Here is a 121,896-nt window from a genome sequence, read left to right on the forward strand (position 1 = left end):
CCGTAATATATGTCGAACATATGTACATAATGACGTACAAGAAATGATTTCTACACTATGTTTGATGTAGTGTTGCTCATCAAGTCAAAAGGATTAGTTTTGGTAGCAAGTGCAGTACTATACATGTCTTTAATTTGCATTTCTACCAATCAGATGTCTATATAGAGATACACAAACATGGATGAAAGGAGACAAGTAACAGAGGGATGGCCAGGGATAGAACCATAATAGCCTATACCGCAATTTGAAATCGTTTCACACCTGCTATTCGATGAGTATATATACAAATATGTAAATATATACATATATGCAATAGAAATGTTTCCTTATGGCATTATGTTCATCGTAATGTTGTTAACCAGTTTAATGCCATACTTCAAAATGCTTAGCATCATTGCACAGTGTCTGTGACATGCAAGTAAATATAATACCTTTATTTCCGGTTCTCGAAATCGGGTCAAAACCACTTATTTTGTACGAACATGCGTATATTTAGTTTATTCATATTTTATTGCTCTCTTGTTTCAAAGATACACACAATAGTGCATACATTTACACATATCAAAAAACAAAAGAGTCTGGCTACGAGTTATTTCAACATAGCATACAGCCCTTCCCATAGAAAGAATGTATTGATACTTTACTAAACAGATTTAATGTAAGCAAGTTACTTGAGAGAAGAAAATACAATAACATAAGAGAAAAAGGCATATCAAAGAGTACGTTTCTGCTGGAACGACTAATACGTATTTGTATTTTAGGAAATTTTATTTTATTCTTTCAGTAACGATGACAATATCGGTCCATTATTAATGGAATCCAAAAGTGCTAAAGTGCGGAAATCACAGTTAATCAAGAATCTTTTGCCATTGGCCAAAGACAAAATAATTGTAGGAAATATATAATTTTAAGTTTGTATCATTTTTTGGAATATTATAGTCCCGTTTATGGGTGCTTTACACATGACATACTTAAGTACCAGGGAAGCTACTGGAATTGGAACATCGTCTGTATCTTGTACTATCCTGCCACTAACATTACTAACAGTCTTGAGTTGGAGCTCCCGTGTTAACACATTCTTTTCCCTTTCGTATTACGCGTGACCTTCTTCAACTATCTGCCTTTCTTTCTTAATGTCTTACTGTTTCTTGAAAAAAAACCCACTCTTCTAGATAGATTCGACGCCAAAATATCCCAGTATCAATACTTCTCTTGAAACCGTTTATAGAATTGATGTTTTGGAGCAGGTTACAGCCATCTGTACCGCACCTGGACGCATCGCTCCTAGAGGTCATTGTTAATAGCTGACCAAGGGGAAGGCACTAGTGCTTGACGGAGGCGAAATTGTTCCTCATAGGTTCTCCAAGCATATTCTATTGACTCGCGGCACAATCCCTTGTGGTATACATGTAATGCAGAAGTTCGTAAACTTTGTCATAATATGTGATTAAACAGATAGATGCATTATATTACAAACGCATCGGTCCATCTCTCAATGGAACCGATTTTAAAATCCTTTCACGTATTTTGAAGCCTCAGTATGGCCGTCGGATTCTATTAATCTTAGAACACTTCCGGTAGAAAACTCGGCTAATTCTACAGCAACTTTCAGTAGTGTATTCACTTTTGCAAATCTGTTACTTAATTGACGTCGGAACCTGAACGGTCAGATCACCTTCAGCTAAACGCATATCCGGCGGAGTAAACAAGCGGCCTGAAGTAGGCTAAAAAACAGACTGGGGAAAAGAGGAACATTTAATACCCTGGGCAGTATTTCAACCCCGGAATTTAAGTTACCAGAACTTGATGTGAACTTTATGGAGGAAGAACATCAAATCCCTTATTATAGTTTCACAATCAATAATGGAGATACCCGCATACGGTAGTGATAGGCTGTTACTTGCTCTTCCGAGGTCCTCGCTCGGGCGCTTCTGTCCACGTTTAGTTACCACCGGATTAAGAGAGGGTGGAGAGTCTGTCGAACATGTGAATCGACTAGTAATTGACCGACAGCAGCATCCTCATTGACAAGACTGACGTTGGTGATTGATGATGCCTCCTCCGTACACTTCGACCACGTGGCATGATAAACTTAGCTTTCGGCTGTAAATTGACTGTTTATTAACATCTGCAAAAGTCCTGGGGAGACTGAAATTATTTTTGCATACAAACTCTTGCCACGAAAGAAAGCTAAGTGTAGATTTCCCGATTTCATTAACCTACATAGAGGACGAACAGCAATACAACACCAGTCCAACGCAAAGCAAATGCTTTCGTAAACGATATTGTGATCATTCCTATAATATAGAATAGAACAAGAGGGTCATGGTGACCCTGGATCGCTCACCAGAGTAATATGTTTCAAATGTCAAACTGATGATTTTTAGAAAAAAAATTGAAAATTTTCCGATGTACAATCAAGTAACCCCTGGGGGCCAATTTTACCCCGAGGGTCATGATTTGAACAAAGTTTGTAGAAGTCTACTAGGCAATGTTACATATCGAATATCTAAGATCTAGGCCTTCTGGTTTATTTTAAGCAAATTTATGGAGATTTCCCTATGTACAATAAAGTAACCCCTGGGGCTGGGTCAATTTGACCCTGGGGGGTCAAGATTTGAACAAATTTTGTAGAGGTCCACTAGGCAATGCTACATGACGAATACATAAGCTCTAGGCCTTCTGGTTTATTTTTAGAAAATATTGAAGATTTTTCTATGTACAATCAAGTAACCCCATGGGGCGGGGCCAATTTGACCCCGGGGGTCATGATTTGAAGAAATTTTGTAGAGGTCTACTAGGCAATGCTACATGTCAAATATCTAAGATCTAGGCCTTCTGGTTTATTTTTAGAAATTTTTTGAAGATTTTCCTATGTAAAATCAAGTGACCCCTGAGGCGGGGTCAATTTTGACCCTGGGGTCATGATTTGAACAAATGTTGTAGAGGTCCACTAGGCAATGCTACATGTGAAATATCTAAGCTCTAGGCCTTCTGGTTTATTTTAAGAAAAATTTTGAAGATTTTCATATGTAAAATCAAGTGACCCCTACGGCGGGGTCAATTTTGACCCCGGGGGTCATGATTTGAACAACTTTAGTAGAGGTCCACTAGGCAATGCTACATGTCAAATATCTAAGCTCTAGGGCTTCTGCTTTTTAAGGTTTTCCTATGTAAAATCAAGTGACCCCTGGGGCGGGGTCAATTTTGACCCCGGGAGACTGATTTGAACAAATTTTGTAGAGGTCCACTAGGCAATGCTACACGTGAAATATCTAAGACCTAGGCCTTCTGCTTTATTTTTAGAATTTTTTTGAAGATTTTCCTATGTAAAATCAAGTAACCCCTGGGGCGGGGTAAATTTTGACCCCGGGGTCATGACTTGAACAACTTTAGTAGAGGTTCATTAGACAATGCTACATGTCAAATATCTAAGGTCTAGGGCTTCTGGTTTTCGAGAAGAAGATTTTTTAAGATTTTTCTAAGTAAAATCAAGTTATCCCTGGGGCGGGGTCAATTTTGACCCCGGGGACATAATTTGAACAAACTTGGTAGAGGTCCACTAGGCAATGCTTCACACCAAATATCTAAGCTCTAGGGCTTCTGGTTTTTGAGAAGAAGATTTTTAAAGTTTTTCCTTTCGGTTGCCATGGCAACCAGAGTTCTGCATGGAATTCAATTCTTTGAACAATTTTTGTAGAACTTCACCCAAGGAACATTCCTGTGAAGTTTGGATGAAATTTGCCTAGCGGTTTATGAGGAGATATCGTTTGAAGTAAAAGTTTACGGACGACGGACAACGGACGACGGACGGTGAGTGATCCTAACAGTTCACCCTGAGCCTTTGGCTCTGGTGAGCTAAAAAGTGGAAACTCCACAGGTCGCTCAACACGACAAAAACGAAAATGTTGCAGGCTCTGTTTGAATGAACCTGTTCATGGACGGTAGTGGAAATGCATGTTAAGTCAAATCAGATGGTTAAATAAGCATTGTGATATGGAGACAACAGTGTATATTTATGCTGTAAATGATATATAATCACAGATAGTTTTTCCTACATTTTGTAACAACAACCACATTAGCGTTTACGATATCGTCTTTTGGTAAACAATTTCGCCGTTCATTAATTCATTGTAACATATTTATAATACCAAGAGGTCGGTTGTGTTCAATGTTTATCTTTGGATAGAATGTAACAACAATAAATGTTTTATTATCCTTACCAGGAATGCTATGTATGTTTTGTTTAAATACGTGTTTCATAGGTAAACGGGAAGCAAAATCAACAAAGTACTGAAAAGCTATGATAATATATCGACTGAAATGTGATAAACCTGGTGACTATAATACACAATTAGTATATATGTATTTCATTACAGCTTTCTACAATCGGGTGTCCGTGGTGCATGTTTTTTCTATTAAAATGATAAAACCTTCAGTCATCAAAATCATACAAAAATCTGCATAGAAACAGTTATACGTCTGATTATTTACTTATTGTATGTCTGTAAATGAAAATCGATCCAAAACCTTGAAAAAATGCCTTTTCTTACAGCATGATATTAAAAATTATCCATATATATGCAATCTTTATCTCTCCGGGAAAAGTAGTATGTAACAAATTGTATCATGAACTGCATTGGTACACACCTCTAAATACAAACAAAATAATTCTTAATGTCAAGGATAAAGCTCTCATATCGGACGCTTGCAAATCTGAGTAAAACAGATTTTCTTAAACAGACAATTCTGTACATGGGTTATATTACTTTGTCCTTGAATCGACTGACATGCAATGAAATAACGTTAACTTCCTATACACTTGTACTACGTGATAGCAGTGGTACGTGCTTCCTTGTAAATTGCCTATCCTTGGACCTTCTATTGCACAATTATCCAAGCTTTTCTTTTATAAGCTGGTTGAATTTAGCATTCAGGAAAAAGTATATTAACGCAAGATGGTTGAATTTGGCATGCTATTATATAATGTTAACTTCCTATACACTTGTACTACGTGATAGCAGCGGTGTGGGCTTCCTTGTAAATTGCCTATCCTTGGAACTTCTATTGCATAATTGTCCAAGCTTTTCTTTTATAAGCTGGTTGAATTTAGCATTTAGGAAAAAGTATATTAACGCATTAACAAATGCATTTGAATATCCGAACAGCAACGCAAATGCTTGTATTATGCGAACGGTGTTTGTGAACTCACAGAAAAGAATCACTATATGGACGGCAAAGAAAGGGAGCCAACATATAATGTAACACAGCACAATAACAATAAGCATCCGAATAATATTTCTCTTCTGCAATTCTCTTTTGTCGCCAAGTTGCGTTTGTGTCAAAGGTTCTCCGATTTGAGTCCGTACCCAAAGAACGTTAGCCATTTTACCATATGCAAACGTCATAACGCTTACTGGCAAAACATAGAATATGAAGAAAAATCCAAATGAATAGCACACATTGTATGAAAACTTCGGAAAGTATTCAACACAGAGATACGCGATTCGAATTGGTGGGTATTTTTCGTGTTGCCATGACAACCGTTGTTGTAAACGCTGAATCCAAAGATGTGGAAGCATGACAAGGATAGCAGTCGTCCAGATTGTAACGGTCAAAAAGACAGCTGACTTTGTGCTACGTATGTATCGAGCTTTAATCGGGTTACAGATCACGTGATACCTGAAAAAAATTAGAAAAGTTATGAAATTTATTCCCAGAAATTCACATTTTTCCCTTTCGTTCCATTGAAAATTACTATGACAATCATTTTGCTTGAACCACAGGACTACAATAACACTACTTTGTGAAAACGTGCAACTGTTATGACAACGCCCGTGTGTAGTCAGGGAGAACGTTCGCAGTTATTCTGTCCGCTTGACTGAATATCAGGGGGAATGTTCTAAATTAGACACTATCAAATATGTTATATTAAAAAGTTGTTAACAAATGGAATGGAAATATTGCGTTAATATAAGAAATATGTTTAACTTCGTCAGGGCGTCATTCGAAATGAACGAGTATTATCGGAAAATTAACCAGCGCAATTTATAGTTTTGCTGATTATACTATATTGCTGTTTATTTCGAATGAACTCCGAAACAAATCGTTCATTTCTTAGATACTGACTCCAAATGATGCAACTGTCATGAATATGAATATAGAAACAGCTTTCTTATTTTTAATTCATATCCTTCCTTAATGAAAAAAGTTCTAAAACTCAGAAATAATGGTTCTTACACCAGTTTATCAGCCATGGGCCTATTCATAATTTTTATTGCAACACTATATATATATATATATGTTAGAAAAATGTATTCTCAGATTGAATACAGACATACAAATACTCCAGTAATGTAAACTGTTTATTCATGCCGCTCCAGTATGTATTAAAGTCAATTTGGTGCAATGCTGTGGTGTTGAGACAAGAGAAATAATGCCGAGGTCAAACAGAACAATGTGATGTGACACTGAGATAACAAGTATGTGATGGCTGATATGCGCCATGTCGTTCTACAGAATTGGCCCGTTCACACTTGCCAATATGATGAATATCTTAAGTTGTCGTAAAAGCACGCTCAATTGTCGTTCTGGCTTGTTGGCGTGCTGGCGCTCTTCAAATGCGCCAACAGGCCAGACAATATGGATGAAATCAGCCACCACAGAGGGGAGATGAAACAATGAATTGATCTGGAAATTTAGGCAGAATTCAAACAAAATGCAATACTGGCACAAGAAATATGTTTTGTGTACTTTAAAACTAAGTTAGATATATTTTTTTTAGATATTACACATCTAAAGTAAAGAATGTGGCCTTGCAGCCGTAAGCCTTTTAGATATGTGAACCTTTATGGGAAATTAAGAAAACCTCGACTAAGACCAGAACACTTATCACTGTCATAAGAAAAATCGCCGGGTATTAATATTTCAAGACACTTACTAAATCAATAAAATAATTGTTCTTAATGTATACGTATTACCTGTCCATTCCACATCATACTGATTAAATTTATATCCTCAAAATAAATCTGGATTTATTACTTGGGTAAATGGAATTTGTCTTGATATAAGGTATGGTTGGGTAAAATGGGGTTATTATGATAGCTCGATCTGGGACGCAGTAGTGTGGATTTTGCCAGATCGGATCTGACGAGGCGCGCACGCGCCGAGTGTGAATACACGAGAGCCGTAAACAAAGCTCACAATACTTAGCTACTCTTGTATTTCTTTGTATACATACATCACCTTGATATTTTATTTGAATCGAGAAATTTAAATGGTTTGTTGATATAAATGAAATGGGTTTTATATAGTCGCTGACTGCATTATTAACGTCTGTCACTCACTGCATACTACAGAGAGCCGCAACAGTACAATACGTTTGTACTGCCTGTATTACTTGTGAAATACAATCTGAATTTTTTTGACAGAATTTATATAGGTATATAATAAATAAATTTATCATATACCTATATAAATTCCGTCTGTCTTCTGTCAAACAGAACAGAACATAGAATTTATTTTGACTTGTACAACGTACATCATCAAACATACAATAATTTCAGTTCTTTTTAACAATTTATGTCAAAATATGGCTTGTATTTCACAAATAAATACGAACAAGTAGAAAAAATCCGTATTGTACCATTTGTATTGTATGTTGCCGTACTACTTTCATGTCAAATGCATGGCCTGACACAGTTCTGTAAATAGATTAATTTGAAGACTTTTTTCGATAACAAAGGTCATTATAACTCTGGGATTTTGTATTCGGCTCTCGTCGCTTGCGCGCCTTGTGTTATCCGACATACATCCGACCTGTCAAAATCCACTCGAGTCCAATACAGCAACCCAGATCAAGCTGCTATTATAATAATAACCCTATTATATTTCTGTCTCAGCTAGTTCTTTCATCTCTGCAAATTTATTGAATGATTTTTTTTTTATATCTTGTTCTGTCGCCCCTCCAAAAACTACAGTACGAGAAATAGAGCGCGTCAGAACGAAAGAATGACACTATGTATGTACACACCGAAAAATGATTAATGAAAATGCCGTCTTGTCGTTGTGATGGGCGTAACAAATATTCTGTCGTTGTGATGGTGGGAAAAAAACTTGCTCTTTTGTCCGTAGAGTTAGGGCATTATGTGGGTTCTTTCGTCGTTTAGGGATCTACATCACGCACAACGACAGACAACGAATTATCAAATACCGTTTTTGGAAGGGACGGAAGAACGGATAGTTCTGATTTGTCGTTGTGTTATTTTATGCTACTCGACACAACGACAAGACTACACTTTTAGGATGCCATTCTTGCATAAAACTGCTATTTAACAGGACAGTAAACGTGCGTTGACAAAGAGATTCGCGCGCTTACGTGCTGTTAAAACATCTTTCTTATATGTGCGCGTTCCGTGGCAAAGCGTTAACGTATTACGGTCACAAACGGATAATTCAAAAGGAAATGACGTCAACAATAAGACAACACAGACAGTCCTTTGCATATCACGAAAAGGTAATGACGTTGAGGGACAATTTATTCATTTTATTCGTTTTTGTAGGGATAACGCATGTTTTTTCGTGTTATAACATCTGCAGACTCCAGAGGGATTGGTTGGTGCCCGAGTCCGGTAGGGCGAGGGTGAGACTAGCCAATAGACTGATAATTAAGATATTTCTATGATTTTTTTTTTTTTTTTGAGATTTTATGTCTAATTCCATTCCATAGAGACAAAAGCCAGTCTATTCTAGAGATTTTCTAACAGGTTATCATAGGACATAGGATATAGATTGGCTCAGTTCACTACATTAAATCATAAAAATGTAAAAAATATATTATAGTCTAGAAGCTGGTCTAGGCGATGGTACCAACATATCCCGAGGGATTCTGAAAATGGTATAACACGAAAAGAACGTGCGCTAACGCTATTCTAGCCTTGATTGTTTTCATTCTGACATGCGCATTAACATATTTTAATATATATATTATGCTGGACTTCATTTACCCGAGGAGTAATGCTGCAATCTGACGTTATAATTGACGTCATAATGCTCTCTTACCGGTCCGCGCGTCAACCGGTGTTTATCGCAGAATATACAGAGCTTGATTTCCTTCCTTGTTTAACTGGAAATCAAATCGAGTTATGTTAGACTCTAGCATAAAACCCGTAAAAAAACTAATAAATGAATACGTTGCCTGTCAATGTCATTAAATTTCCACGAAATGCGCGGGAATGTCTGCGTTGATTTTTTTAACATTTACGTCATTTCCTTTTGAATTATCCGTTTTGGAACGCGCATATAAAGAAAGGTGTTTTAACAGCACGTGAACGCGAGAATCTCTCTGTTAAAACACCCCCGAGAAGTGACAAGAACATCAGTTTTATGCTAGAATACACATTTAATGCTAAAATACTGTTACTGCATGTTCGTTTCGTTTCATGTTAGATCTATTACTTCCTTAGAATCCCTTGGGATACGTTGATACGCTCACATTCCCGGGCTCGAGCACAAACCAGTCCCTCGGGGTTCTGCAGATATTATAACATTAAAAAACAGGTGTTAACCATACATTATCGATGTGTGCATAACTACCGTTCTTTCTTTCTGTTGCATTTTATTTCCAGTTTTGACAATGAAAACAGTAAAATACTGTTCTGTCTTTATTTGGCGACAGGACGTACGGAGGAAACGAGTGTAATGCGGCCTTGCAAAATCTACGAGAGCCGAATGGATTATATAAATCAAGACAGTTTTTTAATTATCCGTTTATTATATACATATACCTACTTATAGTCTTATTTCTGTTAAAATTGAATATAATTTTAGATAAATAAGACTGAAAACTGAAAACTAGTCTGCAAATTTTTTTTTTTTTATTATTATTATTATTAAAATAAAACTTTTAAGGACATATTCATTCGAGGCTAATGACTTTTTGACTTGTATTTATACATGTTCTATAACGAAGGTATTTTCCCAAGTCCAGCGACTTGTTTTCATTTTACCTATGTTTATCTTTTTTATACTTATTTATTTATTATAAACAGATAAACATCTTATCGGTTAGTTCGTTACCAACAAAGAAATACACAGTTTAATCTTCACGTAAACAAATACAGGTTCGTGAACTTTGAAAATATTTCTACCAACTAGCTACCGTTAAGTGACTAATAAATAGATTAAAACCACGAGTTATTAATTATTTTTCTCTTATTCCCCAGTCACACATACGGCGCGGATAGCTACGTTTAGCCACGGATTGAAACGCAGTTATCCGTATCGATCCGTACCTGAGCCGTACCTCAAAGTAGTAATCCGTATAGATCCGTATTGACACTTGGTCAAAACGTATTCAACACGTACTCCAAATTGCACAAAAGTTTGAGCGATCCGTAGCCATTTGAGCGTGACTTAGTTTAACTTGGCCCAAACTTATTCACCCGTAGTTAAACGTACTAAACGTAGTTATCCGTGCTGAAACGTACCTTGCCGTAGTTTGACATGATGTCAAAGATAATCGTAATGAAAACGCTGGCTACATGTGGCCCAATTTATATGAAACTTACCGACCCGCTACTAAACCTTAATACGAACGTAGTAATTCTTATTGATCCGTAGCTTAACGTAGTTATCCGAGGCTGTCCGTACTTAAGCGTAGTTCACCGCAGATCCGTCCACGCGCTGGGCAAGTTGTCAGGCGCAGTAAAACGTTTCGTTTCGTTTCGTTTTGGTTTTAACGCCGTTTTTTCAACAGTATTTTAGTCATGTAACGGCGGGCAGTTAACCTAACCAGTGTTCCTGGATTCTGTACCAGTACAAACCTGTTCTCCGCAAGTAACTGCCAACTTCCCCACATGAATTATCAGAGGTGGAGGACTAATGATTTCAGACACAATGTCGTTTATCAAATAGTCACAGAGAACATACGCAGTAGTTCAACGTAGTACGCCGTATCTATCCGTACTTTCGCGTCCTATTAGGTTGTCACCCCGTATGATACTTCCGGTCGTTGTATCCTAGAAAGTAGTTCTTGAATTTGAAGTTCCAATTAACGCTATCCCACTTTGACATGTATATCCAAATGTATTTATTGATACTGTGTACATTTTTTGTCATTTCTGATGTCTTTAACAGTTGTTTTATGTGTGTTTTCAGATTACATTTCTGTGCGGAAGGATTAAAAAACTACACCAGACTGGTGGCCATGACAGATGTCAGTGGGAATTAAACATGACAGATACTTGATGTGTAGCAAAAAAGTTCATCGTTGATGGTGTGTTTTCTGTGATATATTGACTGGATAGTATTACTCTTAGAAATACAGAGCTGTCAATCGCATTTTGTTGTGAAATTCACAATCCATGTCAAATGTGCTTGTTTTACTTTACAGCAAGAAGGAGAAATTGTACCGGGCCGACACCATATCTTTTTGTTCCCCGTTCCTCACCAATTTTCCCGTACTAAGACTTACTGCTCCGTACTTATCCGTGTCCACTCCCCCACAGATCATTCCCATCCGCACCGTACCTCAACGCACGGACATATCCGTATGTGTGACTGTAGCTTTAACGACATGCATACGTTGAAAGACAATCTATTGATAATATTAAACCTTCTCGAAAATATGTGAAAATGTCTGTATACTCGTATGCAGAGTGTTCACATACGTTTTTTTTTTTTGTTGTTGTTGATGTTTTTTTTTTGTTGTTGTTGTTTTGTTTTTTCTTTTTAATCAAGGCACTTTACCAATGCTAGTATATATATTATCTGTAGCATAAGTCACTTTATCGCCCCTATTCTTTGTACTAAACTACCTTTTTCGCGATTTTCAATTAGTTTTAACACGTACATAAGTCCTACATGGTGGTTTCATACTTCTGAAAGATAATTGCTTTGCTTTCCTGATTCTTAAAGAAATAAATCAGTTTAATGAGGAAGAAACACTGATAAAATTACAGTAAATTACAATTTCATTCGACAGAATGATGACTAACACATCAAAACCTAAGTACAGCAATTATAGCAACCATTTCTAGGAACTTCAAAGAAATCTTTGACAGCAAAATACGTTAGCAAAATGTATACGAAGAAAAATGATACTGCAAACAAGTCTTTTCGCATGCTGCCTTGTCTCTCCGTTTATCATCTGCAATGTTCGGCACATTTATGCAGCTTCAAGAAATCAAACAAAAACAAATACTGGCCAATTTTGATTGATTAAGATCATGTGTGAATGACCGCATTACTGGTTTTATTCCTACACTAAATGTTCTTACAAAATGCTGTTTATGAAAAATATGTGTAGGCTGTGACATAGAATAGACAGGAAAGTTTTTAATATCTTCTTCAGTCAAAAATCATTTAATTTGTCAGACATTTACTATCGCCGTCATTTTAAAGTCAGTTTTATGCAATACTGGCAGATCACTATTTGGTTTCAATTTCAGCCTGATATAAATAGTTATAAAATACTAATTAAAATAAATAGTTTTCTCAGGTCTGCAATTTACCACTCTGGTTCAAATTGTTTTGCCTTGCTTGTGTCATATAAAATATAAAAAGAAAAGCTGGATTTAGCTTTGACATTTGTAACAATTCTAGTCATATTGTTAAATCGGCTCAAGAATTAGACCCTCAGTTTTAGTTAATAAGAGACTAACTCTTTGCTGCCGTGATAATGTCTACACATAGAACACAAGTTTTCTTGCAAACCGGACAAGATTTTTCAGCGTTTCGCCGGTGCATACACCGCTAGGTGTTACATGAATAAAGTGCTGTAAATTTTAAATGAATGCGTAAACTCATAAGCTACTGTTGAAATTAGAGATCAATAGAACGCATTCGCCTTTTTTATTTATTCTAATGTTTGAAGAATACGGCATGCAACAAAAAGAATTTATTACTGGTTGTAGGTGCGATCAGAAATATTTCGGATAACTGTTTTGCGGTAACTCAACAGTCAACCCCCACCTACATCAAGTGACAGATTATTATTACCCTTAGCGTCGCAATGGCGGATAGTGTATACTAAGAAAACCTGAAAAATTTGCTCGTTTTTGCAGGGAAAATGTATTTACGGTACATGTGATATAAAAATAAACATTTGAATGAAAGCATATACAGGTGACACAATATCATCTAATCAAATATTGAAATAGGCATGTCACATTGAGTGTTTACATAAACTATAGCGATTAAGCTTCCGTGTACTAAATTAACTTTGATAAAGCCTGTCTCACACAGAACACGGTTGGGCACACGGTTCCAATACGGTATACTCGGTTATACACGGGTTGACTGGTACGAGTATTGAGCTCCAACCGTGCCTGGGGATGAGTTGGTACGATTTAGACTCGAATGTAGCACGAGTATGTACGAACAAAGCACGGATATACTCGGTCAAGTAAGGTTTGTCACGGTTGGAACACGATTTGGAAAACGATTTTCATACGATTGTTGTACGGTTCTAAGTACGGTATAGTACGGTCTGTTACGGCCTAGTACGATTAAACACGACTTTTACTCGATTAACTGGACATTTACAGGGTTTACATACGGTCCCACCGACTTTTGTTCGAGTTATGCTCGAATTATCACACATTCGTGTATGTTTTGATATAAATTGGCTCGTTTTGATGGCTTGGCTTCATAAATTTTCGAACTTTCAACAGAGAAGTTATCAAAATGGCAGATGACAGAATAAGGGAATTAGAAATCATGATAAGACTGATAGACATTGAGATTATTTTGGCCAGAAGGCGTGAGGGGAGACAAGAACAAGCCAACAGAAGAAGAAGAAGAAGGAGGCAAGTTTGGACAAGAGAATGGCTCAAAAGAAGGGTCATGTTTGGTCAATATGATACTCTGTTACATGAACTAAACAGAGAGGACCCCAGGTGTTACAAGAACTTCCTGCGTGTTGATGCTGACTTGTTTCAGGAGTTTGTGAGACGTGTCGGGCCACAAATAACCGAGAAAACAACCAATTGGAGGTAAACAATAATATCTATTTTTCAGGGAATAGCAACATATCCAATAATAAATCTAAATGTGAGAATTGTAAAACACATGTCGATGATTAATAATTTTTTACTTTTATTTATTTTCAGAGAGCCATTGGACCCTGGATTGAAGCTTGCAATCACACTCAGACACATGGCCACTGGTGCTACATTCAGAGAGTTGATGTACAGTTTCCGGGTAGCAGACAACACAATCTCAACATTCATACCGAGGGTGCAGCAGTTCCTGGAGGGCCCATCGAGCTGGAATCCGAGTCTGAATCTCTGGGTATCTCGTCAGGTGGTGCCAGCGGGTCCTGCAGCTCATCAGGGTCGACAGGGTCAACAGGTTGAAGTGGTCGGAGGGCCTTGGTGGCCCTTTTTGTATTCTCGCTGGGAGAATCTTCCATGGGGATTCTTTTGGGGACCTTCTTCTTCTTTGGAGGCATTATGTAGCAAGTACTCTGTTGTTTCAAGGTGGCAGCAGGTAGTTGTGTTTTCTGTTGTGTTCGAGTGCTGTATGATCATACACGAGCTTTGTACAGACGTAGAGACCGTGTCTGGTCGTACTTGACCATGTATAATTCGTACTTGAACCGTATTGGTCGTATGGCGATCGTATGAAACCGTATTGGTCGTATGGCGATCGTATAAAACCGTGTGTACACTCGTGTGAATCGTACGGTGATCGTGTGACATTCGAGTGTTAATCCGGGTGTTGGATGTAGGACTTGGGAACGGTTTCACACGATTCAATACGATTTATATACGATATTGACACGGTTGAGCTCACTCGTGGAGTGGACTTCATGTGCGGTTGTATATACGGTCTCGTACGGTCTCACACTGTCTCTCACGGTCTTGTACGATCGCTAATACGATCATACACGGACATGGCACCCGTGCCAGTTTTTTAAAAGTTTTAAAAATCATACACGGCTTTCACGAATACACTCGAATGGCCCGAGTGTAACTCGGATAAGGCCACGATTGGTTCGGTTGTATGTACGGTTTACACGGGTGGCCAACCGTATAAGCCGTGTGTTCTGTGTGAGACAGGCTTAATGTGGCAGTTGACCTAAATCCAGTTGACACTGTTTATTTTCCAATACAGGTAAATCCAATATTTGCTTTAAAATAGATCTATGACGGATTATCTTTGAACACCCCTGGACTTTTTGGACTCAACTGCCACATTATCAAACTTTATTAGTAAATTCGTTAATGACATCAATTGATATTTATTTTGCTATGATAATGTAATATGATACAGATCTATGCGGTAGGAAAAATAATATTGCATCCAAGTAGCAGATAGAATAAATATTTCTGTTGCAGAGTATGCCGTACAAAACATTTATCTCAATAAGACCTCACGTATATAAAATTTAATAGAAACATGATTATGTTTTAAACAAAATAAAATAAAGTGTGCGCCTGTTGTAAGATCTCACGGTGTGCTTGTGTGCTGCAATAATCACTTTTAATGATGCACTCGTCTGTATTTTCTTCGTAAGAGATAACCCTGAAGCTATTCAAATTTTGTATAATTATGCCCATTTCCTTCTCAAAACATAAATAAGTAGTCTGGCTACCGACTAGATAACCTTTTATTTTAGAAAAAATAATTCTGTAAAAAATTCTGACTTCATCAGTCTTGGCTCTGATTTTCTTTTTGAGAAGACAAGGGACATAATTATACAAAATTTGAATAGCCTCAGGAGTTATCTCATTTGAACAAAACATAGGGTCTGAATACAGACTAATAAATAAGTTAAGAGGAATGTTACTGAGACAAAAGCAAAAAAGTAGTAAATAAGAAAAATATCCTGAAAAAAAAATGAAATAAAATTATCTATTAGCCAGACAACAGTAGCCTGTGCAAATGGTATCAACTTCTAATAGTAGAGTGCCAATTTCGAAAGATCTAGACATGTTGGACAAAAGTACCAAGTTTTGTAAAGTGATAGCTTGGGACAATATAAGACTTTTGGCTGTAAGGGCCAAGGTCACAGCTTATTGGAATTCTATTTTTAGGACATTCAAAATGGCCGCCATTTAAACAAATAGCTATTTTAGTAAAAGTTAGTTTTTATCTTATTCTTGATACATATTTATCTGTAAACTAATTCACATTTACTGTTAGGGTCAAGTGATATATAATCATAAAGTTAGGTCATGCTACATAACGGTATGTCTTTATATTCGTCCGTACGTACGTTAAAAATGTCATCTTTTTTAAAACTATATGCTTTTACGTGTATGCATCATAAGCCCTGTGATGCGCTGCTTGATCTCGATTGATCTAGAAGTGATAAATATGTGTAACGACTAAATTTTTGTAGAAGATTTGTTCCATTTTGTTTCGTTCGTCCGTCTGTCTTTCTGTCTGTCTGTCTGTCGCAAAATCGTGTCCACTTTGTATTTGTAGTCATAATGAGACCACATGTGGAACACAACATAAGTTTTATATTACTGTTGAACACTGTAAACTAAATGATATAAAGGCAGCATTTCATGTCCGCTAGGGCCTCAAATGACATGCAGATGCCAATTCCATTCATCCTTCTATTGAAATAAAGCTTTACTGGGAGACATGGTTCATTTTCACTTATGATTCTTTTGCATCATATATATGTATCTAATAATATTAGCTTTGCTCTTTTGTTTTTGGTAGTTTTAGCATCGCATTAACGCAACTCTAGGTCATACTGCGACTAAATAAGCTTTGTGATAAGCTTTGTAATTTCCATAATAGAACACATATTACATATATTTACATAAAATCTCTATATTCAGTTTTATTTTGATATAGCTAAGTATCAATATTTGATCATATCTATATGCATGTATCTTGAAAAGCTTTATTGTAATGGAAAGTTAAAACGTTTCTTTAATGATGTCTTTATTTACTGGATTATTGTTATAATTTATCATTTAGAGGTGTTTACATGATTTATATGCACCCCTTACTTCATCTTTTGCATGAACAAATAGTTACCTCAAGCAAGTTTAACCTTACTTGCAACTGAAAGCTTTGAACAGGACATTTTTCCTGTTCAAATCATCAAACCGACGTCTTCTGGTTTGATACTTTTCATGTTTATCCCGGTCACATATCATGCCAGAGCCTTCTGGTACTAGAACATTTTTGTTGGGATAAGTCACTCGTTAAGAAACTATAGGTAAGGGAAGCGGTTGTCCAGAGTTTAAGGTGTCGGCTGCTCAACCCAGAGTTTGATACCGACATGGATCATAACCAAGCCTTCTCAAATGACACCAGTACTCGATTTTCCAGGGAAAGGATTCGAGTGTGGTTCAGATAAGCTTCTAGCTTTCATCACAATTGAGCTTAAAGATAAATTAGTATAAACTAAAAAGCTATAGATATTCATATAGAAAAGAGATGGGATAGATGTATGCACATGAATTTTGTAATCACAATGATTTATTTTTTATTTTAAAAAGCCTCTTCTTTTATATAGACATTCTCTTCTGTATGGTGATTAAAAGCCAAAAGGAGATATAGATAGATATAGAATGCTGACATTTATAACTAAAATCTCCCAAATGATTATAGATGATATCATCAGAAGTATATGCACCTTTATGACATATTCCTTGTGAATAAATGGAAATACTATGCAACAAAATTGTAAAGCATAATGAAACAATCAAAGCCTTGATTGCAGCATACATGTATTGCCTTTTAAATACTTAGAAATGTCCCACTTAGTTAAATGACCTCAATTCCTTCTTAAACAACGACAACATGTCTTAATAGATTGAAAGCAGCATACACTATCTGCATCAGCAATAAAAGAAATGGAAGAAACTATTTTCCCTTTATCTACAATGTTAATTTAGCATGTTTTCATCACACTGGCTTAAAATGGCATTGTTCGGGCAATTAGCTAATTTACTTCAGATATAGGCCTACTTAAATTAATGATTGATCTATACATAATTCATTTATAAGCATAGCATTCTTTCTCAACAAGTAAAATACATAAGCTGTTATACAATAATCATCATTACATTGATTAATAAAGCAATTTGCAGTTAATAATGCTATGAAATGACCTAACACCGAACTCTCTAACCTTGAAATAACCCCTAGAATGCATTAAAAACTGTGCCATAAGATAACACATTTGTTATAGGTAATAAAGGTACATGTAGCAAATGGTGCGCTCTATACAAGACATTAAGAAATAGGTACATGTATCAAACATGATTTTGAATAGAGATTAAGAAAATGTTTCCCTAAACCATCTTTAACACTTGTTCAACATGCCTAAAGTAGATCTACTTTTCAGTAGGATATTTTGTCACGCCTGTTTCGATGAACTTCACTGTGTTAAAATTCCATAATATTAAAATCCGATACAGCAACTCTCAAAAACAAAGAGAATATGCATAATTACATAGTTGGAAAAGCACTTCTTTCAGTACTGCACATGTATTTATTCTTTTACATAAAAGGGAGGTAATAAAAAAGAACGGACTCAGTAATACTTTATACTTTGTGAATCATACTTTAAATACCTTTGAAAAATATGCCATTAATAAAGTATCAAAAATAAGATTTCACAAGTTATTAATATATTTTATTTTCATAACAGAACATGCGGCAGTCACATTTATTTTAAATAAACAAAGCCATAATCGCCCTTTAAGCAGTTAAAACAAATCGTTTCTACACATTTTTTTTTCATTTTTAACAGGGTATTTCAGGAACAGCCACTTGAATATTACAAAAAGCAATAGGCATTTAACAATTCATAGAAAATGATAATTTCAAAAATCTTTAAAAAAAAACCCTCAGATTTAGCCAAAACAGCTGTTCTGAGATATATGAATTTTGCGACGGACGGACAGACAGACGGACGGAACAAATAATAACATGCTTCACCAGGGTATTTCAGGAACAGTCACTTGAATATTACAAAAAGCAATAGGCATTTAACAATTCATAGAAAATGATAATTTCAAAAATCTTTAAAAAAAAAACCCTCAGATTTAGCCAAAACAGCTGTTCTGAGATATATGAATTTTGCGACGGACGGACGGACAGACGGACGGAACAAATAATAACATGCTTCACCCAAAAGTTGGTGAAACACTTTTTTTTCAGCTGCACCAGTAAATAATTAAAGTCAAGCTGCACATTACGGGGCTCATCTTATAGTTATAACCACATGTATACTGTTCATAAACGGCATTTTTGACGTACAGACAGACGGACTTACAGACAGACAGACGTGAAAATTGGCATCACTTCCTGCAAATGTATCACTTTAGCTCTAAGTGTGGGTATGAATCAGTTTACACATAAATATGTATCAAGAATAAGATAAAAACTAACTTTTACTAAAATAGCTATCTGTTTCAATGGCGGCCATTTTGAATGTTCTAAAAATAGAATTCCAAAGAGCTGTGACCTTGGCCCTTACAGCCAAAAGTCTTGTGTTGGTCCAAACTACCTCTGTGCAAATTTTGGTACTTTTGTCCGGTCTGTCTAGATTTTTCAAATTTTATGAAGAATTGGAACTTAGCTATAACTGATACACTGTGTGTCATATTCAAGTGTATGATATTCCCGTTTGCTGTCATCAGTTGGTTTTATATCGCACAAACACAAATGAAAAAATAAGAAATTTCAGTCTGATTTTTATTTATAAATCAAATAAAAAAAAACCAAATAAAGAATTAGAAATCATTATATTAATAAAATGCTGTGTTGATAATAAGTCAAAGACTTGTAGATATGGTTGAATTTGTTGGACAAACCGGTGAATGACAAATTCATCACCTCGTGCGTTTTATGATTATTTATATCTTAAATTTTAGTATTCACACACTGTCATGATTATATTTTCTCTTTACTCAAATTTAGATAAAAGTGATATAAGAACACTGAGTTAATTTTGCGGAAGCAAATTTGACTTCTCCTTGGTCATTGAATGCGGACATTGCGGTAACAGTTAGAAAAGGATTCCATTTTACAAATAAAATGCAAATCCTGGGATATATAATTTTATATTCTAAATAAACTTTTGAGTTAGTAAACGAAAATTTTTGGTTTTACCTTTCAATTGCTATTGCGGACAACGCCAGTATACTAGTAATAATACCAACACCCTGTATGAAGCTTGTCAGCTTACACATCGTCTCGCCAAACGTCCACTCGTTGTTCAGATGAAATAACAGCTGCAGTGGCATATTCCATCCGGCGATTAGAATGTCACTTACAGCTAACGACAGTATGAAAGTGTTCGTTACCGTTCTCAGTGAGCGTTTTGCAATAATCACGATTAATATGCATGCATTTCCTGCAAAAGCACCAACGCTGAGAAGGCTGTATAAAACACACAAAATAGTTTTCATTGTTCGTGACATGTCGTCAAGAAGGAAATCGCCATCATCAGGTAAAAGGAAATTAAAATCGCCTACGTAATCCACATTTGCGTGCAATATTCCATACAAATCATCTTCAGAAAAAGTGGCATTTCCGTCAAAAAATTCCCTCTGACGCGTCATTTTCTTATTACCTTTAGATACTGCCTTTTCCTTTTTTCCTTTAATTACTACCTTTACATTGTTATCGTTAGCTTCCACTACGGTGTCTGACCGCTTACCAGTTTGATAAGATGTCCGACTACCGCATTTCTTAACTCCTAACCATATGTCACCGATGCATTAAGACAAACTTTGACAGCAGTTTTATCTTTCAAATAGATAAACAAATAAAGCTATCGCAGACTCCTGTTCAAAGTAATTCTTATAAGTTGAAGACATATTAGTTTAACAATTCATCTAATGGTCGTTTGCTATTTTAGACAATAATTGATCTACTGGTCTGTACTGGTTTAAATACGAACAACTTTTCCAGAGAATTTTACAGGTGTATAGTGTGCGCCAACGTCATGAACTCCTTGAGATTGGTTTACTTTTGTGATGTTCCTTTGTATAAACGTTTCCGTTTTCCTGTCAATAACAAGTGCTGCTTCCCAGATTGCTCAATAAACAGTCCACGATATAAATCATACTTTAAACAAAAAGGAAAACGTTAAACACGAAGCGTTCCTTTATAGTTCAAACATCCGTCGGAATGTTTTCTGTTTTAACTTATTCATAACCATCCATATAACGTCTATAATTGATAAATAAAACAAGATCTATAAGAGAAAACATGTTTTTCAAGGGATGGTAAAAGTAGAATAAGCAAGAAAATATGACATTATGAACTGATTTTCTTGGAGCTGTGCTCACAGAAAATGTTTTTTAATCATATTATGATAAAGAGAAACGTCACTGATATATCCAAATTCTCAAGTTACACTTTATTTCTTTGAAACTATATTCTGTTTATGATTAACTCATAATATTTATCCGGAGCGTAACTAAAAACTACTGAAGAAATTTTGTTAAAATTTCACACATTGATAGAATATTTTTTTACACGAACCATAACTTTTGCTTACTTTTTGAACTGTCATCTTTTGTTAAATATACTTGTCCGGGCAAAAATCTTAAAGTGATAAACGGATTTTATTCAAAACGCATGCAAAAAGGGGGAATATTTAAGGGAAGTTGCAGTATACAAGAATCATAACTCTTTTTGCTTACTTTTTGAGTTACCTCCATTCATTTAATCTATCATTATACTCTTGTTTAAAACATAACTCTAAAAATATTAATGAGATACTTTTATAAATGCAAAGGACATTAAAATAAAGAGTAGTAATTCTACTTAGATTTCTTTTTGAATTATTTCGCTTCTTAACCCTTACCCTGCTAAATTTCTATAATGGGCTGTTCCATCATTCAGTTTGGGCAATACCATTTACTATTCGAATGGGTGTTCACTGAAAATTTATAGACTGAATAGCGAACAGTGCAGACCATGATCAGACTGCACGGATGTGCAGGCTGATCTTGGTCTGCAATGTTCGCAAAGGCAGACTCACTTGCCGCCAGCAGGCTAAAGGTTAAAAAACATCTTACTTTTTCAATTTTTTATTGAAACTGCGTACAAAGACAGAGAACATTATGGGGAATTGCAGCAGTGTACAAGAAATATACCTTTACCACGCTTATCTTATGAAACATCTCTCTACATTTTAAACTTTGTCTGGAGCAGAGCTCCAAAACTGTTGAAGGAAATTTGCTCAAACGTTTCGCAATGACGAAGGACATTGAGTAGAAGTGCAGTATACACGCACATACTACTTCTTGAATTATTTCCATTTATTAAGTTTACTTAAAGGCACTTGCTGTAGTTTCTTGTATGAGGGAAGGAGCAAAAATGTCCCAATAATAAAATTTGTTCAAACTTTGTATATGTTAGAAACAGAAAAAATGCAAAATCAAGCATAGGTACCGTGCTTGTTTAGGAGTTATCTGTCCATAAACTTTGTGACCGGATTTTCTTCAAATTTGCATATTCAAGGGCAGATATCTGCTGAATAAGCATGGTGACCTTCGATTTTTTCATAATTCTGTTTCAAACATGACACTTTGTTCATATACAAAGTTTGAACACATTCTATTATTGGGAAATTTTTACCCAAAACTGCAGCATACGTTCATAAAACTTCTGGAAGTAATTGATCTAATCTTTATGAATGTGGTAAAGAACGATTAAGAAATTTCATTGTGTAAAAAACATAGGTTTTGCATACATATTGAACACTGTAGTTCTTGACAAACTAATATGTTTCAAAACATTTTCTTGACTTCAGCACCAAACGTTTGTTTTGGCGGGGAAGGGCCAACATGACTTACATACCGTACACAGCTGGGATTCAAGTTTGACTATGGGCGGATTATTGTCATTACTGTAATTATTATTATTATTATCATCATCATTATTAGTATTACTAGTATTATCATTATTAATTCAAGCTAGAAGTTTTATGCGGATTGCGTAAACATCCTTCTTAATGATAAAGTTGCCAGAGTGTTATTCGAACGGGAGCGTTATGTGTTGATACAACCTAAGGAAGGCGGTATCATGCAGTGCATGACAGTTGTTTGAGGGCTTATCATACTTTTAATACAAGACTGCTAACTTGTATGAACCTTTGTCCGAGTTTTCATGTATGCTAATGCTAGATGGTTTCAACTGCATATTGACTATGTAAATGTCTAATACTAAAATAGTAAGTCTCCTGTCCCGCTAGTGCTTGATTACTTATTGTATTGTCAAAGTTTGGGCTGATTAATTCTATGAGCCTTCAAAATATAGCCGCAAAATAAAAAAAACTCACAAATTCAGTATTTACTTGCCATCAATTGTACAAAAACAACTTCTTTCATAACGATACATTCGGATTCAAATAAACGGGAATTAATAAACTGCTTCATGTAGTTTTTCAGTGTGAAAGTCTAAGTTTTTTTATCTTTTTAATTATAAAATGTTCGATATTCAGAGAAAGTTTTATTAAATAACCAGAAAAATCAATTTAAGACTTTCTCTCTAGTATACTTTTCTGTCGGGACGAACTCCGACATTTTACTCTTTTGTGAAAATGAGCTTAGTTGTCAATGAACAAGAGGTGTTCTAGAATTAATATCGTCATACTGTCATAAATGACACGCATAATAATAACAACCCAAAATGTGCATGTGTGTTCTTATTTATAGACTCCACCAGTAACCCATATGGGCAACTCCTCCAGAAGATTTGATGGGTGTATAGTGCAAGATACAGAAGACACCGGTTCTTTAGTGTTCCAGGCGTAAAGCACTCATACACGGGACTCTGAAGGTTTAACTAAGCATTTACATTGCTTTTATTGGCCAAAAGACAACACGTACTAGATATATTCCATATCGGGTACGCTATTCCGTATCTGGACTTGAGTACCCACCAGATATAATTTATTCAGTCTTACCAACAACGAAACTATAAAATATGCTAGTATTTAACACTACGTTAATTTGGAACTACTGTTATAAAAGAAAGAAGACATATTTCCTGTACATGTTTTTATTTATAAAATTGCAATGTTATAACATTAGGTGAATGCTTTTTCTGTCTATATAATGTTGAGATTTAAATCAGACTAATCATGCATCAGAGAGATATCACTTTTTTGTTTGTGTAAATAGTCTACATATTAAATTTAAATAAGCGCGATTCTGAGCAAATTATAAATTACTGTTATCATTATCATTATAAGCTATTTTACTACAAGCCGTTTAAATTTGTTAAGGAGGTAGGTTACCTTTATATTTGTATGTGCGCATGTCCAACCGGAAGCTAACGTGACGATTTACGACGACGTTTACGACAAACTAAATGTGTTTGAATATTCATTCTTCTGAAAACAAATCATAGACCTGTCTTCGATCTGACGCTTTGTGGTTTAATAATGCAAAAATAATGAATAAATTGCCGCAGAAACGCTTAAAAACAATGTTGCCTTAAAATGACGTCATTGACGTCATGACGTTACGTGTCAGTTACCGCGCAAAATTAATAGCTTTTATCTTGAAAGTACGTAATTCTGTGCATTTTCTTCTTTCAAACTATTTTCAAATAACCATTATTTGCTGAAATGTTTTTTATGAGTCTTTTGCTCTGAATAATAATCAATATTTTGCTTCTTTTATGTAGTTATATTGAAATGTTATGCGGAATGTAAGAAAATGGATGATGGTAACCAATGTTATTTGGAATATAGTTGGGTGAGAGGTTACTTGTTACGGCCATTTTCAAATAAAAAATCTAGCAGTTTGATTTGTAATACCTATTTTTCAGGTTCCGTTGATAATTTGTTACTTATGTACTAAAACTAAGATCTAAAATTGTTCAAATTTCACTAGAAAATTGTTGTTTCTTTAATTAAATTGATGTTACCATGGAAACGAAGCCCGTGACCTGTGTATCTAAATGTAAAATTCAAAAGCGTTGACACTAGTCTATTTAAGAAACACAGCTTCGGCTTTTTATTTCTTTTCAACAGTATCCATGAGAATAATAGTAGCATGCTGAACGATTTTTCCATGAAAAATGCCAGACGGGGGATACTGCTGTAAATATTCTAAGCTTAGAAATTTGTTTGAATAAATGCAGATAACACGAAAATATAACTTACGTTAGAAATAATATGTTTTAAAGCTACACCAGCTAGAAAGATAATCTTATTCAATATTATTTTATAAGAAATTACGACAAAAAGCAAGATATAAGCCATTTTAAACATCTCTGTTGCCATGGTTACTTTAAACTTTAAGAAAAATAGGGTACCATGTATAGTGCTTGGTATTTTGCTAATAATATTTTCCAAATATTCCATATTGGTCATTAACAGAATGGCACTGAAGCCGTCGAAAACCCCTACTTTCATACATAGGTGTTTAAAAATGAGAGAAAATGCGTTACCATGGAAACACGAGCCCCGCGACATATACATTTTAAGCTTATATTAGAAAGCTAACGTGCATACTAGTAAAATTATAGATTATGCTGACTTCTACGGATATCAATGAAACTAAAATACACTGAAAAGTGTTAAATATCCGTATTTTCCTTCTTCTTTCAATATGAAATACCTTTGGAGGGTCATGTTCTTCAAACCTGGATAAAAATTGAAATTGAAGGGACAGAGACAAACGAAACTGAGATTTAAGCAGTTAAAACTTCATATTACACGAAATACAAAAAGATGCTGCGATTCAACTAATTTGAATTTAGCCTTGTAACAAGGTAACCTACCTCTTTAAATACAAAATACGGAGACTTTAAAAAAAAAAAAAACAACAAAGAAATAAACAAAAAACAAGGAGATGTTTAGAACTATGAGACTTTAATCAAGACATTGTAAAAATAATGCAGCATGAATTATACATAGCGATGTTACCGGCGTCCCCGTCCATCAGAACTAATCTTGCGTTTCATCTGACTCGTCTTCGGACAAGCTTTCCCCATCCGCCATGTCAAATTCTATTTCTCCGGTTTCCTCTTGAGTTTTAATTTCGGGCTCTACCTTATTCCGTGATCTCTGTTTTCCGTACTGCAAGAAACGTTTCTTTCTTTTCTTTTCTTTAGATGAACCTTTCTCCAGGTCTGACGTTGTCATTTCACTGCGAACCGCTTTTAGTGAGTTTAGTTTACGCTTCTGTGCATTTAATTCCGTCAAACTTTTCGACTGAAAAAATCTGGTGACAACTAGTTCAACATCGTCTTCAGAATTACTGCAATATGAGGAACAACAAATGAAAGTAATAATTCTTGAAGCTAAAGAACGCTTTTGTCCACCAGAAGCCATGATTATGCATTTTTATTGACGTTACTATGTTGCAAAGATACAACGTCGTCAGTGACGTAAGGACATTATGACGTCATCAGTGTGATATGATAATTCAACAACAATATCTGAATGAAAATAATGCAAAGTCTATGTAAATACTCTCTTTCTTTCAAATTGTCCGACGATTATCCTTTTTCAAGAGTATTTGGATGTATTCGTCATAAGTTCTGTTCTTTTCATTTCAATATATGATTGTTTATTATGTATGTTATGTATGTAATAGTTATAGTATGTGTGAGAGTGTGTTACTAAGATATATCAGAGCTAGAGGTACATCGAGGGTATTTTTCTCTGCACATATCGTCGAGGCCGGTAGCCCGAGACGGATGTGTGAAGAGAAAAATACCGAGATTTACCCCTAGCTCTGATATATCCTCGTAACACACGAGCATTACATATTATAACTGTTTTATCGCATAGTTCTATCATTTCCATTTATTTATTATTTTCATTTATAGATCTATCATTTAAATTTATTTTTATAATCATTTTTACACTTATAATTCCCTTTCTGCACCTCACTGACTGAAACCCATGGTAAGAGAAAAAGTGTTGCGATATATATATCGGAACAGTTTTACTGTGCTGATATATATCGGAACAGTTTCTTTCTTATGAAACTCCATAGAGATTTCCGTGTTGATATATATATCGCAACAGTTTTGTAAGATATCAGCACAGATTCTGTAGTAATAATGTGTTTTACTATGTATAACATGCTGCAAAGATCAAAGGAAAATTGCAGCACTATGCGATAAATATGTAGAAATAAAAATCATATGCAATAAAATATGATTAAACTAATTCAAAGTAAGTTACATCCAAGGAACTAGTCGAATTTGAAGGTTATGTGAATGTTTAATAAAACGACATAATGATAGAATGATAGTAATAATTAATTAAATGACAATAATGTCATCTTGATTTATTTTTACACATGTAAATGTTAATGCAACAATCGGGAAAGTAAAAGAAAAAAAGGATTAGACATACAGATAATTTAGATAATATTATTCCAAACTTTTGGGAGCATAGGACGCAGTCAAGCGCTGTTGACTGAGATTGTTCACTAGAGTTAAAAAAACCACCATTGGCCGCTAACGCAGGCTTAAATGGAATTTTTCTTGCATTTGATTGTAGACAGAATTTACAGAAACATTGAATAGACTACATGATCCCAAAGAATCAGAATTTAAATTATGTCGTTTTTATTACTTCCGGAAATGGATTACTATCAATGTTGATGCATTACCATAAAAAAATATTACAAGATATGAAATATTTAATCAATGGGCTTCACCTGTAATCTTATAAGTCCTCGGGACAATCCAAGCTGTTACATATTCTTACGGGCTAATAAATAATGAGAAACTGTACGTGTGTACAAGCTGCAGATGTTATATGTAATAAGCCGTGTAATATTTAGGAAGAATTATGTACATTATTTTACTTCTGTTTTCGTTATTTTCTTGTCATGTACAGTTTATAAAGATGAATGTTTTTACCTCTGTTTCGAAACTGGAACAGCTAGCACGTGATGAACAAGAAATGCTCGCTTCGCTCGAAATTTACATTCGTGATTCAGAAACTGGCGGAATAGAGGTACCAGAAAATGTTAAAAGGTATGAAAAATGTATTTTACTTACGTTTGGATTATAAATATGTCCATGTGCTTGTATTTTTATGCATTGTTTTTCAAATTTACACGCTTCTTTTATTTGTTAGTAGAAATTACGAAACTTTGAAGTAATGTTACACCTCCACGTATAGCTTTTTATTTATTGCATGTACTAACTAGCAGGCACACTGGTCGCAAAGGCAGAATCACTTGCTGCCAGCAGGCTAAAAGTTAACCTGTAGTGCTACCTTTTACATATATAATGCTATTTCTTGAGATTAAAAAAAGATATCTCTTTATCTTAAATTGATATCTTCAAAACGTAAAGAGATATCACTGAATTCTAAATATTTCCTGCAAGCGCCGAATAAATAGTAAAACAGGTTGTCATCGGTACGTACACTTTATATGTACATGCGGTCTGAATTATTTTAGATTCTACAACGATTTATTAGACACGTCTGTGCGGACAATTCAAGAACATTTCATGGAGAATCCAATAAATGCCTTTCACTTCATACATAGAATGCATGTTACATGGCCAACCGTTATTACAACAATAGATTGTGAACAGTGTACATTGACTACTCCATTGATAGGTAAGGTATGCTTAAATGTAAATAATGCAATTCGATCTCTTGTGAACAATGTACATTGACTGTTCTTTGTAAAGTAGTATTATGCATAACTGTAAAGAGAAAAAATCTTAAGGGTGAAGTTAGCTGAGCTCAGCTCTCTTGTTACAACGTACATTGACTATTCTAGTGAGAAGTAAGACATGCAAATAGTGAAGCTGCTTTGATGTTCAGAGATGTGAGTCTTAAATATTGATGCGGTACCATCAAATGAATTTGAAAACTAGGGATTTTAACGAATAGTTTGGTTAATTACATGACTCCAGATATAAATAACATAGTCTGTGTTATTGACTGGTCCATAGCTCAACGATACATTTTGCTGCGCTCAAGTCAAAACTTGAAGATTATTTCCTCATGTCATGTACACACTTATTGAATGAATTGCCGATGAATAGTCAAAATTATTGCCGTGGTTCGAAAAACCTCAAGCAATTGCTTTGGCTTAAAAAAGTATGCCTTTTCTTAGACCACTTACTCATGGTTGATGATAAGCGACTTTTTATATTTTACCTTATATTGACAAATAGATATCAAGGTAGTTATATAGCCGGAACAGAACAATCTGTACGGAAAGATAATAATATGCAATGATAAGAAAATGAAATGTATGATTGAACAGGTAATATTTGTAGAAACCTTGTCTAATGCCTAGTCAAGATTCACATTTAAAGTTAAGGTTTGCTAGCTTCTTGTTATAATCAAAAATAAAACAACAGTTAGTGTTTTCTTCAGATTTTAAAGCCCGTCTTTCTGGTATTGAGGAACAAAGTGACATCCAAGTGACAAGCGAGGATTTGCAATGGTCTGCTATGGCTGTTGTACGACTATGGCAAACATACAAACTGCACTTGCCATCTCTTTTCAGGTAGCTGTTTCTTTTCAGGTGGATTTTTATGGTGTTTGATTATCCATTGTTTTTTATAATGATAATAATAATGATAATACTAATTATTATTATTATTATTTTTTTTAGATGCTAAACAAAATAAACCACTATAATTTTGTCTTGTGTTTTACGTTCTGGAAATGACATTTTATCGGCGCATATTTAACTGTAAAGACGCAATTACCTGAAAAGACGCAACTACTAGATCTGTCCAATAAAATATGTGTTGAAGCATTACACATAACGAATGGTTGGTTGTAACAAAGTTCCAAACCAAAATATCCTGATTGGACATATGAGATATTTGAAAACCAAAAGAGAATAGCTGGGAAAGCCCAAAAGTAAATATAAATGGGGAGATAACTGTGTGTATTGATATGTTCTTGAGTATAGGCTATGTGATAGGAATGATTTCGATCATCATTTATTAGCACATCTGAGCAAAATGTGCTCGGGTACCCCGGCCCCAACACACACACGCACGCCCGCACGCACGCACGCATGCACATTCATTTAATAAAAATGAATAATAATATATTCTAAATATATTTAGGATATTCTTGTCAGAAAACACAGGCACTATTTCAAAATAATATAACAGACATTTTCCTTGCATAACCATCTCCCTATACTGTTCAAGAAAGCGGTGTAATTCAACTCACGGCCATCTTGTATAAAATTAATTTAGAAATTCGAAGGCAGAAATGTTCTCCCTCATGGCAATGTTTTAACAGATCCGTGTAAATATGAGGAATTATAAATCTACATTTGAGGTGTTTTAGGTTTGTTTATAATTTACCTGTAATCACTTATTTGCAGAGGTCACATTTTAAACGCCAGTACAAATCCACTTTCGTTTGAGGACATTCTCTATATCTGCAATCAACTTGACTTCCGGAATGACTTCTACAAAGAAATTGTGTGGCTCAAAGCGCTGCTCAAAGAAATGACCAACAATAAATTATACAATGACAAAGAAGTAACCAGAGTAATCAAACAAATGGCGGGAGCGTACTCCAAGGTTGATTTTACTTGTGTTATTTCATTTTCGTCCATCTTTATTTGGTTAGCAAATGTGTATACATCAGTCACCTAGAATATTGTGTACGAATTATGAAAACTACGAAAGACCTGTACGAAAGACCGGTAGTGACATTTCAATTTCAAGAATTCACGATTTCTGAGTATGAATTCGTGAAGTAGAAATCATGAAGTATTTAAATGAAATCGAGAATTCTTGAAGTGGTACACCTGTATTCGTGAAATCATGAAATCGTGAATACTTGAATTCTTGAATTTTTGACATGAAATATGGAAATAGTGAATTTCTGAAGTTGTGAATTATTGAATAATTGAAATGTTGAATTATTGAATAATTGAAATGTTGAATTTGTGAAATTGTGAAGAATTGAAATCGAGAATTCTTGAAATTGGGAATTCTTGAAATTGCGAATTATTAAAATATTGAATTATTGAAAAATTGAAATATTGAATATGGAAATCTCGAATTATTGAACTTCAGGAATTCAAGAATTCATGATTTCAAAAATTCACGACTTTTGCGTGAAACTTGGAAATTGATGAATTGCAAGAATTCACGATTTCAAGAATTCAGGATTTTTGAGTGAAATTTAGAAATCGTGAATTTGTGCATTGTTGAACTTCAAGAATTCACGATTTCAAGAATTCACGATTTTTGCACGAAATTTGGAAATTGTAAATTTATGAAATCGTGAATTATTGAACTTCAAGATTTCACGATTTCAAGAATTCACGAATTCAATAGTTCACAATTTTTGCGTGAAATTTAGAAACCGTGAATTTGTAAATTGTTGAACTTCAGGAATTCACGATTTTTGCGTGAAATTTGGAAATCGTGAATTATTGAACTTCAAGATTTCACGATTTCAAGAATTCACAATTTCCAAATTTTACGCAAAATGCGTGAATTCTTGAAATCGTGAATTCATGAATTCTTAAATTTCAATAATTCCCAAATTCACGATTTCCAAATTTCAAGCAAAAATCACGAATTCTTGAAGTTCAATAATTCACGATTTCACAAATTCACGATTTCCGAACTTCACGCAAAATTCGTGAATTCCTGAAATCTTGAATTCGTGAATTCTTGAAGTTCAATAATTCATAAGTTCACTAATTCACAAATTTTTGCGTGAAATTTAGAAATCGTGAATTTGTAAATTGTTGAACTTCAGGAATTCACGATTTTTGCGTGAAATTTGGAAATCGTGAATTTGTGAAATCGTGAATTATTGAACTTCAAGATTTCACGATTTCAAGAATTCACAATTTCCAAATTTTACGCAAAATGCGTGAATTCTTGAAATCGTGAATTCATGAATTCTTAAATTTCAATAATTCCCAAATTAACGATTTCCAAATTTCAAGCAAAAATCACGAATTCTTGAAGTTCAATAATTCACGATTTCACAAACTCACGATTTCCGAACTTCACGCAAAATTCGTGAATTCCTGAAATCTTGAATTCGTGAATTCTTGAAGTTCAATAATTCATAAGTTCACTAATTCACAAATTCATTGTTTCCAAATTTCACGCAAAATCGTGAATTCTTGAATTCGTGAATTATTGAAGTTCAATAATTCACAAATTCATGATTCCCAAATTTCACGCAAAGTTCATGTCAAAAATTCAATATTTCAATTATTTAATATTTCAGTATTTGAAAAATTCACAATTTCAAAAAATTCTCAATTTCAATTATTCAAGATTTCAATAATTCAGAATTTCACAAATTCAAGATTTCAGTTATTCAATATTTCACAACTTCATGAATTCACGATTTCCATATTTCATGTCAAAAATTCAAGAATTCTATTATTCACGATTTCATGATTTCACAAATACCACTTCAAGAATTGTCGATTTCATTTAAATACTTCATGATTTCTACTTCAAGAATTCATAATCAGAAATCATGATTTCTTGAAATTGAAATGTCACCACCGGTCTTTGGTAGAATCGTGTTGTTCATGATTTCATACTTCATGATTCACGAAATTATAAAAAAGGTCTGAAGTCTTGAAGTGTGAAGTCCTGAAGTTCATGATTTCATACTTCAAAATTTCGTACTTCATAATTGCACGTTTTCAGAAATAAAGAGATCGTGTGAGATCGTAAAGTATAATTTCTTACTTCACTATTTCACGTTTAATGAAATTGTAAAAGAATCGTGAAGTCGTGAAGTGTGAAATCATGAAGTTTATACGAAAGACCGGTAGGGACATTTCAACTTCATGAATTCACGACTGTAACTTCATGAATTCACGATTTCAACTTCGAGAATTCACGATTTCAACTTCTTGAATTAACGATTTCAACTTAAATATCTGTAACACTTCCATGACTTCTGAAGAATAGACCCTAGTAATAGTTTTTAACGTTAATGTCTTCCACTATATGCTTAACTGAATAATTCGGATATTGAATTATTTGAAAAAAAATGTTTTCTTTAACCCTAGTAATCATTCAGCTACATAACGTATAATGCTCAAGATATCGGTCATGTTTATTTGTAGTATGGCATGCCGTGGGAATCTGTTGATCTGTTGGAAAAGCTAATTACGACGGGTATGTATGCAATGAATGATATAATACTGTTATCATAGATGTAAATAAAATAATTTTATTTTTCTATTTAATTATTACAACCCATATTATGAGTATATCATGGTATGTTTTACTGCTGCATAGACTGGCGTTAGACATCAAGTATCCAGTTCGGCGTCGGGCTGTTTTACGTCAGACTGGACTATTCTAATTTAAGACTTGGTTTTTGTGCTCCAAAACTATTTTGGAGGCACTTAATGTTGCCCTTCCGTCTGCCCTCGGTCCAAATTTGTGTCATGCATGTCTCAAAAATAATTTTAAACAGAGTCATCAAACCTCACAGGATTGTTAGTCTGCATGTTGTGCACCAGCGGTTTTAATTTGGATCTAACAAAGCAAGACTAGAGTTATGATCCTTTACTTCATCAAAAATTTGCGCTAAAGATTGTGTCGCATGTATCTCATGAAGTATTTAACCTAGGAAAATGAACGACTACATGAATATTATTCAACGTGTTTAATTGTGCACCTCTTTGTTTACTCTTCAAGCCCAGAGTTATGACCCTTGACTTAGTCAAAATATGCGTTAAGGGCATATATGTTTGTGTCCCATGTATCTGAAACTGTGCTTAACCTAGAGTCACAAATATGTAACATGTGAATTGTGCACCTGATGTTCTGTTTGGGAATTCACTCAGCTAGATCGCAGCTATGGTCCTTGACATAATGAAAAATACATATATTGTGCTTTAAATTTTGTGTTGCACATATCTTATAAAGTATTTCTCCTAGATTCTACTGATGGAATCTATCCCGGGACTTTTGTGCGATAGAAGCCAGTGTCCCATCTGCCAGCCCATGGTTGGCTAAAACTTGTTGAAGACCACTTGAGAAAGGTCAAAAGGTTTTGCGACAGAAGAAGAGGGCATATCGCAAGACCAAACAGACTGGCAGCGACGAAGACCTTGATGCATATAAGAGACTTCAGAAGGATACTAGGCGGGAATGTCGTCGTGCTCACAATTCATATGTGAATGACATAGTAAGTGACAACAACTGAAAGACGATATATTCCTTTATTAAATGGAGGCGTTGTGACAATAGCGGAGTATCTTTTCTTCGGAATAATGGTGTGTCATACAAGACCCTAATACGAAAGCAATGTAGATGTCAGTCTACAGGGTGTCACCAAACTGCTGAGGGACCTAGCCCTGGGACCAGATGCAGTTCCAACAAGCTTCTTGCAGGACTATGCAGATTAACTTACCCATGCGCTGACATTAATCTTTCAGGCATCGCTACAACAGGGTTGCGCCCCCTCAGATTGGAAGGCCGCCAACGTCACTCCATTCTTTAAGAAAGGAGATAGAAGTAGTCCCTCTCAACTACCGTCCCATCTCGCTAACATCAGTTTGTAGTAAACTCCTGAAGCATAACTTACATTCTCAAATCATGAAACACCTGGAAAAATACAACTTACTATGCGACCAACAACATGGTTTCAGGAAAAGGCAGTCCTGTGTGAGCCAACTTCTCCTCACCATTCATGATCTAGCTGCAGCCCTAGATGACGGGGAGCAGATAGACACCATCTTGCTCGATTTTAGTAAGGCGTTTGACAAAGTACCCAATGAGCGGTTATTGTACAAGCTGCATCACTATGGCATCCGGGGTAACGTACTCCAGTGGATACTAAGTTTTCTATTAGACAGGGGCCAACAAGTGGTCGTTGAGAACTGCACCTGTTACCTCCGGTGTCCTTCAGAGGTCCGTGATTGGTCTTCTCCTTTTTCTCCTGTACGTTAACGACATGCAACAACAGTCTCCTCCATTACTAGTCTCATTGCTGATGACAGTCTTCTGTACAGGAAGATTAGGTTTTCGCAGGATTTCTTGATCTTACAGAAGGACCTTGACTGATACTAGAAATGGGAAGAGGACTGGCAGATATCTTTCAACCCCAGCAAATGTGAAGTCATCATGTTCTCCTGCAAGAGAAACCCATCGTGCGCATCCTACACGATTCACGGTCACACATTAGCGGTTGCAAAGACTGGAAGGTACTTGGGGGTAACTCTGTCTGAGGACCTTTCCTGGAAACCACATGTTGAGACAGTGGTCAAGAAAGCAAACAACAGCCTAGCTTTCCTACGCCGCAACCTACAAAGCTGTCCAAGTAACATTAAGGATAGATGTTATTCGTCGTTGGTCCGGCCCATACTGGAATATGCTGCCCCAGCCTGGGATCCCCACACTCAGACGTGTATTCAGCCACTTGAAACTGTGCAGCGAAGAGCTGCCCGCTTTGTAACTGGGGATTACCACACAACCAGCAGGACCAGCAACATGATCAGCCAACTAGGTTGGCAGACTGCAGCAGCGTAGATGGTAAAGGTCATCATGGTATACCGTATTGTGTACGGCCTTGTGGACATAGACCCTGCCTCCCCACTACCACACCTCAGCTGCCATCAATAGGGCTACCACTACAAGATTCATGGTTCCCGTCTGCAGAACAGATTCATACCGGCACTCCTTCTTTCCATCCAGTATTCGGTTATGGAAACACTCTGTCAGCTCACCTGACAGGAGCCACTACCATAGAGGCTTTCAAGGCGGGCATCGTCTGTATTCCAATGTAAATACACCAGCAATATTACCATCTTAACCTGCACTTGTTTGTGCCTCACATCCATATTGTAAAGTTTCACTTGTACGACTATGCTCCAGAGTGGGCCATGTGCAATATTGGAAGACGAAGAGTCAGGAAACCATGTACAGTGACAAGAAGTGGGGACAGCTTGGTCATATGGACACGCATCTAGTCTGTTTTAAATTTATTTCTGTTTATCATTGAAGATGAGAATGAAAACTAAATACAATGCTAAGTGATTATTCTGTTTTGATAACACTTACCAACCATAGCAATCGGACGTAGTTAAAGATTGAAATAAATGTGCAACAAAAGGTTGATAAGCTTTTGTGGATTAATATTGTACTGCCAGTTAAAATTGAGTAAAATCTCACATGCGGAAGTCATGCATATTTTTCGATATACATCTGAATATCAACTGATGGACACATGCAAAATGGTATTCGCTGTTCGGAAATTGGTTGAAATGTTATAACGATTGTTTAACCGATCGAGCAGACGACACTATATTTTGCAGTCAGCACCAAGTTGCACTCATTTTGTACCTTTTTATGATTATCTTATTACAGCTGTCACGGCTCAATAAAATTACGTCCAGTTCTTGTGTTATGTTATCTTCAAAATAATGGATTGTTAAATAACGTTCCCAACTTCCATTGAAATAAGCCAATATTTGAAGGAGGCAATGACAAAATCGTTAGTGTGAAGTTAGAAAATTGCAGAATATATTTTACCTCTCATGTCAGTGGGTTGCTCGGATGGTAGACACTTTCGGTTTCCGATTAATAATAAAGTAATCTTGTGGTTAATAGCTTACCCCAATTGCTGCTTTGATGTCAGTATGTCAAAGGTCAAAGTTGCAGTGACCTTGAAACTGAAAACGGGTTTCGATGAATAACTAGAGAACACTTAGACATGCAGTAGTCAAATATAGATTGAGTGCATGTGGATAATAGATTGACCCTATTGCTTTTGCTATCAGTAGGCCTAAAGCATAGACCACAGTTCCTGAAAATGTTTCAAACCAATAATTCTAACACTTTTAAGATTTTCTATGATATAAACAAAGGAGGATTTTACCGTGTACTGTCTCGTATCGCAAAATGACCTACTTTTAGCGCCAAGGGAAGTTATGCATCCATTTACGCCTAAAAAGGATTCCAGATTAGTACCCCTTCCTGGTGTAATTCGAACGTGTTAGAATGGAAATAGACTTTAGTTTTGCGTGCTTTGTTGGAAAATAAAACACGTTATAAAACACGTTTCTTTTTTCTCGTTTAGATGCGTCGTAATTAATCACTCATGCCTTCGGCCTTTGTGATTAGATTACATCTGAACTCAAAACCGTGTTTTATTTGCCAGCATATCACGCAAAACTAAATTCTGTTTCCCAACTTGAAAACGCACTGGGATTAGCAAAATTGCATTGAGCGATAACCTGCGTTCAACAAATTATCCCTTTATCGTTGGATCACTATGTCAAAGGTCAAGGTCGCAGTGACCTCGAGAGTCAAATGAGATATCTGTGCAGTCTTTATAGCTTAACTACATAACTTTATATCTTATCTTATAGCAAACGCAAATGACCATGCTAAGTTGAAACGAGATTTAGCATTCTATAGGACCAAAATAAAAGATGATTCCGAGAGAGAGATTGAGCTGAAACCAAGCGAGGTAGACTTAGCGAAGTTGCATTATGAAGCATTGTGCAGAGGACATGTGACCAGAGTAAGTGTTAAAAAACACATGTTCCATTTAACCTTTATCGAAGCTTATTAGCCAAAAGTAAGAAGGGTGCTGGTCCGCCAACGCACACTACTTACCCGTGTGAATTTATTCATAGTACGTATTATATAAACTGTACAGCCTGCTCACGTGATATTATCTGTAATTTATTCTTTTCAACAACGTATTCTAAATTTCCAAATGGAGCCTCAGGAAAATTATCACACTAAATTTCTTTCCCTGTTCACGATTTAGTGGCACCACATTAAAAGTTAAATTATATACCATGTTGCTTGCGAGAATAACACATTCAGTCTTAATTTTATTGTTTTCAGAAGCGCAAGATTTTATCTCGGCTACGTTGCATTCATCGTAAAACTTCAGTGCCGATTTATCGCGTGAAAGAAGAAATCCTGAACTATGACCCTCGTGTATCGCTGTTCCACCAGGTATTAACAAACACTGAAATAACTGGTATCAAGGATCAGGCAATGAAAATGGTAAGTAAAAGTAGAAGACATTGGCGTTTCCAGAATTTTGGGTAAGGCCGAATTTGAGAGGCCACGGAAAATGTTAAGCATAAACATCAATCTAATAACCGAGCTATGCAGCGGTCCTAATGTAGAATGAAATCATGTTTAAACGTGTTTCACAGAAGACACTGGCTTTAGAGTTTCCTAATAGATCTATCTAAGAAGATATCAGCCACACGCCCCTAGATAAAAGTTTACATTTTAGTTGCTATAGCACAATTTACAGTAAATTAAAGTCATGAATTCATTTCAGTAAAATACTACTAAGGTTTTCGTAGTCATGCAGACCAGCAGTTATGTTTTTATTTTCAAGCTAAGAACTTCATCGATTGTCGGTGATGGTCCGAGACAAAGTCTGAAAGAGTTTAATTATCGAGTCAGCCAAACGTAAGTGTTGTTGCTAATGTTTATGCAGTGTGGGTTTCATTCATGTTAAAGGTCCAATACTAAGGAAAGTGAACATTTTAATTTCTTTTAAAAAGCACAGAAACTATTTCATTTTATTGGAAAATGAAAGTTGGTATGTAGAAATTCGAAATAAATCGCAGTATATGTACAATTATTTTTCTATGAAGTATGAAGAAAGTTAAAAAGACCTGGGGGGTCATTCTGTCGATTCATTGAAATTTCAACATAATACACATACATTTCTTTGAGTTCCAAAGACCTTCTGTAAATTTGGACCTGCCAATCTTCATTATTTAGTGTCTTGCAGAAGTCTATGCACTGGCTATGAAAATAATTGCCAACTCACTTTCCCTTAGTAATGGACCTTTAATATGTTTAGAAAAATAATGCAGGCAAATATGAAATATTTTACGGTTCACATCAAGTAATTGTGACATACATGCAATATATTTGCCTAGCTCGTTTCCTGTCTTACAGCTATAACATTTGAGCCGCATCATGAGAAAACTAACATAGTGTGTTTGCGACCAGCATGGATCCAGACCAGCCTGCGCATCCGCATCCGCTCAGTCTGGTCAGGATCCATGCTGTTCGCTTTCAAAGCTTATTGCAATTAGAGGACCCGTTAGCGAACAGCATGGATCCTGACCAGACTGTGCGGATGCGCAGGCTGGTCTGGATTCATGCTGGTCGCAAATGCACTATGTTGGTTTTCTCATGGTGCGGCTCATTTAGTCTGACGTACGAGCAAAGCCTTTGTACTTTTGCTCATAAAATATACAGACGAACTCCGAACCAGCACTAAGTAAACCTCAGTAAATTACACACAGAGAATTCAAAGCTAAATATTATTCCAAGTAGATCTGAATATCATCTTGCCTTGTTCAGTGCCAAAATTTTCGCAATTCGTAAATTATACATTATATAAAAATGCTTTGTTAAAATGAAGCAGGATCATTCAGTGTTTTATTGTATGTGTTTTCCAGTGCATGGCTACCGGATCATAGCTCAGATTTGGTTAAGAGTGTTAGCAACCGTATAGAATTGATAACTGGTTTGAGCACACAACAGTTCCGTTCATTTTCTCATGCTGAAGACTTGCAAGTAAATGTTAAACATTATCATTCCATTACTTCGAGTCTAAAATTACTAAATGACAATTTAACTACAATATAAGTCCTTGGTATGGTATTTGTCAAATATCAACAATCTTCAGAAAAATATGCGGGTATATAATAAAATAAGGAAGTTTTAATTACAGTTCAGCTGTATGACGTAATTTCTCTAAAAGTAAGATAAAAAAAGCTTTATAAAAAGCTCGACATCTATTGAAAGTATCCAGGCTACCTAGAACTTCCCTAAACATGATTATTCAAATGTGTATTTAGTTTTTAAAGCTTTTTAGAAATTGGTTATTGGTGTTATTGTTGCTTAAGGGCGTTGCCCGAATGCTAATGTAGATTTAGGTGCTCAGGCATGACCTGTTGTTTAATCAAGAAATAATTTATAGCAAAAGAGTGCTTTAACACTATTTATGCACGATGGGCGGTTATACGTCGGGTGTAATAATTTCACGAGGGCGCAGCCCAAGTGAAATTATTTGTACGACGTTTTACCGCCCGAGTGTATAAATAGTGTTAAAACACGGTTTTGCTATAAATTATTTCAATTCTAATATGCCCTTAATCTAAAACAGTAGATAAAATATAGTAGCGCTCTTTCTTGGTCGCAAGAAAAACTTTGACGTCACCGCACGTTAACGTGGCGTCATTCTAGCGTAAGCGTGCTTTAACAGAAACAAGCATATTAGATTGAGTTATTTATCATATACCTTAACGTAACTTCCGTTTAATAGCACGATACTCTGTGTTCCAAAATCTGCTTATTCTGTTATGTTACTTTAACTAACTAGTATTATTGTAGGTACTGAACTATGGTGTTGGTGGAATGTATGAAGCTCATTTGGACTGTCTTGTGAGTTATGCTGATATGTTATTTATTGCATACTATTGTGTGATCAAACAAATCACAAGATTGTTTTTAATTTGAATTTCTACAATACTTTGCAAGATCGTGATATTTTTAAGGTCTTAAAGGGCGGGAGTAGCACGTGTTTCATCTTCTTTCTCTTCTTCTTACTTGGTGTATTGATGTTTTTCCCTGTGCAAAAGTCTGTTTACGCTAATATATCAACAAATAAAGCCTAATTTGAAAATCGAAATTAATAATTGGAAAATACCCTATCAAAATCGTTATTTGAATTCAAACCTAATCAAGATTTTTTTGAAAATTTAAAAAGGTTCCTATTTTCATCCTTAGAGTTCTTTAGATTGATATATAAAATGAATGGTAGTACAATGTATCTTGGCTTTATAGAGCACTGTTCCGCAAGAGATGCCTAATTTGTCCATTATGTTGCTAGCTGTTTAGTAAATTATATTCCAGATAGTTCTTGGAAATCTATATATTATTCCTCCCTCAAAACAAATTCAAGCGGTGAGAAATTCTAAATTATACTGACAAATATTAAATTTATCATAGAATATCCATAGTGGGGTACGTCCTATTTTCCTTAGTAAGTTCCGGTCCGTTTGGGCACCATTCATTTAAACTAAATTTTGACTGAAGTTTGATACTTCTAAAATTAAAAAAAAAACTTCTTTTACACAGAAGCAGCATAGTTTTATAAAATATTCATTTTTTGAAATGATATTAAAGTAGACTTTTAACAGCTACGAGGGTCGATCCAAAAGTAATGTCACAGGAGCCATAAAAATGTGTATAATGAAAACAAAATAATGAAAATTCCAGCCCAGGTACCTTGATATATTTGCGATAATTTTTGAAAATATTATAAGAATGTACTGCTTTACTTAGATATCTACATGCACAGACAGCATGGTAACGATGGTCGCCGCTCGTTACTGACGTTATTGACATCAGAAACTAATGTAACTGTGCTATCATAATTGAATTAGTTTCCACCATTATATTATTTCTATACTAATAGAACGGCGAATACATGCGCAACGGATGCAGTGACATGACTTCTGGATCAGCCCCCATATATATATCATTTTAAAGACATGTACAGAATTTTACTTTTTATTCAGAACGCACTGATACATATAAATCCAGTACGTGCTGAAGATACAGTGTTTTTACGAGGCACGGGAGATCGAGTGTCGACGTGGATGTTTTACGTTAGTTGCTATTAGTCACATACTGGTCAAAGATTTTAGATCATTTTTTTCTGGTTCGGTCGACGATTCTATTATTTTTACATGGACCGTAACAGGGCCACCAGTGTTACAGCTGTAAAAGACATGTATTCTAGAATTACAGCTTTAAAAGACCTGTAAGCGGAATATGACCAAAATACAGTTGTAGTTTACAGGTGTAGAAATATTCACGTTTCCAAAAATAAAACTGTAAACATTTCACAGTTAAAAGTTACAATGGTAAAACTGTTTTGTCTCAAAATTGCAGCTGTAGATGATATTTTTGGAGGGAAGAAAAGAATTGTCGCACATCTTTAATGTATTATGGCAGGATAAAACTGAATTTCAGCGAGACACCACACCTTTAAAATATAAGAATTTTAACTGTAATGGAGTAAGTGAACTCGTTTAAATATCTAATACTAGTATTGTTGTACAAGGACCTGAATATGCACAAACATTAATTATTTACAAACTGACGAGTTTAAGAGAAATAATTACAACATTGTAATGTTTTCATGATAGATATTTTTCTAAACAAGATCTGATGGATAGTTGCTACTTTGCAACTCTTGAATTTAGCAACTTCAATACTGTAATAAACATATTTCATATTCTTTTTACTGTACTAGGGCATTTATTTTGCCTATTTGTAGTAATTGCTACCATTTCTTGAGTGTTACAATTCATCCTTAAACTTTTTTACCTGTGCTTCTGCCCAAGCAAATAATGCCCATTTTCAACACCTATAACATTTCTACAGAATGTAACTTTTAGGCTTATTTACAGCTGTAACTTTTGTTTTTCATTTTTACAACTGTAAATATCTAATTTGTATAATTTGAACTGTTTTACAGTCGTTATACAACTGCAAAATGACATTTTTACAACAATAAAATCAGTGTTGCTATATCAAGACTACTGGTATTCGCGACTGTAATTTGGAACACAAATACATGTCTTTTTTACAGCTGTAAAATTTCGTGCAGGCATAACAAGACCATGTGTACAACATGTATGTAATTACACGATTTTTCTCAGTATTCCTACCTATAAAATCCATTGATCTCTTAAGACTGCCTTCGGGTAAAAAATAAAATGTTACATATGAATAACTGTTGAAAAACAAATATCAGCCTAAGTTCAGACATTATAGCATTATACATTGTAATATTGTATACAACAGCATTATCTCGTATATACATCATTGAGGTGGTTACATTGCAGCTGACAGAAATGGTCCCCTATTGTATGACAATACCTCATTTATGTTTTATTTAGCTCTTCACAAAGCGATTTTTTTTACATTTTTACCGTAAGATGGGGTCCTCTAAAACCTAGTATTTACTCTTGACATGATATTTTTTACCGTGAATGGCAAAAGAAAGTGTTTTGAAAGGATTAACGAGGAGTGTAAATGCAAAACACTCACTTCTGTATATGCGTTTTCTGTTAGATAGTTTACACACGTCTTTCGATATTCCTAAATCTCGTTTTCTTACAAAATGAAAACTGTAATTATAAAAACGTGATTTTTCACATTGATAAATCGTAATACAACTTTTCTTAATAAAGCATTTTAAATGAACTCGATCTGAAAAACTTTGAGTCTTAAAACTGGAATTTCTAATTAGATATGTTTATTAATTAACGATCTTTTTTCCGATGTTAAACTTCCAAAATTTATAATATGTCATTACAGTTCAAAGAGATTTTCAATAAGATAAAATTTCTGTTGCAGCTAAATGATGTCCAAGCTGGAGGCGCAACAGTGTTTCTGGATCTTAATATCACCGTTCCGGTAGAAAAGGTGGGTTAAATGCATTCGTTTCTTGTAAAATAATGCTACAGCTCACCAAGAGGGCTCAATTGATATGGCACATAACTTTCACCAAGAGGGTCGTGTGTTCGAGCCCTCGACAAAGCGGACATTGTCATACTAGTACTCTTATGTAACAATAAACAGGCAAATATTTATGACAGAAAAATGTTAAATGGCGGTTATTCATTTTCTTTAAAAAGTTAAGAAAGATTAAAGTCGTTATCCGATTAATTTAAAGTTTTGCAAACTACGTTTACAGACAGTTTGACAGTTCAGTATACGTGCGTGTTAGTAAGTCATTCTTTTATTATAATGGTCTCTGCTTTATGATTTACATGAAACATACAGTAAATATCCGGCCCAATGGGGTATCATAATTTCAGAGACTAAGAGTACTAATTGAATATATCATTATCTCTGACAAATTTTACCTTTATACAAAACATAGCATGAAAATAATCAACAAATATATGTATTAGGAATGCTTGGTGATTTAAGAAACAACATATCCCAAACAGGATAAAATCTTTGTGCGAAGTCCAATCCATATTGAATACTCTTTTAACAAACGAGTATTGTCTTCAGGTAAAGTCTGTTCCAATCCCGATATCTTAATATAGTAATTCATCGCCCATAATTGGTCGGGAGCAATCCCTATTTCCAGAGAATGGAAGTGTTGACGTAAATCTGTGTAGCCCAAGAAAATAACGGAGAAAACGACTTTGTATATTGTCAGTAGCTTGTGAATTTTCAAAACGCCAGCCACATGCGTTTTTTATCTAAAATTGGAACTATGCAAGATTCATACAGTCTTTCAAGTAACTTAAATCCGCAGTCCTTAAAACTTTGAATCTGTGTAAGTGACTCGCTCGTGTACTTGATTGTATGTGACACGTGCGTACGTGTGATTGTATTTGACATGTACGTGCGTGTGCGTGCGTATAAGTGTATCAATCACTAAACCTAATAAAGAAGAAAGCTACATGATAATGTTCAAGGTTTTGAACTGCATAAAGTGGTGAACAAGTATTTTCGTCTAAATTTTGTTAAAAATACTTTTTTTCTGAATTGTTACACCGAAGCCACGCATTGAAATACGACATTGTGCACGTTCATGTACACTACATTTACGTGTACAAATATGAAGTCTAAACTTATTTATTATTTCGCAATTCTTTCCCTCGTTTATATAGTTTTTTCCCAGTCGGCAGTCCTTTTTGAAAAAAAAAATCTTTGTGTTTTCTTGTGTCTATTTCACACTGCCGTTGTCACTGTATTTCATTTCTAAACGTAGGGTGCTGCAGTGTTCTGGTACAATATCAGAAGAAATGGAGAAATTGACGAAAGGACTCGGCATGCTGGGTGTCCCGTACTCATAGGCTCTAAATGGGGTAATGGCCATACTAATAATACATATATATATAATAAAAACAGTGGAAACACAGGTCGCCCAACACGATATACACGAAAATGTTGCAGACTCGATATGCTCATGGATATATTATATATGCATGATATATAGTATTTTATGCAAACTTGATTCTTTAAAAGATGGTGATTTTTTTCACTATACGTGTGATATAAGCTCATAGTCATTGAATATTAAATAAGGTCCGTTGTGCTTTATGTTAATTATCTTAAATGCGGTTAGTTACGTTTATTAAAATATTTATTTTACACAGCTTAAAACTGAATGATGTATAAACTGTATAGTGTATCTCTTTATTTTTCATTTTAGTGGCAAATAAATGGATACGACAGCATGGACAAATATTTCGAAGGAAATGTGGAAAGAACATTAATTCTATAGACACTCGATTGTGACAACACTGTTTTGATAGAATCTATAGACTATGTATATCATGAGAAAAAAAACATAGATTATTTCATGTTATTTAGAAAATAGTATCGTATGCACATACTTTTTAAACGCCCATCTGAAAAACGGGACGTATAATGGGAACGCCCTTGGTGGGTGGGTGGTTGGTCCGGCGGCGTCCACAAACTTTGTCCGAAGCATTTCTTCTTCAAGCATGTAGGGATTTCGATGTAACTTGGCACAAATTTTCTCCATCATGAGACAGTGTTTTGCGCAAGAACCAGGTCCCTAGGTCTAATAGTCCAAGAAATCCGTGCATAAAAAGGGTCGAATTGTGCACCTTCTGTGAAAAACATGAAACTTGGCACGGTAGTACATAAATATAATACGCTTCATTTAAGACTGAGAAGGTTTGTGGTCACAATAAGGTAAATAGTTTTCCCTATATATTCTATATAAAACTGACCTTTTTTAAAGAGCTACCAAACATACACATAAACAAACCATTTCAGAGAACAAATCCTAACCTCATTTTAAAGAGTTATGATAAATCTGATATAAAATGAAGAGAAAAGTAGGGGTCATGTATCTTCTAAAGGAGATTTCTATGGTCACATTTGCTTACTGTAAACTGACATCAAAATCATACTGCTGTGACCTGGAAGTATTACTCATACTAAAATTGAGCTTGAGTTCACCAAATACAACCTGCGCTCCCATTTTTCCTACCAAAATGTCAAAAATACATCCACAATGAAATTTAAACAGAAACTAGCTTCAATTTAGACCTCTGTTGCCATGCCAAGTGAAAAATTAGTGTTCAAATACCTGGCAGCCATTACGCGAATAGACCAGATGGCTCCCACGCTGGTTCCTTTAGTTTAGTTAGGCCTATAAGAAAAACTATTTTTCTGTAATAGTCTCAATTTCATTTGTATAGTACCAGTAACATATCTGCATGAAAAATACCAAGTTTCAGCTTGATTAAATCAGTTTTCCAGGTTTTATGGCATTTTCAGTAATGCGGGTCCCTGTGCCAATTTTCCTTCAAAATTGATGGCGCGACATAATTTTTAACCAGTACTTCTAGCAAGAGCTGGTTTTGCCCTATTTCATAAATTTTCACCATAATTTGCAAGCAAATTACACACTAACACTTTGAAATATACCAAATGTCCCCTCTGAAAGGTATAGATGGGCAAAATTTAGAGTGTATATGTGCATTTTTTAAAAAAAAAATACACCCAACACAGTGAAAATGTGATTTTTTGGGTTTTTATCAATTTTTGCAGCAAAATGTCAATGAAATGCTCGTTTTTTACCAAAATCTGACCAAACTAGTTCATTTATATCAATATCTGGACAAATCTCAATTTTTGCCCACATTTTCTTATAGGTCACACCCAGTAAACACCTGACGTCGTACCGACGTTGGTTAGACGTTGGATTTTGGTCGCGACGTCGGCGACCTGATCCAAGTCTAACCAACGTCATATCCACGACGTCAATAGACGTCAGACTTAGACGTCTAGAAGACGTTGGCATTAGGTTGGATAGAAAGTCTGATAAATGTTTTAGTTATAAAACTAACTGGTATAATTTTGCTAGTATAGTTTAAAGATATTTACTTGTTTTCATAAAGGCCTGGACATGCGCTTAATTATTAATAATAGTTCATTCTCACAACAAGCATTATATTAATTATGTTACAATATTGATGAGAGTGTCTATTTTCGGAGACGGATTTTTTCACGAACTTTAAACTGTTAAGATAAAAATGCATTCTATACACATATATAAAATTATTCTAAATTCACATAGATCTTCTCTTCTACACATGTTGTCTATAAGTCACACACTCGCGAGATAAGCCTGCATCGGTTTACACAGTCTTCCTGTAATTGATATTTATTGGGTTAAGATAGAGCAAGTTTATAAATACTTACACAAAGGAAGGATCCACAACGTGAGTAACAGATTTTTAAAAATTATACTTATTTTAAAAGTTATACTGATTCCGTATTTTTCTTTTTTTTTTTAAATGACTTATTTTTGTTTGTTACTTTAAAAAGCAATTGCATTTAATTACGTTTTACGAAGTTATAGAATTTTTTTTTTTCATAGAATTTAAAATATTACATATTTGTTTGGCACGTATTAATTATGCTCTTAGTAATAGCACTAGTATATTTGTATATGTTAAATAATGAAACTGTCAATATTTTATACATTTCAGGTGGAAATGTTGGCGGAGTTGAAGAATCATACAAAATGACGAAACTTGAAAGTTTCAATTACTGCATTACTTTTGGACTTATTGTATTAGACTTACGTCGCCATAATATGAAATAAGATGTAAAATACATGTGTTGATTACTTGTTTGATTGCAAATTACGTTGAAATTTGGTCAGATTTTGGTTGAAAAGTGGTTAGTTTTTAGGTTGGAAATGGTCGGATTGCGACGTTAGCCAACGTCAGGATCGACGTCTAACGGTTTGCAAATCCAACCAAAATCCAACGTTAATCCGACGTCGGGGTCCGACGTCTATACGACGTCTAACCGACGTCAAATGCCTACTGGGCAATAAGGTAAATAGTTTTCCCTATATATTCTATATAAAACTGACCTTTTTTTAAAGAGTTACCAAACATAGCTAGACCCATTTCAGAGAACAAATCCTTACCTCATTTTATTGAGTTATGATAAATCTGATATAAAATGAAGAGAAAAGTAGGGGTCATGTATCTTCTAAAAGAGATTTCTATGGTCACATTTGCTTACTGTAAACTGACATCAAAATCATACTGCTGTGACCTGGAAGTACTACTCATAGTAAAATTGAGCTTGACTTCACCAAATACAACCTGCGCTCCCATTTTTCCTACCAAAATGTCAAAAATACATCCACAATGAAATTTAAACAGAAACTAGCTTCAATTTAGACCTCTGTTGCCATGCCAAGTGAAAAATTAGTGTTCAAATACCTGGCAGCCATTACTCGACTAGACCAGATGGCTCCCACGCTGGTTCCTTTAGTTTAGTTAGGCCTATAAGAAAAACTATTTTTCTGTAATAGTCTCAATTTCATTTGTATAGTACCAGTAACATATCTGCATGAAAAATACCAGATGGCTCCCACGCTGGTTCCTTTAGTTTAGTTAGGCCTTGTGGATATCCAAGATGGTCGCCAAAATCCAAGAAGGCCGCCATAATTCCGTTTAGGAAGAATATGGCAAAACACGTGTGTGTATCCTGTAATAAAGCTTCGGAATAATAGTGGAATATATCTTACTACATGTATTCCAATATGTTTGTGATTTATATTAAAAAATTCAATATGGCCGCCAAAATCCAAGATGGCCGCCAAAAATAATTTTTTATTTGAAAATGGCCAAATAATTGATTACATCACGTAAAAGGATGTTACTTGGAACGTGTGTGTGTGTGTGTTCGGGTTTAGCGTCTTTCTCAACGATTTTTCAGTCATATAAACGACGGTGTCTACTTGTAGCATAGAGCACAATGCCCAACTATATAGCGCTGCCTCACTGGAATATCACGCCGTAGAAACGTGGCATGATACCCCACCCAGTCACATTAAACTGACACCGGGCTGACCAGTCCTAGCACTATCCCATTAATGCTGAGCGCCAAGCGAGGAAGCTGCTAGTACCACTTTTTTAATTCTTTGGTATGACGCGGCTGGGGATCGAACCCACGACCTCCCGCACTCGAAGCGGATGCTCTACCACTAGGCTACCGTTTCTTGGAACAGCCGTATATAAAACATATACCCTTATATAATCTAGACCATCATATTGAAACAAAAACCATAACGGTCATTACATTCCAAGATGGCCAGCACTATGACTCTATCTATATATTACATACTGACACTTGATTTTCTTTTCTAACGTATACAAGCCATGTTACATATATATTGTGCGGACTGAAAATACAATATTTTTATCTTATTTTACTCTTATTCCTTGATACTAAACAGTTATGTATAAAAGCTGGTTTCTTTTGTTTACGTGAAAAATTATTAATGAAAGTAGTTCCCCCTCCTCAACCTCCCTGTTTAAATGAGACCATAAGTTAAAACAGTATCTAAAATTTCAAAGGACAAAGGTCAGAAATTGATTTCAAATCGATTCAATTTAGCAAAGTATTATTTTGCCAACCTATTTCGTGTGAGGGTTTTGCTCATATTAATAAATGCTTTCAGTAAATGTTTGTGATTACAAAACATTGTGCAACAATTGGCTTAGATAGGTATATAACAGGAACTTGTAAGGTCAATAATGCATATGTAAGTGCACAGTGCATAAAATAAAAAGGAAAACTGTTTTGTATTGATATTAGTTTCTTTTTCAAAGCTAAGACAAAAAGTAAAAAATAACTTTGCAACACAGACACAGATGTATACATGAAGACTATAAGTTTCTTAACAATTATTATAATTGTATAAAAATACAATTTCCAGTCCAGATGTGTATAAAAGGTATATAAAAATTGTAAACTACACATTTTTATATCCAAATCACAATAAAATACAGTTTGTAATAGTATATGAATGTGAAAGAACCATTAAGTAGTGAATTTGTGCTATTATTAATTTATTGTTCTGTTTATAAGCAATCCTTAATTTGTGCTACTTACATACCCAATAATTTGTTAACAACTTGCCCACCTGCTGCTATGTATTGTTATACTACTGAAATTACTTTACCATATCTAGACCTGTTTGAATCATTTTCTTTCAGCATAAAACAGTGGTAATAATTTGGCTAGTTTTTGGTCGTTGATTCAGTGTTGTTATATTTCATGGTTCTTCAGGATTGTAGAATGCGTTCAATATACGCTATAATAGAATTCCGCTAAAGGTAATGCTAGAAGGCGTGAGGGGAGTTGCACTACTCATTACCTTTTATGAACAGACTCGGTCAAACCGAGTTTGCTATTATTTTGTATGGTTGTATTCTATGCATCCAAAAGATCTAAAGACTTATAGATTTTATTACCATGGCATATAGTCTTGCAATATGACATTTACAATAGGAAAAAATAACATCTATATAATGTTAGGCTTCTACTTATGAATACACCAGGTAAGTAGGGTATGAAAAAGGTTTTGTCTCATATGCCCAGAAACTGCCAAACATCCACTGCAATGTCCTGCAAACCTGAATCACGGTAATGCAGACTTAAGAGAAAAGTTGTACCACTCGATGTACATTATCAAGGCTACTGCCCATCGGCTCAGTCTCCGCAAGACCCCAGTTACGGCATACGAACAGCCACTGTATACAATCGCTAAACAGATAAAGCGAAATAGGCCAATAACATATGGTGAGAATAAGGTTTTGATCGCACCGGGTGGATTGTTTTATAAAGATAACAGCATGGAAGCCTATTTGGGACCTGCTAGACAATAATAGATGGACTGAACACTATACGTTCGGACTATGAATCAGTAGACCTCATGTTGTGTTTTACATTAATTTAGACCTCACCCAACTGTTCAAGAAGGCTACCCTTTGACATCTGAGACGTTGTCATCCTTTTGGAAAAGAATTCAAATATGTTTCGTAAATTTTCAACATTCTGCCCAGTTTATTGAAAAATTAGAATTCGTTTCCGGTTCCCTCCAAGTTGGGGAGTTTAATTAGAAACAATTCTAGAACTACTGTCATCACTCGAGAATCTGTCTACGAGTGTAACATTAAGTGAAATATCCATAATTAATGCGAGGCTGCAATCTTGAACAGACTGAAAACGGGTCCCACTAAGGGTTTATTGAGAATTCACCATTGGTGCTTCAACCATACATGTAAAGGTTCTTCCAAGAATTTTCAACAGATGTGACATCTACTTGTAGGATATTCTCAAAGCTGATCTGACCCCATTATTCTGTTGTGAAAAATGGAAGAACCAGCACCTCCCTTGAAAGCAGCATCGGGGATCACAGTGTGGCAATTGTAATTTCCCAGGGTAGTGTAATATTGCCATTATATAAGTAGTTTGTTGTCCTTTCGTATGACAGAACATGTGCAACAGAATTATCATGTCAATACTGCCATAATGGAGCTGTTAACATATAAGGGATAGCAGCCTTACTGCGACATACCAAGAGAGAGGGGTATAAATATTGTTATTTGTCTTTCTCCACAATTATTATTTTCATTATTTGCTGCAATGAAACATATTTTAACTAAAAGGGCAGGTTAAATCTAGGGTCAGTCAATAACAGAAGAACAACATATAGAAACATGAGCAATTAGGGCTGTATATGGATAATTAATCCAATGGAAATTACTATGACCTGTTGTATATATACGAGGTCAGGTGTGCATTTCCGAAGGAAATCCATTCCTTCTGGGGTTTTTTGCGGCCATCTCGGATTTCATTGGTCATATTCATTGACTTATTTACCAAATGTAAGTGCTAGATTTTTATGAGCATATTTTACCAGTCTTTGTACAATCATGCAACGTCTAACATTATACATACAATATGCTCAACTGACGCAAGATTTTCATGGAAAAAGTATTTTACGGCGGCCATTTTGAATTTTATCGGCGATATTAAATTCATCTATTCAATGTCAGCTTTACAATTGTTAGAGGAGCACATTATACAAATATATAAACTACCATGCAATGTTTCAAAATGTTGACAGTATGACCATGTCACGCACAATTTTCATGGAAAATATTTTGTGGCAGCCATCTTGAAACTTGTCGGCCATATTGAATTTGTTTATCCACTGTTAGTGTATAATTGTTTGAAGGGTGTACTTCACAAATACATGTTCTACATGTACCATGCAACGTTTCGTAGTTATCGCCAAATTCATCCATTTGAAGAGCGATTTTCATGGAAAAATGACTTTATGGCGACCATCTTGGATTAGGCCGCCATACTGATTTTTTTCTGTTTGCATACAGAGCTTATCTGTGGCTAAATATTACTTTCTGCTACATTTTTTTTTCTCGCCATGTATACAGTGCTAGAGCATGTTTTACCAAAATGTTCACAATGACGGCCATCTTGAATTTTGGCGGCCATTTTGAATTTCTACAACCTGCTTCCCAGTCGAAAATGAATGACAATACATCCATCTGCAATCATGCCAAGTTTCATACTTTTCGCAGAAAGTGCACAATTATTTCACCAATTTCTTGGACTATAAGGTCAAAGTCACAGAGACCAAAGGTCAGATACAAGAATGACTTTGTTCGGAGCATTTCTTCTTCATGCATGTAGGGATTTTGATGTCACTTGGCACAAATGTTCACCACCATGAGTTGGAGTGCCATACACAAGAACCAGGTCCCTAGGTCTAAGGTCAAGGTCATAGAGGCCAAAGGTCAGATACAAGAATGACTTTGTTCGAAGCATTTCTTCAACATGCATGTAGGGATTTTGATGTCACTTGGCACAAATGTTCACCACCATGTGTTTACCAGCTCTCGACCGGCGTATTTTGTGACTATGGCACCCTTGTTTATATTTAATTATGTATAAGAAATGTCCGTTTTTGGCACTATGGTCAGCGTAATGCTACTCGTCGTTACAATGTCACTTGGTGTCTTTTGAAAGGACATGTAACATGTCACAATATGATGCCTATCATTTGTATTTCTACCAGTCACTAAGCCCAGAGCCGCGTGTGCGCTATTGAAATATACAAACATGGATAAAATTTCAGACACCTGAAAGAGCGAAAGCTGTTGATCGGCTATTGTATCGTAAAGTAATTAGTGTTTTGTTGTCTGAAAACATGCAAGCGTTAATTGCAAGTGAAATTTCGGGTCCAAGAAACCGCTATTTTCTATGAATATACGTGTATAACACGTATACGTGTATATACGTGTATTTCTACTTCCCAAGAAGAAAATAGATAACTGAAAAAGTGAGGGCATTCGGGTGGTAGTGTTCTGTACTACCATAAGGGAAGCGAGTGATTGGCCATCTGGGACAAATCTAACATTAAGTATAGGTTAATAAATGGGAGAGCGGTGCCTTTGAGTGATAATGGCCCTGGCAAGGTGATAATAGCCCGAGGGCTTTAGCCCGAGGGCTATTATCTTCTTCCAGGGCCATTATCACTCAAAGGCACCGCTCTCCCATGTATTTACCTGTTTATTACATGTTTACCTATAATATAGTAAGAAATGTTTTTTTGTGTCATTTTTATGGGTAGATAGATACTTGCATCTTCTGGCACAATAAATTTCAGCTTTTCAGTTTCTATATTATTTGTATAAGAGTCTGTTTACTGTATAAAATCAAATACCTGGTTAGTTGTACTTTCTTGCTTATTGCATAATTTAGGGATAAAATACGATATTTCACGAAGAATACACGATGTTACGCTCAAGATGATAAAATAAAACGGAAATATTCGCTGTTTTACCTCCAAGAAACGCCATGACGTCATTTCTGTTTACGGACGTTAATTTCCCGCGCTAACGCCAGGGCCATTATCGATAATGGCCCCGGGGCTTATTATGATAATGTGATAATGCATTACGCAATGCGATAATGGGAGAATTTTCAACACAAATTTGTTACTATTTATAGGTACTCATGTAATAATTGCAAGTAAAAACTCCGGGTCTCGAAATCGGGTCAGAACGACTATTTTACCTGAACATATCAAATTTCCGTTTTGGGCACCATGTCGGTTGTAATACTACTCACCAGTTCAACGTCTAATTCAAAGAGATGGAGGGTCGTTGAGTGGGGCTGTTTTGTTATATCGTAAAAGAAATGAGAGCTTGGACTCGGTCCGGGGCGATCCTAGCATAAATTAAAAACAAATTTTATGTGTCCCTACTCGGGTCGAAATCACTGTTTTCTATGTACATGTATTTATTAAAGTGAATATGAATAAGAAGTGTCCATTTTGGCACAGTTATTAGTAAATTTCTTTTGACTAGTTCTGTGTCTATTTCAAAAGGCTGAGACTCGTTGGAAAAGGGATATGATAAGCTGCAATATAATACCTTTCGTATGTATTTATGTCATATCGGGAAGCAAGTATCAACTTACTGCATCGTAATCTGGGACAATCCAGCAAATACTCCTCGTCACGAAATCGGGTCAAAAATCCGTAATTTTCTACGAATATATGTACATAATGACGTACAAGAAATGTTCGATTTTGACATTATGATTAATGTATATATTACAGTTCTGTAATACTTTAAAGTAAGGGTGTGCTCCGTCATTTAGGAAAATAATAGCATTAGTTGCAATTTGAAATCGGGTCAAAACCGCTGAGTATATATACACATGTTATAGAAAAGTTTCCTTATGGCATTATGTTCATCGTAATGTTGTTAACCAGTTCAGATGCCACATTATCATAGTACAGTGTCTGTGACAAACTACAGTATAATACCTTTCATTTCCGGTCAAAAACAGTTATTTTCTACGAACATATGTAGATAATGTGTATTACTGCTCAACATTCAATGTTACATTTCAAAGGACTAAATTAGTATTGTTAGAAATTGTATGTGACAAGCTAATATATGACACCTTTCATTTGTATTTCAAGATTAATTTTTTCTTTCAGAAAGATGGCAATTAAAAAATTCGGCCAGTTATTAATGGAAACCAATAAGTTCAAAAGTGCGGTAATCACAGTTAATCAAGAATATTTTGTCATTGGCCAAAGACAAAATTACAGGAAATATCTCATTTCAAGCGTATATATATTTTTTTAACTATTTGAGTCCCGTTTATGGGTGCTTTACATACGACAAGGAAGCTTCTGGAATTGGAACATCTGCTGTATCTTGTACAGTTTCCTGTCACTAACATTACTAACAGACTTTTGGAGGAGCTCCCGTGTTAACACATTCTTTTCCTGCTCTTTAGTACGCGTGACCTTCTTCAACTATCTGTCTTTCTTCTTTGTTAATGTCTTACTGTTTCTTGACAAAACCACTGTCAAAATATCCCAGTATCAATACTTCTCTTGAAACCGTTTTCATGGCAATGACAGCTCTTGAGAAATATTTACTTTATAGCATTATATCTCTTTTATCACATGTTTGACGTCGCGGGAGTGTAATAAAGCCATTAAATAAAAATGATAATACACTAGTGTAATAAAGCTTTGACGTCGACGTCATTTATTGCATAGGCGACGTCGGTCAAATTGTCTAGTTTATATAGTAAAAGAAAGCCGATTTTTTTATGTTTCGACAAGAAAGGCTAACATGTGATAAAAAGAATATTACATTTGTGACTTTCCACATTGAATTTATTAAACTCGTCGAATAAAATTGATAAAATGCTCGGCAGAGCCTCGCATTTTATCATTTTATTCAACGAGTTTAATAAATTCAATATGAAAAGACACTCATGTAATATCCTCTATATATATGCATGGTGACCCCAACGTTTTTCTTTCTATATTGAAGCATTTTTGTGCGCCATTAATGTAGGAATAACGCATGTTTTTTTCGTGTTGTAACGTCTGCAGAATCCTGAGGGATTGGTTGGTGCCCAAGCCTGTAGGGCGAGGGTACAAACGTATCCCGAGGGATTCTGAAGATGTTATTACACGAAATGAACATGCGCTAACTCTATTCTAGCATAAAGCGCGGAAATAATTAATAAATGAATACAGTCTCCCTAAACGTCATTAAATTTCCATGAAATGCGCGGGAATATCCGAGTTGTTTTCTAACGTTGACGTCATTTCTATTTGAATTATCCGTTTTGGGGCCGTAATATGTTTACGCAATGCCACGGAACGCGCATATATAAAAAGATGTTATAACGGCACGTGAAGGCGAGAATCTCTGTTAACACACGTTTTCTCCCTTGTTAAAACACCCCCAAAAAGTGACAGGAACAGCAGTTTTATGCTAGAATGCTGAGCTAAACATTTTTAAAATCTTAACTTCAGATTTTTTTTGTACATGAATATGATTTTTTCCACTGAAAAAGTGGGTGGGGGTAAATATGTCAACATGTAAAAAACAGAAAGAGATTTGTTGGTGACATTTATGCTTATATAATACTGATATTACTACTGTACACTCGATTCATAGTAACCTGTACGGCCTGATTCCCGATATAATTAAGTGGTATATTATATTTTTATAAAGTACTCCCATTTTTTCAATTTTACTTAATTTCAGAAATGCTTAGACTGTACGTGAAGAAAATGCCCTATAAAATGAAAATGGGTAGATCTACGGTAACCTGTGCTTTTTAAGAAACTAATGTTCTTCACGTTCACTGGGTATGAAAAAATTCTAACTGTTACATCATTATTTTACTTTCAAATCACTAACACTTCTAATCACTTCCTGTCCTTTTATTTAACCCGATTTCCTTTTATTTCCACTAACAATCTTTGTGGCTTGGCGCGCGCGAAAGTGACAGAACTACAAGGAAGAGAGATAGATATAAAAAATATTCAGTTTCGCTCATTTTAATACTTAGGCTTCTTTCATATGAGACATCGGAATAGTTCTGTTTTTTCTCTTGCAAATACTTGACCGAGAATTCGAAAAATGACCGGGAAGTTCAAAACAAGAATAAGTTCAGCAACGTAATTATTTGCTTAAAAAAATCTCAAAATGTAATTTATTGAAAGAATAATGGGAAATTTTTTCAGTCCATCTAGTTCGCCGAAAGACCCGCATAAAATTGCGGTGACAGAAGAGAGAAAACGAAAAAGAACCGAAGATGACCAGGATCGTAGTTATTTAGGACTGTTGAACACGCCTAAAAGGTATAATTTTTTTCATTATGGTAATTGATTTCTGTCGACATGTAATGTAATGTCACAAGACTGTCTGTTCCTAAATTATTACTTAACAGACTTCCCGCTGTCGCCAGCTGCGCTAAAGGTAAACCCTGGGAAACTTAATTCTGTCATGAAATGGACTGAAACATGGGAATTGAAATTTAATGTTGATAAGTGTAAAGTTATCCATTACGGGCATGCAAATCCTCAAAATGAGTATAAAATGAGTAACAACAGTCTTAAAGTGGCACAGGAAGAATGTGATCTTGGTGTTATGTTTGAAAGAGACATGAAGTTCAGTAAGCATATTTCGACAAAAATCAACAAAGCAAACAGCATATTGGCACTTATCAGCAAGAGTTTTGAATTTATCGATGAATACACTTTCATGAAGCTGTACACTGCATTGATTCGCCCTCATATTGAATTTGCAAATGTGGTCTGGCACCCATATTTACTTAAGGACATAGACAGTCTAGAAAGACTTCAAAAGAGAGCAACAAATCTTTGAAAGACTTTACATATACAGACCGGTTGAAAAAATTAAAATTACCCAGTCTTCACCATCGCAGATTAAGAGGTGACTTGATACAAGTTTTTAAAATCGTTAAAGGAATTGATGATCAATGATGACTGCCCTTTTGAGAGATTTTTCAGGTACTCTTCTTCAACAAGAGGCCATAACCTAAAACTTGAAATGCCATGTTCTAGAACAACGTTTTGCCTGAACCAGTTTTCTCGTCGTGTTATCAAACCATGGAATGAATTACCACAGTATGTTGTAGATGCTAAAACTGTAATTGACTTCAAAATAAGATTAGATAAGCACTGGCAGGGAGATACTCCATACAAATTAAGACACTAAAACACTGGGCTGTAAATTGATTTTACAGCGATAATGACAATATAATTAGATCTGTCACCATTTTAATGAATAAACTGTGAAGAAACAAATTAAGCCGTACAGCAGCAATTCCATAAGAAGAGGGGCTTAAAAAGCGTTTAACACCCTTCCACCAGAGCCCAGAATCATCCTACATCCTACAGGAAAGAAAATACCAAGGTCCCTTCTGGGGCTTGAACCCCGGACCTCTAGATCTATAGGCGGACATGCAAACCACGTCGCTAAAGGGTTAACCCTACACTAACAGCAAGGCTGTTGGAAGTGGCCTATAAATCTGTTATCACTACACTTCTTCACCTTTACTTTTCAGAGCTCTCCAGAAAGACACACCATGCCCACTGCAATGCAGCATGAGTCCGTCAAACACTTCTGACACCATTAAAGTAAACCCTGGGAGAGAAAATACCAAGGTCCGTTCTGGCGCTCATGATCTGTAGGCGGACACTCTAACCACGTCACTAAAGGGTTATTAAACCCAACAGCAAGGCCTACTATCACTACAGCGCCAAATTGCAAATATAAATTCTGGCACTATCTTCAGTCGGCAAATAATTTTTAGTGACGCAGATTAAAAGAATAAATGCAAAATTGTAAATAGGAAATTCTTTTCACCGGCTTAAAATTCTTACGTAAACACCGGGAAATCAGTGTAAGGTTATTTACCAGTTTTACACTCGGATAATGCTATTGAGAATATCTTGACTAGCTAGTTACATTTCCATGGTCTAGTTATTCGGATGAAAGAAAGACTTTAATCATCCAACTGATTATATTATAATTAAGCACATATTATCTATTTATACTGCAGCACTCCTCTCTGCGAGTATTATTTGCAGCTGCGCGTCTGTACAAGAAGTTAAAAGTAGATTGGATAGAAGGATAAAAGTAATACACAATGTGTATTGCAAGTATGAATACAGTTGATAGTGTTAAAAACAAGAAGGATTTACAGATAAAAGCAGTTTAAAAACAGGTCTATCATGTTAAGCATTGTGTACAAGTTTGGTCACACCCTGCTTAAACTGATTCAGGGTGGGGGCTTGCACAAGTTGTACTGGAAGGGAATTGCAAAGCACAATGGTGGCTGGAAAGAAAGAGTAAGTACTTATAGTAATTAAGGGAGTGAGGATCTGAGTATAGGAGTGGGGATGCATATGTTTTGTTAGACGGGATGGGGGGCTGACATAGAGGGGAGTGGCACAGCAACCAAACCATTCACTATCTTGTAGAACATAAGGAGGCGTGTATCAGATCTCCTATCTTCAAGGGTACGCCATCTCAGCTGACATACCATGTTTGTGACACTGCTGTAAGGGGAGTAGTCATGATTAACCCATCGCGCTGCCCTCCGCTGAATCATTTCGATCTGGTGGATGTTTTGTTGGGTGTAAGGGTTCCAAACACAGCTAGCATATTCTAGCTGTGGCCTGACTAGGGCTTTATAAGCTACTTCTCGAACGTTTTGGTTCTTGCATGGGATATTTCGCTTGATGAAGTTTAGTGTTCCGGTAGCTTTGGACGTGACTAAATTGATGTGTTTATTCCAATTAAGATTTGGGGATATATTGACCCCAAGGTACTTTGCATCAGGAACTGTTTCCAAGACTTGGCCATGGAGTGTGTACTTTGATTTAAAGGGTTTTTTGACCTTGTTATGTTCGTAACAGTGCATTTTGAGGGGTTGAACTCCATGTCCTACTTACTTTCCCATAGCTGTAACCTATTTAAGTCTTGCTGGAGGATGTTTTCTTGGGCAGAACTATTTACAGTTAAATAGACGGCAGTGTCATCGGCGAATAAACGAACCTGTGAAATCAGATTTTCAGGCAGGTCATTAATGTAGAGTAAGAATAGAAGGGGGCCTAGGACGGAGCCCTGTGGGACTCCGGACGTTACTGGAACTTCTTCTGATGTTTCACCATTCACAAGGACAGACTGGCACCTGCCAATCAAGAAAGACTTGACCCATTGCAACGTGGTGCCCTGAACACCATGTTGATGAAGTTTGTACAGAAGTTTCAGATGGTTAACCTTATCAAATGCTTTAGAGAAGTCCAGAAGGATCAAGTCCGTCTGGTGGCCTTGAATTAAGTTTCAGGATAGATCTTCTACAAGTTCGAGTAACTGCATTTCGCATGACCTTTTCTCTCTGAACCCATGCTGTAGGTCATAGAGGACATTGTTAACCTGGAAGTGCTTGGTAATATTAGAGGCTATGATGTGTTCCAGTAACTTACAGAGAATACAAGTTAGGGAAATAGGCCGGTAATTTGCAGAATTGCTTTTATCGCCCTTCTTAAATAAAGGAGTGACATTGGCCTTGGTCCAATCAGCTGGGATAGTGCCCGTGTCAAGGGATCTTTGAAAGAGCTTAGTGACTAGTGGTGAGATTTGTTCACTAAGATTTTTAAGAAGGATCGGCTTTAGACCATCGGGACCACATGCTTTATCTATTTTTAGGGACGAAAGGAGTTTCTGAGCACCATTTATACCTATAGTCATAATAGTGACCTTTGGCATTTGGGGATATTTTGGTTGGTAATCAGTTGGTATGGAGAGTAGAGACGGCACTTTAATTTTACAGAGTTGGCCCAATTTGAGAGGTGACATTGGGGTGAACACGGACTGGAATTGACGATTGAGGATATTGGCCTTCTTTTTATCATCCGTATGAATTTGACAGTTTTCTAGGAGTGGGGAAATGCCTTGGGAGTCTTGCTCAAGTGGCATTTTTGGCAAGGGAGAAAAGTTTCTTACGAGAGAAGTTTTGACCTGTTTGTATATTGAATACAGTTGTTAGTAACAAGTTAAAACTTAATATAAATGATAAAAAAAAGATTTGTCGGTTGTGTTGCCGTTTAATTTTAAATCAGTTACAGTACTAGTCTTACAGAGGTAGGTTACCCTAATATTTGTATGTGCGCATGCCCAGCCGGAAGCTAACGTGATGATTTACGACAACGTTTACGACAAACTAAATGTGTTTTGTATATCCAAGGACCATAAAGGCATTCTTCTGAAGAAAAATAATGAACCTGCCTCCGATCTGATGCTTCATGGTTTAATAATGCAGAAATGATGAATAAATTGCCACAGAAACGCTTCAAAATATTGTTGCCTAAAATGACTTCATCCACGTCATGACATTACGTGTCAGTTACCACGCAAAATTATTAACTGTTTATTTTCTTTATTTGAACTATTTTAAACAGCCATTATGTGCTGAAATATTTTTACGGGTCTTTCGCTCTGAATAATGATCAACATTTTGCTTCTTTTATGCACTTATATTGAAATGTTATGCGGAATGTAAGAAAATGGGTGATGGTAACTGATGTTATTGGGAATATAATTGGATGAAATGTAACTAATTATGGCCATTTTCAAATAAAAATTGGGCAGTTTGATTTGTAATATTATTTTTAGTTTCCGTTGATAATTTGCTACTTATATACTAAAGCTAAGCTCTAAAAAATTTCAAATTTCAGTAGAAAATTGTGGTTTCGTGAATTAAATTGATGTTACCATGGAAAGAAAGCTTGTGACCTATATATCTAAATGTAAAATTCCAAAGCGTTGGCACTGGTCTTATCTACGGAACACAACTTCGGCTTTTTATTTGCATTTCAACAATATTCGTGAGAATAATAGCAGCACGCGGAACGATTTTTCTATAAAAATGTCAGACGAGGGATACTGCTGTAAGTATTTCAAGCTGTGAATTTTTTTTAAATCAATGCAAATACCGGTAACACAAAAACATGCTTACGTTAGAAAAAAGATGTTTTAAAGCTACATTAACAAGAAAGATAATTTTATTTAATATTCTTTATAAGGAATTATGATAAAGCAAGATATAAGCTATTTTAAACATCTCTGTTGCCATGGTTACTTTAAACTTTAAGAAAAATATTGTACCATGTAAAGTGCTTGGTATTTTGCTAATAATGTTACCCAAATATTCCATGTTGATCATTAACAGAATGGCGCTAAAGCTATTTAGTAAAATTATCAATTATGCAGACTTCTACAGATAACAATGAAACCAAAATACACTGAAAAGTGTTAAATATCCGTATTTTCCTTCTTTCAATATAAAATACCTTTGGAGGGCCATGTACTTAAAACCTAGATAACAATTGTATTTGAAAGAACAGTGATAAACGAAATTGAGATTGAAGCAGTTAAAACATTAAATTACCTGAAATACAAAAAAATGCTGCGGTTCAACTAATTTGAATTTACCCTTGTAACGAGGTAACCTACCTCCTTAAAGTAGTTGTAACACACATCAGAGAAAGCCATTTGAAACATAATATTCATCAGTATAAAATATATGCTTATCATCATGATCATCACAAATGCGCTTATTATAATGTGCTTTAATAAATTTTTAATGGTTATTTAAATGATTTAAATAAATTTGTTTTAAAATGTATGCAGTGTTTGTTACTAATGTGGTGTAACTGGTATGTCTCCTCTCAGAGACTATTGGCTCCAACTTTGGAGATATTGGTGCATACTTTTCCTGATTGATGAATTTGCTGGTGTAAACTAAAATTGACCCAGTCCAAAACCCTGCCTACCATACATTCATAAACCATTGGTTGCCCTTTAGTACGCGAATCGAGTCACCTGATTGCAGTAGTTGCCCAGGATTGATCTAGGCTTACTGGTTTTTGATCTTACAGGTATCTATGTTCCTGTAAAGGGTTACACAGTAATGGAAGATAGATAAAGATAATTGAATCTGTGTGCATGCCTTCTCTCTCAGTGGTATCCAGCCCAATTAATTCCTGTATCATTCTGGTCACATAGCCGGGAGATCTGTCATGGTAGTTGTTATACAGGAACTTTGCTCCCCTTTGCTGTAATGTTGATCAACATTTCCTGCCAGTTCTGTACAGCTGCAGCATAGTTCAGTGTAGGGAGAACAAAGTAGTTGTTGTGTACAGAAAATAACAGAAAAAGTTTGAAAGTTGTTAAAACCGCAGTCTCTTAAAGGCATATAATTCTTCGAACTTTGATGAATCTCCTTGATGAATTCTAACCTATGTGCCAAGAAATCAGATTTGTGATTTTTGCGTAATGAATTTGAATCAAGACAAAAGACGTAAAGACTTCAGCGCATTATATTATAACAGTAACTGTACATCTCTTAGTTAAAGACACTGTTGTAAATGATACATTTGTTTAGTTACAGTACTATCTTTAACACTGATAGTATGAAAGTTTTCATTCGATGTTTCTACTTTTCATTGTATCATTTCAGTATCGTGAAACATGCCTGTGATTTGATATGCGTATCGCCAGACTAATGTATCATGATACAGTGAATTTCGATATATTGTTACACCCTTACCTCCCCCTCAATTTTTAGCTTGACTATTCGAAGAATGTTCCTAGCTATTCTACTCACCCAGGCGTCAACGTCACACCATGGTTAAAGTTTTGCATGCAAGTAGGTATAGCCATCCTTTAAAGGCAATAGATAGCTTTGAAACATTTTTTTTCTTTTTCTAGGTCAGTAACCAACCTCACTGGGCCAAGAGACCCATATAGCTCATATATGTATTTTTGCCTAATTATGCCCCCTTTAAAAGTTTTGGACTAAGAAAATCCTGGTTAAAGTTTTGCATGCAAGTTACTATCTCCAAAACTAATGTAGACATTGAATTGAAACTTCACATGTGTCTTCAGGGTTATGAAACTAGGTGATAGCATCAAGTCCCATAACACTGACATGCATTTTGCCAAATTATGCCACCTTTTTATGTCCCCGAAGGGAGGCATATTAGTTTTCAACTGTCCGTTTGTTCGTTAGTCACAACGTTAACTTTTTGCATGAAGGCACTTTTCTCGTGAACCGCTGCACCCAGGACCTTCAGACTTCACATGCTGATAGTACTTATTGAGTGCACGACCCCTACTGACCTTGGGATCACCAGGTCAAAGGTCAAGGTCACAGGGGCCAACGTTAACTTTTTGCATGTAGGCACTTTTCTCGCAAACCGCTGCAACCAGGACCTTCAAACTTCACGTGCTGATAGTACTTATTGAGTGCACCACCCCTACTGACTTTGGGGTCACCAAGTCAAAGGTCAAGGTCACAGGGGCCAATGTTAACTTTTTGCATAAACGCACTTTACTCGCGAACCACTGCACCCAGGACCTTCAAACTTCACGTGCTGATAGTACTTATTGAGTACACAACCTCTTCTGACTTTGGGGTCACCAGGTCAAAGGTCATGGTCACAGGGGCCAACGTTAACTTTTTGCATGAAGGCACTTTACTCGCGAACCACTGCACCCAGGACCTTCAAGCTTCACGTGCTGATAGTACTTATTTAGTACACGACCCCTACTGACTTTGGGGTCACCAGGTCAAAGGTCAAGGTCACAGGGGGCAAGGCACTTTACTTGAGAACCACTGCACCCAGGACATTCAAACTTCACATGCTGATAGTACTTATTTAGTACACGACCCCTACTGACTTTGGGGTCACCAGGTCAAACGTCAAGGCACTGCGGGGGCATTTGTCACCATAAGTGACAACTCTTATTTACTTAGAAAATCCTGAATGGTTAAAGTTTTGCACGCAAGTACATAATATTATAGCTATTACTTAAAGGTATATATCTTTGAAACTTATTTTTTTCTTTTTCTAGGTCAATAACCAACCTCACTGGGCCAAAACCCATATAGCTCTGACAAATTATGCCCACTTTTGGATATAGAAAATCCTGGTAAAAGTTTTGCAAGCAAGTACTATCTCCAAAACTAATGCAGATACTGGATTGAAACTCTGTATATTTTAACATTTAGGGTATATTCCTGCTTCTGGGATAACAATTGAAATAGTCAAGAATTGGCTGTCTTTAGTACGGACAGCTCTTGTTAAAAAATGATTATCAGAAGCCTGTAAAACACTATCCAGTATGCATGACATAAATAAATAGTTTCAAACAAAAAACTGAAATCATCAAAACCCTGTATTAAAACACTATTCATTGGACCAGTATGCACAACACAAACAAATAGTTTCAATTAAAAGGATTATTAAGATCAATGGGTAATATAAAATTGAGGTACTACCTAAAAGGCTGAGCTTCCTTGAAAAATCACTGTGCACCATAAAAATTCAAAGAAGTGGTGCTATCACAATGGCAATATCTGTTATTATGGATCTGTGTTAGCAAGGTTATGTACTATTAACACAATTATTTGCATTAATTATAATCCACAATTCCTGAAATGCAATACAAGGCTGTTGCCAGGGACCAGATTTTGTAAATCGGGGCGTTTGACACCATTGGCGACAGACAGCGTGACCCCTGCTGAAGGTTGTGATGAATTTTAAACTGCATCAAAAATTAAATCACAACATGCGAAAACTTGGCAATTGTTCTAAACAAAAGTACGGTTTACTAGGGTGACTTGAACGAAATCGTCGCTTTGCCCCACTTTGCTCTAAGCTAAACATCAAAGCAAAATTTTAGTTGCCCAATTTGTCATTCTCTCTCTGTTAACTATCAGCCTGTTGACACTTTACTCAAATACACATGGCATAATCTAAGCTCAGCCTACTTCAGATAACGAGAAGAGAGTGAAGGTGATTATGGTCTTTTACACTTTTGTTTTAGTAAACTGATTGTTGATAAACTAGACAGAAGGGATTTATATTACATAAACTTACACATTCTCTTTTGACTTTCCTAAAAGTATCTTACCTTGAATAATTTCCTTAAATCTACATAGTTTAAATTATTTTACTCATATTTTTTTAAAACCGAGACATTAGAAACATACTGAGTACTGACACTTTCTGTGACTAAAATAACTTACCGATAACTGAAATTCACACGTATTTTTGACACCTAGCTGCCATCAGAAACTGGGTTAAACCTGTTTGACAACTTTTTCCATCTGCACAAGCTAGCCATAGAGGAGTTTTCAAGAGAAATGATAATAATGCTCAGAATAATGTCATATTGTCATGATTTCTCTTTAAGGAAAAGGATCAAGTCAACGTCAAAATATATCTACCAGACATTGTTCCTGGAGGGAGAAAACAGTGATGTTACAATTAGGGCTCTGGATCGGGACTGGAAGCTGCATAAACTCTACCTCAAACAGGTAATTTGTTTAAAATCATTTGATTTCTTTGGTTTGGACCAAAACTGCTATTTCATTAGGGCTTGAACTTGTGAAGAGAAAATATCTAGAAATTTTCTTTTTTTGAATGTGTTAATATCTTAGATTGAAATTACCAAAAATGTATAAACAAGAGCTGTCTCCATAGGATGACACATGCCCCCGATGGCACTTTGAATGAATATATAGTTATGACCGATGTTAGAGTTTAGGACCTTTGACCTACGGAACTGGGTCTTGCGCGCGACACATCGTCTTACTGTGTCCCACATTCATGCGTAGTTATTTTAAAATCCATGCATGAATGACAAAGATATGGACCGGACACGCCCATCAATGCACTGTCATGAAAAATGACCTTTAACGTCTAAGTGTGACCTTGACCTTTGAGCTACGGACCTGGGTCTTGCATGCGACACGTCGTCTTACTGTGGTGCACATTCATGCCAAGTTATTTGAAAATCCATCCATCGATGACAAAGATATGGACCGGACACGCCCATCAATGCACTATCCTTTAATGTCTAAGTGTGATCTTGACCTTTGAGCTACGGACCTGGGTCTTGCGCGTGATACGTGGTCTTACTGTGGTACACATTCATGCCAAGTTATTTGAAAATCCATCCATCGATGACAAAGATATGGACTGGACACGAAAATTGCGGACAGACCGACAGACGGTTCAAAAACTATATGCCTCCCTTCGGGGGCATGAAAATAGATAATGATTTCACACTTTAGTTATAATCCATGCATAGAAAGAGAATTAGATGTTATAGGGTAAATGGAACTGGAACTTGTTGTAAAAGGCAGTGTTGTTTAGTTTAGTGAATGTTGCAGTGATATTCATGAATATAATTGTTTCGATCACCTGACGAGGTAAATGGATGAGACATGTTTTTGAAAAAGTATTTTATAATGAAAGTGCATGTTTGTAATAATTTTATGCCTCATTCGAACAAGTTGTTAATAATGTGGGGTAGATGAGGGGGCTTTTAGTGTTAATATCATGTCCCAGTAATAGTATGGGTGAGCATATAGTGTTAATCTTATCTATTTTGATGTGTGTTGGTTTTTATGCCCCCGAAGGGAGGCATATAGTTTTTGAACCGTCTGTCGGTCTGTCAGTCTGTTCGCAATTTTCGTGTCCGGTCCATATCTTTGTCATCGATGGATGGATTTTCAAATAACATGGCATGAATGTGTACCACAGTAAGACGACATGTAGTGCGCAAGACCCAGGTCTGTAGCTCAAAGGTCAAGGTCACACTTAGACGTTAAAGGTCATTTTTCATGATAGTGCATTCGTGTCCGGTTCATATCTTTGTCATCCATGGATGGATTTTCAAATAACTTGGCATGAATGTGTACAACAGTAAGACGACATGTCGCGCGCAAGACCCAGGTCCGTAGCTCAAAGGTCAAGGTCACACTTAGACGTTAAAGGTCATTTTTCATGATAGTGCATTCGTGTCTGGTCCATATCTTTGTCATCCATGGATGGATTTTCAAATAACTTGGCATGAATGTGTACCAGAGTAAGACGACATGTCGCGCGCAAGACCCAGGTCAAAGGTCCAAAACTCTAACATCGGCCATAACTATTCATTCAAAGTGCCATCGGGGGCATGTGTCATCCTATGGAGACAGCTCTTGTTTTTTTTATCAAGTGACTGAAAGGAGAGATTTCAAATAACTCGGCTCTTATGACAGAAGTAAGATACTATGTCACATGCAGTACCTATGCCTGTAGCTCAAAGTTTGAGTCACACTTAGTGGTCCAAGAGGGTCCTTAGTACTGTCATAAACTATGGTGATAATATTTGTGTTTATCATCAGTCAGGGGTGTAACTATTTCAAGTTATCGCATTTTGTAACCCATTTGAATTATTGCTTATTCTTTCATAACTTGTTTCAGTTATCATAAAATATTACAAAGCCCTCCTGTGCCAATTCCTCATTTTGAATGAGACTAATGCAATTACTTCCAGAATCCTTGAACTTTTATCTTTCCAGCTATGCAGTAAAAAATTTTACGCAAGGCTGATAAAGTTTTACACAAAAGTTTTAAAGCTATAAAACTCTTAACATCCCATTATGCTTATCAGGTCATAATCAGACTAAAAGAGAATTTAATTAACCACAGTTTGCTACTAATTTCGCTTTAAAGGTCACTTCGTATGAACAGCAAAAAGACTTTTGAATAACTTACCTGAGTTAATTATATTTTATAACTAATACAGGTTATAAAATGCTTGCAAAGGTAACTGAAATAGGTTACATAACTTAAAACAGTTACACCCCTGACTGATCATAGGACTTTAAATGCAAAGGGTGATTTAAAAGTAACTTCACAAAAATGACCACAACAAAACAATTTGTCAGTTTTCTGGTTGATAACTTCTTTATACATACAAGTGGGTGGACATTCAGCTTTCACTGTTCATGAATAATGCCAGGAGAGACACTAGTACTGAGGTTTTCCTTCACCATCATGACCATTAAAAGTTTTTATGTCAGCATATACAAATGTACCTGTAACCTGAATAGTATCAGTCTGACTTAAATCAAAATTGCAACAAATTTGTGTTTTCTAATTTCAGTCGCCTTACTTTGCCAGTATGTTTAATGGATCATGGAAAGAATCTGATCTGGAGACAATACAAATTGATATCATTGATGAAAATATCAGTGAGGATGGTAATGTATGAAAATAATTCACATGATTTCTACTTCTTTAAAGGAAAAAAAGGTGGAGCATAAAATTCCAATTGTTTTCCATAATTATACAGTAAAGCCTAAGGTTAGAAATTACTTAAGCATAAAAATAGGAGAATGGTTCTGTAGGATTAAAGCACTAACACTTGAACAATAACAATGTACTGGGTATTATTATGTCTCCCCCAGGAGACATATTGTTTTTGCCCTGTCCGTCCGTCCGTCCGTACGTCACACTTCATTTCCGAGCAATAACTGGAGAACCATTTGACCTAGAACCTTCAAACTTCATAGGGTTGTAGGGCTGCTGGAGTAGACAACCCCTATTGTTTTTGGGGTCACTCCATCAAAGGTCAAGGTCACAGGGGCCTGAACATTGAAAACCATTTCTGATCAATAACTAGAGAACCACTGGACCCAGAATGTTGAAATTTCATAGGATGATTGATCATGAAGAGTAGATGACCCCTATTGATTTTGGGGTCACTTCGTCAAAGGTCAAGGTCACAGGGGCCCGAACATTGAAAACCATTTCCGATCAATAACTAGAGAACCACTTGACCCAGAATGTTGAAACTTCATAGGATGATTGGTCATGAAGAGTAGATGACCCCTATTGATTTTGGGGTCACTCTGTCAAAGGTCAAGGTCACAGGGGCCTGAACATTGAAAACCATTTTCAATCAATAACTAGAGAACCACCTGACCCAGAATGTTGAAACTTCATAGGATGATTGGTCATAAAGAGTAGACGACCCCTATTGTTTTTGGGGTCACTCCGTCAAAGGTCAAGGTCACAGGGGCCTGAACATTGAAAACCATTTCTGATCAATAACGAGAGAACCACTTGACCCAGAATGTTGAAACTTCATAGGATGATTGTACATGCAAAGTAGATGACCCCTATTGATTTTGGGGTCACTCCATTAAAGGTCAAGGTCACAGGGGCCTGAACATTGAAAACCATTTCCGGTCAGTAACTTGAGAACCACTTGACCCAGAATGTTGAAACTTCATAGGATGATTGGTCATGAAGAGTAGATGACCCCTATTGATTTTGGGGTCACTCTGTCAAAGGTCAAGGTCACAGGGGCCTGAACATTGAAAACCATTTTCAATCAATAACTAGAGAACCACCTGACCCAGAATGTTGAAACTTCATAGGATGATTGGTCATAAAGAGTAGACGACCCCAATTGTTTTTGGGGTCACTCCGTCAAAGGTCAAGGTCACAGGGGCCTGAACATTGAAAACCATTTCTGATCAATAACGAGAGAACCACTTGACCCAGAATGTTGAAACTTCATAGGATGATTGTACATGCAAAGTAGATGACCCCTATCGATTTTGGGGTCACTCCATTAAAGGTCAAGGTCACAGGGGCCTGAACATTGAAAACCATTTCCGGTCAGTAACTTGAGAACCACTTGACCCAGAATGTTGAAACTTAATAGGATGATTGGTCATAAAGAGTAGATGACCCCTAACGATTTTGGGGTCACTCTGTGAAAGGTCAAGGTCACAGGGGCCCGAACATTGAAAACCATTTCCGGTCAGTAACTTGAGAACCACTTGACCCAGAATGATGAAACTTCGTTGGATTATTAGTCATGCAGACTAGATGAACCCCAACGATTTTAGGGTCACTCTGTTAAAGGTCAAGGCCACAGGGGCCTGAACATGGAAAACCATTTCCAATCAATAACTTGAGAACCTCTCGACCCAGAATGTTGAAACTTCATAGGATGATTGTTCATGCAGAGTAAATGACCCTTATTGTTTTTGGGGTCACTCCGTTAAAGGTCAAGGTCACAGGGGCCTGAACATTGATAACCAGTTCCTATCAATAACTTGAGAACCACTTGACCCAGAATGTTGAAACTTCATAGGATGATTGAACATGCAGAGTAGATGACCCCTATTGATTTTGGAGTCAGTCTATTAAAGGTCAAGGTCACAGTGGCCTGTTCATGTAAAATCATTTTTTTGGAAATAACTTGAGAACCACTTGACCTACAATGTTGAAACTTAATAGGATGATTGGACATGCAGAGTAGATGACCCCTATTTATTTTGTGGTCACTTGATCAAAGATCAAGGTCACAGGAGCCTGAACAGTGACTTGAGAACCACTAGGCCACTAGTGTTGAAATTTAGCAGGATGACTGGACATGCCAAGTAGATGATCCCTATTGCAGCCAACCATCAGTGTCTCTTTGACTTTCGCTCCTGACCTCTATTGACTTCGTGCCTATAGGACTTTGCATTGGGGGAGACATGCGCTTTTTTACAAAAGCATTTTCTAGTTAACATTTAAATGAAGGGGTGAAGACATAAAAGACAACATTAGTTAAGAGTGTGTCTTCTGGGTTATTTTTTATAGATCTATAAGCATCTAAATAGGCACTGCCTTGCATGATATTTTTACATTGTTTATTTGTAGCTCTAAAAATAGCATTTGGATCTCTGTATAAAGATGATGTTTTCCTGAAGCCAGTACAGATTGTCAGTGTATTAGCAGCTGCCACCCTATTTCAGTTGGTGAGTTATGTATGCTTAATAAGTATGTGTACAAAACCAAGAAAGGGGGGGTCGCAGTTAGGTGTCTGCGCAAAATGTTTTTTGATTTTCTTTATATTTTATGACAATACACCTACATGTATTAAGTTTCATGCACAAGTGTTACTGTTACCAGTTTTTACTTAATTTTATAGAAATTCACATTTAAAGTGGGTGGGGTAATTTGACATGTAACCAGCCAGGAACACAATCTCCGCCGCGTTTTTAAAAATGGTTCAAACTTTTTACCTGGAACTTTCGTGATAAAATAACTATGCAATGGACATTTACACAACATGTTGCGTTTTAAATTGTCTTGAATACTTTTTTCAACACAGAGCCACAAAGTGGCCTAATCAAATTTACTGATTTTCAATGGACGAACTTCACCAAAAATCTAAAACATTTTTTATTAGTTGAGATATTTAGGTGTTATTTTCAGCAGATATTATAAGCTAAATAAACATTAAAATGACAATATAGCAGTACACTCTGATTAATATTGGAAGAGTGGTACACTCTCAAACTAGGGAAAAGTGGGTGGGGTAAATAAACATGCGAAACTAAACATTCGAAGCAACACAACTATAGGAATAATAATTTTGCAGTTCAAAAAATGGCCTCAGATTATCTACTACTATCTTAATTATGCTTCTATGAGTGGTAGGGGCATATAGATTTGGTCTTGTCTGTGCATGTGAGCGTCCGTCCGTCGCACGAAGTTCTTGACGCATCTAGCTCAAAAAGTATTTGATATAAATTGATGAAAAATTGCATGAGTTTTTATCGTGATATGTACTTGCGTACCTTTTATTTTTTGTCTGGCTCCGCCCCTTATTTCGAGAGTTATGGCCCCTGACATAGTCAAAAACACATATTTTCACCTTGTGACACGCCTGGCTCAGAAAGTATTTGATATAGAATGTGTCTGTAGGACACATGGTGTGCCTTCACTTGTACATTTGTCAAAAATAAGGGGCAATAATTCAATGATTCATGTTTGCAGTTTTAAGGGGATATAGCCTCAACAAACATTTTATACAAAGGATTCATCATTCTAGGCAGGGCTCCGGAAATTTTGATAACTCAATCGGTCCGAAACGAAAATCCTGACATCGGCGCTACCCCACCCACCGCATTCCCAATATTACATATTTTGTAAAACGTGATAGGGTAAAGAAATAAGCATGTCATGCATTAAAACTGAGTTACCAGTCACCGCGCGTTACCATACAATGAAGACAGTTACTCAGTGTTATGTGTGATCGTTACTTTGTTTAAATTTCGATGTTTTTCCGAGATAATACGAGGCATTGACACCGTGTGCGTAACTAGTCTAAAAGCCAACGCACGTGACTTCATTACCGTATACGCGGCAGATACTTTGTGATGTTTCCTCATTTTCTGACGGAATTCTATAAAATACAATGCGTCAAAGTGAGTTACACGACACATATTCTCTGCTAAACAGCCTCAGTATTTAAAGAATACTCTGCTGCGGACCGAATGTGTACGTTATTTGAACGCTGAGATCGAATTTCCCGCATGTATAGTACCAAAACGTCACGCGGGTTGGCCACGGATATTTCATTTCACTTACGTTGTACTTCAATAAGCAACTACATTTTATAAAGTTATATGTTCTCTTCTGATGTAAACAAAATTTCATTTTGAAACGTTTTTTAAAAGACCGATTTGATAAACAGTGCCACTCCGGTTTTCTTTATCATTCGTGGTTGCCCGTCATTTTTTTCTTTTTTGTACAGTCGGGTTGCAAACAGTGTTTTTCTGCATTTGTTTCGACTTGAGCCCCAACAATGCATCATGTAATTTTTTCAAATCAAGTAATTATAAAAATTATTTTTTATCGGTTTTTCCGTGTGATGTCCATTAAATCAAAGACCTATTAATGTACAATTATAGCTCTTTGATTAATGCAGCGACATTTGTTTTTAACCGTGATCAAACATAGCCTTTGAAATAAACCATCCGCGGATTCTAAATAAAAGAAGTGGATCCCGTCGAAATGATTGTCCAGTCAGAAACGTTAGGAAACCAGTCAAAAATGTTTATACACCGCAGTCGGCTGTCTGCAAACATTTAAGGATGTGCCGGCGGAGCACTGATTCGCGTCACGCGCTAATTAGGACCGATTATCAAAGTGACAATCAGACCGATTGACACTTTTATTGATTATCTGAAGTGCGACCAACAATTTCCTCTTGGCAGTGCTCGTATATTGAGATATAGACCGAAATATATATTTTTCTCCTTTTACGGACCGATTGTGTTTTCGTTTTTTTCACTTCACGAATCGTTGAAAAGTCAAAATCGGTCCAAAACCGACAAACCGGCAAATTTCCGAAGCCCTGATTCTAGGCCATATACCTCATGAACTATGAACATCACAAACAAAACATCCACTATTTTGGCTATTTTAAGGACAATAACTCTGTAATAAGCGCTAAGGTTCTCAAGAAGAATGCCAAGTGTGCAAGGTCACATCATAATCAAGACTCATGCAGTGCTTCATGAATTTACATCAAACTTTATGAGCTAGGCACGTCATTAGGTAAAAATGTGCATTTTGAACCATATCAGGGGCCATAACTCTGGAAATAGGAGCCAGACGACAAATTGGAGGTTCACAAGTTCATATCATGATAAAGACTCATGCATGGTTTCATCAATTTATATGTAATACTTTCTGAGCTAGGCGCACAACAAGGTGGAAATGTGCATTTTTGACTATTTCAGGGGCCGTAACTCTAGAAATAGGGGGCAGAGTCAGGAGAAAAATAGGAGATGCTCAGGTTCATATCACAATAATGATTCATGCAAGGTTTCATCAATTTATATGAAATACTTTTTGCGCTATCCACATCACAACGTGAAAATGTGCATTTTTGACTATTTCAGGGGACAAAACTCTGGAAAAAGGGTGTATTGACCATAGAAAAATAAAAGGTGCGCAAGTTCATATCATGGTTAAGATTCATGCAAGGTTTCATCAATCTATATCAAATACTTTCTGAGCTAGGCGTGTCACAAGGTGAAAATATGTGTTTTTGACTATGTCAGGGGCCATAATTCTGGAAAGAAGGGGCGGAGCCAGACAAAAAATAAAAGGTACGCAAGTACATATCACGATAAAAACTCATGCAATTTTTCATCAATTTATGTCAAATACTTTTTGAGCTAGGTGCGTCAAGAACTTCGGGCGACGGATGGACACTCAGACACACGGATGCACGGACAAGACCAAATCTATATGCCCCCACCACTCATACGGGCATAATTAAGATAGAAGTAGATAATCTGAGGCCATTTCTTGAACTGCAAAATTATTATTCCTATAGTTGTGTTGCTTCGAATGTTTAGCTTCGCATGTTTATTTACCCCACCCACTTTTCCCTAGTTTGAGAGTGTACCACTCTTCCAATATTAATCAGAGTGTACTGCTATATTGTCATTTTAATGTTTATTTAGCTTATAATATCTGCTGAAAATAACACCTAAATATCTCAACTAATAAAAAATGTTTTAGATTTTTGGTGAAGTTCGTCCATTGAAAATCAGTAAATTTGATTAGGCCACTTTGTGGCTCTGTGTTGAAAAAAGTATTCAAGACAATTTAAAACGCAACATGTTTTGTAAATGTCCATTGCATAGTTATTTTATCACGAAAGTTCCAGGTAAAAAGTTTGAACCATTTTTAAAAACGCGGCGGAGATTGTGTTCCTGGCTGGTTACATGTCAAATTACCCCACCCACTTTAAATGTGATTTTCTATAAAAGTAAGTCAAAACTGATAACAATAACTCTTGTGCATGAAACTTAAAACATGTAGGTGTATTGTCATAAAATATAGAGAAAATCAAAAAACATTTTGCACAGACACCTAACTGCGACCCCCCCTTTATATAGGTTTTTAGTAGCAGAATGGATCCCTATTAGTAATACTTTGCATCGTTAAAGGTAAAAGTGAAAATGTCTTGTAAAACTTTAGTGTAATTATCAACAGTATGTTTTTAAATGATTAATTGATTTTTCAGGAGAGTTTGATTCAGCAGTGCAGTATTATGATGAAAGAAACAATGAGGTATGGACAGTTATGATAATTATTGCCTTCTAGTGAGATATTCATATGATTATACAGTGAAACTTTGGTTGACGAACTCAGATAATTTGAACATCACCCTTTGCTTGTACTCGTCGTCAGGGCCCTGCAAAATCCCTATATAGTGTATTATGTTTGATTTCTTAAAGTGTCGATTACTCGTACAAATTTTGCTGGTCCTCTCAAGTTGGAGCGAATGAAGTTCAACTGTATTTAGAGTATCAGTTATAAAGTATTGTATTGATTACTTTGACCGGTATAACTGGTATGGTCCACTTCTTCTTATACCTGAAAGTCTAGTTTTACAGTGGCACAGTCCTTAAAATTCAATGTTTAGCTGCATTATTATATTTATAATGTATTACTGAAATTTTTGTTTTTCAGTTCATGTGCAGTTTGTGTGTACTACTCTGCTAGTCAAGAATATGGTTTAGAAGATATGCGTGTGAAATGTTTGAACTGGCTCACTAGAAACATTCTAACCACTGAGAATATCACATTTATAAAAGAAATTGGGTAAGACTCTTATAAGTCAGCGTATTAAGCAGGTTACTTGTTAATTATTAATTACAAAGGGGTCTGGCACATAAGTGGATTGAGTTTAATGACTTATTTTTGAGTCCTAGAGCCATATTTATGAAAAAATCCATACTAATATAACTACTCCATAGACAAGGGGTTTTACCCCTCAGTGGCTATGTTTTCAACTACTGTATATGGCCAGGAAAAAAATATCATCAGCTATTTTCCCATTCAAACATTGCCTTCAGTTATTCAAATGAATCGACTTTTAAAATTACCTCAACATATTTTCATACATTTATCTGTTTTACGACAATTCAACATTGTGTTGAACAATACACAGAGCGAAATCTAAGTCTAACAACATCATGTAACAACTTATAAAGCTATAGGTTTTCTTTATCATTCGGGTTTGCCTGTCCATTTTTAGCTCATCTGATTTTTGGGAAAAAAATGATGAGTTATTGTCATCACTTAATCAGCGTCGGCGTTGCCTGGTTAAGTTTTATGTTTAGGTCAGCTTTTCTCCTAAACTATCAAAGCTATTGCTTTGAAACTTGCAACACTAAGCTGACCCTGTACAGCAAGAAACATAACTCCATCCTGCTTTTTGCAAGATTAATGGCCCCTTTTGTACTTAGAAAAAATCAGATTTCTTGGTTAAGTTTTATGTTTAGGTCAACTTTTCTCCTAAACTATCAAAGCTATTGCTTTGGAACTTGCCACAGTTGTTCACCATCATAAGCTGACCCTGTACAGCAAGAAGCATAACTCCATCCTACTTTTTGCAAGATTAATGGCCCCTTTTGTACTTAGAAAATATCAGATTTCTTGGTTAAGTTTTATGTTTAGGTCAACTTTTCTCCTAAACTATCAAAGCTATTGCTTTGAAACTTGCAACACTTGTTCACCATCATAAGCTGACCCTGTACAGCAAGAAGCATAACTCCATCCTACTTTTTGCAAGATTAATTGCCCCTTTTGTACTTAGAAAATATCAGATTTCTTGGTTAAGTTTTATGTTTAGGTCAACTTTTCTCCTAAACTATCAAAGCTATTGCTTTGAAACTTGCCACAGTTGTTCACCATCATAAGCTGACCCTGTACAGCAAGAAACATAACTCCATCCTGCTTTTTGCAAGAATTATTGCCCCTTTTGGACTTAGAAAATCAGTTTTCTTGGTCAAGTTTTATGTTTAGGTCAGCTTTTCTCCTAAACTATCAAAGCTATTGCTTTAAAACTTGCAACACTTGTTCACCATCATAAGCTGACCCTGTACAGCAAGAAACATAACTCCATCCTGCTTTTTGCAAGAATGATGGCCCCTTTTGGACTTAGAATATATCAGATTTCTTGGTTAAGTTTTATGCTTAGGACAACTTTTTCTCTTAAACTATCAAAGCTATTGCTTTGAAACCTGCATCACTTGTTCGCCATCATAAGCTGACCCTGTACATCAAGAAACATAACTCTATCCTGCTTTTTGCAATAATTATTGCCCCTTTTGGACTTATAAAATCAGTTTTCTTGGTATAGTATTATGTTTAAGTCAGCTTTTCTCATTAACTATCATAGCTATTGCTTTAAAACTTGCAACAGTTTTTCACCATCATAAGTGGATGCTGTACATCAAGAAACATAACTCTATCCTGCTTTTTGCAAGAATGTTGGCCTTTTCTGGACAATATTTCTATTATACAAAAAATCAGATGAGCGTCAGCACCGACAAGGCGGTGCTCTTGTTTTTTAGCTCATCTGATTTTTTGAAAAAAAAATGATGAGTTATTGTCATCACTTGAGCGGTTGTCGGCGTCGGCGTTGCCTGGTTAAGTTTTATGTTTAGGTCAGCTTTTCTCCTAAACTATCAAAGCTATTGCTTTGAAACTTAGAATACTTGTTCACCATCATAAGCTGACCGTGTATAGCAAGAAACATAACTCCATCTTGCTTTTTGCAAGATTTATGGCCCCTTTTGTACTTAGAAAATATCAGATTTCTTGGTTAAGTTTTATGTTTAGGTCAACTTTTCTCCTAAACTATCAAAGCTTTTGCTTTGAAACTTGGAATACTTGTTCACCATCATAAGCATACCCTGTACATCAAGAAACATAACTCCATCTTGCTTTTTGCAAGAATTATTAGCCCGCCCGTTTAGCTCAGTAGGTAAGAGCGTTGGTCTATGGATCGTGGGGTCGCGAGTTCGATCCTCGGGCGGGGCGTATGTTCTCCGTGACTATTTGATAAACGACATTGTGTCTGAAATCATTAGTCCCCCACCTCTGATAATTCATGTGGAGAAGTTGGCAGTTACTTGCGGAGAACAGGTTTGTACTGGTACAGAATGCAGGAACACTGGTTAGGTTAACTGCCCGCCGTTACATGACTGAAATACTGTTAGAAAATGGCGTTAAACCCAAAACAAACAAACAAACAAAAAAGCAAGAATTATTGCCCCTTTTTGACTTAGAAAATCAGTTTTTTTGGTTAAGTTTTATGTTTAGGTCAGCTTTTATCCTAAACTATCAAAGCTATTCCTTTAAAACTTGCAACACTTGTTCACCATCATAAGCTGACCCTGTACAGCAAGAAACATAACTCCATCCTGCTTTTTGCAAGATTTATGGCCCCTTTTGGACTTAGAAAATATCAGATTTCTTGGTTAAGTTTTATGTTTAGGTCAACTTTTTCTCTTAAACCATCAAAGCTATTGCTTTAAAACTTGCAACTCTTGTTCACCATCATAAGCTGACCCTGTACAGCAAGCAACATAACTCCATCCTGCTTTTTGCAATAATTATTGCCCCTTTTGGACTTAGAAAAATCATTTTCTTGGTTGAATATCATGTTTAAGTCAACTTTTCTCATAAACTATCAGAGCTATTGCTTTAAAACTTGCAACAGTTTTTCACCATCATAAGTGGACACTGTACATCAAGAAACATAACTCTATCCTGCTTTTTGCAAGTGATGGCCCTTTTTAGACTTAGAAAATCATGGGTAGGACAATATTTCTATTATACAAAAAAAATCAGATGAGCGTCAGCACCCGCAAGGTGGTGCTCTTGTTGTACAGTAGGGTTGCAAAGACGATTTTCTGTACTTGTTTCAACTGGACTGCCAAATGAATCATATCTTTTTTACAAATCAAGTAATTATAAAAATTATTTATATCGGTTGCCCGTGTGATATCTCATTAAATCTTTTTATCCGTCTTTTGAAATAAAACAATCTGCTGGCTAATGATCTAAATAAAAGAAGTGGGTCCCGTCAAAAGCATTTGGATCCAGTCGGAAGCATTTGGAAACCAGTCAAAAATGTTTAATACATTGCAGTCGGCTCCCTGCAAACAGTAAAGGATGTGCCGCGTGTGCAAAGTTGTGTCACATGCTAATTATGGACCGATTACCACCGTTTGACACATTTATTGATTATCTGAGGGTGCGACCAACAATTTCCTGCTTGGCAGGTGATCGTGTATTGAGATTTCAGACCGAAATTTATACGATTTTTTGTTTTTTCACTTCACTATTTGGTCTGAAAAGTCAAAAATCGGTCCAGACCGGCCCCCAGAGCCCTCGTGGGTATCATTATATCACTTGGGCTACACCCTGGTGATACAATTCGTTCGCATCTAAACTTCAAACAATGATTTTATTCAATGACAAATCACTGTTTGGGATACATTATTTCTTAAATATACCATTGGAACGCCTTCATTATTCAATGAAAGACTTTCCTAGGGACTCCTATTTGCTTTTCTGTTGGATACAATTATTCCTCTAGTAATACTGGTTTTGAAAATTAAGAAAAATTCCCATAAAACAGATTGATGTACTATATACAGATAAATCAGATTTGACTATGGAATCATTTAAGCACACTTAGGGACTTTTTGGACATACCAGTACGCTGGATGAGGATGCGGTACAAATACAATAATGTTTTGTAAATGGTGTTTATGCCTTTTGTAAATGAGGCATTATTTTTTTTTTTTGCAGCACAAAACTGATGGCAGAAATTATTTCTTGTCCTCAACTGTTTGTGATGCAAGTGGAAATTGATATCTACACTCTTCTGAAGAAGGTAAACTGCTGTCTTTTGAAACAGGAATGGTAGTCTAGGTTTAGGTGTCAGCCCCTCCACCTGGAAGTTGCTGGGGTTACAGCTGCTTCTCAAGACACAAGTACTGGCTATTCCAGGAAGCTGACTTTAAGAGTAATTTGAATAAGCTTAATGCCAGCAGGGGCAGTTGGCGACTTTCTACACGGTTAAAGCTGGAAAGCAAATATGAGACCATGTCACATGATTAAAGGTGGAATATGAAATATTTATCATATTGTACAAGGTTACTATAAAGCTGTTAGTATTACTTAAAAATTTTAATGGATAATACTTGTGTTTCACATACTGCTTAAGGACAATAGTTCTGTGATCAAGTTTTATGTCTTATTTGAATAAATAGAAAAAAGTTCACAAGATGGCATATAAATATTAATAAACAAATTTTCTAGGATATGATGTTTTTCAAATGAAACTTCCTGGAAACTTACTGAAGTTTCCAGGCAAAATTTCATAATCCTAAAAATAAGAACGGTATCTGTATAAAAATATTTTCCTTTTTTTAGCTTGAATATTCAAAGAATAGGTAGAGCTATTGGACTCACTCATGCGTCGGCGTCCATGTCCCGCTTTGGTTAAGTTTTTGTTTGTAAGCTGTTATCTCAGTAACCACTTGTGGGAATGGATTGAAACTTCACACACTTACTTACTGTGTTAAACTGACTTACATTGCACAGGTTCCAAAACTCTGTTTTGCTTTTTTACAAAATTATGCCCCTTTTTCGACTTTAATAGCAGTTTTTGGTTAAGGTTTTATATGTAAGCTGGTATCTCAGTACCCACTAAATCGGCACTCATGGGAATGGATTGAAACTTCACACACTTGTTCACTGTGATGATCTGACGTGCAGTGCACAGGTTCCATAACTCTATTTTGCATTTTTACAGAATTATGCCCCTATGTTCGACTTAGCAGTTTTTGGTTAAGTTTTTGTATGTAAGCTGGTATCTCAGTACCTACTAATGGGAATGGAATAAAACTATACACACTTGTTCACTGATCTGACATGCAATGCACGGGTTCCATAACCCTGTTTTGTATTAAAATTATGCCCCTTTTTCGACAAAGGTCAGATACAAGATTGACTTTGTCCGGAGCATTTCTTCTTCATGCACAGAGGGATTTTGATGTAACTTGGCACATTTATTCACCATCATGAGATGGAGTGTCATGCACAAGAACCTAGAATTACTTCCCTTTGTTGTTACTATAAATAGCTTATATTGTAACTTTTTTTATTACTGGTCGTAGGGAAAAATCAAGACCACTTTTCTGCAGTACAACATGCATGTTACATCCAATTTTGAGGTGTATTTTGACCTATCTCTACTGGTAAGGATTTTTTTGTGTATTGACATCAATTTTTTTTTTTTTTTTTTAGCTCATCTGATTTTTTGAAAAAAAATGATGAGTTATTGTCATCACTTGAGCGGTTGTCGGCGTCGGCGTCGGCGTCGGCGTTGCCTGGTTAAGTTTTATGTTTAGGTCAGTTTTTCTCCTAAACTATCAAAGCTATTGCTTTGAAACTTGGAATACTTGTTCACCATCACAAGCTGACCCTGTATAGCAAGAAACATAACTCCATCTTGCTTTTTGCAAGATTTATGGCCCCTTTTGTACTTAGAAAATATCAGATTTCTTGGTTAAGTTTTATGTTTAGGTCAACTTTTCTCCTAAACTATCAAAGCTATTGCTTTGAAACTTGGAATACTTGTTTACCATCATAAGCAGACCAGGTACATCAAGAAACATAACTCCATCTTGCTTTTTGCAAGAATTATTGCCCCTTTTGGACTTAGAAAATCAGTTTTCTTGGTTAAGTTTTATGTTTAGGTCAGCTTTTATCCTAAACTATCAAAGCTTTTGCTTTAAAACTTGCAACACTTGTTCACTATCATAAGCTGACCCTGTACATCAAGAAACATAACTCCATCCTGCTTTTTGCAAGATTTATGGCCCCTTTTGGACTTAGAAAATATCAGATTTCTTGGTTTAGTTTTATGTTTAGGTGAACTTTTTCTCTTAAACTATCAAAGCTATTGCTTTGAAACTTGCAACACTTGTTCACCATCATAAGCTGACCCTGTACAGCAAGCAACATAACTCCATCCTGCCTTTTTGCAATAATTATTGCCCCTTTTGGACTTAGAAAATCATTTTCTTGGTTGAGTATTATGTTAAAGTATACTTTTCTCATAAACTATCAAAGCTATTGCTTTAAAACTTGCAACAGTTTTTCACCATCATAAGTGGACACTGTACATCAAGAAACATAACTCTATCCTGCTTTTTGCAAGAATGATGGCCCTTTTTAGACTTAGAAAATCATGGGTAGGACAATATTTCTATTATACAAAAAAAATCAGATGAGCGTCAGCACCCGCAAGGCGGTGCTCTTGTTTTAGATTTACTTCCCTTTGTTGTTACTACAAATAACTTATATTGTAACTATTTGCAATCTTTTTTTTTATTTGGCATAAATGTTTGCCTCAATGAGACAGAGTGTCGTGTGCAACTCCCAGTCCTTCTGACAGCTGACAAGCTCGACATGTTCCCAATGGGCATTAGTTTTTAAGTTGCTGCATTTTTGTCGAGCCCACTTGCGGTGAGCTTGAGTTAGTTGCCACTTTCGGCATTTTGGTGTATGTGCGTGCGTCTGTGCTTCCGTTCGTGTTTGTGTCCGTCCAATGTATCAATCTTGTTTATATTTGGCATGAATGTTTACCTCAATGAGAAGGCTTGTCATGTGCAAACCCCATGTTCCTATCTCAAAGGTCAAGGTCACAGTTGGAGGTCAAAGGTCAAGTTGAAGTTTGTCCGGAGCATTTCTTCTTCATCCATCGTGGGATTTTGATGTAACTTGGCATGAATGTTCACCATTATGAGACGGAGTGTCATGCGCAAGAACCGGGTCCCTAGATCTAAGGTGAAGGTCACACCTGACAGCTGGCGGGCTCGACATTCTGCCCGTGGGCATACTTGTTTAAATTTTCACAACTGAAATACTACTAAAATATGCTTAAATATCCTAATTGTTCTAATCTCAATTGTCTTTCTGTGTGTTGCTAACAGAATTTATCTCAATGTAAAGCAGCTTTGTTAAGACTTAAAAACCAGAAAATTTTCAAAATAAAGCTGATCCAGTATTTTTTATGCCCCCGGCATCTACTGATGCGGGAGGCATATAGTGATTGTCCTGTCTGTTCGTCCGTCCGTTCGAGGTTAACCAAATGGGACCGTTTCGTCTAGCATCAATACCCCTTACTAGAATGACTTGATACTAATGCAGATGTAACCTGTGACCATTCCTCTCTTCAAACATCACCTGACCTCAGTTTGACCTTGACCTTGACCTCATTTTGGACTTAGGTTGCTTTATATGGGCCATCTCTTGGTTAACCAAATGGGACCGTTTTGTCTAGCATCAATACTGCTTACAAGAATGAATTGATACTAATACAAATGTAACCTGTGACCATTCCTCATCTTCAAACATCACCTGACCTCAGTTTGACCTTGACCTCATTTTGGACTTAGGTTGCTTTATATGGGCCTTCTCTTGGTTAACCAAATGGGACCATTTCGTCTAGCATCACTACCGCTTGCAAGAATGAATTGATACTAATACAGATGTAACCTGTGACCATTCTTCAACTTCAAACATCACCAGACCTCAATTTGACCTTGACCTCATTTTGGACTTAGGTTGCTTTGTATCGACACAGATGCATGCCACTGGGGGCATCAAGCGTTTATTGAACGCATCTCCTTGTTTTTATATTTTTTGCAAAGACAGCGTTGAGATAAAAGTTTAGACCTATTAGGAGAAATAGTATTTGAATTTCACTTGGAGGTGTGGCCATCCAACAATAAACTTATTGTTTATAAACAATGTCACATGAATGTTTGATTATAAGTGTAGCAAAGTACTGTCACAGTATATAAAGCACACTGCTAAATTATTGAGTAGTATGTAGAATACAGTGCTGTATGTTTATTCAATCAAAATGTAATATGCTGGTTTAATGCCCAAATAATCTGAGTTCTTATTAAGGGACTATAAAAACTTTTATGAAAATTATTAACAACTAAATGAGAAGATTTAAAGTTATAAGATCTGTCTTCTGATTTTGCTGGTATACATGTAGATGGTGTTGACTGCTATATGCACACTTGTTAATTTTTTAGCCCAGCAGAATTAATTGACTGGTATAGAATTAAGTAGGATCACCTTTCTTGTGTACCAACAAATGTTGTGACTTCAAATAAATAGTGTTTACAACATAAAAATGGGCTTGATGCTAATCCAGACTAAAGATAAATTGGTTAACACTAGTTAACTATTTTTCCTGTTTGTAGATGAGATAAAAGAACATGGCTATCTCCATCTAACATTATTTTTTCTTAAGTAGACATATTTGAAAACACAATTATATATTCCCACATAGTCTATTTAAAGATCATGTTGTTACAATTATGTAACCTGAATGCAAATGGAAATAATTGTTGTTGTTGTTCTTGCAGTGGATATATTTGTGCTACAATCCTGACTGGTCGGGTGAAACGAAAGACTTACTCAAAGATGCTGATGCATTCTTTAAAAAGGAAATGACAGGTTTGTTAGTTTTTAGCTCGACACTATGAAGTATAAGGAGAGCTATCCTACCCGGCGTCGGCGTCTTTCCGCGTCCCCACCTTGGGTAAAGTTTTTTTACACTTTCGCTTTTTAGCTCACCTGTCACAAAGTGACAAGGTGAGCTTTTGTGATCGCGCAGCTTCCGTCGTCCGTGCGTGCGTGCGAAAACTTTTGCTTGTGACCACTCCAGAAGTCACATTTTTCATGGGATCTTTATGAAAGTTGGTCAGAATGTTTACCTTGATGATATCTAGGTCAGGTTCGAAACTGGGTCACGTACGGTCCAAAACTAGGTCAGTAGGTCTAAAAATAGAAAAACCTTGTGACCTCTCTAGCAATGGATCTTCATGAAAGTTCGTCTGAATGTTCAACTTGATGATATCTAGGTCAAGTTTGAAACTGGGTCACGTGCCATCAAAAACAAGGTCAGTAGGTCAAATAATATAAAAACCTTGTGACCTCTCTAGAGGCCATATTTTTCATGGGATCCCTATGAAAGATCGTCTGAATGTTCATCTTGATGATATCTAGGTCAAGTTCGAAACTGGGTCACATGCCATCAAAAACTAGGTCAGTAGGTCAAATAATAAAAAAAAAACCTTGTGACCTCTCTAGAGGCCATATTTTTCATGGGATCTGTATGAAAGTTGGTCTGAGTGTTCATCTTGATGATATCTAGGTCAAGTTCGAAACTGGGTCATGTGCGATCCAAAACCAGGTCAGTAGGTCTAAAAATAGAAAAACCTTGTGACCTCTCTAGAGGCCATACTTTTCAATGGATCTTCATGAAAGTTAGTCAGAATGTTCACCTTGATGATATCTAGGTCAGTTTCGAAACTGGGTCACATGCCGTCAAAAACTAGGTCAGTAGGTCAAATAATAAAAAAAACTTGTGACCTCTTTAGAGGCCATATTTATCATGGGATCTGTATGAAAGTTGGTCTGATTGTCCATCTTGATGATATCTAGGTCAAGTTCGAAACTGGGTCAAGTGTGGTCAAAAAATAGGTCAGTAGGTCTAAAAATACAAAAACCTTGTGACCTCTCTAGAGGCCATACTTTTCAATGGATCTTCATGAAAGTTACTCAGAATGTTTACCTTGATGATATCTAGATCAGGTTTGAAACTGGGTCACGTGACTTCAGAAACTAGGTCAGTAGGTCAAATAATAGAAAAACCTTGTGTATTCTCTAGAGGCCATATTTTTCATGGGATCTGTATGAAAGTTGGTCTGAATGTTCATCTTGATGATATCTAGGTCAAGTTTGAAACTGGGTCACATGAGCTCAAAAACTAGGTCACTCTGTCAAATAATAGAAAAAACGACGTCATACTGAGTTCAAATCTGGGCCACGTGGGGACAGGTGAGCAATTCAGGACCATCATGGTCCTCTTCTTTCAACTTACCTCTGTAATTACTTGATGGATTTGATTCAAACTGGAAATAGTTATTCCTCATCATCACCCACATCATCTGACATAAGGGCCATAACTCTGGCACCAATACTTCATGATTTTTCTCCCCTTTCCACTTAGTTTTTAAGGTTAAAGTTTAAATGCACTTTCAATTTATGTCTGTTATTACTGAATGGATTTGATTCAAACTTAAAATAATTGTTCAACATCATCACCCACATCATATGACACAAGATGCATAACTCTGGCACAAATTTTTTGTGAATTATTCCACCTTTTTACTTAGAATTTCAGGTTAAAGTTTTGATGCACTTTCACTCTATCTCTGTTTTTACTGAATGGATTTGATTCAAACTAAAATTATTGTTCAGCATCATCACCGATGCCATATGACACAAGATGCATAACTCTGGCACCAATTTTTCATGAATTATTCCCCCTTTTTACTTAGAATTTCAGGTTTAAGTTTTGATGCACTTTCGTTCTATCACTGTTATTACTGAATGGATTTGATTCAGACTTAAAATAGTTGTTCAGCATCATCACCCACATCATTTGACACAAGGTGCATAACTCTGGCACCAATTTTTCATGAATTATTCCCCTTTTTTACTTAGAATTTCAGGTTAAAGTTTTTATGCACTTTCACTCTATCACTGTTATTACATAATGGATTTGATTCAAACTTAAAATAGTTGTTCAACGTCATCACCCACACCATTTAACACAAGGTGCATAACTCTTGCACCAATATTTCATGATTTATCTCCCTTTTCCACTTAGTTTTTAAGGTTAAAGTTTTGATGCACTTTCACTCTATCTCTGTTATTACTGAATGGATTTGATTCAAACGTAAAATAGTTGTTCAACATCATCACCCACATCATATGACACAAGATGCATAACTCTGGCACAAATTTTTCATGAATTATTCCCCTTTTTTACTTAGAATTTCAGGTTAAAGTTTTGATGCACTTTCGCTCTATCACTGTTATTACTGAATGGATTTGATTCAAACTAAAATAGTTGTTCAGCATCATCACCCGCATCATTTGACACATGGTGCATAACTCTGGCACCAATTTTTCATGAATTATTCCTCCTTTTTATTTAGAATTTCAGGTTAAAGTTTCGATGTACTTTCACTCTATCACTGTTATTACATAATGGATTTGAATCAAACTTAAAATAGTTGTTTAACATCATCACCCACATCATATGACACAAGATGCATAACTCTTGCACCAATGTTTTATTAATTATGCCCCCTTTTTGCTTAGGCTATACTTATATAGTGTTTTGATACACTTTATCTGTACCTCTCGTATAACTTAATATTTTTGACACAGACTCCGGCAATTGTGCAATATCTTCATTCACCATTGGAGTTAATAAACACTCCAGTGACAGCTCCAGTTTCCTCAGATGTGCCCAGTTTCACTGTCCAGCATCGAAATAGTCGAGCACGCTGTCTCCTGTGACAGCTCTTGTTTAAAGCCTTAACAGTGAAGCTCGATATGGACAATTTCCTGTCTTGACCTTGCACTTTTGATCCCCAATGATTGATACTTTGCAATGATTTAAAAAAAGTTCACTTCAAAAAATGAGGCAATGTATGACATAAGGATTGAAAATTTCCTCCTACTTTTTATTGTGGTCACCTATTTTATATGATAGCAAATACAAATGAATGTTGGTATCTGGAATTCCAAGGGATAGAACGGTTTACTTTGAGATAACCAAAATTCAACTTAAAATGATATTTTGTGCAAGTGTTTTTGGGACGAGACTTGAAAATGTCCGAGAATTTTGAGATAAGCCAGTTTGAGATGTCAAGTTTCAACTGTTCTTCAAATAATAAGGAAATAAATTTTGGAAAGTATTGAGAATTACCAATCAAAATATATTTAAGCTTTCTTTTTGTAAGTTTTGTGAATTTTTTGTAAGGTGTGTGATAGATGCTACGATGTTTCATGACAAGAAAGTAATATGTAAAACAATAATTTTTTCTGCATATATTATTAGTAATAGGTGTAGGTGTATGGTTTGAAGCATAATTAATCAAATACTTTTGGGCATTGTTTATTAAAATCACACTTTCTGCACAAGTTCGACATAAAATATTACTCTAAAAAGATTTTATTGATTGAATATAATTAAGAACTACATTTCTACATAAAAACTGAAATGTTGAAGGACTTAGAAAGACGTTAGGACCTTAGAAAAGTAATGGAGTTACGAAATTGTAGTGTTCAACATTTAAATTTAGTATTTTTTTCATGTTTTTTTTTCATGAAGGAGGGTCCATTAAATGTTAGAATAAAGATGAAATTTTTGAAAAAATAGTTTACTTAAAATGTGCGTGTTTAAGGTACATCATAAAATAAAAGCTATAACAATACAGCGATTTTTTTTGCCATTTTGGGAAAGCATCCGCGTACGGACGATTTGGGAAAAATAGCGTCGTTTTCATCCTAATTGGGAATTTTGTGTAACATACAAAATTACAATAACCCCTTTCCTGGATCTAATTGAGTTACACTAGAGCTAGTGTTCTGATCATCACAACATGATACAGTGGCCTGACTCTGAGATAACGATGGTTGTTCTAAAGGCACACACTCTGGCACAAATTCAACCAGAGTTACACAAGAGTTCTCCTGACTCTGACATGAAAACGACACCGATGTCGACGATTCAACGGACGTTTCCTCAGTCAGAACAGGCTGTGAAGATGCTCGTGAGAATCCGAACTCCACAAGGCTTTTGCAGCCAGCAAGCTTGGATTTTGTCAGCCTTTTAACATAATATTTGCTGTTGTGACTCATTGTTCGCACAGTTTGTCACTGGTTCTACAGAAAAAGATCGTGGAAACCGGTTACCGGAAACAATGCATGGTGCGATTGATTAAATTCGCGCTTGTGATTACAGAGAACATGTTCTGAATTTTAATCGATTATTTGCCCTTTGGTCAAAATTAGCGAGCACTCGATTAAAATTCAGAACAGATTTTCTATAATCGGCGAATTTCACGATGTCGGGACAGCAGCCGTTTCGAAAATGATCGTAGGTCATTTTTGGGAATAATTTGGTCTGATATTGGGGAAAATGGTCATTATTTTCAATTGAGAAAGAACGGACCCTATTAAAGAAGGAAAAAAATCGCTGCAATAAAAAAACAAGGAAGGAATCCAACAGGTAAAGCCACGTTAAAAAAACGCAGCCTCCCCAAAGACACACATGAACAACTCTCGCACACCACACACAAAAATAAACAAAAGGACAAAAAAAAAAAAATACAGGAACACAGGTCAGTGGCGAAACCACGACTGGGGAGTTTAAACTGGTTTATGGTGCACCTAACCTCACTCTTACCCCCACCATATTCCAAAGTCACAAGACAGTGTAAATAAAAGTAATCCCTGCCAGGTGAAACCCTAACATACGTAAAGGCAACAGAAGGTATGTAATGTAAAACACAAAGATGCCCTTGTAGATATAATATAAAAATGCAATCCTTAATGATTAGAAAAAAAGCTTAGTTGAAAATTAGCCTTCATGCAAAATGTCACACTTATTTGGGTGCACAGGAGACAAAATTCAGTTGTGTAATTTAATGTAATTTTAAGCCATAAAGGTGAAAGTACACACATTCATTGACTACATTGATTTGGGGATTAATTGCCACAGAACACTTTCTAAAACTGGACTGAATTACAGCAAAGTGAGATAAAAGAAATGCCTCACTATTTTGAAAACTACCCATAAATTTCAGCATTCTTCTATACTCCTTTGTTGAAAGTTTTCTATTTCTTGAAGAGAGGAAAATAGAAGTTAGTACTTGTGTGAAGCAGTGTGTAACCTTGATTTCACAAATATCTCTTTAGGCTTTAGATTCTTGCTGTGTGTGACCTTGATTTTCACAGATGTCTCTTTAGGCTTTAGATTCTTGCCATGTGTAACCTTAATTTTTACAAATATCTCTTTAGGCTTCTGATTCTTGCTGTGTGTAACCTTGATTTTCACAAAAATCTCTTTTAGGCTTAAGATTCTTGCTGTGTGTAACCTTGATTTTCACAAAATTTTCGTCCCCTTAATGCAAAAAGGTACCATGAGCATATGAATAAAGAAGGCACTTGGTACCTTTTTGCATTAAGGGGGGCGAAATATCTCTTTAGGCTTTAGATTCTTGCCATGTGTAACCTTGATTTTCACAAATATCTCTTTAGGCTTTAGATTCTTGCTGTGTGTAACCTTGATTTTCACAAATATCTCTTTAGACTTTAGATTCTTGCCAGGTGTAACCTTAATTTTCACAAATATCTCTTTAGGCTTTTGATTCTTACTGTGTGTAACCTTGATTTTCACTAATATCTCTTAAGGCTTTATATTCTTGCCATGTGTAACCTTAATTTTCACAAATATCACTTTAGGCTTTTGATTCTTGCTGTGTGTAACCTTGATTAAGCCCCCTTTCGAAGGAGGGGTGTATTGTTTTGCAGATGTCTGTCAGTTGGTCTGTCTGTATGTAGACCTTACTGGTTTCGGGATGATAACTCAAGCATGCTTGAGCCTAGGATCATGAAAGTTGATAGTGGGGTTGATCATGACCAGCAGATGACCCCTATTGATTTTGAGATCAGTCGGTCAAAGGTCAAGGTCACAGTGACCAAGAACAGTTAATTGGTTTTTGGATTGTAACTCAAGAACGCTTGTGCCTAGGATCATGAAACTTGATAGGGAAGTTGGTCATGATCAGCAGATGACCCCTATTGATTTTGAGGTCAGTAGGTCAAAGGTCAAGGTCACAGCGACCCGGAAGAGTTAAACAATTCCAGATGATAATTCAAGAACTCTTGGGTCTAGGATCATGAAAGTTGATAGGGAGGTTGGTCATGACCAGCAGATGACTCCTACTGATTTTGAGGTCAGTAGGTCAAAGGTCAAGGTCAAAATGACTCGGAACGGTTAAACCGTTTCCGGACGATAACTAGAATGCTTGGGCCTAGGATCACGAAACTTGATAGGGAGGCCAGCAGATGACCCCTATTGATTTTGAGGTCAGTAAGTCAAAGGTCAAGGTCAAAAGGACCCAGAACAGTCAAACCGTTTCAGGATGATAACTTGAGAACGCTTGGGCTTAAGATCACGAAACTTAATAGTGAGGCTGATCATGACCAGCAGATGACCCCTATTGATTTAGCGGTCAGTAAGTCAAAGGTCAAGGTCAAATTGACCCAGAATAGTAGAACTTTTGTGTACATTGACCAGATAATTTCTGTTCCTTTTGCAATTACTGAATGCATCAAGGTGTGCATTTCGTGTTCTACGAGCTTTTGTTTTCACAAATATCTCTTTAGGCTTTTGATTCTTGCTGTGTATAACCTTGATTTTCACAAATATCCCTTCAGGCTTTACATCCTTAGTGTTAATGTTAACAGTGTCACTTGATACTTCCTCGTTCTATAAATGCAGGTTATATGACTACAAAATGAGCAGATTTTATTTGTGTTTGTTACTTATATTCAGCTGAAATTGATTGGCCTTCCCTTATAGGCTGAAGTATGGGTTTTTACATTGCGTATTTGTTTTCTCTTTTTTTCTGTCAACAAGATGAATAGATATATATTAGTTGATGATTTAATATGAATCGCTGAGGTCATATATATTGACTCATTAAGGAATTCTAGTTCTTGACATAATTACTATATAAACTAACGTAACCAGTGAACATTGCAACAGGAAAACATGTATGTTACTTGGAGACAGAAGAAGGGAAGAAGTATTTTGAGGTGTTTACTGCAATACGATGGCATCATGTTGTCAATGATATCTCTTCAATAAAGATGCTGGAAAATGATAGAATATTGCCAATTGGTAAGTCTAAGTATTTACACATAAGGGCTGAATATAAAATGTGATTAGTGCAGAGCAAAATCAAAAAAAGAGCAGACATGTGTATTCATTGTAATTGTGAATATTTGTCAGTAAATTAAGCAAAATTAATTCTAAACTAAAGTTGACTGAAGATGCCCAAGTGGCTGAGTGTAAAGAATTCTGACTTAGAAGTACTTCTCCCAGTCCTCTTCTTCCTCATTTCCTGCTTTAGTTTTCATGTGAAGAAGTTGCAGGTTTATTGCTTCTATGCAGCTGCCAGCCTATTCCTGAAATAATGTTTTAAAGATCACCTGTGTCTAATCTATGTTTATGTATAGGCTTTATAGATCATGTTTCTGTGTGTAGGATGTGTAGATCCTACTTTTCTACGTAAAAGCTGTGTAATTCCTATTTGATATAATGTCAAGCACTGTTTAAATCCTATGTTTCTATATATAGGTTGTTATATCTTTTGTTTTACATGTAGGTTGTTCAATGTTGAGATCCTATGTTTCTGTGTATAGGCTGTGTAGGCCTATGTTTTTAGCTCACCTGTCACATAGTGACAAGGTGAGCTTTCGTGATCACCCTTCGTCCGTCGTCAGTCTGTGCGTCCGTCCGTCAACAATTTCTTGTCTGCACGATAGTGGTTTCATTTATGATTTTATTTTAACCAAACTTGCACACAACTTGTATCACCATAAGATCTCGGTTCCTTTCTTGAACTGGCCAGATCCCATTATGGGTTCCAGAGTTATGGCCCCTAAAAGGGCCAAAATCAGCTATTTTGACCTTGTCTGCACAATAGCAGCTTTATTTATAATTTTATTTTAACTAAACTTGCACACAGCTTGTATCGCTATAAGATCTTGGTTCCTTTCTTGAACTGGCTAGATTCCATTAAGAGTTCCAGAGTTATGGCCCCTGAAAGGGCCAGAATTAGCTATTTTGACCTTTTCTGCACAATAGCAGCTTCATTTATGATTTAAATTTAATCAAACTTGCACAAAACTTGTGTTGCCATAAGATCTCAGTTCCTTTGTTGAACCGGCCAGATCCCCTATTGGGTTCCAGAGTTGTGGCCCCTGAAAGGACCAAAATTAGCTATTTTGACCTTGTCTGCACAATAGCAACTTCATTTATGATTTGATTTTAACCAAACTTGCACACAACTTGTATCACCACAAGATCTTGGTTCCTTTCTTGAACTGGCCAGATTCCATTATGGGTTCCAGAGTTATGGCCCCTTAAAGGTCCAAAATTGGCTATTTTGGCTTTTGCAGCCATATAGAGACTTCATTTATGGTTTTATTAGCTCGACTATTCGAAGAATAGTCTAGCTATTCTACTCACCCTGGCGTCGGCGTCACACCTTGGTTAAGTTTTTGCATGCAAGTACATACAGCTATCATTTAAAGGCATATAGCTTTGAAACTTATTTATTCTTTTTCTAGGTCAATTACCAACCTCACTGGGTCAAGTTCCATAACTCTAACATGTATTTAGAGCAAATTATGACCCCTTTTGGACTTAGAAAATTCTGGTTAAAGTTTTACATGCAAGTTACTATCTCCAAAACTAATGCAGATATTGAACTGAAACTTCACATGTGTCTTCGGGGTTATAAAACTAGTTGATAGCACCAAGTCCCATAACTCTGACCTTCATTTTGGTTAAGTTATGCCCCCTTTTGGACTTAGAAAATTCTGGTTAAAGTTTTGCGTGCAAGTACATACAGCTATTACTAAAAGGCATATAGATTTAAAACTTATTTTTTCTTTTTCTAGATCAATTACCTACCTCACTGGGTCAAGTCCCATCAGTCTGACATGTATTTTGGCCAAATTATGCCCCCTTTTGGACTTAGAAAATTCTGGTTAAAGTTTTACATGCAAGTTGCTGTCTCCAAATCTAATGCAGATCCAAATCTAATGCAGATATTGAATTGAAACTTCACATGTGTCTTCGGGGTTATAAAACTAGTTTATAGCACCAAGTCCCATAACTCTGACCTTTATTTTGGCCAAATTATGCCCCTTTTTTGACTTAGAAAATTCTGGTTAAGGTTTTGCGTGCAAGTACATGCAGCTATTACTAAAAGGCATATAGATTTGAAACTTATTTTTTCTTTTTCTAGATCAATTACCTACCTCACTGGGTCAAGTCCCATAACTCTGACATGTATTTTGGCCGAATTATGCCCCCTTTTGGACTTAGAAAATCCTGGTTAAAGTTTTACATGCAAGTAACTATCTCCAAAACTACTACAGATATTAAATTGAAACTTCACGTGTCTTCGGGGTTATAAAACTAGTTGATAGCATCAAGTCCTATAACTCTGACATGTATTTTGGGCAAATTATGCCCCCTTTTGGACTTAGAAAATCCTGGTTAAAGTTTTGCGTGCAAGTACATACAGCTATTACCAAAAGGCATATAGCTTTGAAACTTATTTATTCTTTTTCTAGGTCAATTACCAACCTCACTGGGTCAAGTTCCATAACTCTTAACATGTATTTTGAGCAAATTATGCCCCCTTTTGGACTTAGAAAATTCTGGTTAAAGTTTTACATGCAAGTTACTATCCCCAAAACTAATGCAGATATTGAATTGAAACTTAATATGTTTCTTCGGGGTTATAAAACTTGATGATAGCACCAAGTCCCATAACTCTGATATGTATTTTGGTCAAATTATGTCCCCTTTCGAACTTAAAACTCTTTTGATATTTAACAATTTGGGTAATAATTTCCTGCTTCTGTGACAATATTTCGAATAGTCGAGCTTGGCTGTCTTACGGACAGCTCTTGTTTGATACAGACTTCCAAAATATCTTCAACAACAATAAATCATGACAAATCAGATCCAGTCGTAGTTGCCGGAGTTATTTTATATCTGATTATGTCCCCTGATTGTAGTCAAAATGGATTTATATCAGTAAGTACTTATAGCACTTATTTGAAATTTCATTATTGTCATTAGTTGGACTGAGCCAATCAGGGTAACTATGGACTGATTTTATGTCAAATTACCTCCCTTTATTTCAAATTAAAATGCGTATATTTCCGTAACTAATGAAGATACTGATCTGAAATTTCATTTATGTCAACAGATTTATTTGGCAGATCCTTCTTTTGTTCACTTACAATAATTTTCTTTTTGATTACTTCCCTTTTACGTTACTATAAATAGCTTATTTTTAGTAACTTTTTTATTATTGGCCGTAGGGAAAACCCGAGACCACTTTTCTGTGGTACAACATGGATGGTACCTCCAATTTTTAGGTGTATTTTGACATATCTGTACCTTGTAAGAATTTTGTTTTTCTGTTTGGTTAAATTTCTTACTTTGTTGTTCCTGTCCTTTGGACTTAGATATTTTTTCTGAGGACCTTCTTGTCCTCAAGTGCAGTGATAACAGGTGAGCGATATAGGGCCATCATGGCCCTCTTATTATGTATAAGTTGTGTAGATCTTATGTTTCTGTGTATAGGTTTTATAGATCCTAGGTTTCTATTTGTAGGTTGTTCAGATCCTTTGTTTTTGTGTATAGGTTGTGTGAACTTGTGTTTCTTTTTGTGTTGTTTAGATCCTGTGTGTCTGATTATGGAATGTTTAGATCTTATGTGGCCACCTACTTAGCTCAATAGGGAGAGTGCAGATCTACAGATCGTTGGGTCATTAATTCTATCCTGGGGTAGGGTGGTGTATGTTCTCCATTATTATAAGAGACATTTTGTCTGAAATCAATAGTCCTACACCTCTGATTCATGTGGGGAAGTTGGTAGTTACTTACGGAGAACAGGTTTGTACTGGTACAGAATCAAGGAGCACTGGCTATGTTAACATTGTTAATGCCTGCCGTTACATAACTGAAATACTGTTGAAAACTGTGTTAAACTCAAAACAAACAGAATAAGATCTTATGTTTCTATGTATAGGTTGTTTAGATCCAATGTTTTTGTGTATAGGTTATTTATATTCTATGTTTCTGAGCATAGGTTGTTATTTTCTATGTTTCTATGCATAGGTTACTCAGATCCTATGTTTATTTTATATCAATTCATTTTAGGTCACTCGTGATGAAAGCTTTAACCTGATTTAAACCACACTGGTGTCCATTTCCTGGAAATCCAGTATTGGTGTTTTATAAGAATGTGGTCATTACCAAATTAGGGCTCAAACCCACAACCCTGGTTGAGTACCTGAGATCTAGACTGACTGTCCCACTTAGTGAGATTCCTTTATCTTGTGTTTCTTGGTGAGGTTTTGTAGCATCCATACCATCCACATGTCCCTCTTTTCTTGCATTACCATCAAGTAACATATGACCCTACAGTAACAGGAAGTAGGGGCATCTAGGTCAATGTATAGGTTGCTTAGATATGTTTCTATGTATAGGTTGTTTAGACCCCATGTTTCTATATGGATGGAGAAGAGTTCTGTCTGTGGAGCAAGGGCACGACAAAGGGTAAGTTGTTTAGAAAAATATATTTAATTACAATTTTTAATATTAAGTGTTGGTGTGTTATTAAGAATAAGTTTTATATTGAATATTTTATTTATGCTTGCCTGCTTAGCTCAATAAGGGGAGTGCAGAATATTTGGATTGTTGTTTGTGAGTTTGATTCCCAGGTGAGGCATATGTTCTCCATGACACATAAAAGACATTTTGTCTGAAATCTTTTGTTCTCCACCTCTTATTCATGTGGAGAAGTTGGCAGTTATTTCTGCCGAACGTACAGAATCCCGGAACACTAGTTAGGTTAAGTTAAATGTCTGCCATTACGTAACTGAAATACTGTGGCAAAATGGTGCTAAACCCAAAACATACAAACTAGAGCTTACTTCTATTTTTATTGTAAATCTTGTGATACTATGCACGCATACACATGCGAGCACAGACGCATGACACACATTTATATATACTGAATTGGATGTGTATTCTTATATGAATGTGTTTTAGCCCAGAAAGGAATGTAGAGGAATCAGTGTTTAATGACTGCTGTATAAGATGTGGGAGAGTGTTGCTCAAGGAAGATGATGTAAGTTAATGTACATCCTAGATTTCTGTATTTATTCATTATTATACTGGTAAACCCCACCTCCCTTGTTAAAATTATTTAGTATTAATTCTATTGAGCTTTATCAATGATATTTGAAATCACAAGCTGTAAACATTTTAAGATATCATATTGATATGAGTTGAATCTTCATGTGTAGCAGGGTTCCAGAAAGTGCAGAGTCTGTCCCCAGCTGAAAAAAGAATGTTCCTCCCTCAAGAGAAAGGCAAAAATGCCAAAAATTTCAGTAAACAAAAGTTAATGGACAGTTATGCCTTATCTGAAAATTACGTTGGAAATCTTTAATAATCAAGTTACCTTTTCATAATTGAATGATTGAAATACAATAAGTTAAAATTGACTCTTTAATTGCATTTAAATGCAGTTTATGCATTATTCACCCACAAAAAATCACAGGATCTAAATTCTGTCTGCTCGGGTTGGTCATGTCACCGTCATGATGTAGAGAAATTAAAAAAAAAATCTCTTAATTTATTACAGTCTAGAACTACAAAATAACAGCACTGTAAACACCATATCTACAGCCTAAATTACTAGATACAGAGCATCTTTTCATTTTTTTCCAAATACGTAATTTACGACTGTGGTATTCAGAAATATAAACCATGTTTTAAAGGCAAATGAAAGCTTATTAGTCCCCTACTGGTTGAAAACCAGTTTCGGGGACTATAGGAATGCACTTTTCCGTCATTCCGTCCGTCTGTCTGTCTGTCCGTCCGTCCGTCCGCAATTTCGTGTCCGGTCCATAACTCTGTCATCCATGAAGGGATTTTAATATTACTTGGCACAAATGTTCCCCATGATGAGACGACGTGTCATGCGCAAAACCCGGACCCCTAGCTCAAAGGTCAAGGTCACAATTGGAGGTCAAAGGTCAACAGGGCTTTTTTCCTGTCCGGTCCACAACTCTCCCATCCTTGAAGGGATTTTAGTATTACTTGGCACAAATGTTCCCCATGATAAGATGATGTATCATGCGCAAATCCCGGACCCTAGCTCAAAGGTCAAGGTCACAATTGGAGGTCAAAGGTCAACAGGGCTTTTTTCCTGTCCGGTCCATAACTCTCCCATCCATGAAGAGATTTTAATATTACTTGGCACAAATGTTCCCCATGAGGAGACGACGTGTCTCGCGCAAAACCTGGACCCTAGCTTAAAGGTCAAGGTCACAATTGGAGGTCAAAGGTCAACAAGGCTTTTTTCCTGTCCGGTCCATAACTCTCCCATCTATGAAGGGATTTTAATATTACTTGGCACAAATGTACCTCATAATAAGACGATGTGTCATGCACAACTTTCAGACCCCTAGCTCAAAGGTCAAGGTCACACTTAGCAGTCAAATGTTAACATAGCATGAACAGGGTCTGTTTCCTGTCCGGTCCATAACTCTGACATTCATTAAGGGATTTTAATATCACTTAGCACAAGTGTTCCCCATAGCTCAAAGGTCAAGGTCACAATTGGGGGTCAAAGGTCAACAGAGTTTTTTTCCTGTCCAGTCCATAACTCTGCCATCCATGAAGGGATTTTAATATTACTTGGCACAAATGTTCCCCATGATGAGACAACTTGTCATGGGCAAAGCCCAGACCCTTAGCTCAAAGGTCAAGGTCACAATTGGAGGTCAAAGGTCAATAAGGTTTTTTCCCTGTCCGATCCAGAACTCTGTCATCCATCAAGGGATTACAATATTACTTGGCCTAAATGTTTCCCATGATGAGACGACGTGTCATGTGCAACACCCAGTACCCTAGCTGAAAGGTCAAGGTCACACTTTGAGATCAAAGGTCAAGAGGATTTTTTCCTGTCTGGTCTGTAACTTTGTCATGCAAAGCAAGATTTAGATATCAGTTGGCACAAATATTCCCCTGGATGAGACAACATGTCATGCACAAGAACCAGGTCCCTAGGTCTAAGGTCAAGGTCATATTTAGAGGTCAAAGGTCAAATTCAAGAATGACTTTGTACGGAACATTTCTTCTTCATGCCTGGAGGGATTTTGATGTAACTTGGACCAAATGTTCTCCACCATGAGGCACCCTTGTTTTTAGAATTACGTCCCTTTGTTGTTACTAAAATAGATTTTATTGTAACTTTCTTATTACTGGCGGTAGAGAAAAATCGAGACCACTTTTCTGTGGTACAGCATGCATGTTACATTCAATTTTTTAGGTGTATTTTGACCTATCTCTACCTGGTAAAGAGTTTCTTGTGGACTTATATTATAATTATAGATTTTTTTTTTTTTTAAAGATTAATTTCCCTTTGTTGTTACTATAAATAACTTACATGATAACATTTTTATAATCAGCCAAAAAAATTCAATATTAAAACAACTGTGGGTTTTTATATATGCACATTTTAATCCAAGTGTGTTGTTATAACATATTGTATATGTAGTACAATATTGTTTATACGTCATTGACAGATATCAGTTCACTATGTTATACTGCAGTAGAGAAAATTAGGTGCCTTCCAGTAGGGGACTTTGTATTGCATGGCAATACTTCATTCACTTGTTCTAAATATCTTGTACAATATTAACACAGCAATTAAATAGCCAGCACCGTCCATACATGACTATTATTAATATTTCTCTTTTTGTTATAGTATTGCTGGAGATGGGTGGGGTATAATTATGGAGTTGATCTCTTGGTAATCATATCAAACAGGTAAGGTGAATCTTTGTTAAGCATTAAGTGACATAACATCATTCTAAGATAAAAACATAAAATAATTTGCACACAAATATGTATGAAGTACAAGCATCCAACAGGGATACAAGCAACTTCAGCATGTTTTCAATACCTGGTTCTGAGGTTATAAAACCATGTTTTAAGACCAGTCTGAATTCTCCAGCATCTGATTGGATGATTCTTAGCTAATTCTTGACATTGACCAATGGCAGTGCTGCATTCTTGGACTGGTTATCAGACACAATTTTATAACCTTGGAGCCTCCTGTTTACAGCTGCAGTTTGGTGTGCAAATACTGTTATTATGTCTCCCACCACACAGTGGTGTGGGAGACATATTGATTTACTCCTGTCTGTCTGTCTGTCTGTCACAAAGCTTGTCCGCACTCTAAGTCAAACATTTCTCATCCGATCTTCACCAAACTTGAACAAAATGTGTGTGCCAATAAGTCGTCCAAGTTCGATAACTAGCCAAATCGGCCCAGGCACTTTGGAATTATGGCCCTTGAATTACCGAAAAACGCTCAGATTTTAGGCGCATTCCTGGAGCCAGAAGGACCCCTATATTACTCATGAGTAGTATAGGATGCCTTTTGGCTCCAGGAATGTGCACATGCAATCTGAGTAGTATAGGAGTCCTTTTGGCTTGATGAATGTGCATGCGCTCCAGTAGGGCAAGTTCGATAATGAGCCAAATCGGTCCAGGCACTTCTGAGTTATGGCCCTTGAATTACCGAAAATCGGCCTTTTTACTCTTGTCCGTGTTCTAAGTCGAACATTTCTCATCCAATCATCACCAAACATGAACAAAATGTGTTTGACCATAAGTCCTCGGCCAAGTTCGGTAACTAGCCAAATCGGCCCAGGCACTTTGGAATTATGGCCATTGAATTACAGAAAATCGGCCTTTTTACTCTCGTCCGCGCTCTAAGTCCAACATTTCTCATCCGATCTTCACCAAACTTGAACCAAATGTTTTTGACTATAACTCCTTGGCCAGGTTCATCAACTAGCCAAATCGCCTGAGGAATTATGGCCCTTGAATTACCCAAAATCGGCCTTTTTACTCTTCGAAGGTATATTTGTAGTGAGTAAACAGTATATAAAGACTGACTTGCTATTTAGATGATTAGGCAGTTGTGGGAGACATGCGCTTTTCTCAAAAGCTATTCTAGTTTTGAATTTATTTTAGATTAAGAATGAAAGATCTGTCAGTAAAAATGTTTTTATATCCCAGTAACATTGTTTTCTATAATTACTGGCCTCTATTTTTTGTAAGTTTATGAAGAATGAACTTCATTATGTTTATTTTTTTTTTTTTTTTTTTTTTTTCAGGAAATAAATATAAAACCCTGTTTTCAGTTCCTATCAGTTATTGAAAGATAACCAATGGTTGGATAACTTGCTACAGTTGTGATGTCAAATAGGACATCAGAAATGATGTAATGATGTTATCTCAACATTCCATGCATCAAAAAGTTTTTGTTTCAGGCTGGTATTTAGCCTTATTTACCAAACTTATAGTCAGTTTTGGCTAAGATAATACTAAAATTGTTAGAAATGTAGGATAAAGTACCTTGATCTGCAATAATACATCTGGCTAAGTGGGTTTTGCCAGTCTCACACAACATTCAAGCTTGACAAAATGCACTCGAGCCGAATACAATATTGCAGATGGAAGGACTGTAACAGTTTTAATAACGCACTTGTATTTTTCACTATCTATACATACTGGTTTCTTGCAAACTTTTGCCAACAAAGAATCTCTCCAGACCTGATGAAATGCTTGTCATATAATTCATATGGTTTGTTAAGTTTAAGATTGTAAAACTCATTTATCCACATTATTTTATGTTTACAGGATTGTTACATTGAAAAGGAACACACATACAGAGACTTGTTCCCAGGCTGTTAGTTTGCAAGATATGAGATACCTATGTTACAGGTAAGTCTGGGGAAAATGCTGTAAAAGTTATAGAATTATTCATGTGGGATTATTTTTGTTATTTTCTTATTTCTGGTAACATGAAAATTAGTTGTCATGAAAATTCCTTATTTTGATTCTGGAAAATTTACAGCTTATGCTAAGAATTGGACCACATTGAAACACTGCAGACTTGGCATTGGTTACTCAAGTTTCAAAGCTAACTCAATCAGTTAAATGTTATTGAGTTGAACTATGTTTAGGTTGCTCTAGACCCTTCATATCTTAATCATTTGCTCATCTCCTTGTAATCTCAAACATACAGGAACAAGGGTTCCATTTGACCCAGGACCTCGGGTCCGGACCCGGGAGATTTTGAAAAGACGCTCAAAGGACTTGGCATGATACTTGCCTGTAGGTACAGGAATGGTACTAGGTTCTTTAAAACAAAACTTAAAAGTATAAAATGTAAGATTTGGGGATAATTTTATACATTGGTTTACCAAATTATTTTCAAATTGGATTAAGACATTGTCAATGCATTTTTCTTTAATATATATTAAAATTGCCACTTTCTTCAGTTCTGTTTGGCAGAAATTTTTGATCTGCTCCAGATTCGTTGGGTTATTTTTGTTGAAAATTGCATTAAACGCTTAAAAACTTGCCAGTGTCATGATTGTTGTATCTGTAAATGATGTCTGTGTAGAAAGTAAGAAGATAATAAATGGTTGTATTGAATGTTCGTCTTTCAGAATGACTATTTCATCTGTGGATAAAGACGGTAATGAGACATTCAGGAAGGGAACAGGCATACGGAAAATAGGGCTTGGAAAGAATGAGGTATATGTAATACATATAACGTAACATTATGGCATTTATGACTTTTTATGAGCTCAAAAATATGTACACCACTTCAGCTTCCAATGAGAAAGGGTAGCTTTATGGATAAGGCAACAGATGTTTAATAATAACAGGTTTAAAGCTTCAGTCCAGCTGGAAATGTGATTGCAGCTCCCTATATGATTCAAGTGAATCACACCTGTACTGATTCATTCCTGTACCACACCAGCACTGGTTAATCTCTGTATGATACTAGCACTGGCTTATCCCTGTGTGACACCAGCACTGGTTTATCCCCACATGACACCAGGTTTATTGCTATATGAAATCTAGCACCTGTTTATCCTTGTATGACACTAGTGTTGGTTTGTCTTCATATGACAACATCACTGCATGACACCAGCACTGATTTATCCCATTATGGTACTTGTGTTGGTTTATTCACATATTACACCAACACTGGTTTATCCCAAAGGATATTTGCACTGGTGTATCCCTGTATGACACCAGGACTGGTTTATGCCTGTATGACACCAGGGCTGGTTTATGCCTGTATGACACTAGTGTTGGTTTATCCCATCCCTGTATGTCACCAGGACTGGTTTATGCCTGTATGACACAAGTGTTGGTTTATCCCTGTATGATACCAGGTCTTGTTTATGCCCATAGGTCACCAGGACTGGTTTATCCCTGTATGACACTAGTGTTGGTTTATGCCTGTATAACATAAGGACTGGTTTGTGCCTGTATGGCACCAGCACTGGTTTATGCCTGTATGACACCAGCACTGTTTTATGCCTGTATGACACCAGCACTGGTTTATGCTAGTATGGACCCAGCACTGGTTAATGTCTGTATGACACCAGCACTGGTTTATGACTGTATGGCACCAGCACTGGTTAATGCCTGTATGACACCAGCACTGGTTTGTGCCTGTATGACACTAGCACTGGTTTGTGCCTGTGTGACACCAGCACTGGTTTATCCCTGTATGGCACCAGCACTGGTTTATGCCTGTATGGCACCAGCATTGGTTTATCCCTGTATGGCACCAGCACTGGTTTATGCCTGTATGGCACCAGCACTGGTTTATGCCTGTATGACACCAGCACTGGTTTATGCCTGTATGACACCAGCACTGGTTAATACCAAGAAGCAGACTACAACCATATTTTGCAGAGTATCTTCTTTGTACTGTGCTCCCCTATACTTTCACAAATTGGAAAAGGAAACCATGATATACAGTGTTGTTCATGTGGGATTAGGATAGAAATATGATTAGTTTAAATAGATAGTAATAATGTTGGACAAGAATCAGTAGTACCCACTAGCTGTCAGCATGAATCTAATACAATTTTCCATGTGTTTCAGGATGAGATAGTATTAATGTTGCACGATAATCAGCAGTACCCACAAGCTGTCAGCATGAATCTAATACAATTTTCCATGTGTTTCAGGATGAGATAGTATTAATGTTGGACGATAATCAGCAGTACCCACAAGCTGTCAGCATGAATCTAATACAATTTTCCATGTGTTTCGATAGGTATAGTTGAGATCAGCAGAAACAATTATAATATGTGTTGTGAATAGTGGAAATCAGCAGTACCCACTAGCTGTCAGCATGAATCTAATACAGTTTTCCATGTGTTTCAAGATCAGATACTAATAATGTTGGACAAGAATCAGCAGTATCCACTAGCTGTCAGCATGAATCTCATTCAATTTTCCATGTGTTTCAGGATCAGATACTAATAATGTTGGACAAGAATCAGGAGTATCCACTAGCTGTCAGCATGAATCTCATTCAATTTTCCATGTGTTTCAGGATCAGATACTAATAATGTTGGACAAGAATCAGGAGTATCCACTAGCTGTCAGCATTTCCATGTGTTTCAGGATGAGATAGTAATAATGTTGGACAAGAATCAACAGTATCCACTAGCTGTCAGCATGAATCTCATTCAATTTTCCATGTGTTTCAGGATCAGATACTAATAATGTTGGACAAAAATCAGGAGTATCCACTAACTGTCAGCATGAATCTCATTCAATTTTCCATGTATTTCAGGATGAGATAGTATTAATGTTGGACAAGAATCAGGAGTATCCACTAGCTGTCAGCATGAATCTCTTGTTTCTGTCACCCAGTCCAGAGTGCCCTTTACCAAGACTGAAGATGCCAGATGGATGATATTGAGAGTATTTGAATAGACATTGCCTTATCAGCCTCAGGATTTGAAATATTAATCACTGCCAATTTATTGATCTCTTTACTGATTTTATTAGTTTAAAGAACAGGTAGAGATGTTGCAGTCACAATTTAGTCAGCTTCTGTGTCCATGTCCCAATTTGGAATTGGATTGAAAGTTGAATCTTCATATACTTACTCACTGTGAGAATCTGACTGGAATGCACACATTTCATAACTTTATTTTCTATTTTTACAAAGTTATGGCCCTTTTTTGACTAAGCAATTTTTTGTCAAGTTTTTGTTTGTAAACTGATATCGCAGTACTCACTTGTAGAAAATGAATTGAAACTTTACATACTTGTTTACTGTAATGATCTGACATGCAGTACCCAGGTTCCATAACTCAGTTTTGCTTTTTCACAAAGTTATGCCCCTTTTTATACGCCCTTGAATTACTCGAAAAACTGCGAATTTAGCCTTGTCCGCCTTCTTGAGTCAAACAGTTTTCATCCAATCTTCTCCAAATTTGCTTACAATGTTTGTGTGCATAATATCTCGGCAAACTTTGATAACTACCCAAATCACCCCAGACACTCTTGGATAATTGCCCTTGAATTACTCGAAATCTGCGAAATTGGCCTTGTCCATTCAAACAGTTTTGATCCATGGAACCTCACAGATACCTTGATTCTCCTTCTTACTCTTTTTTTTTTTTTTTAGCTCACCTGTCACAAAGTGACAAGGTGAGCTTTTGTGATCGCGCAGCGTCCGTCGTCCATCTGTCCATGCGTCCGTAAACTTTTGCTTGTGACCGCTCTAGAGGCCATATATTTCATGAGATCTTCATGAAAATTGGTCAGAATGTTCACCTTGATGATATCTAGGTCAAGATCGAAAGTGGCTCACGTGCCATCAAAAACTAGGTCAGTAGGTCAAATAATAGAAAAACCTTGTGACCTCTCTAGAGGCCACATTTTTCATGGGATCTGTATGAAAGTTGGTCTGAATGTTCATCTTGATGGTATCTAGGTCAAGTTCGAAAGTGGGTCATGTGCCGTCGAAAACTAGGTCAGTAGGTCAAATAATAGAAAAACCTTGTGACCTATCTAAAGGCCATATTTGTCATGGGATCTGTATGAAAATTGGTCTGAATGTTCATCTTGATGATATCTAGGTCAAGTTCGAAACAGGGTCATGTGCGGTCAAAAACTAGGTCAGTAGGTCTAAAAATAGAAAAATCTTGTGACCTCGCTAGAGGCTATACTTTAGAATGGATCTCCATAAAAATTGGTCAGAATGTTCATCTTGATGATATCTAGGACAAGTTCGAAAGTGGGTCACGTGCCTAAAAAGTAGGTCAGTAGGTCAAATAATGAAAAAGCGTTGTGACCTCTTTAGAGGCCATATTTTTCACGGGATCTGTACGAAAGTTGGTCTAAATGTTTATCTTGATGATATATAGGTCAAGTTTGAAACTGGGTCAACTGCGATCAAAAACTAGGTCAGTAGGTCTTGAAATAGTAAAACCTTGTGACCTCTCTAGAGGCCATACTTTTCATGGGATCTGTATGAAAGTTGGTCTGAATGTTCATCTTGATGATATCTAGGTCAAGTTTGAAACTGGGTCAACTGCTGTCAAAAACTAGGTCAGTAGGTCTAAAATTAGAAAAATCTTTTGACCTCTCTAGAGGCCATATTTTTCAATGGATCTTCATGAAAATTGATCTGAATGGTCACCTTGATGATATCTAGGTCAGTTTCGAAACTGGGTCATGTGCGGTCAAAAACTAGGCCAGTAGGTATAAAAATAGAAAAACCTTGTGACCTCTCTAGAGGCCATATTTTTCATGAGATCTTCATGAAAATTAGTGAGAATGTTCACCTTGATGATATCTAGTAAAATTCAAAACAGGGTCACGTACCTTCGAAAACTAGGTCAATAGTTCAAATAATAGAAAAACCTTGTGACCTCTGTAGAGACCATATTTTTCAATGGATCTTCATGAAAATTGGTCAGAATTTTTATCTTGATAATATTTAGGTCAAGTTCAAAACTGGGTCACATGAGCTCAAAAACTAGGTCACTATGTCAAATAATAGAAAAAAACGATGTCATACTCAAAACTGGGTCATGTGGGAAGAGGTGAGCGATTCAGGACCATCATGGTCCTCTTGTTTGGTTAACAAGGCATACAACATCAACATTATTACCTTTATGATACATAACTGAATATTTAGATGGGCATATTTTGTGACAGTCTGGCACTCTTGTTGGACTTTGTATTCATTCATGTATTTTTGTTTAGTGACAAGGACTGTGAAAAGTTGGGGGTTGCTTTCCTCTGACAGCACTTGTTTTACAATGATAAATTAGATGATATTATGTTAAACTTAAATACTCTTTTGTCTGGAATTGGTCATAGTGACTGTATGTATAATAGATTTTTGCTTTATCAGATTCAGGAGTTGAAAAATCGAATCACTGCCATCCATGTGATCTCTTTACTATTAATGTTTGATTTATATATTTAGTAAAAGTGTATGTAAGTATCACTTCTTCATAGTATAGACTAAAAAATATTATCCATTTTGTAATGGCCAGTATGTCGACACTTTAAAACATGTACCCAGAAAAAGCTTTCTGAAACATAAATAGAAGTGGAAAAAAGAGAACAATGACTGATAAGAATGTATTTTAATATCCCGTTTCTGAAGCGGTTTTGGCTGAATGACATCGGCATTCTTTCAATTGAAAGGCACAACCATATATTGTAATTCTGTAACAAATGTTATATTTAGTATGTCAAAATAGAATTTTAATCTTACAAAAAGAGTAAGACATATATACCATGAAATGCATGTAAAAGTCTGATTTTAATCGTATTCAGCATAATAGTAATTGCAATAAAACATTATTTGGTTATATTGATATTAACAAACAGCAATGGTGTCGGTGCCAAAACAATTGGCTGCGTTTCATTGTATGTTTATTATTCTTCTTTTTTTGTTTGAATTCCAATTTCCATTAAATGTTTCTCTAGTCTTATCTTAAGATATAAACTTTAAAATATTGAAAGTGTTCCTCTTTAAGTGTTGAAGTGATTAAGACTAAAAGTCAAATGTTGTGTAAGAAATGTTTTTGTTGTCTTCGTTTAACCAGTTCTGAAAGCAAGGTATGCTATTCCGTGTTAATAATTATTTTATGCCTATTTTTTTCTAATGGAGGTTCAATGTTTATAGGTTACTAGACTTGTATCAAGAAATATGCACAAGTTCTGCAGCAGAAGTATTGTGCGACTTTAGGAGCCCAATTTCATGCCGCAAAAAAATGAGTGCATATTTCTTGATGCAAATCTAATAATCTTTTTATTACATACACATACTAAAATTATGATTATTATAAAGTTATATAAATTTGTTCTTTAGCCTGAGTAAAATCGAAGATATTGTCATTAAAGAACTTTTAAACATGCATAAACCTTACGTCACAAATGACGTCAAGCACCAGATATGAAATTTGAACATCAGTATATTGGCGTTTTAGGTTCCACTGTAACTTGACAGAGTTTTCAAACGAGTATGTAATAAATGAGATTTACAGTATTGGTGTAGATTTGTGCAGTAGAAGTTATGTTCAGATGTGTGTTTAGGTTTGTTTAATAGGCACAATGAAAGTGGGTTATAGTGAACTTGTCAGACCTGAAGAACTTTGTTCCTTGACACTAAGGTTCTGTATATCCGTGTAGAGAACCTATCTTTACATCCAAGGTTATATAATGAACAGTTTGTTTTATACAGATGACCTGATTCAAACACCTGGTCAGCTGGTTACTGGTTAGATCAACATCACATCTATATGGAATCTAACTTCAACAGTCGTGTAAACAGTAGTAACTTTTTGTATCTCCAGTAATGGATTTGGAAGAGAAGCTCTTACAAGATACATGCACAGTTTATTTTTGACATTTACCCTTCTGAAAGACAACACTGTAACTAAATAGGATTAATTGAATATTAATGTAGAGACCAATATTTTCTTAATTCCTGAACATTTAATACATTTAATGGTTCAGAATTTCTACTTGTACATTTACATGTAATTAGAAATCTAATAAAAATGAGGTGTTTGTAGTGGCATATATAGATGAAATAAATGCTTGATAGAATTGAATTTGGTATTGACAAATGTCATTTAATGACAGTTAAATTGCAACATATTACTAGATAACAACATCCATATACAAGTTCTTTGATTTTTAGCTAGAAAGAATGATTTAATTACACACATTTATTTCTTTTTTAGACTTTCAAATATAACACCAATAAGCTTACCTTGTTAATGTATTTTTGCAGTCTTAGTTTGATTTAATGTCAGGTGGTCTGTCTTTGATGCAATGTAAGCCATTTCTTTCATCTTTGGTAAAGTGCGTATTGTTAAACTAGGTCAGATCATAGAAATATCTTGTAAACTGTCAACAGGCCAGTTTCAAACTGATATTTGTGAGCCTTGGTTAGAAAATTGTCTGTTTAAAATCTAGTATAATTTGTAACTGGGTCACTTTGGAAAAAAACTAGGTCTTTAGGTCAAATCAAAGAAAAGATTTGTTACCATTTTAAAGGCCACTATTTCAGCTTGATCATCATAAATTTCTGTCAGAATTTTTGTCTGTATGAAATCTAGGTCAAGGTCAAAAGTGAGATACCCTAGGTCAAAAACTGTCACTAGGTCATTGAAAAACTTGGCTTATGGTCTATTTGATTTACATGAAACATGGTCAAAATGTTTGTATGAAATCTAGGCCAAATCAGGTGCTAGGTTATCTTGGGTAAGGACTTGGTCAGGTGAGCAGTACAGAGTCTCTGGGGCCTTCTTGTTATATTGTTACTAACACTTCAGAGTGTTTTTGTACATGTACATATTTTACAGACTGCACAAGTTGATTTTCTAAAAAAATGCTAAGAAGATACTTTTTTGTTTTATTAACCTTTAGCATGCTAGATAAATTGTCGTCTGCTGGAAATGTCGTCTGCTAAAATTGTAAAGTTCATTCAATTTGCTCCAAAATTGGAAGAAATATTGTCAGAGTAGCAAACAACTTGGAACCTGATCAGACGCCGATTAATCGGCGTCTGATCCGGTTCCAAGCTGTTTGCAAAGGCTGTTAAATTCGCCTGCAGCAGGCTAAGGGTTAACATGGAGAAGTTACTTACGGAGAACATGAATGTACTGGTACAGAATCCAGGAACACAGATTAGGCTAACTATCCACTACTATCCACTGTTACATAAATGTAATACTGTCTAAAAAATGACACTAAACCAAAAAATAAACAGAACTGCCAGACTAATGGTAACTAACTTGTTCTAGATTTCAAATAAAATTTAATATAAATCTGAAGGTATGTCCCTTCAAACTCATTCTTTTTATTGGTCTTCTTATAAACATATTTACTAGAATACATACATAAATTCAATACATCTATGTTTAAAAGGCCAGACACTTTTACAAAAATCATGTTGCAAACAATTCAATACATATTACCAGTAATTAGAATTTTTATGACGGATTGGTTTTGCTTGAGTGTCAGTTTGAATTATGTGTTATTGATTGAAAAATTCAATATTATGTTTGTGCATATTCAGTTTAACATTTTGTTGATTTATTGAACAATAAAATTTGTACTACAGAGTCTGTATTTTGTTTTATTAGCAGATTCAGTTTGATTTAAACTTGTCAGTTGTCTTGCTTTGAATGTCAAACAAAATACTATTAGATTTTCATTTCATTTTATGCTTGGAATCTGCCATGAGAAGGGAAAAAGCAACATTTCACAAACTTTTCTCTTGGCTCACCTGGACAAAATGCTCAGGATGAGCTATTTATAAATGGATAACTCAGGACCCATAGTTTTTCTAACACACAGAGGTTAGAATTTTGGGCCAGTCTTAATCAAACCTGGTCAGAATGTTTATCTCAGAAAAATCTCATATAAATTTGATACTAGGTTATCTAGGGTCAAATAGCTCTATTTTTTGTTTGTAATTTTTATTATACCCCTCACAAAACGAATTTAGGGGGTATATAGGAGCGAGCTTGTCGGTCTGTCTGTTGGTTTTCATGGTTCCGGACAATAGCTCATGAAAGGCTTGACAGATTTAAATAATATTTGGTACCCAGGTGTAACATCATAAAATTCAGGTCAAGTTCGACTTTGAGGTCAGTAGGTCAAAGGCAAGGTCACAGTGACACGGAATAGTTAAACGGTTTCCTGATGATAACTTGAGAATGCTTGGACCTAGGATCATTAATTTTAGTAAACAGGTGTGACATCATAAAATACAGGTCAAGTTTGACTTTAAGGTCAGTAGGTCAAGGTCACAATGACCCGGAACAGTTAAACGGTTTCCGGATGATAACTTGAGAACCCTTGGCCCTAGGATCATAAATTTTGGTACACAGGTGTAACATCATAAAATACAGGTTAATTTCGACTGAGGTCAGTAGGTCAAGGGTTAAGGTCACAATGACCCGGAACAGTTAAATGGTTTGGGATGATAACTTGAGAACTCTTGGGCCTAGGATCATAAATTTTGGTACACAGGTGTAACATCAGAAAATACAGGTCAGGTTTGACTTTGAGGTCAAGGGTCAAGGTCACAATGACCCGGAACAGTTAAATGGTTTCATAATGATAACTTGAGTATGCTTGGGCCTTGGATCATAAATGTTATAGTAAACAAGTGTGACATCATGAAATACAGGTCAAGTTCGACTTTAAGGTCAGTAGGTCATGGTCACAATGACCCGGAACAGTTAAAAGGTTTCCGGATAATAGCTTGAGAACCTTTGGGCCTAGGATCATAAATTTTGGTACACAGGTGTGACATCATAAAATACAGGTTAATATATGTCAACTGAGGTCAAAGGTCCAGGTCAGAATGACCCGTAACAGTTAAACGGTTTCCGGATGATAACTTGAGAACTCTTGGGCCTAGGATCATAAATTTTGGTACGAGTAACATCATAAAATACAGGTCAAGTTCGACTTTGAGATCAGTAGGTCAACGGTCAAGGTCACAGTGGCCCAGAACATTTGAACGTTTTCCGGATGAGAACCCTTGGGCCTAGGATCATAAATTTTGGTACACAGATGTAACATTATAAAATACAGACCAGGTTTGACTTTGAGGTCAGTAGGTTAAGGGTCAAGGTCACAATGACCCGGAACAGTTAAATGGTTTCCGGATGATAATTTGAGAACACTTGGGCCTAGGATCACGACATTTGACAGGGAGGTTGGCCATGACCAGCAGATGACCCCTAATGATTTTGTGGTCAAAAGTTTTTTTTCGATGTAAATGAGATATAAAACCTAAATTTGTATTCCTGTTTGGCGCCATATAACCTATACAGTGTTGGTGCGCCGTAAAACCCAAATAAAATAAATCAAGGGCTCAGTGACCCGGAACAGTTAAACCATTTCTGGACAATTACTTGAGAACGCTTTGGTCTAAGATCATGAAAATTGATAAGAAGGTTAGTCTTGACCAGCAGATGACACCTATTGATTCTGGGGTCAGTAGGTCAAAGGCCGAGGTCACAGTGACCCGGAACAGTTGAACTGTTTTCGGATGATAACTTGAGAACGCTGTGGCCTATGATCACGGAACTTAATAGGGAGGATGATCATGACCGGCAGATGACCCCTATTGAATATGAGGTTTGACTTTGACATTGACTTACTTCTGTGACAAGGCCATATTGTGGGGGTATAATTTGTCACTTCTGTGACAGCTCTAGTTTGGTTCATAACATGCTATATTGTGTGTTTAGTATGAAACAGGATGGACAAGAAAAGTTTCAGGTCGATGCAGATTACATATGGTTTCCAGTTTGTAAATATTATGTTTTTCTTAAATTCTGTGCTTTGACCTAGTGACAAAGATTGTATGCGGAAGTGGCCATATCCTAATTTTCTTCAACAGTTCTGATGTTCCTAAATCCAAATACTGTCAGATATTGAATATTCGCCCTTGAATGAAAGTTGTGTAAGATTTGCAATACTGTACCACTGACACAGGAGCATTTGCAAAATTTGGCAGGCGTGCTTGGCAGTTACTAAATATGTAATTCGTCCCAATTTTTTTTAACCAAAAAGACTAGACAAATGTTCCTTCAATTGTGCTAAACTACACGTTTGTTTCAGAATTTTAGATTTGGGTAAAACTCATTTTTTACCTTTTTATAACTGTTGTTCGTTCTTTAACTGTAAGTCACCAGCTGTAAATGTGCCCTTATGCCTATGAGAACTTGGTGTAAAAGCGCAGGATAGGGGTGTAGTGCGAATTTCATTGATTGCATTTCTTTTGAAATAGCAAGGGCTCTCGTGTCCGAGTGGTTAAGATCGCTGGTTATGAATCGGAGTCTTCATCTACTAGTACAAGCTAGAAAAGTTCCCGTATAACTTTAATTGTGTCGGTGTGATTCAAAATTTAACAAACAAAACTTTATAAATAAACATTAAAAGGATGGTCTAAACACTATATATTTAACTTTATCTATACTAGTATATAGTTTCGTTAAAATAGTTTCCCTACAACCAACGATACGTAGGTTAGAAAAAAGAACTGGTTCGCACTTGTAAGTAATACTTGTAAGAATTTTATACAGAACAAGAACAGAAAAGCCTGGCTTATGATATACATGCTATTTACGGATGTGTTCTGAAGTAGTTTCTATCTTTCGTGACAGTTTCGGATATTTTGATTCAAGTTTCCTCCATTCTTTTCCTATTTAAGCAATTTTCAACAGTTGATAAATTTACTTAATTAATATGATAGAATGTAGATTGCAATTCATCATACTAAAATAAAAGATAACATTTTTGTACAACACATTGCAATTAACATGTCCATAGGGAAAACTGACAAATCGCCCCACGTCAATACACCAGCTTGCGCAATATTTTTTCGCGGGAAAACTATGAGAAGCGTTTGTCTGTAGTAATGAAGATTTCAGGCACTGCTCTAAGCAAGAGTACTGTCCGTTTTGTTGTTCTGTTGAGTGCTGTCAGTCTTGTTCTGTTTCTTTTTCAACCAAAATCTGAAAAGGAAACGAAACTTCGTAAGATCAGGCAATCTCACGTGCTTTGTGCAAATGTTCGGCACATTTCTCGGTCAAACTTATTATTACATTCCTCTATATAGTGGAAAGTTTGTACTATTTATCAGCCGATTGTTAAACAGGCTTTCTTGGATGAAAGCCGAAATAATGATTGTAGATACGTTCAAGTATGTAATAATAAGCATTGAATTACTTACCGATGAATAGTCAAAACTACTGGTACTCGAATCTTCGGACCTAGGGCAAACAGTTTTGACTACTACCGGGCAAGCCTTTCAATATGTACATGTATACTCCTTTTTGATAGCATCCGAACGCGTCGTTTTAGCAGTAGAGATTTGTAGAATGAGAACCAATCACCAGTTTCATGTTCTAAAATATGATCTGTGGCTAATCAATTCGTCAAAAATACTTCCAGTTATATGTGTTGTTTGTATTCGGGCACCAGTCAACTTCAGATAAAAGCTTAAACAATAAATCAGATATAGGATGACATGTCGCAATAAATGCAATAATTTGGATGGTAATGCAGCATTAAATGTCACATTTCACAGATACCTTAATGGAGAGATTAAACAAAATGCAATGCTCCACGGAAATTGAGCATTTACCTTGTTATCAGAGCCAGCAGTGTGACTATCAGGAAAACAGCGGCAACAGAGCAGCCAACAATAACCCCAAGCATGCTTGATGAACTACTTTTAGCTTCTTGGCGGATGGAAGAATTGCCCATAGTCTGAAACATGATATCGCCATTACTGCATCGGCGAAATGCCATGTCGCAAATAATAGCATTACAATAGCATTGTTTTTTCCCCCAGAGTTAATTTTTATAGGTTTCTACATCAGTGTTGGATACAGCTGTTATTAATAATTTAATTATTTTTTCTGTTGTATGACAATCTAAACCAATTATGAATATGGTCGGTATCTATTATTGCGTTGTTCACTTTCACTATTTTGTTTGCCATTTATAGTAATTAAGCTGCAAGTACTTTATGCATGTAACAGTGGTAGTATATGAAATTGTGTTACAGATTTTGACGAAGGTCAGACAAAAAAGAAAAGAAATACTTTACAGTTAATATATTTGGTATTTTTGATGAAGGATTTAACGGTGTCCACGTCGAAAGCCCTGCTGCAGAAGAAACTGGTATTCTTGTGTCACAAAATACTCCTGTAAATAAATACATGTATGAATTAATAAATACTGTACAGCAGTTAACTTTGGCGACAATTTTATTATGGCGCTATTGGTGATCGTGATCTGTTGCGCAAAAATAAATCTCCACCAATTAGTAAAATGTTAGATTTGGTTGCCGCAAGTAGATCTACAAGCATGGGCATTAAACATAACAGCAAATGACTTCCATTTGTTCCCAGGAACAATGTTGTAGAAAGAAGTGAAACACACGTTTGAAATGTCTGAATATCTTGAAGTATTGAACAATTTGAAATATAGGCGTGCACTTGCTAAAATAAGATTAGGATCGTATAGAAAGCTGGACACAGTAACAATCCTATTCCTAGAAATGGAAGATTGTGTTCGTTTTGCGCTTAGAATTATATAGAGGGTGAATTTCATTTCATTTTAAAATGAATATTGTATAATGACCTAAGGAAAAATACATTAAAATTTATTACTAAATGCATGAGTATATAAATTCATAGAATTTCTATTTTTTTTAACAAGTCCGTGCTGAATAAGCTAGCATTTGATAATTTAATCTCATTTCTGATATTAGATTGTCTTTTTTCGAAAGCAGTAATAATTATAGGTTTTTAGCTTTGTATCGGGAAATATGCAGGAGTTCTGCAGCGGAAATATTGCGCGACCTTAGAAATATGTAGGAGTTCTGCAGCGGAAATATTGCGCGACCTTAGAAATATGCAGGAGTTCTACAGCGGAAATATTGCGCGACCTTAGAAATATGTACGAGTTCTACAGCGGAAATATTGCGCGACCTTAGAAATATGCACGAGTTCTGCAGCGGAAATATTGCGCGACTTTTATATGTGTAGATATGTATGTAATGAAAAGGTTATTAGCAATATTCTTCCACGATAGAAAGAGATACAAAGATAATAACCTTTTTATTACATACATATCTATACGTATAAATGCAATAAAAATATTATGAATTTGTTCAATAGTCTGAATAAGATTGACAATACTGAACTAAATAAAAGAATGCAACAACAATGAATCACTATAACTCTCGTCACGCACCCGATATGATATTCAGGCGACTTAACGGGGATTAGAAACGAGTATATAATAATGAATACATTTATAGGTTATTAGCTTTGTATCAGGAAATATAAAACGTGAAATGTTCTTAGATCTAGATGGTGTCTAATGGTTAATATGTCGGCTGTGTTGTTTAGAATCACCTGCTCATAGGCTTTCGCAGGAAGGAGACTAGGGAGGGATTCAATTAAACTAAAAGCTTCCGTCACAGACTGGCACATTGTTGTAGATAATAAAATAGACATATCCTATACAAATTTCGCTTAAGATAAAACAAAAATGTATTCCATCTGAAAGCTGCCGTGAAAATAATATCAATGACTGTTTTCGCTTATGATGACAGTGGTGATCAAAGCGTTAAAATACCTGAATAAGCAGGTAGACAGTTGCACTTGTACCCGCCTGACAGATCGGGTGAACATGTTGAATTATGTACACATTTACTATTATTGCAGGGGCCAGTATCACATTCGTACCCACTCCAACCTGAAAATATACATTCAAGTATCGGTTCGAAAACAGGAAAAAATTACATGTGTAAATATTCATGAGGCTTCTAAGTTACAATATTATTGACTACAATCATGGTGTGTTCGTGAAATCCATAGGACGCGAAGCAAGCCTCGTATTGAATTTCGAGAGGGTGTTTATCTTGGATCCGGTCACTTACAAACCATGTAGCGATTTCAGAGTACTTCTTTATTTGCTGAATTGATCATAGTAAATGACTGTAAAACCATATCATTCGATTATTACATATAAACCCGATCTGTAATAATTACAAACTCCCCAATCCCTCTCGGCACCACATCTCGCCTAGAGTATGGAATTCTTTAATGTGAGTCATTCAGCTGGCATGTAGAGGGTCGGTGGTTCTATCCAGGTGCCCGCCCGAGCCTGAAATGCTCGGAAAAGTATCTTGTGTCTTTCTCCATCATGAAAAGCTGGAGAGTCGCCATATGACCTATGACTGTATTAGCGTGACACTGAGTCCAACAGAAGTTATACACCTGATTTGGAAAATGTCGGATCTTGACCAATAGTAATACCCGGTAACTTAAAAATTACAGAGACGAAGTCGAATTTGATTCCATAAATGCATCTGTGAACAAACTTTAACTTTTAAACTTTATTGCATTTCAAATGCACAAACAATGCAGGGATCATGTGTACGGGATACCAATTATTGTTTGTTGATGGAAATAGTGTTATATCATACCTAGCTCGCAAACCTTGTTACCAGATCTGCTACAGTTGTATTGACCGGCCTTCTGTTTGCAATATTTATTGCAGTTACCGTAGAAGTTCTTGCTACATGATATCCTGTATTCAAATGTCAGTCTGAAAAAACAATGGTAGTGATGTGTGATAGAAAACGTAGGCTGATACAAATGTAAAAATAAAAAATAGATGAAGTGAAATACAGTACAAAAATACATTTGATTTATAGCATATCTGAATATTTAATGTTTGAATATGCGATTTCTGGGCAAACTGGTACTCGAGGGAGAACAATTGTATTTCGCGTTACAAATGCTCTATAAGCGGATGGTATGAAGACAAAATCGTTATTGCAGATAGTGCACGTATAAACAGAGAAACACGAATAACCAGGAAACGCCACATAAAAGTAATTCGACCTTCCCGAACAAACCATACAAACAAACAACTTGACAAAATCAAATACGGAACCTACTTGTCATAGAACAGTAAGTATCACCATAAAAACGCAGCATACACAAATAGTCGTACCGCAATGACGTAAGAACGAAACAAAAGATTTAAATGGATATCCAACGTCACTCTTGCTTCCCGGAGATACTAAAAGAAATATAATGGCGAAAGTAGAAATATATTTCAAAATGATTTCAAATCGAAAATCTTACACAACAGCATTTCCGTCGATCACCTTGGTTACGAATTTCGGACGGGTATAAAAAGGCGAGGGTTCACCTTGACCTACGTTGAAAAGAAGCTCTTCAAGTCGGTCGCTTGACTTGTTGGTGCTATCAAACTTATCTGCATCCCATGCTATTAATGTGAGGTCAAGCTTGTTCTGAAAAAGGATGATTGTTTTAATCTTCATCAAAAGAGTAACAACTACAATGGACTTACACACAAATAACAGTCTTTGTTGTTATAGAAATAATCTAATGGATGTATTTTATTTTCTTTCAATCTGTCAATCCTGCTAAAACCGCAATTTTCAGATAACACACAGTGAAACTAGAATTGCACGGTTTATGTAAATATATTAGTTTTACACCTTGCAAGTTGAGTTTTGAGATCATATATTTAGCATCTTACAAATGCATATATTGAATCAAGCTTGTTGATACGTATTATATTGTCCAAAATGCTTTCAATGACATGTTTTAGCGTTAAATAAAGAGTTTCATACTATACAAGCAAACATGGTCTTACAGTAAAATTCGCGAATGTTAACTTGAAAGGGTTGCTGAGCTTTCCAGTGGTGTTTCCAAAGGAAATGCTATTTGTATTATTGTAGACGCCCGTTGTCACAATGTTTGACAAATTGACTCTGAAAAGAAACCTATAAGTTTATTCACTTGAATATAGCACTGACATGTCTTTAATTAATTTTTATGTCTATTCTTGCATAAAAACTACTTTTTTCACTGGATCCGCCCATGTATAAACGGGAGAAAAATCGTGTGCAAACAAGGCAATTCACGTGCTGTTAATACATGATTTTTATTTTTGAAATGCTTTGCCAGGGACGTATGTATATATTTCTGCGCAGACTGATATTTGGCATCTGCATCTTGTTTCTTCCATAATAACCTCTTCTTGTAGCATTATAGATACAATGCGATCAATAGTATGTTTAGCTGTATCAGTTTCCATCCCCAAACGTACTGCCCCCAACAATGTACACTCTAGCTTCTCTTAGAGTTTACTCCCTTTACAAAGCGTCTGTTCAGTTATTGTAAATAACTGTGAATAAATAAGTATCGCGTGTAACTTGTGCTATTGCCCGTTTTTAGGTATTATATTAATGATTTTTGTTAGTATCAGTCGGTTTGTTTTTACCTGATTGTTCGCAGAATTCATATAATAAACCTCGAAAGCTAGTCACTAGCTTCGTACTCATACGTACTCTGTTTGTTCGTACTCAAAATAATTCGAATGTAAAGTTGTTACTCTTAAAACAATTATGTTCCTGTTTATCAAATTTTTAAGTTATATGCAAAATTATGTGTAATGTAACGTTTGTAATAACTGAAAATAAAAATAAGATGCTCAAAAACCTTCAAATCACGCTTTTAGTAGTGCTGTTGTTATGTGTGCCCCGGTTATGGATATTTAAAACTTGTTTACCGTTTCCAAGAACAACAAGAATGGTAAATAAAAAATGTAGCGGAATCGTCAAGTCATTACATATGAAAACAATGCATTTAGTCGTCGTGTAATGTTTTTTATGCAAGAATAGCGACAATACACGTTTGTTTTGTGTATTAACGTCTGCAGAAGCCCTTGGGATGTGTTTGTGACCTCGACCTTCGGTCTCGGTCACAAACAATCCCGCGGGCTTCTGCAGACGTTAATACACAAAAAAACGTGTATTATCCCTACATTAGAACATATCCAAAATAAAATGGGAGAAATAAAAGAACAGAAGACTCATAATTATATTTCAAAATAACCTGACGTTAAGATGAATGCATAAAAGTACACGTATATACGTTTATAATGTATTATATTTCCATTAACAATGTCATATTTCTTCATTATTTTTTCAAGTCAAATAAAGACGGAAATAAGAGGCACGCCATTTCTTGACATAATTATTATCATAACCATAATTTTTAAAAAGAATATTGTTTCTTTTTATTGCCCCGGGGTACTAAAATGAAATATTTTGGTCTCTGTATCAAATGTAATATACGACCTATTTTGGTGTCAACTTACCCCGATTTTCCCTGACTTAAATATATCTGGATGTAAGGATCACAGGGATCGCAACCAGTTGGTCCCTTTGTGTCACAGCATTTACCAACATTGTTTGTTCCATTTTTGCTTTTGTACGAGATCAACCGTACCTCGACATATCCGGAACCGTAAACACATATCTACATGTATATGAAATAATTTACATGATTTAAAGCAATATACTCAGCAAGAACATTAAAAACAATCAAAACGAATTTCCGTAATTGTGAAAAAAAAACTTTGTTTTCATTTCTTCATGACAGGTAGACCTAAAACTCCTACATTGTTACATACACGAAAGACGTGTTTTGTTACTGTGCTTACCTGGCAAATGTAGGCATACCTATCTGCTACTTAGTTTTTTTTTACCATACCCGAGAGAGACACTTTGTGCTTTATGCATAGATTTGTCATATGTATTTTCTTAAATGCTGTTTAAACAATCATGAAAGGATATAGAAAGCTTCAATGTTTTGGATGAAAAGATACGGATATGAGTGATCAAGAAAACATTGAAGTAAGTGCATATGTTAATCTATCGAAAATTAAAATACTGGGATAATTTATTTCATTTCTTTACGTATCAATATAAAACTTATTTAACAAGTAACTTGTGTCTATTTAAATGTTCCTTACCAAACCTTTTAAAAGAAACAAACTTGGAACTTCTGAAACTTTCAGATCCCAGCTTATGATAGAAGTCTATTTCTGGTTTTGATCGCTACTTTAACTTTTAATTTAGGTACATGGTGCAAATTTAGCATGAATCTGTTTCATGAAAAATATCCGGAAATTTCCAATAAAATGCAAATATAATTCCGCGTCACCTTACAAGACACTGAACTGGAAACTTTCTGAAATGACAGTCGAGCTAAATTTTCTTGAGCAGGATACAATAAACCCTGTTACCGGGTACCTTAGTTAGATAGTCAAGGTGTTCCGATTCCAGAAGCTTCTGTGGCTCTTTAGCGTCCATAACGGAATATTATACCATCCGAAAATTTTGTCATCATATAATTATATCTATCATCCTTCATATTGTATTAAGTATGTTTTTTTAACGGACCGTATGTTTAAATGTATGCAAATACGTTTCATTTTTATTATCATTTATTTAACACATTATTATTTTACAATAATGGATCCTTACTTGCAAATGAAAAGAATGTGATATAATTTAACTTTAAAACAATCTGCTTAAAGCGAAGTACTGTTAGAATTTGATGCAATAACAATCTAAAGGGAAACAAATTGATAGCAAAAATTTACATTAAATACACAAAAGACAAATAAAGCAAAAACATACAAACGCTAAATTTTGGAAAAATATCCAACTATGTAAAATATGCCATGTAAACATAATGATTTAAATTTATTAAACATTCAGTTTGAAAGAAAACATTCCAAAGAAACTGAATTCAGTGAATACAGCCATTTACTTTTAAATTAATTTAATAAATTTGAAGGATTCGCACTTGAGCTTATCTATTTCATAACAACGGCTTTTATTTATTGACATTGATGGTTATTAAGTTATTTGTATGTCTTACTTATTTGAAAGGGTCAATCAAATACCACCATTGGTATAAAGGAGCAACGAGTATCGGTCATTATTATTATTATAATGTCATGGCCGTATCGGCTGTTGAGGCAATCGAGTTAATTGCCTCAGTCACTTTTTTACCTCATTTGCCTCGTTTTCACCTTCTAACAGTACTTTTATGCAGAAAAAACGTATACGAAAATATTTTTATATTCTATTCTACCACGAGCTTGAATG

General features: G+C 35.8%; 4 protein-coding genes across 7 annotated transcripts; 2 read left to right on the plus strand and 2 right to left on the minus strand.

The window, feature by feature from the left end:
* Positions 1-3,904: 3,904 nt before the first annotated feature.
* Positions 3,905-20,682, minus strand: LOC123564399 (QRFP-like peptide receptor). The gene is made up of 2 exons (XM_045357947.2): positions 20,095-20,682; positions 3,905-5,682 (listed from the first exon to the last, which is right to left on the minus strand). The coding sequence occupies exons 1-2, from the start codon at positions 20,544-20,546 to the stop codon at positions 4,998-5,000; spliced, it is 1,137 nt and encodes a 378-aa protein (XP_045213882.2). The 5' UTR covers positions 20,547-20,682; the 3' UTR covers positions 3,905-4,997.
* Positions 20,683-26,350: 5,668 nt separating this feature from the next.
* Positions 26,351-45,313, plus strand: LOC123562853 (prolyl 4-hydroxylase subunit alpha-1-like). Of its 3 annotated transcripts, XM_045355448.2 has the most exons (15): positions 26,351-26,417; positions 27,854-27,948; positions 28,380-28,543; positions 29,315-29,447; positions 30,288-30,489; positions 33,027-33,078; positions 37,284-37,438; positions 37,771-37,935; positions 38,282-38,355; positions 39,363-39,480; positions 40,300-40,350; positions 41,490-41,579; positions 43,339-43,407; positions 44,714-44,810; positions 45,158-45,313. In XM_045355448.2, exons 2-15 carry the CDS (start codon positions 27,875-27,877, stop codon positions 45,241-45,243), a joined length of 1,530 nt encoding a protein of 509 aa, XP_045211383.2. In that variant the 5' UTR covers positions 26,351-26,417; positions 27,854-27,874; the 3' UTR covers positions 45,244-45,313. The 3 variants fall into 3 exon arrangements, with proteins under 3 accessions (XP_045211383.2, XP_045211381.2, XP_045211382.2); XM_045355446.2 differs by lacking the exon at positions 26,351-26,417 and having other exon boundaries at positions 27,714-27,948; XM_045355447.2 differs by lacking the exon at positions 26,351-26,417 and having other exon boundaries at positions 27,714-27,948; positions 37,771-37,884.
* An 11,443-nt stretch (positions 45,314-56,756) lies between these two features.
* Positions 56,757-110,476, plus strand: LOC123564400 (germ cell-less protein-like 1). Of its 2 annotated transcripts, XM_045357948.2 has the most exons (15): positions 56,757-57,007; positions 65,940-66,063; positions 68,685-68,781; positions 71,243-71,340; positions 75,414-75,460; positions 75,863-75,994; positions 80,000-80,084; positions 84,646-84,736; positions 91,917-92,051; positions 96,452-96,521; positions 97,017-97,095; positions 99,745-99,806; positions 101,691-101,774; positions 102,506-102,593; positions 104,665-110,476. In XM_045357948.2, exons 1-15 carry the CDS (start codon positions 56,874-56,876, stop codon positions 104,785-104,787), a joined length of 1,449 nt encoding a protein of 482 aa, XP_045213883.1. In that variant the 5' UTR covers positions 56,757-56,873; the 3' UTR covers positions 104,788-110,476. The 2 variants fall into 2 exon arrangements, 1 of the variants encoding a protein (XP_045213883.1); XR_008369912.1 differs by lacking the exons at positions 102,506-102,593; positions 104,665-110,476 and adding an exon at positions 101,165-101,271 and having other exon boundaries at positions 101,691-101,733.
* A 2,611-nt stretch (positions 110,477-113,087) lies between these two features.
* Positions 113,088-121,548, minus strand: LOC123562309 (protein jagged-1b-like). Its single transcript, XM_053523742.1, has 9 exons — positions 121,423-121,548; positions 120,096-120,256; positions 118,587-118,704; positions 118,049-118,218; positions 117,382-117,503; positions 116,529-116,648; positions 114,991-115,088; positions 114,523-114,647; positions 113,088-113,890 (listed from the first exon to the last, which is right to left on the minus strand). The coding sequence occupies exons 1-9, from the start codon at positions 121,474-121,476 to the stop codon at positions 113,815-113,817; spliced, it is 1,044 nt and encodes a 347-aa protein (XP_053379717.1). The 5' UTR covers positions 121,477-121,548; the 3' UTR covers positions 113,088-113,814.
* Between the last annotated feature and the right edge of the window lie 348 nt (positions 121,549-121,896).

The sequence above is a fragment of the Mercenaria mercenaria genome, chromosome 2 (genome assembly GCF_021730395.1).
Source record: "Mercenaria mercenaria strain notata chromosome 2, MADL_Memer_1, whole genome shotgun sequence".
Taxonomy (NCBI): Eukaryota; Metazoa; Mollusca; class Bivalvia; order Venerida; family Veneridae; genus Mercenaria; species Mercenaria mercenaria.

Bases quoted from the DNA above. Each gene is read 5' to 3' on its own strand.
- LOC123564399 (XM_045357947.2), bottom strand. From the start codon at position 20,546: ATGACGCGTCAGAGGGAATTTTTTGACGGAAATGCCACTTTTTCTGAA. The intron at 5,683-20,094 runs GTAAAACCAAAA...AATTTTTTTCAG, and splicing joins TCCGCAATAGCAATTGAAAG to GTATCACGTGATCTGTAACC.
- LOC123562853 (XM_045355446.2), top strand. From the start codon at position 27,761: ATGTACATTATTTTACTTCTGTTTTCGTTATTTTCTTGTCATGTACAG. The intron at 29,448-30,287 runs GTAGCTGTTTCT...ACTTATTTGCAG, and splicing joins CACTTGCCATCTCTTTTCAG to AGGTCACATTTTAAACGCCA. The intron at 37,936-38,281 runs GTAAGTAAAAGT...TTTATTTTCAAG, and splicing joins AGGATCAGGCAATGAAAATG to CTAAGAACTTCATCGATTGT.
- LOC123564400 (XM_045357948.2), top strand. From the start codon at position 56,874: ATGGGAAATTTTTTCAGTCCATCTAGTTCGCCGAAAGACCCGCATAAA. The intron at 57,008-65,939 runs GTATAATTTTTT...TTTCTCTTTAAG, and splicing joins CTGTTGAACACGCCTAAAAG to GAAAAGGATCAAGTCAACGT. The intron at 75,461-75,862 runs GTATGGACAGTT...TTTGTTTTTCAG, and splicing joins ATGATGAAAGAAACAATGAG to TTCATGTGCAGTTTGTGTGT.
- LOC123562309 (XM_053523742.1), bottom strand. From the start codon at position 121,476: ATGTTTACATGGCATATTTTACATAGTTGGATATTTTTCCAAAATTTA. The intron at 116,649-117,381 runs GTATGATATAAC...GTATATTTTCAG, and splicing joins TAACAAGGTTTGCGAGCTAG to GTTGGAGTGGGTACGAATGT. The intron at 114,648-114,990 runs GTAAAGTATTTC...ATCATGTTTCAG, and splicing joins AAATACCAAATATATTAACT to ACTATGGGCAATTCTTCCAT.